Below are 144179 nucleotides of genomic sequence, written 5' to 3' on the forward strand. Positions count from 1 at the left end.
TCCGGAACGAGTCCCACCTTGATGATTGGGCTCCCTGCTCCCTGCCTCACTTGTGTTCTCTCTCTCTTATCTCAAATTAAATAAATGAAGTATTTAAAAAACAAACAAACAAACAAAAAATCAAACCACATTCTTTTGCAGCTATAAGGTAAGCAGACACTGAAAAAGAAACAATCAAATATCTAGGTAGGTAGTTATGGTGAGGGAGATTCATCCACAGGTGTGTTGGCCCTCCCTGGAGTCGGGAGTATGCCACATGATAGGCAGGTCACCAGAACAAGGACAAGGGAACCGGTCGGTAGCAGAGTCCCGATGAGAACTGAGAGCAGGTATAGGTCATGGAATCTATCGTCATTTTTCTCACTTAACAGCTAGCGTTTTTAGTGTCCTGTGAGGCAGAGAGAGTGCCCTTCACTTCTGTTTGTTTGATATAAGTCCTGCATGGTTTAAGACTGTTCCTTGAACTTAGCTGTTTGTTGAATAATTCATGATGACTAAAATCTGTCCACAGGTCATGTGTAGTACTGAAGAGGGACTACAGCTATTAAGGTATCTATTAGAAGTCTTACTTTTTATAAAGCCTCTAATTAATTATTGATATGTATCGCTGACAATTTCACTCGCACAAGGTAGAGAGTGAGGAGAGCTTATTTGGCCTCTTGGCTCCTCTCCCTTTGCCTTCCTTAGCCCTCTCCCTTGGTCCACACACAGGCAATTTTGTGGTTTTCCATTTATTTTGTACCTCTGATAGAACTTCTTTCCATCCACCAGTGTAAGCAACTTGTCTTCTGCCCAACATTCACTCACAGAGGGACAAGCTGTAAGAAGTCACACTCTAGATGATAAGGGGAAAGAAGCATCACTAGGACTAGAATGACTGTCTCCTATGGTAAAATGCATATTTCTGCATATTTCTGCTGGATCTCAGTGCTGTTTTTCATTTTTCATGTCACAAACTGGCCCTGAGTTAGGTAGAATAAAGAATGGGACATTGTTTACCCCCAAATTCCCTAACCTAATTACCAAGCTGAACAAGTTAGAAGCTCACCTCACCACCCTTTGTTTCTTCATGTCAGGATGTTTGATGGCGTGGGAAACTCAACTCATAATAACCCATAGTTGAAAACTTAGCAACTGACCTTCTCTCTCCTTGTAGAGTTACGTCTCAAGGCAACCTCCCAGCAAGTCAGCCTTAAGCCCAAGTGCCCAATCATACACCATAGTGGAGCATTCATCACAGCCAACTTCTGCTAGAACCAATCAAGACCATACCAGAGACCAAAGTTCTGACTACCTGACTTGCTGCTGCCATGGTTCCTAAAAAAAAAAAAAAAAGAGTGTGTCATCTAAAAAAGCTGATATGTAGGCAATGCCCAGTAGCATTTTTTTTTTTTAAAGTTTCAAATTTATATCTTCAGGGCCACAAACCGGGGATAGAGTTAGGCTCACATTTAAAGGAGCTAAAAATATTTGAAGACAACAGTGGTAACCAATTTTATACAGGATTTTTTTTTTTTAATACCTAGCGTTCTTTGTGTTTTTTAAATTGTATGATTTGTTGATATAATGCTCTCTTTTTAAATGAAGTGTGCTTTTTTTTTTGATAAAAAGAGAATGCAAAAATATACTATTGACATCATCAAAGCTGTAGGAAAACCATCTGTATGTCCCACAAGCCTCCATCACCCACCTGGTAGCCATTTACCAAAATTGAAATCCAAATACGAGAAAAAGTAAATAGTATTTGTGTTGTACTTGCCTTCCAAGCCTTCCAAGCCCAAATCTATAAAATGAGGAGAAACTTCCTAATTATTCATAATTTGCTCTGTGGAGTTGAAACAGATGGATTATAAAGATGATTCCATGATAAACAACTAAATGTGGTTACTACCTTCTGTGCTTTCTTGGTTCATATTTTTATTGTTTTTTTTTCTTTATAAGCAGATAATTCTTTCTTTTCTGTAGCAATGCAAAATTTGTAGCTGCATTGGAAATGTCAGAGTTGTTTTTTTTTTTTTTTCTTAATTCTAGGTATCTATTTTAAAAAGGTAGAGAAAACAAACAGGAAAGTCTGGTGTTGGAAAGGATAAAGAAAAATAAAGCTTGAAGAGGAAAGACAGTGAGAGTTATTTGAAAACAAAAATTCTTAAGAGATAGGGGTGATAGTTAATTAGATTGAGGTTCTTTTCTAAGTTTTCCTGTTTCTTCATCTTTTGGAAGGCATCTATTGATAGCAGAAAAGAAAGAAAAGTTTAAAAATATAATACTTAGGAGCGCCTTAGGAGGTGGTTCATTTGGTTAAGTGACTGCCTTCAGCTCAGGTCATGATCCTGGAGTTCCTCATCGGGCTCCCCAATCAGTAGGGAGTCTGCTTCTCCTTCTGACTCTCTCCCCTTCATGATATCTCTCTCTCTCTCTCTCTCTCTCTCTCTCGAATTCTCTCTCTCAAATAAATAAATAAAATCTTCAAAAAACAAACAAACCCAAAATACTTAGGTGTAATGAGACTGACCATTTCATGAAGATGTTACTGAAGCTGCACCTTTTCCAACACTAGTCAGCCTGGCATTATGTATGCATACGATGTGAGGGAAAGTTAACACACATTGTTGGACGGGTGATCGAATCGTGATTCCCAGAATAGAATCAGACACTGATTCATTTTCTTCTTGAGATTCCATAATCTTAGTATCTAAAATTGAAAATTCAAAGGAAGTTTAAGATACACAGTTTTGTTCAAAATTAAAAATCAACAGGAGTCTATTATTACAGATAAATATGTTTTGTTTCACTGTCAATACTAGAAAACATCATAGACTTAAACAATATTTACATAGTTAATATAATCTAATATTGGATATTATAGCACGATGTTGTACAAAATGCTTTTCTAACATTCAAATTGGTCTTTAAAACAATTATCATGGGATAAATTTGCACATAAAAGAAAAGAAACAATATTGTGGGTTAAGGAAAAATGTTTCCATTCAGATTATATGATCCTGAATGAAGTCATTATCTCCAAGAGATTTCTGTACTCCCATGAGTCCCAAAGAGAGAAAGAAAGAAAAAAGAAAAGAAAAAAAGAAAATAATCTCATATTAAGATAATTTAACAAAGGATTATTCACAAAAGACTACTTACAAAGGTAAGGGGTTGGGAGTGGAGTCCAATGTAGGAGCACTAGAACTCTGTGCTGCCTCCTGAGGGCACGCGGGAGAAGAGCAAGGCACAAACGAGTCAGCTGCAAGAGAATGGGGGGCTGGGGGACGTGACAGTAGAAAAGCCTGTCGCCCCAACAACTCCTCAGTCTCATATTTATTAGAAACTGGGTAACAACCAACAAAGAAGCCGGAGTAGATTACACATTGACCATGAGTCTTGTAGATATGTAAGAAGAAAGGCAAAATATGTCTGGTCACATAATACATTACCCATAGTGAGCAAGTTCAAAGGAAAAGGAATGTCTGACTGACTGCTGGTGCTCTCTGAGGAAGAGGAGACAATGGAAAAATGAAGCAGGCAGGGTTCTGGAGTGAGCCAGGCATCCCCAGCTGCTCGGTTTCTAGGACATCTATCATCCTCTCCCCCAGAGGTCTATTGCCAGTACATGTTCTTCTTTTCTTTCTTTCTTTCTTTCTTTCTTTCTTTCTTTCTTTCTTTCTTTCTTTCTTTCTTTCTTTCTTTCAGATTTTATTTGTTTGAGAGACAATGAGTGAGAAAGAGCATGAAAGAGGAGAAGGTCAGAAGGAGAAACAGACTCCCCAAGGAGCTGGGAGCCCAATGCGGGACTCGATCCTGGAAGCCCGGGATCATAACCTGAGCTGAAGGCAATCACTCAACCAACCGAGCCACACAGGTGCCCACTACATGTTTTTCTTAAGGCTATATCTAAGCATGCTTGGTAAGTAGTATAAGTTCTCATAGGTTATATTTTAAGCAGTACGTTGTTCTGAGGGATGGTTACAACTCTGGGTTTGTAGCAGCAGAGAAAATCATTGGGAAGAAACCATCTTTTTTTTTTTAATTTAAATTAAATTAGCATCATTAGTTTTAGGTGTAGTGTTCAATGACTCATTAGTTCGTATAACACCCAGTGCTCATCACATCATGGGTCCTCCTTATGCCCATCACCCATTTACTGCATCTCCCCACCCACCTCCCTTTCCACAACCCTCAGTTTGTCCATCTTAAGAGGGGAAGGGAAACGTGAACTTCTTACGAGAGACAAAGAGTGGCCAAAGAGACCTAGTAAGGAGGGAGCTTGGGGAATAATCCTTGACCCCTCCCTACTCCTTCCTTCTAATCTCTTTAACATAAACAGAACCCAGAGGGGAAAGGAACCTACTGAGGTATTCAATATAGGTTATTCTACTTGGATAAAAGCAGGGTAGACTGTGTAGTACAGCTGGGGATGGGGACAAACAGAAGAGATCTCTGGCGTTTGTCAGTTGGATCAATCCCGTCAGCCATGGGAGTGGCAGCTTCAGTATCGGAATTGTCCAGTAAAACTCACATGCATTACCACATTGTAGCTCTGCATTTACAATGATTCAAGATACAAGTGCACACGTAAAAATTGTATTATCTTCCACAGTATTTTAATATGCAAATACTTTGGCACAACTATGTGCATTCTTTATTATAAATGTATTTCAAATTATTTCTCCTTTACATAACTTGAGGCACTATATCCATTGCTGAAGGACTCAGATATGTACATTATGTTTTTTACTAACACTTTAATGTAGTGAAGGGGCCATTCAAAAATGTGTTATGATGTAGAGGTATTAGGTCACATAGAGCTGAAAACCATTGGCTTAGACTTATCACTATTCATTCTAGGGCAAGGAGCACCTATTGAAACATACTTCCTGTCCAATTCCTGTATGAAATGAGAGTTCTATTAACCAGAGAAATTGAGAATGTCTCATGTAAGTAACAAGTGTGTCTTCTACGATTTATAACATTATGCACTCTCTTATTAACTAACAATTGAATAATTAAAAAGCTACAGCCCGCATAATGTGAAAAACATTTGATAAGTTCTTTGAGACAAAAAAAATATGTAGTCCCTGTTTTTAAGTAGTTGGCAGTCTAGTTACTGAGACCGTAACAGGTCTTATGAAGGACATTAAAAAGAAGAGAAAGAAAGTTGTCTCTTTAATAGTGTCTGCAGTATGGACTTTCCATGCTTTCTGTTAAAAGCACATCCATATGATCTAATAATTAACTGAGGCTAAACCAGCCTAAAGGATAGTTTAAGGTTTAGTTTTATTTTATTATTTACTTATGTATTTGCCAGCCAATGTAAATTTCCAGATCACAGGGCAACCATCTTTTTTTTGGGGAATTCTCCCTGGGAAAAGCTGTGGGCAGAGGCAAAGGTCAGTGGCAGCCCCGCAGTAACTCTACACTGGAAAATATCCAGATTGTCTAAGTCTAAAACTTACTTTTTTCTATTAGTCAGGTCTTAACCGAATCACTTAGTGACTCATTCTTATGAATTTCAGCTGCCAGCCTTTTATCCTAAGTGATCTCAAAACACTCATTTAATGGACCTTCCTGAAATTGTGCTCAGGATCAATAAGAAGCTCACTGACATTTGGAATTCACCATCTGCTTCTTTTTAAAACCTGGATAGTTACCTATCTTCTGGGTTCTAGCATCTCAACCCCTCTCCATGGCTCTCTCAAATTCACCAACATTGCTTTCAATGTCATTCCTAGAAGACTTTTTGGTTCAGTGTATTTATCTGACACTTGAACTTTTATAGCAATAAGAATCTAATGCTATCCCCCCCAACCTAAACTCACAACTACACATTTTAGATCACCTTTGAGGTCCCTATCTTTAATACTAGAGATCTGTTCTTTTATAAATTTCAGACTTAGAAATAATTTCTACTTGCATCTCTATGAAGTTAGTTGAAATTTTTTACTTGTATTCTATTATTACCTATTCTATTCTATTATATTGAAGCCTGAATCTCTCCAATTTTCTGATTAGATTATGCTGGAAATGGGAATATGTTTTTTTTTTCTTTTCCTAACTAGGCAAAGGTTCTGATTCTCATGCAAACTGGAGGCACATTAAAACACCCAGGTTCTGAGTTTTTAAGAGACTTCACACCAGTGGACTTCATCTGAGTAGTTCCAGCTTCTAAATTAGGATATAGACATGTGAACAGAATGGGGGAAATCAACTGATTACTTGGTAAATGTTGCCTCTGTGATCTCCAGAGGAAACCATGTGTTTTTGTGCTGGGGCTCACAGAGCAAGAACATTTACCTTGCTTGGGTATCACTAAAGAAGAGTTTTGTAATTATTTATAGAATTCTAACACATTTAAGCCATCTTGAGAGTAGCACTCACGAGGAAAAGAACATATGGAAAGCTTATTGTTTTTTGGTTTGGCATTCCTTTGGATTAAATTTAGCACTTTCTTTTAAACTATCTCTCTTTGCGGGTCATGTGTGATTTACATCCACTTAATTTTCTAGGTGTATATCCAGACCTATTTCCACAGGAGGAAGAGGATAGCCCTATACCCAAAGAGGATTCTTTGCTCCATACTGTTCAACTAGAGCACTTTCTAAAGGTAGGTGTCCAAACAATGTTCTACTGAATTCAGATTATTCACCTGGGTATGTTCTGAAAATCCCATCAGTTCATGCCACTGCTAAGCTAAACATAGAGTCTAGCATTCACAGACTTTAGATTCTGACAAAATGCAATAATAATTCTGTGTTGACTTGAAAGGAGTTTTTTTGGTTCATTTTTACTTATTATTTTTATTCTTGTACACATAATCACATTGCTGCCTTGCTAACTACCTTCTAGGAGCAAAGTCATACCCATCACAAATACCCCAAAGGGAGATGTTTATTACTCTTCTATGAATTCTGTCTCTTATTATGCTTTAAAGATGATACGAACTTGAGCCATTACTACATAAATGACATTTCCAGCAGGCCCCCAAATAACATCTTATGAGATTTCAAATGCCATGATTATGAAACAGTAAAAGACTTAGGGAAATAAAGAACAGCACAGGACATGTATAGAATAAATTAAAACACATATTCTCAATTATGAAAACATATAATAAGTACTGAGCTTTATTCTAAACACCAATTAAATCAGAACCACCACACAGGGAGTACAAGGACATATTAAACCATACACCAACAAAAACAAAAAATCTTTCTCCCGCATGATGAAATTCAGCATTTACTAAGGAAAGCATAACATCAAATGCCTATAAAAATCCTTCCATCAACTTAAGAAATGTATACACTATTGAGAAGATTTTAAAAAGTCTTTGGACAAAGACCAAAGATGCCAAAAATGAGTACCAGTCAATAGCAAAATAACTACATTTATTAATGTTATATTAATAATACATTGACTACTACTAAGCACTAACATTTATTCATTTATTGAGTCAAAACTCACTTAACATCAACCATATACATCACCATGGTATACTACTGAGAAAATAAGAGTTTTCTATCTTCTAATTCCTTTGAGACCGTCACATGCATTCTTTCATGCAATCCTTATAATAAATTTATTAGATATGTACTGACCTTTATAATTTTACAGAAAAGAAAATTGAGTCTTATAGATACTAAGTCATAATGATAGTCAGATAATCAGTGACATAGTGGCTATTTGAAGTCACAGAGAGTAGAGTCTAATTTAGAGACCAGTAAAATGATGGTTGGGAGCATAGGCTCTGGATAAAAATCTTAGCTCATCCCTTTAGTGGCTGTTTGGTGATGGGAAAGTTCCCTTACCTCTCTGTGCCTTAGTTTTACATAAGCATCAGTTTGTGCCTCTCTTAGGAGCTGCTAGTACACAAGTGTAAGCTTGTAGGACACTTACAACAGTACCTGGCTTTTGACAAGTATTAGCCATCTTGTACCATTTTCTTCAGCCTGAGCAGCCCATGGTCTGACAGAAATCAATGCCAGCATGAATAAATGGTTATAAACGTACCAGGAAGAAATGTTAAGCCATAGATACAACTCTATTTGACTGGAAAGCATATTTGAAAGCTCTGTTAAATTGAGAAGGGGAAGGGTGAGATCACAATGGTGAATCAGTGACTGGAAACTGATGAGGCTTGTCAGAAATATTCTGTTGGAGATCTCAAGTCATAAGACAAAAAGTTTTGACAAAGGGAAGGAGATGATTGACTAGTGTTGGGAAAAACATCTTCTGAAGTCAGCAAGTATGATAGCTCAATATCAAGAAAGACAAACACAGTAAAGGAAGACAACATAAAGTAATAATGTATTTGAAGTGCTTTCTAAAAGGTAATGTGTAAAATCTGCTGTATGTAAATTATTACAATTATAAGATCATTATTGCTCAGCTAACACCCTCCAGCCCCATCACTTGGCCATGTAAGATCAATTTCCCATGCCTCAGAGAATACCAGTAACATCCAATCAGAGATATCAGCAACCTCTGTCTACAGCTGAGTAGACCCTCACAGCTATTGGGTGAAATTGTCTTCAAAGGCAGTTTTGAAGATATCAAAAATCTATTGCCAGTAAGCAAAGCGTAGGTTGCCATCAACACTTCTGCTAGCAGTGTGTCTCAGATCACTGTACAAAATGATTATCAATTCATCTTTTATCACATTCCAAACTTATTCCTTCTTTCTGGTGCAAAAATATCTTCTTTGAAGATTGAGGCATCCAATTGTTTCTCTATACCTTTGGAGTCTGGCATCCACTGGCTTTCAGCCTCTTACTTAGTCTTCCATTTAATCCCAAATTCTGTTTATCCGATGACAACCCTGCCCCAGTGCAGTTCCCTAATCATATTGCTAGTACTGGGTAGAATGTGGTTACTGGGCTTTATTACCCATTTCATTCCCTGAGCTACAGCTTCAAGTGCTTCTCTCCAAACCTCCTCACCTCTAAGCACCTAGGATCAATTTCTTATTTTCTGACTACACTTCCTCGGTTTTTTTAGATCTATCTCCCCGTCACCTCTTCTACTCTTTCTTTTCATCTACACGGATATTTCAGTTTACTGACTCCCCCAGTTTCTCACATTTTCACTTATTCTAAGACTTTATGGGTCCTTACAATATGTGCCTATCCTTAGGACTTATGGTCCTACAATGCATGTATGACCATGGGTCCCCTGTTAGGCATGATGGGAATAAGGATAAATACATCCCAACCCCTGCCTACAAGGAGCTGGTTTCCAGCCTAATCCACTGACAAACAAGTAAAATCCAGAACGGTAAATGTCTAGAAGTTCATCTGCGTGTGCCTTATACAGACTGAGAATGTCAGAGAAAACTTTTCAAAAGTGGTTATATGCACTGTGCCCAGAAGAATGAAAAAAATTAGAAATAACTAAAAGTAAATAAGAGGATGATATGGGTATGATGGTAGGGAAAGGACATATCTTCAAGCCAAGGGAGCCTGGAGATGAGAGAAGACATGAGAATATATAGGGAATTTCATTAGCTCAATAAGGTTGGAGAAAATGATATGAAAGGAAAAGCATGAAGGGAGGAGATTAAACTGAATCACAATGGAATAGCAAGGATCTATATAACTTGCTAAGCTTCTTGGACTTCTTGCTTAGGGCTTATAGAAAGACATCGAGAGACTTCGTATAAAAGCATCACATGCCTACACTGTGTCATAGAGCACCATCACAAGATGTATCATATGGCACATCTTGCACTGTGTGCAAGATGTTGAGAAGGGAGGCAAAACTTCCAGTAACAAGAGATTCTAAAAATCAAGTACCAATAGTTAAGCTGTAAAGAAAGGGTTAGAGAGAGGCTAAGGAGTTGGAAGAGGTAGGCTATGTAGGACAAAGTGCATTGAGGTAGAGGGAAACGCCAATGTTGAGTCTGACCCATAGATCTTGGATGACACAGTGGCTGCTAGTAGCTTTTACAAAATATTAACAATATTTAGTTCACAATAGTGAATAGAGAGGTAAGGAGAAAATTTTTGCAGTATTATATTTCCTTCTTGGTAGAAACCACAGCAAAACTTACCATCAATACTTGATATTTTAACACACCAATGCTCATCTTACTTCCTCGATTAATATTATTTTTCTGCCTGGAAAACTGCTCATCCCTTCTGGCTGGCAGGTTTCTTGTGGCTATAACCAGGCATTCTGCTAATACCACTGGGTTGTGTGTTCACTAAGGGTGCCTTGTTTGTTCCTCATTGTATATACACTATTTTCTGTTATCACTATAAACACGAAACTTAATTAAATATTGTGAGCACCGATAATATGAGTGCAAATGTAGTTACAAATGCTATGAAGATTAAATTGGTGCCTTTTCAAATTGTCACTTCTTAGATGCTGAGTTTGGAGTGTGTGTTTCTAGTAAACGGATAGTTCACGTTACTCATTTGGTTCATGACTAGAATATAGGGGAATGGCTTTAATCTTATCTTAAAACTTAGAAAACAGGAGACCATATGGGGAGTGGACAGTGATTCAGAGTCTGCATAAAACACAACTCATCAGTGTCAAACTTTGCTCTTTCATGGAAACAAACTTATCAATCAATATTCGAAATTTATGATTTCAAAAGCAAAACATTGGACTGAGAAAGCTACCATTGCGTGTGTGGAAGAACGGAAGAATCTGTCTGAAGATAGCGGTTCTAGTGATTTCCTTCATCAATGGTTCCCAAATGCAAGCCCATGAAAATCTACACAAGGATAATTTGGAAGGACCTGTGAAAGAAATATCTACGCCCAGCTCCCTACCCAGAGATCTAGGAGAAAGGTCAAACCCCTCCTAATCATATATATATATATATATATATATATATATATATATATATATATATATGTAGTTATCAGTAACTATACCATGGTTTCAGTGAAGGCCTCTAACTATGCTTCTTGACTACACAGAATTGACAATTAAAATGGCTAGAAGGTAGACTCATAAATGGCAATTACCATCCACATCACATCATAACAGAACAAATATGATACAATTTCACTCATAAGTGCAATCTTTTTAAAAAATGAACAAAAAGCAGAATCAGACCTATACATGCAGTGAAGAAATTGATGTTTTCCATAAAGGAAGGGGAGTGTGTGATTGGGCAAAATGGAGAAGAGGAGAGGGAGATACAGGCATCGAGTTATGGAATGAGTAAATCACAGGAATAAAAGGCAGAGTAGAATGGTAGAGTAGAATGCGTACTGTAGCATACAGACTACAGTATTGTATAATTATACTATAATAGTGCTGGAACAGGACAGATGGTAGCTATACTTGCGGTGAACGTAACATAATGCATAAACTTGTCAAATCACTAAGCTGCACACCTGACACTAATGTAACATTACGTGTCAACTATACTCAAATGAAAAAGAAGAGCATTTCCCAAACTAAATACTGTCTTCTATGATAAAGAGTCAGAAAATCATGACCCAAGTTTAGTCCATAATAAATGCAGAAACATTCAAGACAGATCAATGCCTGCTCTGTTTAGAGGTTAACAAGAAAGTACATGTATTTTTTTTATCTTTTTTTTTTTTTAAATAGGCTCCACACCCAATGTTGAACTCACAATCCTGAGATCAGGAGTTGCATGTTCTACCAACTGAGCCAGCAAGGTGTCCCAAAACTACCCATTTTTATAACGTACAAATGTGCCTCATTTGATACCAGGTGGTCTTTTAGAATTTATCAGTCTACATTCTTGGGTGGCTGCATGGTTTCAGGAGAGCAGCCACGTAAGCAGGAAGGAATTCCCATCTCAGGTGATCAGAAGTTAGCAAACACATTTTTCATTTGTTGAAATCACAGTGGGCATTTGAATACTCATTTATTAATTTTTTCATTATTAGATATTAATATGGGAACTTGATGGGAATTGGGAAACTATAGCTCCATCACAAACAGAAACAATTAGCTATGAATTACAGTTATACTGGTAGCTATGGGTCTCACAAGAAATATTACAAGGACATGAATAAAAAGATTTCTAAAAGGCAACTATTAATGTTCTGAACAGCTTTCTTGACTCTCTGATTGTTCACATTTGATCTTATCATTTACTCTGTTTTTCCAGAAGCATCTTACATTAATTTCCCAACTACCACTTTTTATTACGTTACCACTGCCATCCTGAATGATTAAAAAATAGAACTCACTCAGTTACGTCTTGCATGACATCATCTTCCACCCACGCCAAGAGCAGCCAAATGTACAGCCATCTAGAGAACATTGAAAAGAGAGAACCCAAAGATAAAAAGGTGATGATGAAATGTTGGTGCAGGATAAATGGGCCATCCAGCATCCTGCTTAGCCTGAGTCTGAATATATCCAGAGTGCTAGTGCTATTCATGTTTCTTCAACAGTCCCAAATCTATTGATCTTCTGGGCTTCCCCTACTTAGACTGCTAAATATCTAGGAAATACTACTGAACACAGCTGACTCTTAAACAATGCAGGGGTTAGGGGCATTGATCTCAGCCTCATGTAGCTGAAAAAAATCTCTTATTAACTTCTGACTCCCCAGGAGCTTAACGACTAATAGCCGACTGGTGACTGGAAGGTTTACTGGTAACATCAACAGTCAATTAACATATATTTTTTAAGTTATATGTATCATATACTGTTTTCTTATTGTAAAGGACACCAGTGAAAAGAAAATGTTATTAAGCAAATCATAAGGAAAAGACATTTACAGTCTATATTGTAAAAAAATCTGTGTATCAAAAGACCTGTGCTGTTCAAATCCATGCTATTCAAGGGTCAACTGTATTTATGAACTGGTCTTGGTCCTTTAAGTGCTCTTATCTTTAGTCATGTTTTCCAGTGATCTAACTTGGGGTTTACCCTAAATTTTACTTCCCTCAATAAGGTGGAGTTGTTAAGACTTTTGTATTTCTTGCTTATTGTTACACCAATTGCACTCATGAATTGCACCATGAGAAAAATTAACTTCCAGCTAATAATAAACATATCCTGTAACCTAGACACATCTTAGCCAAGTACGTTCCCTGGTCTTGCCACGTGCAAGAGTGGGTGGAGACAGAATGAGCTGCAGTGTTACAGCTGTTGCCCAAGAGGCTTACGGGAGATGCAGGCCACTGAGGGGAACATATGCATTGTACATTTCCCACCAGCAATTTGGAGAAGCTCTGCCCACACCCCATGTATCTTTTGATAGGGGGGTTATGTCTGAAAGAAAGAAACTCTGAATACAAGCATCGAATACTTTACAGTGTTACCTAGAGCTGGACCAGTCCCAAAGCTTTTGCATCAACTTGCTTAATAAGCAACTGTTGCCCAGGGGCACACTGACTGCATAATACACACTATCAAACCTCAAAACAGGAGACCAGGGGCACCTGGGTGGCTCAGTGGGTTATGTCTCTGCCTTCCACTGAGGTCATGATCTCAGGGTCGTGGGATTGAGCCCCGCATTGGGCTCTCTGCTCGGTGAGGAGCCTGCTTCCCTCCCTCTCTCTCTCTGCCTGCCTCTCTGCCTACCTGTGCTCTCTCTCTCTCTGTCAAATAAATAAATAAAACCCTAAAAAAAAAAAAAACCCAGAAGACCAAATTTATATTTTATGTTTCACAAAATTTAATAAAAATATTTTTAAGCTTATACTCTCTTATAAATGCTATTAGATTTTTTTTTTAATTCCAGGATATGCCAATTAGGAAATTTCTCTCAGTTAAATTTAACCAGCCCCCTGCAAGTGGGCTAATTAGTTCTAAATTACAGTTACACTGGTGGCCATGGGTCTCACAAGAAAGTCTTAAGAGTGTTGCTCCAGCTGTAAAGACATGAACAAAAAGATTTCTAAAACTCAATTATTAAGAAGGAAGAACTGTAGTGGCCTAGCTTTTCATTTGTAGGATTCAATTAATAGTACCATTTAATATTTTATTCTGATAGCAATTCAATTTATAAACTTATAAGGACGTCCACTTGTTGAAACTTGCTGAAAATGTCCTATACTTTTGATGAAGGTAGCCATTTGGAGCCGAGATTTTGCCAGTGAGACACCCCTTGAAAATCCACCGGGGGATAGTTTCAAGAGATCATTACACCCCTTAAAAATCAAGATAAATATATACGCACACAATAAAAAAAAAAAAAATTAAAAAAAAAATCAAGATTATTGCTTTTAACATAAGTATAAATAATTCACCCACTATCAATGATTTTTGAGATTATAATACATAGCCCTTATGGCTTGTTTCATGGCATAATATACACACACAGGTGATGGATCATCTCACATGGTACATTTAGAAAATACTACTTGGTAAAGTCAGGTTTTGAATTTACCTCCCATCTGATCATTTTCTTAAAAAAACAATTCCACGAACCCTCACCTTCACTCTATCCTTTGCCTCTTGCCTGTTCCTCATGATCAGTGACCTGCAGCATTACATATTTCTGGAAATCCTTCAACATGAAGATAGTACACACAGAAAATAAGCATCTCTGTCAAACATTTGTTCTATTCACAGGTGTCTTTGCCTCCTCACCTACAGACAACTCTTTATAGGCTTTATATGCACTTTTAGAGGGAGTTTCCTCAAAACAAAAGGCTCATATAATTTAAATTATGTGCTATTGTTACTAGGTAGTGTTTTCATTTGTATTTCTCAACTCATAAATTGAAGCAATTAACAACCAGTTGCACTGAATTTATGATATAAGCCCAAAGGTTGTTGCAGAAAACATCTGCTTTATTTTGTCTAATTACTCTTTCTATAATTTCATATATACCAGCAAAGCTGGAGGCCTGGACTGGTCAGTAACTATATTAAATAGAAGAAAGAAAGGTTGCTCAAATTTCAACAACAACTAAATGAAGGAGCTGACCCCTTTGAATAAAACAGACACAAGACAGCCTTTAAAAATTAATCATTTTCACTGTTTTGGAAAAAGTTAGAAATAATCCATTTAACTATTGCAACTTTATTAACCAGAGAGAACTCATATCCTAACTTAATGAGTATCCCCTCGGGTTAAAAAAGAAAAAAAATTTAAAAATTCAGATAAATAAGTTAATGTTGACATTTATTTGAAGAACTCTTTAACCTCTCAAAAAACATCTTGACAACTAATTAGCCACATACTACCATAATGCGGGATAGTAATAAATGGAAATAATGAGTTTCATTGTAAAGTAAGCCAGTGGTAGCATGACCAGGAGTTTTTGTTAACCTAGAATGCATAATTAGCTCTAGAGGGGAAATGAAAGGCAAAATCACTTTAAATATTGGTGTAAAAAAAGGGATAAGAAATTAAAACATAACTTTCTAAACCACTGTTGTCCCATTGCTATTAAGAATCAATGAAATCTATAATTAGGAAACATTATGGAAAGGTTAAAGATGAGAATACATGTGGTCTATCTACAGGAAACCTAAACTGTTTAGGTTAATGAAATGTCTATGACAGTCATATTAATTAGCAGGTTCACAGGAACCTAACTTTTATTTTATAAATGTCATGATAAAAAGTAGTAAGGCTCTATGCACATACTGAGTTCCATCTAGATTACTGCCAGTGCTCACCTCTTCCAATCTTCTAATTATTTCCCCCCTAATGATCTGCATGCTATTAAGTATTGCATATTGCTGGAAATACTTTGTGTGGTAGAAATTGTATTTAATGATATTGTTTTGAAGATAATTAAAGAAATTCTAGAAACTTTCTATTTTTTGAAAGAGGATTGTTGCATTGTCAGTGTTTCGTCAATATAATGTTATTATATGATAGATTTCTTAATTTTCCTCTTTGTTGTTATTTCAGTCTATGTCAACCAAAACCCTTTCTTTCACTCAAAAGTCAGAATGTTGTCCATTAAAAGCCAGTTTACACCAGGAAACAAAAAGCCAGAATCAAATTGTATAAGAGACATTATATACTGTAGAGATAGCAGGGCCAGAAAAAAAAGTGAATCAACATTTAAAAAAAGGACAAAACCAAAATATCATCACAATCAAGCATTACCACCACAGCAATTCTATTTCTATACCATGAAGTTAACCATTTATCCACAGGAAAACAAGCGCTGAAGACAGAATTCTCTGGTAAAAGTTAGTTATTGTTGTTCTTGCCTGCATCAATTAAAATGATAAGATATCGGGGCACCTGGGTGGCTCAGTGGGTTAAGCCTCTGCCTTCAGCTCAGGTCATGATCTCAGGGTCCTGGGATCGAGTCCCACATCAGGCTCTCTGCTCTGCGGGGAGCCTGTTTCCTCCTCTCTCTCTCTCTCTGCCTACTTGTGATCTCTGTCTGTCAAATAAATAAAATCTTTAAAAAAAAAAAAGAAAGAAAAAAACAAACAAACAAACAGTGCCTCTTACCACTTTTCCTCCTCTCAAATGCGTGAGTATGTCTGATGAGCTCAGCCTAAATTTCAAGTGCACATCTGCCCACGAGGACATAGAGGGATTTGAGCCTTGCTTCACTTTAGAGAGAATTCACAGCTTGGAAAATCCCTTAAATATAGGGTGGTTTTTCAAAAGATGATAGACAAAAAATTCACTTTGCAAAAAATTTACTTTACAATTTACTTTACTTTACTTACAATTTCCTTTATAATGTGCAGTAGTAGCTCATATTTGACTAACCCAAATGTCGAGGAAAAATTATAAACACTATTAAAAATGTTTTTAAAGATTTTATTTACTTATTTGAAAGAGAGAGAATGAGAGAGAGAGGGAGAGCATGAGAGTGGTGAGAGTCTGAGGGAGAAGCAGGCTCCCTGCCGAACAGGGAGCCCCAACACATGACTCGATCCCAGGACTCCAGGATCATGATCTGAGTCAAAGGCTGTTGCCCAACTGAGCCACCCAGGTGCCCAAATCTACCAAAACATTTTAAAAACACACACACACATTTAATGTTATGGGGGGGGGCAGAAAGTAGGTGGAAATATCAGAGTACTCATCCAATGACCAAGTGTTTGACTATCGAAGGCAGATAACTGCTCTGGTTAAGTGCATTACTGTGGTTTTACACAGTGGAAGAACTGGACGACTACACCCTGAGCAACAATTTGAGTCTAGCATGAGGAGGAAGAGTACAGAGTTCCAAGGTAAGAAAACAGAAGAGCTGGGAAACAAGTGGAATGGGAGAGAATCCCATTCAAGTGAAAGTCACAGAAGGGAATGTCACAGCTAGTGAAGATCTGAAATATTCATAAAAGCTCCATACAGATTATGGGTGACCCCTAAAACTGCCCATGTGTAGAGGAGACCCCATAGACCCCCTGCAAAAAGCAACAGCTAAAGGACTAGAACAGAGAAGATTTCAACTACTGTGCACTAAAAAGGTTTGAAGGTTTGGTGTTTGAGCTACAGATAGATGACTAATACTAGAAGAGTCACTCCTCAAAGAAAAATAACTGAACACAGAGTCCCTACAATGTATCAGCCCCAAATCCAGTATATAATTAAAAACAGCTAGATGTAAAAAGACAAGGAAAATATAATATATCAGAAAAAAGTAGACCATGGGCAGACACATTGAGATGGCCTACATTTGGGGATTAGAAGGCAAGGACTTTAAATTAGCTAATATAAAGTATGATCAAGAATTAAAGAAATAGGGTGCCTGGGTGGCTCAGTGGGTTAAGCTGCTGCCTTCGGCTCAGGTCATGATCTCAGGGTCCTGGGATCGAGTCCCGCATCAGGCTCTCTGCTCAGCAGGGAGCCTGCTTCCTCCTCTCTCTCTCTCTCTCTGCCTGCCTCTCTGCCTACTTGTGATCTCTCTCTCTGTCAAATAAATAAATAAATAAATCTTAAAAAAAAAAAAAGAATTAAAGAAATAGATGATCATATGCATACATGGGGAATTTCCAGGGAGAAATAAAAGCTACAGAAAAAAGGAAATAGAACTAATGAACACAATATTGAATATGAAAAATTTACTAGGTGGGCTCACTGGACGTGGTAGAAGAAAATATCAGAAAATTTAAAGATAGATGAATAATTTTTTTTCAAAAGGAAAAATAGGAAAAAATACTGGTTAAACTGTATACTTTCTAAACACAAAATTTAATTAAATTCTCTAAATTAACTGGAATGTTTATTGTCACATAATTTGCTTTTTCCATTACTTAAAACCTCAGATTTTCTTGAAAAATTTAAAATATCCATAAGAACTGAATCAGTATCTTAATGGGTAATACTCAGACTTCTTTCTTGTTATAAAGTCCCCAATATTACCATGATGAAGATTTAGACTTACAAACCTCTGTCTTGTTCAACAACATCCACCTCATTCAATTTCTCTACTATTCCTCTCTATATAAAAACAAGTTTTGACTATAAACTTGACCACTTAATTACTTAGAGAATATAATATGTCCATATATTTAACCAATACTTATTGATTAAATATTATATTTTTAGTTCAATCCCAGATCCAGGAAAATAGCTGAAAATTACCTAAGTAGTTTTGCTCTCCATTTAAAGAGAAAAAGAGAAGTACACTCAGTCAAGAATCAAAAAGAAATTTCAACTCTCAACAGTAGAGCTACATCATTGCACGGAATTCCCAACTGCTTTTATTATTTAGCTCCAATCCAGCTAATGCACTGGAAACGACTATACCACATCACAAAGAAATGGTTTAACTTTTATAATCTTCTGGTGTTAACACATTATCAATGCCTTTCAAAAATATTTAATTTACAAGTATTCCTTTTGGAGTTTGCTCATCTAAAATCCTTAAGCCACAAATTGATGAATTTATCTAATTACATTCAATGCATAAAATACCGATTAAGGGGGCATAACGCTTTGAATTATAGAGATAATGTGAAAAGTTAACCAAGTTCATATCATACATTTTTGTATATATATATACACATATATATATTTTTTAAAATACTGTCTTTAGTACTTCTCATCAGCTTTAATCAGATTTTTTCTAGCTTGAGACCAAAATGGCCTACAGTGATTAGATTCCGTGCCTTATTATGCAGAGATGAAATGTTTTCAATACAACTTTACATATTTTGCTGATATACTATCCAACTTCCCTAGTAATTTATATTTTAAACTATCACTTTAGCTTTTCCAAAAAATTTAATGAGCTTCTCCCTTGAGATAAAATAAGTTTAATGAAATTCAAATGCATTAAAAACTTATATTTTAGATTGAAAACTGATGTGTTATTATGATTTTTGTGATCAGGATATAAAATAAACATTTTTAAAAATCTCACTAATTTAAACAAATTCCACTCCGTCTCACATGAAGATCAGCTGTGTATAAGTTATTAATCTTTAGGGGTAAAGATCATAGTGTGCTCCAAGTTTGCATATGGATGGGCAGGTGTGTGATGTTTCCATCATTTTATAAATGTATGAAGGAAAGTATTACTTTTTACTAAGAAAGTTAGTCCCTCCTGATACAAGGCTGAGAACTGCTGTAAGTCGCCACCAAATGGAGGACAATGGCTGAATGTACATGTTGTGTATATAGCCACTAGGGGGCAAAATTTAATTATCGATTCAGATTCTCCCCCATCCTCTTCCCAGAACCGCATCTAGATTTCAGGGACCAGACAGGAGTTTCCTAGGTGGGCTGGAAGCAGCACCAAATGTTAACCGCCGAGATGGACTCACTCTTTCGGCTTCAGTCATTAGTCCCTGAAGATCACTCTTGTGCCCACTTTGTCCCCAGCACAACCAAAAATCCTCTCCAAATCTGCCAGGTCTGTAGGACACACATTTCTGATCTCTGGTCCACAGGATCATCATGGAGCTCTCTTGTCATGCCACCCGCTGAGTACCCTAGTTTGGCTAAGCGCCTCGCCACTTTTTGACAGCAGCGTGTGGGATGGGGTTACTGAGAGACTCCTGTGTCTCATGACTATAACTGGAACACTCCACAGCTGTCAGAAGTGATGCATAAACACGACTTCAAAAAATGAGGTCTTTCAATCCCTTCTGCCATAGGTCAGTACTGGTCCTCAAGGCAGGGCGGCAGTTTAGCCTATAGATAGATGTTGGTGTGGCAGGAGCAGGAGAAGGGGAGGGGAGGGCAGCTAAAGGGCCAGGCTGTGGATAAGAGAGAGAGGTCTTCAGGCTGAAAAACTAAATGCAATCTTTAAACCTTACAGGGAGATTTGGTCCTGTGTTACTCTCTGCCTGTAGTTGCTAACAGTCCTCAATTAAAATCACCTGGAGGGCTTGTGAAGCCACTATTGGCTGGGAGAGTTTCCCATTCAGTAAGAAGAGAAACCCAAATCGGAGTAAGGTGGGGCAAGGTGGGGTCAGGTAGCTACAACACCGTGAGCTACTCCTGGAAATGTCTCATGACTTTGGGAGAAGGAATTCTATTCAGCTGTGTTGCACACCGAGTCCAGCCACACACCAAGACCTCTTGAAATTTACTCTAACAGCAGCATTGTGTCTTTAGACACTTAAAAACTTACAAATCAGAAACAAGCAATCAATGATATTAATTTGCCCGTGGCTTATATATCAGTCTGGATGCCTCCAGCTTGCCTTGCTCGTTTAGACACATTTGGTCGTACAAAACTCTGGTGCACTCGACTCACCCATTGACCTACCACTGACTCGATGTATAAAAGGTATCATCTGTGTAAAGCCACCTTTCTGCATGAGACAATTCAGCCCTTGTTTTCTTATAGATTTGAAATATTTTTTTGTTAGCAGTAATGAAGAAAAAAGCCAACACCATAAAGCAAAGTATCTGCTTGAATGTTTTGCATTGTTTCATTATTCAGTTGTGTGGCTTTACGTAATTGTTTTAAAACCTCAAGGAACACCGACAGGTTGAGGAACAATTCATGTTAAAAGGCTGCCCTCTTGTGACAATGTGTTGTATGTTTTGCTGGTAAAACTTGACCTTACACCCTCTAAATTCCAATTCATAATAGCATTAAAGAGATATAAAACTTCAATGTCCTTTGTAATTTCTTTAAAAAATATATTGTTTATACGACAATTTTAGATGATGAATTGTTCTGATTAGGTAAGGTGTTCCAGGGAGCTGAAACTTAAGCCCATCTCATTATTTAACTAACTTAATATATACATTTCCGATATATACGACCCACTCCTCTGCTTTTAAAAAATTAGATTTTGCTACAGACTGAGGTGCCAGTAGCACACATCATAGAGCTTGATGACTCATCTATGTTACTATGAATGTGAATGTCACCTCCAGATTGAAAAGCAGTTAATCAGTAAACATCACTAATGCCAAGATGAATAGTTCATACCTTCTGGCTTTGAAGGGCTCTAGGTCTAATGCAGGAGCTAGGTGATGTAAACAAACAATCACGGAGAAAAATCATGAATGCCATAGTATAGGTATATGTGTATACCACACCTGGAAGTATAGAAGAGAAAGCACTTAGCTTTCCTTTAAAGACCCAGGGAAACAGACTACGAACAGCTAACATTGGAAACACTTGAAATTTGAATAAGACACACAGGGTTGTATTATATGCTAAGCCCCCCTAGAAATTGGAGATATGTTAATGAAAATACTTAATCCCTACTTTTAAGGAACTGAGTTGTAATGGGGGAAACCACACCATAAACAATTTGAATGCAGTGTGGTAAGGGTTCAGAATAGTCTGTAGATTTCCTTCTTATCTCTTGACACTGTTTCCTTCTTTTCATTCCATTGACACTCTGTAGTATAACAGTGACCGTGTGGTGTTTTTATGATGTTGATTTTGGGTTGTTGTGTTAATTTCGTTTTTGTTTTTCTGCCAGTATTTTTCTAGGTCTTCTTGCCCAGGTCTTTGCCCAGGGCAAAGTTTCACTGGTTTCACTAATTTAGAGGAATGGAAAGAAAGCACTTTATGGAAAGGAACAGTAACTTACAATTCTTTCTGACTTTTAACCTCTAAAAACAGGCCTTGGGGAGAACTTAATCATGGAACGAGTGGAGAAAAGTATTTGGATGAATTAGAAACACTGGATAAATGTGAAAGGAGACAGATTTTCCCCAGATTAGGGAAAAAAAACTTTCTCTTCACATTTCTATGTTCCCTTTCTGTGGTTGAGAGGAGGGGAAAACAGAAGGTCCCTTGATCAGCAAAGGAGACCTGGAAGTAACTTCCTAGAAATATCTCATGAGATGGAAACATCCCAGGGAGGAAAAAAAAAAAGACAAAAAACTAGAATGATATTTAGGCAGAAGGGGCCATCAAGAGACTCGGGAGGGGATTTTTTCACTCCAAATACAAGAAAGAAGCAACACTGGTCTTGTGGGCCTCAGTGAGCCATGTGGGGATGGACAAAGGACAGGCCAGCAGCAGCTGTGTGGACAGATGGTCAGTTAAGGACCTAACTACCATCCATCCCCCCCGCTCTCCTTACCAAGGCTGTGCTCTGCCATCCAGATGCCTTCTTCAGGGTTAAAGCACCATTCTCCTAGCTCCCAGGTGTGTGGACAGCTGACTCCTTGCAGTAATGTCACAGCTGACTCAAAACACCCAAATTCACAGACCCTTCTCCAAGACGGATCATATCCAAAGGCGGGTCAATGTATATAAAGTCCTGGCTCCTTTACCCCAATCTAGGACAGTTTTAGACCCATCAGAGTCAAGCTACCAAAGAAGAGGGGGGGCTGGTGTGTGGTAATTTATCAAAGACAATGATTATTCCGGATGGTGTGACATCAAAACTGCAATTAAACACAACTTTAATGATTACTTAAATGAAAATTTTAATTATAGTAAGATAAAGAAGAAATTAGTAATAAGCTTTGATCCAGGGCAGAGAAGTCTGGATATATGTCCTTTTAGTACATTTTGATTCTGTGTTATGTCAAGAGTCTAAACAAACAAGGAATAGGAAATTCCTTGTGACACATTATATACAGGTTTCAAAAGTTCTATAACTCAAGACAACTTAGACAGACATGAAAAAAAGTATGGCCTAGAAAACCCTGTTAGATAACACTAAAGGGGATTTAATTGGTAAAAAGACATTGATATAAAAAATGTATGTGAAGAGCTTGATTAAATTATTTCATGAAATGTGAGAATTTCTAAGTGTGAGAATTTCTAAAAATGTCTAAGAAATCTGAATTTCTTACATGGTATGTATGATTAATAAATGTAAGTAGATATTTTACTTTTATTCACAGCCTAACTTACATATTCAATTTATATATTCAATTGTGCTCACATGAAAACCTGAATTTCCTCGATGAGAAAATTGGGGAGACTTCTAACCCATTCTCCTTCCCCATACACGGACGTAAGCCCATAGACGTAGTTGTGAGTCAGTGATTTTTCCTAGGTAAAAAGAGAAAATAAAAAGAACATTGAACCCCCTATCATGATCTCTGTTAAACAACAACAACAACAACAACAAACAAAAACAGAACAAATAAAAAATATCCTTATTCTGGAGAATAAATGACAGAGATCTGATGCAATTCCAACCTAGAGAGGAGGGACCTAACTCACGTAGACTATGCAAGTTTGGCAGGCTTGGATCTGCCAAACACGTCTACTGGCAGCCCCTCAAAGAGCACGAACTGCCCAGATTTACCTCTACCCACGCAGGTCAACTCATTGGGCCATTTCCCTCATGTTCCTGCTATTGTTGAAAAGAAAATCTATTACGTCTTTTTTTTTTTTTAAGATTTTTATTTATTTATTTGACAGAGATCACAAGTAGGTGGAGAGACAGGCAGAGAAAAGGAGTTGGGGGGAAGCAGGCACCCCAAGGAGCAGAGAGCCCGATGTGGGGCTCGATCCCAGAACCCTGAGATCATGACTCGAACCGAAGGCAGAGGTCCAACCCACTGAGCCACCCAGGTGCCCCGAAAGTGTATTATGTCTTTTAAAACAAGACCCAGATGATGGTTAATCCTTAATTGTTTCTCCTGTTTTGCTCCTCACTCTACTTGAGCCCGCCTTCAGGTCTTGCACCAGAGTTTGATAGGGCTGGAACGGGCGTCTCAACATGCTTTAGAAGGGATGAAAAAAATTATGCCGCATTAGAAGACCACACTTTACAGTGCATAAACTTTTCTTTCGCTCCTGCCAGGCTGATGTGGTAAAATGTCAGTGCATTGCTGGGCTGAATTTCTCCAAAGTCTTGGAGGTGCCCACCTTGCTTACCTAATGTCTTTTATTAACTGACCTCGGATGCCCAGTGCCCCAGCATCAGGGTTGGAGAAGACCTCTTCAGTAAAGCATAGGAGATAGGTCTTTTTGAAAACATGAGTATGCTCATACCCTGTTCTTACCTGAGTACCTTAAACAGCTCCTGTTTAGAGTAAATCCTTTTCTGTGATACACAAAACTTCATCAAGCCTGCCTGTGTCCCTTCTGTTCTTCCTTCCTAACTCATAGTCTACAAGTCTACCAGGATGCATTCTCTTCTATACCTCTCTCTTCGCATGTATTAATCCCTAATTATCCATCAAGAACCAATTTTGCTTGTTTGTTTTTAAAAAGAATTATTTATTTACTGAACTGGGACAGATTAGATAACAACTAATTCTAAGTTTAGATCTTTTAACTAAATTTTGCGATATTTTCAAACACACCAGAAAAGAAAAGAAACAAAACAGAACCCCAAAACACCCAAAAATGACATTGTAACCGTTGTCCTAAGGTAAAATATAATCATTTTAAACTGTTGCAAGTATATGCACCCCAGGTTGAGAAATTGTTTATCTTAAACATGAAAACCTGTAATAAATTTAAATTAATTATATAAAGCATATTGCTTCTAGTTTCCCCCTTGCAAAGATCCCGAACAAATGTTCAAGTAACTAAGATACATCCGTCACAATACAATCCTGGATTATACGCCACAACCAGATGCTCCTTTAATTTTAAACTCATCGTCAGAGACCAAGAGAAAGTCATTCCATTTTACACAAAATTCACATGGAAGTCCCAAGAAAAACAAAAACGAAATCCTAGTACTGACAGTGATGTTCAGTACCCTGATGAAACAGTGGCCAAAATGCCACTGATCAAAAATAAAATAGTGGCTGTATATCATGGCAGTGAAATTCAGGAGGCTGTAATCCTTGGCATCAGATATCCAGTTTTTTTTTTTCAATTATATGAATGCACACTTCCTATATGACAAGAGTGGAGAAAGCGGATGGGCCTGTGTATGAAGGAAAGAGCTACCATTCACTGCACACCAGAGAACTGGCTTTAGTAGAGACTTTTTATAAGGTTAGGCAGAAACCTACAAATGATTATTAGCTGCTTGTGTCATTAACTCAGGTTGGAGGTGACTGAGTCCTAAGGTTCAACATATAAATTTAGGGGGAGAAATGTTGTTGGGTTAGGACTTATCTTTAAAGAAAATCACAAGACAGACAAGTATTAAGGTGACCATATGACCAGCCTGATCATACGCTCCAGTCAGAGCTCTGCCAATAGGCTGGGTAGAAATTGACAAGATTCAGACTGCTGTTTCTCATAAGGACCCAACAGAATGAATCTTTAATGACTCGAACTGTAGGTTCAAGGATCCAAAGAATGCAGTCATTTTAGTTAAAGTACTATCAGTAAAGTACTAGTCTGAACAGACGGCATTTTATTTTATTGTGAACACAAAAGGAAAAGAAGTTATAACCAGGATTGTATGCCTGTATTTCATTTACAGTGTTTGAGTTCTGACAGGCCTGTATAATGGAGGCGGAACTCAACTAAAAAAATATGCCAATCAAGTGTCAGATTTTTACCATAACTTTCCTAGAAAGGTGTTTTCCCCAGTATCTACAAATCACAAAGAAACATGAGCTGCGAATCTATAACTGTACATAAGTACTGTTCTGGAAAAAAAAAAATAGGAACAGATGACATTAGCATGACCAAGATGTTTGGTAAACAGTGAATTATGATTTTGAGATCATCAAAAAAAGGCTTTTTAAACAACTGTCCAGACTTCAATAATTTCTTCAGGTAGTAGACCGGTCCCAGTCTCACAGCAACTAGAACAAGAGCTTCAGTGAAGGACCCAGGGACCACTCCGCTGCTTGGGTCATCATTGATCGCTCTGCGCACCCCCTCCTGATCTTCCATGGACACCTGTTCATGCTCGACAGCTGCCATCATCCCTGCCTGCTCATTAATCATTTCTTCCAGCTTGTCCTGGTGAGCTTCTATTTCAAAGTCTTGTCCTTTGGGGTCCTCCCCAATATCAATGGAAAACATCACTGTCTTTGGAGTCATGGTAAACATCCTGTTGCTAAAACAAAACCTAATGTGTTCCATCCATGCCAGCAGCAAATGTGTATTTCCCACTGGACTCTCGGTCTCCTTTATAAACTCTTCTATTATCAGGCCCTGTCTTCCCCACATCGACATCAGTAGGAAGCCTCCATCCACCGTCTCAAAGAGGAGGCCCACTGTGGTGCCCAAAGTGACCTGCCCCAAGAAGCACTCCTCTTCATGCCTGTGGATCCCGGCAAAGTAGCCCATGATTGTGACCAGAAGGGCAGCCAGAAGGGTGGCCAGGAGCACCAGCAGCTCAGGGAGCATAACCATGGTGTGAATAGGGCCAAAGCCAGGACCTGGACTGGGGCCTCCAGAGCCGCCACCACCACCACCACCACTGCCTCCCCAGCCACTGCTGCCTCTGCTCCTTCATCAAGAACGAATTTAGTCATCTCTATTATCAGTCAAGCCTTGCCTGACCTCATCCACTGAAGCTGATCCTTCACACCACACCTAGGAGTCATCATTATTTCTGTAGTTATCACTTGGAATTGCAACATATGTTTATACAAGTAGCTTTCCTAATACAATATAAATTCTTTGGGTCTAAGAATTCAAACTTTTCCATTTTTGTACTCTGTATACCTATCATACTTGAGTAAGGCTTATTGATGCGATTGAGATGATTAGGGACATAGTAACCCCACTTCTTTTAAGGCGATGCATGAGGAACACGTGAGTGTTTGTAAGATGTTTTAAAGATGCAAAAGCAAGTCTTCAGAGATATACTCTCAAAGAAATATTTCAAGAAATAGCTAGCACAATACTGAATGAGATTAACAAAGTTGGAAGAATGACAGTACCTGACTTTGAGACTTACTTTAAAGCTACAGCAATCAAGACAGTGTGGTATTGGCTGAAGAATCACTGGAACCGAATAGAGAACACAGAACCAGATTCACATAAATACAGTTAACTGATCTAAGATAAAGCAGCAAAGGCAATACAATGAAGGGGAGCAAAGATTGTCTTTTCAACAGTGGTTGAACAATGGAACAATTGGACAGCCACATACCAAAAAAAAAAAAAAAAAAAGTATATCTAGACAATCATATTATCCTTTACAAAAATCAACTCAAAAGGGATCATAGATCTAAATGTAAAGTGAAAAGCTATTAAACACCTAACAAAATAACATAGGCAGAAAACCTGGATAACATTTGACATGACCATGACTTTTTAACACCAAAGACACGATCCATGAAAGTAATAACTGATAAGCTGGACTTCATTAAAATTAAAAACTTCTGCTCATTGAAAGGCAATGCTAAGAGAATGAGAAGACCAAGCCACAGACTGTGAGAAAATATTTATGAGACCCATCTGATAAAGAGCTTATCCCAAATACACAAAGTATTTTTTTTAAAGATTTTATTTATTTGACAGACAGAGATCACAAGTAGGCAGAGAGGCAGGCAGAGAGAGAGGAGGAAGCAGGCTCCCTGCTGAGCAGAGAGCCCGATGTGGGGCTCGATCCCGGGACCCTGGGATCATGACCTGAGCCAAAGGCAGAGACTTAAACCCACTGAGCCACCCAGGCACCCCTCAAATACACAAAGTCTTAAAACTCAACAATAAGAAAATGAACAGCCCAACTGAAAAATATAAAAAGACCTTAGTAGACACCCCACAAAAAAGATATATAGATGGCAAATAATCATGTGAAAATATGCTCAACATCGTATGTCATCAAGGAAATGCAAATTAAAATAATAAGGAGACCACTACATTTTCTATTAAAATGGTCAAAATCCAGAACACTGGCAACACCAAATGCCTGTGAGCAGGTATAGCAAAGGGAAGTCGCATTCACTATTAGGGGCAGTACAAAATGGTATAGCCATTCTGGAAGAGAGTTGAGCAATTTCTTATAAAAACTGATGAGGGATGCCTGGGTGGCTCAGTTGGTTAAGCCACTGCCTTTGGCTCAGGTCATGATCCCAGGGTCCTGGGATTGAGTCCCACATCGGGCTCCTTGCTCAGCGGGGAGCCTGCTTCTCTCTCTGCTTCTGCTTGCTGCTCTGCCTGCTTGTGTTCTCTCTCTCTCTCTCTCTCTCTGACAAATAAATAAATAAATAAAATCTTAAAAAAAAAACTGAGGAAGGATAGCTGGAAGGCAGGCAGGCAGGGACAAGCACGCCACAACCCCTCTACCCCCCAAGGAAATCACCCTTAAAAGGATCTTATACTACCCGTTGGACAGATAGTAACAAAAACCTGATCTGATCCGATGACAAGCCAGGGAGGGTTAACCAGATTAAAACAGCCCTCCAATAAGCCCAGGAAACCCCTTATACTTAGAAACTCTGATGGGTGGGGCATCTGGGTGGCTCAGTGGTTGGGCATCTGCCTTTGGCTTGGGTCATGGTCCCCCCCACCCCGCCCCCCCGGGGTCCTCGGATCAAGTCCCACATTGGGCTCTCTGCTTTGGCGGGAGGCCTGCTTCTCCTCCCTCTCCCACTCTCCCTGCTCGTGTTCCCTCTCTAGCTGTCTCCCTCTCCCTGTCGAATAAATAAATAAAGTCTTCAAAAAAAAGAAAAACCCTGATGGCAACCCTCTCAGCACCGACAGAGAAAAAAAAAATCCTGTAACAAAACCAAACATACTCTTGCCATATGATCCAGCAATCGTGCTCCTTAGTATTTACCCAAAGGAATTGAAAACTTATGTCTACACAAAAATCTACACATGGGTGTTTATAACAGCTTGATTCATAATTGCTACAACTTTGACGTATCCAAGATGTCCTTCAGTAGGTGAGTGGAGAAGTAAACTATAGTATCTCTGGACAATGGGATATTATTCAGTGCTAAAAAGAAATGAGCTACCAAGCCATGAAAAGACATGGAGGAATCTTAAATGCGTATTTTTAAGTTAAAGAATCCAGCCTCAAAGTGCTATATACTGTATGATTCCACACCAAAGGGGGGAGGGGTAAAAGGCAAAAAGCAAAGGCAAAACTAGGGAAACAGTAAAACTATGGAAGCTGTAAAAACCAAAACTATGGGAAAGGTAAAAAAGACAAGAAGTCGGAGAGAAGCAAAGGATGAGTAAGTAGAGCCAGAGGATTTTTAAGGCAGGGAAAATACTTGTCCGATATTGTAGTGATGGATACTGTGTCATGATACGTCTGTCCAAACCCACAGAATGTACACCACCGAGAATGTTAACTCTGCAAACCAGAATGATATATGAATGCGGATTCATCCATTGTAACAAATGTATCACTCTGCTGGGGGATGTTGGTAAAGGAGAGGCTTGCAAGTGTGTGAGCAGATGTGCTAGAAGGTGGAGAAGGGGCTATAAAGCATCTTCCACACCAAGAAGTCACTTTGAGACCAAAAAACACAAAGCAAGCCACTCCGCACCATTTACACAGTTCTGTTCAGGGTAACTCAACAACAGGGAGTGGATCGGGCAGTCAGGCCGTCCAGTGCTTGCTAGGCAGCTGCTCTCTGGGAAGTCTGGATTGTATAGAGGGAGGGGTTGCTAGTTATCTACAGTGATGCAATCTGTGTACCAGCCGGGAGAGAGCGGAAGAACTGTGTTATCTCTACTAGTTATCAACAGCTTTAGGGAAGATGAGAACAAGCCTTCCTGCCTTCGGGTCAGGATATACAGTAACCTCCAAGGGACCTAGCACATGTCACCCCAAGGAAGGTCATTGCACAGGCATAGACACGATGGAGAGCCTAATATGGAGTCGGTATTGTCAGCCATCCCTACAAAGGAAATTTCTGTAACTTCTCCCTTTTGCTGTGAAGCTTAAATGGCTCTAAATTAATAATAATAATAAAGTCTTAGTAAAAGAAAATGTTTCAGGAAGTCTCTGAATTGAGGCCATCTGGCTAACAGTCAAGCCAGACGACCAGCTTCTAATGACTTCATAGCACAGTCTTGCCCTGTCTCAGACTGTGAACACGGCATGACTTCTCCATAACTTCTAAAGTCGTTGACACCAACGACCCATGACCAATGCCTTGCTTCTTGCCTCTACCGTATGTAAAGGTAGTAGCTAGCCCCCGTGCAGGCAAAGGTGTGTTCTGTTACTAGGTGCTAGACATTGTGATGACTTAATCCTTATGGCAATCCCGTGAAGAAAGCTTGATTACTGCCACCATTTCTTGCTGAGGAAACTGAGGCAGAAAGCTTAAGTAGTCAGATGCAGATCACCAGCTGGTATGTGGCAGAGCCAAGATCTGTACTCTGGAAGCCTGGCTCCTGGGCTTGCACTTGAAACCACAAGGCCCCACAGAGCTACTGTAGGAGTCCTCCTCCCACAAAGTCAGAGTCGTAGACATTCTGGTTCTCTGGAAATGCACTCACAGGTGCTTAAGATGTGAAGTCCTGAGCGACAACCAATAGCCTTCTGCAGCTTATTTTGTAAAATGAGATTTCGGGGAAGAAAGAGCGACAGTAACGGAGGCACAGCATTTTTCCACTTATAAATTTATTCATCACAACGTTTTATGCACAAACACATAGTTTGTGTGTTCATTGCACAGTTATAAATAGATACACTCAATCTGGTAAAATGTAGAGGAAGTGGGCAGAGTATTTTTAATCTTGATAAAATGCTTCAAAAAGAAGCCCATTCTCAGGCTCTTTGGGGTCAGATATAGGGACGTCTGTGGGCTAGATTCTTTACCGCTTCCTCAGTAGCCTTGAATGTAGATGTTCCATGTTGGGTCTATTTTTGATCCTCAGAACAGTTGGTATACCCAGCACCAGTCCTTCTACCTGATTTAGGTGATCCAATGTCCAGGAAGTTCTTGCCGTGAAGGGATATACTTCATGGGCATTTCCGTTGAGATCTTTTTTCTCAGAAACCAATTCCACTTTCCCCTGCCTACATTTGAAAATGCATCCTTTAATTCGTTTCTTCTAATCTCTTTCTTTGCAGTCCATCAATTTTACAGCAGATGATAAACCCTACACCCACTACTGCAACCAGGAGTGATGGCTGGCATTGTTTTTATGTCACCTCGCAATATCCTGGTTATTATTTTTTTTTCATAATAATATAAAGGTAATAACTCTTAGTTATTTCAGTCATTTCTAGTTCAAGTAGTACTAAATAAAGTTAAATTCATAGTACCCTTCTCAATTGAGCAATTGGAATCATTCTTAATACTATTTTAGAGGGGCGCCTGGGTGGCTCAAGGGGTTAAGCCTCTGCCTTTGTCTCAGGTCATGATCCCAGGGTCCTGGAATTGAGCCCCGCATTGGGCTCTCTGCTCAGCATGAAATCTGCTTCCTCCTCTCTCTCTCTGCCTGTCTCTCTGCCTACTTGTGACCTCTGTCTGTCAAATAAATAAATAAAATCTTAAAAAAAAAATACGATCTTAGAATGTGATAGCATATTAAAGGTGTAGAATTATGTAGAGAAAAAGAACTGGTTTAAAAATTGGATTTTAAAAAACTAGATTTGGGGTTTTTTCAGGGGGGCGTCTCATTTCTGCACAATTTGTGAGCACTGGCTGCCTTGTTTGAATGTCTTTTCAAGAACATCTGTATAGAAAACAGCCTTGCAGTATAGAAGCCGTGTCTCCTTCTGGAGCAAAGGAAAAGCTTGTTTACTGTTCAGTATAACATAGAGCACGTCCCTCTCTGGGGAAAAATCCAGGCAAGTAAAGTGCCGTAATAAAAGATGGAGGTTCCCTAAGCTTGTAGTTGATGTCTGCAGTGCAAGGTGCAGACATCGCTGGGCCCCTTTGTGTTGCCCTGTGAGAGTTGTGTGCTTGGCTATGCTATTGCTAAGACCAACGGGGCTTTTTCCCTCTGAGCCAGAAGTCTTATGTCTTTAGCCAGCATCTATTCAACTGTGGCAGAAAAAATTGTTAGCTTGCAAGTAGGGAAATGTCTCAGCCCCTTCTAAGTTATTGACAAAAATATCTAAAAAAAAATTAATCCACATTGTTATACATAGATACAGGTTGGGGTGAATTAGTGAAGTGGGGGGAGGAAAGAGAAATTAAGAGGAAATGCTAGTAGGAATAGGATTTATGATTTTTGCATCCCACTTCTTTTTGTTTTTCCATGTTTCTGCAATCGATATGTATATAAACAGAAAAAAAAATCAATGTTTCATAAAAATAACACACCAGGTATACACACTTTATTGCCAATGTGAATTATATTTCTTCCAAAATGGTAGTTCCAGTGTTTCCAAACTTAGGAATATAGAGAAGTGATGAATTTTTCTGTATTCTTTTATACCCTATCGCTTTATAGCATCTTATTTGTTACAAGGATAGCTGATTCTATTGTGTTTTGTTGGTATAGAGTATTACCATTTACTAATAACTTTAGAAAGGAGGATGCGGAGTTGGTGGTGTCTATAGATGGTAGTAATACATAATATAATGTTACTAAAGTGTCTTAGATAGCATGCTTCTATAAGCTATATATCATATATACCTTCTTTGTTATCCATCAAATTTATATGTATTTTATATACACATGTTTCCATCTCACATTTTATTTGGGCAAAATTTCCAGGTAAAAATAACTACTAACAGTGATAACAGATTTCCTTACCTTGATTCTGATTTCCACAAGAGTAACTTGGCTGTTGCATTGTTGATTAAGTGAAAACCATTGATTTAAGGTAAGTATTATCATCTTTAAAATGTTGCATTTTCTTTGTCGTTTCATAAAGTTTTATTTTGTCCTCTATTTTTTTGAGCTAAGTTTTAAATTTTGTACTGGGTTGAATAGTGTCTCCTCTCCTGCCGTTCCCCAAATCCACATGCACTCAAAACCTCAGAATGTGACATTACTTGAGAACTGGGTTTTGGGAGATGTAGTTAGTGAAGAAGAGGTCATGCTGCACCTTTCCTCCCTCAACATCCATATTCAATAAGTTGGCTTGCTAATAGTTCCACCTTCAAAATACTTGAGTCTAATCACTACATCCAGCAAAACAAACAAGACCAAAACGACAATGACAAAAACACCATAGACTTGGCCACCATGATCACACAGCATTTTTAGTGGTTCCTCTGCTTTCCCACTTACCTGCCTAGGGGAGTGGCCTTCCAGTAATGAAATACAAACACTGTTACTCTTATGCTTGAATGATATTAGTGGTTTTATGTTATATTTAGAATAAAATCCAAACTATTACTAGGGCCAAGAAGATCTTTAAAACAGGGCTTCTGCCAATGTCATCAACCTCAACTCCTGCCACCCTGTCTCTGGATTCATGAACTCCCAGCTCCACTGGCTTTTTTCCTATTCTTCCAACACACTTTTGTTCCTCGGGTCCTTACATTTGCTATACCCTCTGCTGGAAACCCTGTTCCCTAGATCCTTGAATGGGTGGTTCCTTTTTGGCCCCCAGACTACCCTCTCAGGGAAGCTTTCCCTGACCATTTCAATGAACTCAATCCCTCTCATATCCCTATATATTTTCATTGTTATTCTTCTCACCACCTCATCACTCTCTGAAATTGCTTTTGTTACCTTACTGATTCTTTGCTTGAAGGCTACCGAGTTCAAAACCTGCTTTCTTTTGCTCATGGCTGGGTCTCCAGCAAGATGTCAGGCACACAATATACATTCAGCGCATGTTCGAAGGAATGAATGTTTGTTTACGTAGACACATCTCATTTACACATTCTAGGTGCAGCACATAGTTTGTCTTGCCACGATCCATGCTATTTCATGTTTCAGAATTCATATTGCTTGACTTTTGCTGCCTAATAAACCATCCCAACACAGCGTCTTAAAACCACCACCACTGGACTTAGCTCGTGATTTTCTGAGTGTATTATGTTTCTTCAGATCTGGGCCAATTCTACCCATCTCTGTGTCTGTGGTCAATCTGCTGGATGGCAGTTGTTCGGCTGAGGTATCTTAATTTTCCTCCATTCCTTGTCTCATCCTTCCAGCAGCCTAGCTTGGGCTTTATTATTTTTTCCCCTTTTATATAATTTTTTATTTTTATTTATTTTTTTATTTACGTATAATGTATTATTAGCCCCAGGGGTACAGGTCTGTGAATCGCCAGGTTTACACACTTCACAGCACTCACCATAGCACACACCTTCCCCAATGTCCATAACCCCACTAACCTCTCCCTCTCCCCTCCCCCTGGAAACCCTCAGTTTGTTTTGTGAGATTAAGAGTCTCTTATGGTTTGTCTCCCTCCAGATCCCATCTTGTTTCATTTATTAGCTTGGGCATTTTAATATGATGTCTCTGGGATCCAAGTCAAGAAAGTACTTGTCAGGTCTCAAGTCGGGTTGCATTTGCTATTGTCCCAGTGGCCAAGGTAAGACACATGTGCTCAGATTCAGGGTTTGAAGGTGCTGTCTACTGGAATGGTTACAGGGAGATTTGAACAAATTGGGTGGTATTACTGAAACAATCTACCCCAGGTGGAAAACCACCATACGCTGTGTATATTTGTTTCCAACAGTATAGTTTTCTTGGATTTCTGGGCTACTGATTGCTAGAAAGGGAAATAATGTAGGAGAATGTGGAGAGTGGAAATTTTCTTGCTCTCAGAAAAGTATTGAGTCTGAGTAGATAAATGACCACACACCTCTGGCCGGAGAGTGAAATGGAGTCACAGTACAATGAGTCAATCTCTTTTCCTTCCCCCATTCTCAGTTCAACCATCTGCCTCAATGTACCATTTGTGTCTGGTTATTATAACTTCCTTCTGAAGTTTGGAAGATTATAAGTAATTTTCCTAGATTGCAGATATTTTCAATCCTAGATTCTGTGTATTTCCTTGACTTGTTCAAATGAAAGGGAGGTAAGGGTGAATCCATCACGGTTGGCTTCCATCATCATAACCCTATGGTGTCTTCCAAATTTTTCTTTACATTAAAACTGCTCCTATACTCAAATCTACAATTATTAGTCAACTGTTACTTTCTTTGGTACAGATTATGGGGAAATATGGTTGGAATAAGATGGCCCCTATGATCAGTAAGTCATTTCACAGAAACTATATCTTGTGTTTCAGAAGAAAGTTTCTTCAGGGTAGTGCTCTAGGTCTTGTGGTTCTGAAAATACATTTAGCTTGATCATTAAGATAAAGTGTATTCTTAATAAATTCGAATTCTCTTTGTCACTCTCTCTCTCATCTCATACCCCCTCTCAACTTGAAGAGTCTTCTTCTAAGAGTAAACCTACCTTCTAAGTCCTTCCTTCTTCATTTACTTTGACAACCCTCATCTTGAAAACCTTTTTCTCAGACACTTTCCCAAGTAAGCATCTTTCCTACCAAGGGTTAAAGAGTAACACAACACTAACATGTGCGGGACAGTAAAACAAACAAACAAACAAACAAAAACCCTTTGATAACTTACAAGTTCAACTTACAAAGGTCCAGTGATTTTAGAATCTATGCCTGTTGCAGACATATTTTTTCTTTCTTTTAACCTTCAAATTATTTCCTTTCCCAGGGAGTTGTTTTTAAAAGACCCACATTTTATCATTCTTCAATGCGTTTTGAGTGTTAGTGTTTTAATACTTGAATGATATATGTGGAAGAATTTTTTGGAATTGAATTCTAAATGCAAATTATTCTTAAGCACTCTGTCTTGACTAACATCATCTAATATTAAAATCTGGTTTTATTACATTTTTAGAAAAGAGTTTAAGACACAGTTAATATTAAATTTGATGTACTGTGAGAGCTCGGTGATCTTTAACCAGAACAACTTGTAACATTTTGTTCTTCTAAATAGCCTACAGTCAAATGGTGACTGCCTACTCTTCCTGACTAAGCTAAAAAGAAACTTACTGCTTCATTTAATTTTGCATTTATCATTCAACAAATATTTATGAAACCCCTGAAACAGGCCAGGCATTGGTCTCAACACTGAAAATACCAGGATGTATAATACAAAATGTCCTACTCGGGAAGATCACATCCTCGTGATGGATACAGACAAGTAAGCAAAAAGTTAATAACCCATGCTTTAACAGGGACATGAAATAGCATCTCTGGGAAACAGAGGAGGTGAAAGCAAAGGAAGTGATTTGTTGAGACGTAACAAGTTAACTATGGAAAAGACCAAGAAAAGGACCAAGTGAGAAGTGAGGACAAATCTGAGTTAAGGACTGGAAGGTGCTAATGGGGATCAAACAGGAAAGCTAGAAAAGTATTCAACGGAGTCCTAGAGAATCTAGGGGAATGATCTGTTGCTTTGAATCTTCAAACATTTTCTGCAATATTATGTTCCATTTGAAACACTTTAATCATGACTGTTAGCCTACATGCAAACACACTCTTCCATGTCCCTGTGAGAAATAATTCTACCCTTAGCCAACAGCCTAGCATTCCAGAAACTTAAGCCATGATACAGAAATCCAAATTCAATTCAACACCATCTGCATAACCAGCTGTTCACCTCCCATATTTCCTTCTTTTTTTCATGTACCACATGTTCATGGGAAAAAAGAAATTATGAATGAAAATGTTATCTGTGCTTTGAAGTCCTACATTTTCATAACCTCAAAGTCATCCACTGATGTTCTCTGACAGCGTCATTTATGCCGTCTGGAGAAGCAGACTATGTTGTCTTGAGGCAGGACTCAGGTATTTGGTAACTGTTAACAGGGTCTTCATACTAAGAGCCTAAAAGCATATTTCAGAAAACCAGCACATGTGTCCGGCAATTTGCTAGAATGGTGACATTCAACAAGACCTTGGCAGCTGGGAGGCACTCACCAACCACATCACAGTTTCTGAGTCAGGCTCTTCTTTTTGGAATATGCCTTCTTCTCCAGTGACTTCCTGTGATTTCCTGTTCACATGTCCATCCACTTACTCATCCTCAAACATTTGCCTAATGCCTCTTACAGACTCAACAGACAATAAACAACGAACATATCTTTCAAGTATTGTCAATTACTCAAAGGCTTTCTTTTTGCTCTTTTACTCCCCATGGTCACTGAAGGTAATAAAAGTATCTAACTTATAGGGCATTTTTTTTTTAAGAGTTTATTTATTTATTTATTTATTTATTTGTCGGGGAGAGAGAGAGCGAGCGAGTGAGCACAAGCAGACAGAGAGGCAAGGAGCCCGATGTGGGACTCGATCCCAGGACGCTGGGATCATGACCTGAGCAGAAGGCAGCTGCCTAACCAACTGAGCCACCCAGGCGTCCCTTATAGGGCATTTTTAAGTACTAAGTGAAATAGTGCGAGTCAAGGACTTAAAACAGACTGGTGAGGCACCTGACTGCCTCAGGTGGTAAAAAGCAGGTGACTCTTGACCTTGTGATCTTAAGTTCAAGCCCTACCTTGGGCTTGGAGCTTACTATCAATCAATCAATCAATAAGTCAATCATAGACGGGTCCATTGTAAGTATGCATTGTGTATTTGCTATTAATATTATAATAAATCAAAAACAGTATTAATACATAGGCCATAAATGTTATGGCCCACTATTTACCCTAAAGATACAAATGTAGTGATCTGAGGGGGCACGTGCACCAAACCTTGATAGCAGCAATGTCCATAATAGCCAAACTATGGAAAGAACCTAGATGTCCATCAACAGATGAATGGATAAAGAAGATGTGGTATATCTATATCTATATAGATATATAGATACACACACACACACACACACACACACACACAATGGGATACTATGCAGCCATCAAATGTAACGAAATCTGGGGTGCCTAGGTGGCTCAGTGGGTTAAAGCCTCTGCCTTCGGTTCAGGCTGTGATCCCAGGGTCCTGGGATCGGGCTCCGCATCGGGCTCTCTGCTTAGCAGGGAGCCTGCTTCTTCCTCTCTCTCTCTGCCTGCCTCTCTGCCTACTTGTGATCTTTGTCTGTCAAGTAAATGAACAAAATTAAAAAAAAAAAAGAAAGAAAGAAACGAAATCTTGCCATTTGCAATGATGTGGATGGAACTGGAGGGTACTATGCTGAGCAAAATAAGTCAATCAGAGAAAGACAATTATCATATGATCTCTCTGATATGGGGGATTTGAGAGGCAGGGTGGGAGGGTTGTGGGGGGCAGGGAAGGAAAAACTAAAACAAGTTGGGATTGGGAGGGAGACAAACCATTAAGAGACGCTTAATCACACAAAACAAACTGAGGGTTGCTGGAGGTGGGGGGTAGGGAGAGAGCTGCTGGGTAATGGACATTGGGGAGGGTATATGCTATGGTGAATGCTGTGAAATGTATAAGACTGATGAGTCACAGATCTATACTCCTGGGGCAAATAATACATTATATGTTAATAAAAATAATTTTTTTAAAAGATTTTATTTATTTATTTGACAGATTGATCGCAAGTAGGCAGAGAGGCAAGCAGAGAGAGAGGCAGAGAGAGAGGAGGAAGCAGGCTCCCTGCTGAGCAGAGAGCCAGATGCGGGGCTCTATCCCAGGACCCTGTGATCATCACCTGAGCCGAAGGCAGAGGCTTTAATCCACTGAGCCACCCAGGTGCCCCAATAAAAATAATTTTTGAAAAATACAAAAAATTTTATGACCCACAACAACAATTTTATGAATGTAGCTAATTAAAATATTCTTATAATTGTACTTTGTCTATTTTGACCACACATACACACAATTTAAACAATTATCCAGTACAGAATGGTTTTACAGCTTATAAGTGATGCAATTTGGGATTTTTTTAAGTGTATAGTTTATTAAACAAAATCTAGGACTATACTTCCTTGTCATTTCAGTCAACTATTGTGGGAACAAAGGTATAACACGTTGGTTTATTGGTGATTTATTTTTTTAAATATAAAGCTTATTATGCCATGGAAACACAAAACAGGCAAATCAGTAAAACAGTAATAAAATATTTCATTAGAAAAATCCTAAAATTAGCCTAAAAATAATAAAACTATGTGGTTGAGAGGACTTTGAAAGACAAAGTTGAGTCTGATTCTGTGATGCATGCCGAGTAGGCATTCTGAAAGATAAAGAATCTAAACATCTCATCTCCCTGCTTCCTATCTGTTCCAGAACAGTATGTCTTTAAAGCAGCCTGGCATAACGTATTTTGTGCATAATAATCTGTGTGTACCTCTTGTTGTCTCAGAAATTGTTGTTGAAACCTGTGCCTCATTATGATCCTCCAAAAAAGTGCATTTTTCCCCTTTTATTTTTGATCTATGATTTCCACAAATTAAAAAAATATGTTTAAAATATTGTTTGAAGACTATGAACTTGAGGTTAGAGGAGTCAAAGCCTTCTTCTTTTATCTCAAAAAAAAAAAAAGGGAAGAATTAGGATTCTTGAGAAGTTACTGCGATCTGGAAACTTCTAAACACTTTGCAATTTTATGTCTTCAAGTTATCCTTGGAAGATCTTATGGCAAGGAAGCTTTATTATGAGGGTTGTGGGACCCATTAATATGCTATAAGTCTCTCTATTACCTAGAGACCTTAAGCAACCAGGTACACTGGAACAGAATTTCTGCTCCTCATAATGTACCTATAGTGCATTTTATTTAATTTTAAATGTCATTAATATCACAAAATGAGACTCAAAAGTCGCTGGGGCTATCTGGAAAAATAATTGGAGGGGATTAGAAAAGTGAAATTGCATGAAGGTTTGTGGTTTTGTTTAAGAATGTGGGAAGTCTGTGAGCAAATGCTTACCTGACAGAGTAGAGAGTGGGGGTCTCTGCAGACTTGAGTCTGAGGCCTGTGAAGTGAAGAGCTCAAACAGACACTGAAGGAACTGTGTTCAAGGACTGTAGGACAGTCTGGGGTACAGGCTGCATGATCGGATCCCTAGACAAAAAAAGTGAGGAAACTTCTACTTATTTCTGTCTGGAACACACATCTAATACTTAAAGGGTCTTCACACAATGGCCCCAATTAGCCATCAAAAGACTTAGGAGGCTAAAGTCATCGTTGTGGAACTAATGAGTCATGGCAGGTATTATAGCCTGAACTGTGCCCTCCCCCCCAATTCATATACTGAAGCCCTAAACCCCAGTACCTCAGAATGTGACTATAATTGGAGATGGGGATCTTTAAAGAAGTGAATAAATTAAAATTGAGTCCATTAGGGTGGGCTCTCACCCAATCTGACTGGTGATTTCATAGGAAGAGGAAATTTAGACACATGAAAGAGACACCATGCACAGACAAAAGACCATGCATGTAGGATACAGCAAGAAGGTAGCCTCTGCAAGTCAAGGAGAAGGGACATAGAAGAAATCAAGCCTACTGACACCTTAATCTTAGACTTAAGGCCTCCGGAACTATGAGAAAATAAATTTATGCTGTTTAAGTCACACTTGCAGAGGTATTTTGTTATGGAAACCCTGTAAACTAATATGACAGGAAGTCAAAAGCAGAGAGACTGTGACTGTAATGGACAGACTGCTTTAGAAACATACATGAAACAAACCTTGGGAGTATTCAGATTCAGGTGAGAGAGAGCTGAGACCCAGAAATCCTTCAATTTCTTCATCAGTGGAAGTAGCAAGGCCAACTTCACAAGGTCTTTTAAGGATTAAATGAAAAAAAATATATATATATATGTATATATATACATATATATATATGTTAATAAACTGTGTAGAAAGACAGTGATGTATGTGTTAGATATCACTATTTTTATTATTATCAATTCAAGCAGACACTAGTCAAAATATTGACTTAATCTTCTCAAAAATTCTTAGATTGACTGAGACATGGTGAGCTAAGTTTAGCTACTCAAGTTCACACCACCAGTAAGTGGACCCAAGATCTGACCTTAAGCCAAATAGATCAAATGGAACACTAAACAGAAGTTATATTTATGTTCACAAGATTTACATTAATCTAAGTGACTTCTCCAAGTGACAAATTTACAATTAAAAGCATATGGTGCCTGGGTGGCTTAGCTGGTTAAGCGACTGCCTTCTGCTCAGGTCATAATCCTGGAGTCCCCCAGTCCAGTCCTGCATCAAGCTCCCAGGTCCATAGCGAGTCTGCTTCTCCCTCTGACCCTCTCCCTTCTCATGCTCTCCCTTGCTTTTTCTCTCAAATAAATAAATAAAATCTTTTAAATAAGTGAAAATATATATATATATATATTCACTTATTTTACTACTGCAGTCTGAGATGTAGAGAATGATACTATTTAGACAGTACTGAAGCAACACGTTTCTCTTTTTTTCTAAAAACATAGTATCTGTTAATAATAAGTAATTACGGGAAATACTCAATGACAAACATTTGAGGTAAACAGCAATAAACAGCTTTTGGAATACATTCAGAATGTGAGGCACCTGAGTGGCTTAGCTGGTCGATCATCTGACTCTTGATTTTGGCTCAGGTCATGGCTCAGGGTTATGAGATCAAGCGGGCTCTGCACTCAGTAGGAGTCGGCTTACCCCTCCCTCCCCCTCCCCCTGCTTGTGCTAAACCTCTCTAAAATAAAATAGATAAAATCTTTAAAGAAAAAGAATATATTCAGAATGTTTTATTATAATGCACTTTAATAGTTTTCTATATTTTTTATTTTAAAAATTTTTTCAGGAAGTAGAAATATCTGAATCCCAGACTGATCTAAAAGAATGCATTGATCCCATTTTCAAGTTCTTTAATTCACAAACAAGTTTTTATATTTGACAGAAGAAAGCATTTTATATTTTCTTTGCTGTGCATGTGTGTAGATTGAGAAGTACTTCCACATTTTCATCAAGTACAAAATTGTATTTGCAAAGTGGTGGTCTATGGAGAGAGAAGAAGAGAGAAAAAAAATAATTATTAGTAAAAAGTGGCAAAGTTGATATTTTTTCCTCATCAACGGTAGGATATTCAATACCTGCGATTGATTAGTTTTCCCAATGCAGGGACAAACCTATGGCCTTGTTTCCATTCCATCTCATTTGGCTATACAGGGATGAAGTAGACACAATATTTAGGAGAAAGAAAAAACTCTCTGTGTTTCAATTTCTCCTCTCCTTGATGCGTCATTGAGATATTTACTTTATAGGGAAGACATTTTTGGATACTGAAATAGCTGAAGCCTGAACTCAACACTTAGTGGCTGGGCCACTTTTTCTATCATGACAGGCACTATTAAAGAATGGGGCTTAATTGCATACACAGATTTTCTAATAATCTAATCAGTCCTCTTTTCCAGCTACTGAAGTGGAGATGATAATCAGTAAAGAATTCTACATCTTGGAGAGATTGTGTATTTAGCATTTGAAGACTTCTGAAAAGTCAAGTCACTATGATGAATCAAGCATCTTGTCTAGTTTTTATCTTCCTATTAATGTCTTTCAAAGAATCTTAAAAACCTTCTTAAAATCCATAAAAAGGTAACCAAGTAGGGTAAGAAAAGATTGGTAAAAGTTCAGGAAAGGAGCTAAAGAAAAAAAATGGTTGAAATAAATGGACATTTCCTATGTGAGTAACAGCAACTTAGTCAAGGAAAAGGGGCAATTCACCTTCACCAGTGCTGACGGCTCCCCTTTACTTGACGGATGCATTGCTCTAGTTCAAGATGTACATTGTTCCCAGGCTCCTTCTAGCTTGGTTAGGACATCACTGGACAAGTTTTTTAAAATATTCAACAGCATTTGGGGCACCTGGGCGGCTCAGTGGGTTAAAGCCTCTGCCTTCGACTTGGGTTGTGATCCCGGGGTACTGGGATCAAGCCCCGCATCGGGCTCTCTGCTCAGCAGGGAGCCTGCTTCCCTTCCTCTCTCTCTGCCTGCCTCTCTGCCTCCTTGTGATCTTTGTCTGTCAAATAAATGGATAAAATCTTTAAAAAAGAAAAAAAATATTCAACAGCATTTTTAGGTTAAGTTATTCAATTTTTAAATAACTCAATTTTCTACATTTGCTAATGTGTTTAAAAGTAATAAAATATATTGCTGGAGTAAAAGTAATAAAATATAGACATTCATTTTTTATTATAAACATGGATACAGAATACCACAGTATCTTCCATTTGAAATAATAAAGGCATCTTATATGTTAGTTTAAAAATAATAAAAAATAAAAATAATCAAAAAGAAGTAAAAAATATGTTAATAAAAAAGATTAAGGCATCTTGAAGTTTGAATTTTAATACTGTAACAATAAGTGTAAAATGGTAATACTTCAATCTTGTAAGAGTTTTAGGTGTCAGCAAAAGTAGCTTTTTGTTGTTATCAAAGATCATCAACCTCCCTTCATTATTAAGAAGTGTGGCAATGACTTCACCACTTTTCCAAACAAATGTATATATACTTATGTTAATTCTTCATCTATCCTCCTATATCCCTTAATCACTGATGTGCCTGCAGTGTTCTGGATCTCCCTGATTTGCCTCATTTTTCAGTTGTCACAGTAGGACAAGTGTGTCATTAGACTTCTTAATAGGTTACCTCAGCTTTAATCATCGTATTCACATATTTACAATATAACATCAAGGTGAGTACGATTTTATTTTTTTCCACAAGAAAAGCTCACAAACCCATTTCCATTAAGATATGTTCAATAACTAATATAATAAATGCATATTTTTGAATTAAATATTCCATTTTTACAAAGTCTTTACACGCATTACAAGACAGTTTAGGCAGGTTTACAATGCCTACCTAAAGTTCACTTTCACCAAAATGTGTGAGAAAAATTAATTTTCTTGATTTTTACATTGAGAAAAACCTATCTACTTCCTCTGCCATGACTCTAAGTTTGACATCATTCTATGTTATGTTATTCCATAGTTCCTTCTCAAAAACCCATAAAAATTTTTATAAAGTATAATTTAAAAGAATACTTGTGTTTTCATGTTCAACTACCATGCAAAGATTATTATTATTTTTTTAATTTCAAAAGGGCACAGAATGTTGCATTTCTGATGCTTCACTTACACAAACCAGTGAAATGAATACATTACTTTGATAAAGTATCTAAAATAATAAGAGAAACCTGTGGAGGTTTCTCTTTTGGAGAATTTTGAGAAAACACTCCAAAATTCAAACATAATTCATTTATTTTGTTTTAATCCATGAATTATTCCAAATAATAAGACACATATAAACCTATTTGAAAAAACTCCCCAGGGCTTTTGTACAATATATCACCACATCCAAGCTTATAATACTGCTTTTAAAAATTACTTAAGGGTGCCTGGGTGGCTCAGTTGGTTAAGGGACTGCCCTTGGCTCAGGTCATGATCCCAGGGTCCTGGGATCGAGCCCCACATCAGGCTCCATGCTCAGCGGAGAGCCTGCTTCTCCCTTTCCCTCTGCCTGCTACTCTGCCTATTTGTGATCTCTATCTGTCAGATAAATAAATAAAAACCTTTAAAAAATAAACAAAAGAAATAAAAGAAAAAAAAATAAAAGCACAATGTTTAAACACCTATTAGTTTGGGGAAAATAAAAACCAAACAACAAAAACATTGGGGAAGGTGCAGTCTTTGATGATGCGGAAGAAGCAATGGAACTCTGCTAAGCACCAGTGGGAATGCAAAATGTACAGTCACTTTGGAAAACAGTCTGGCAGTTTCCTCTGAAGTTAAACATACACTTACAGTATGACCCAGCTATTTCACTTCTAGGTATTTATCCAAGAGAAATGAAAACTTATGTTCACATGAAAACCTACATGCAAATATTTATGTTGGCTTTATCCATAGATAGCTATCAAAAACTGTGAACAAACCATATGTCTTCAAACTGGTGAGTGGATAAACGAACTTTGGTATATACATACAATGGAATACTATTCATCAATAGCATTCCATTGGTATAAGCAACAAAATGCATAAAGTTTGAATGTACGGAGCTAAGTGGAAAAAGCCACACTCAAAAAGGCACATGCTGGTGCGCTTGGGTGGCTCAGTGTGTTAAGCCGCTGCTTTCGGCTCAGGTCATGATCTCAGGGTCCCGGGATTGAGTCCCGCATCGGGCTCTCTGCTCAGCAGGGAGCCTGTTTCCTCCTCTCTCTCTCTGCCTGCCTCTCTGCCTACTTGTGATCTCTCTCTGTCAAATAAATAAATAAAATCTTTAAAAAAAAAAAAAAGGCACATGCTATCATGATTCCTTTTTACATAATGTTCTGAAAAAAGCAAAACTAGAGAGAGTGGTTGCCAGGGACCAGGAACAGGGTTATGGGTGCCTGGGTGGCTCAGTGGTTTAAGCCTCTGCCTCTGGCTCAGGTCGTGATCTCAAGGTCCTAGGATCAAGTCCTGCATTGAGCTCTCTGCTCAGCGGAGAGCCTGCTTCCCCTTCTCTCTTCTCTGCCTGCCTCTCTGCCTACTTGTGATTTTTCTCTGTTAAATAAATAAAATCTTAAAAAAAAAAAAGAAAGAAAGAAAGAAAAGAAGGGGGTTAGCTCAAGACAGTTTTTGTCATTGATGGAAATGTCCTGTATCTTGAACGTGATGGTCATTACATGACTCCATGAATGTATCCAAACTCATAGAACCATATACCAAAAAGAGTACATTTTACCGTTCACTCGAGTTTCAAAAAGTAGCTTTAGTCCAACTTCTCTCAGGAAATTATCCCACGTCTCCTGCACTGTGAATATATATTCCTCTAAGTCCCTAAGTTCAAAGGCCCCGCTCTACTGGAAATGCCCTGAAGGGGAATTGTGCTGCAGCATCAGAGTTTATTATACAGAGATCATTACTGGTTGAGTGCGTACACAGCTTATCTGGACCATAAGGCATCACATTTTTAAAACTCACATTCCCAATAATTTGGCAGTGCTAATTCTCATTAATTGCACATTATCTGTGCAGACAGATCTAAATAGGAAAAGCAGCTAAACGGTTACGGTAATTATCTAGGTAATTAAACTTAAAGCATACATTTCATCCAAGCATCTGTTAGCATCCCCAGCCAGGAGGGAATGTTGAGTTTTCTAACCACCCACAAAATGTATTTTTGGTTCCCCACCCCCTGCCCTGAGTAGAAACAACTGCATCTAAATTTTATAAATTTAGTAAATTTTCATTGCTTACCCACTGTTAAGATTTTACATAAAAATTGCATGCATGCTTATTTTTCCTCTATAGCATATTCCAATTACTTTACCCGATTTTTTAACCTATTAACCAATGAGTAAATTGGGTACAAGAGCTGTCTACGCAAAAATGATTAAGAAGACAGGGAGTCACATATAATGCCTTTTTCCCCTTTCATTTCCCCTTGTAATAAGGGACTTAAAAAGGAGAAAGCAACCACTGTCTGTAGACTCACCACCAACATATATCAAAGTGTGAACACTGTGTGCTGGGGTAGAAGATTTGAAAATATTCCTCCTCCTTAATGTTCCTTCTATAAATATAGTACAAGGAAACTGTTTACCTGCCAATGGTTTTCTATGCATCAAGGGTCAATATTCATGATAAGCACGCATTGGGGGGAAGAAAAAGCACCAAAACGCCTAACAATAAAGGAAAGGCTGATCTGAATATCCCACAAAAGACAGGATATAATGGCTGCCATTAATTTATATTTTGGAAGAAAAAAATGCTTCTAATCAGGTCCACGATATTGCACAGCTCCAAGTACATTACGTTCACCTCGTTATCTATGCGAACAGTGATGCCCGCAGCTCAAACTGCACGATTCTGCACAGAAACCTGGCTTGTCATTTAATGTAAATAATTAGATTCACGATTCACTTGTCACATGTGTGATGATAAGTAAGCCTGACAAAATATTAACAGTGATAGCTCCTGCTTGTAACATTACATTTGAATTAAATTTTCCAAATACTCCACAATGGGAATAAATCACTATATTAATTAGTGAAAAAAATGTTTATTCCTGTCAAAATAACAGCAACTAGAAGAAAAGAAAACAACAACATCAAAAACCAAGAAAAGTCTGCCTTCAAACCACTGCAAGGCACTTCTCAGCTGAGCAACCTCTCAGTTTCTGTTCCCTCACTAATAAAAAGAAGAAAAAGCTCAGAGAGATGTTGCAAAGGTTGCAAAAGCAGTGTCTGGGATGTGGTAAATCTTAACACACTTAACCAGTATTATTCATCTTGAAAACGGCTTATGAAATGTTGAAACCATTCAACTAAATGCAACGCTAAATAACTAGGGAAGTTAATAGGAAGTAAGTAAGGCATTCAGGACAAAGCTATAAAATCATTGATTCAAATATCTAACTAATTTTAAAAAGGAAAACGTGTCTATCAACCCTCCATGATATATTGGAGTAAATTAATTGAGGAGTTACTACATTGTTCAATCTCAGGTTGTCTTATCAGGCTAAATATTACATTATGGCTATCCAGAACAATAAATATAACCTAACTTACCCCAAATCGTTTGAAGTATTCAGATCTTGAAAAATCTGAATTTGAGTGACTCAGTTTACCTACTCATTTATTGCTTTCATTCACAGGTTAACTGCATCAGCCAATCAAAATTATATTGAGTTTTTTTTTGTTGTTGTTGTTAAATCAATAAAAAACTACAGTAAGATAAATTACAAGCCAATCCACTTTTAATTAATGTTTGCCTGTTTTATCAAAATATTTTCAGCCTTTCTGTAGTGTCCTGTTATTTTTTTCACCGTAGAGGTCATATTATCTTCTCGGGTAATACTACTTTCAACATTCTTCATCCTACTCTCTGTAGGATTGAATTTGATCCCTTCTTGTCACAGAGTAAGTAAGCATAAATCAAAGGATTTACTTCCCTGGCCAATCAGAAGAATCTACTTCCCTGACCACAGAGTGAGGCTCAAAGGTATGTACTTGCCCAATCAAAGTCAGTGACGTGCAAAGAGACTATAAAAACTCTTTTCCCACCCATCCTCATGGGATTTGAGTTTGGAATCAAGCAGCAGCCAAGTTGGTATTATAAAGACTGAGGATAAAGCAGTGTGCATGGCAAAGCCAAGAGCTAGCACAGAAATGCACTTGGTCCTTTGAATGAAGCTAAGCCAGGAGCCATTATCATCATCATCTTCTTCTTTTTTAAGATTTTACTTATTTACTCGAGAGAGTGAATGAGAGAGAGAGAACATGAGCAGGGACAGAGGGAGAGGGAGAAGCAGGCTTCCCAGCTGAGCAGCGAGACTGATGTAGGGCTCAATTCCAGGACCCTGGGATCATGACCTGAGCAAAATGCAGACGCTTAGTGACTGCACCACCCAGGTGCCCCCCCGCCAATTCTCCTCTTTTGATAAAGATCTCATCTAAATGCATATTCTTATCATTTATTAATTTTATTCTCCAAAAATTCTTATTTAGTATGGGCAACATTCATAGAAAGGTAATTAAGGAATCAAATATATAAATACAGAAACATAAAGAGAAATAAAAAGAAAGCTCTGCGGTAAACCAAAAAACAGCGATTTCTAACAATCCACAAACCCGTGGCTATTGGCTCTCAGTTGACTCTCGTGATTGGAACAAATCACATGTCCCATATCCAAATAGACAGATGACCAACTCATTAAAGTGGTCTTAGTGGTTCTTAGTGCTTTCACAGAGGTTTTTGTGTGGGAATATGAATTCTGCCATAGTGAACACATACATCAATATCGTGGGGACAAGCATAGTAGGAAAACCTCTTCAGTTATGAGAACTCAGAACTAAGAAAAACATATTAAATAGACATATAAATACTGCTGGATTCTATCATCTTCAGAAAAAAAAATCAAGTTATGATGTGAAGTGGAGATATCTGTGACATAACAGTCAAACCAAGACATTGGATCATAAAATTAAGGTACAGAGTCAGATTTTCTTCATGTTGTCGTATATATGCTAGAGCTTTACTTCTGCCAATATACTCCTAGGGTTGAATTTCCAGTGATATATAGAATCTTAGATACAACAGATGAAAATAGACTTTTTTCCTCTTCCCAAATAAAAATAAATTTAAGAGAAAGAAAAAAAATCATTGAAAGTCATGATGACTTCTATCTTCTATGACATATGCCTCCTTAAACAGTTTTAGCCATTGAGCCCCATGCAAAAATTGTATAGAAGGAATCTCAACCACTCTGTAAATATATATGTATACATAAGAAATTATCGATCAACTTCTGAGGAAGACATCTGTCTCTTTTTTTTTTTTTCATTTTTATTGTGTCTAGTGCAATGATAGTGTTTTTCCTTGGCTTAGGTAATGTGTTTCCAAACTAAGTTTCATTCAAACTAATTTTCACCTTTAAAAAAGTGCATTTTGCACCTTTTAGATATTCTAATATATCTAATTTAGATATTCTAATATTTATGTGAAATATAACCTGAAATACACAATAAACAGATGTTTGAATATATAAACTTTAAAACATTTCTTAGCATACTAGCATACCAATATTTTCAAGCTTAAAAATTATACAATGAGGGGCACGTGGATGGCTCAGTGGGTTAAAGTCTCTACCTTGGGCTCAGATCATGATCTCAGGGTCCTGGGATCAAGCTCCACATCGGGCTCTCTGCTCAGCAGGGAGCCTTGCTTCCCTCTCTCTATGCCTGCCTCTCTGCCTACTTGTGACCTCCCTCTCTGTGTCACATAAATAAAATCTTTAAAAAAAAGAAAGATTATACAAAGAAATCAAAATCTAGTTTTCTTACCTTTCTGGATATGTAAGTGATTGTAACATGATGCGCCGGATGTTGTAGCCGCCCGGGAGACATTGCAAATTTGTGCTCTGAAAGTATGTCAAACTCATGCTTGAAATATTTACAACATCATTTAAAAATCGAGCAAGAATCTTGACTTCTTGGAGATCATTAGATGATGTGCTCTCCCTAAAGAGAGAATTTAATATGTTCAGCATATCAATAAAATATAATTTAACTCTAAAGTCAATGTCACGTTAACAATGCAAGATAGAAAGAATAATTTAAAGGAAAAAGGCCAAACAATATTTGTTAAAGTATTTGATAAAATAATTTAAAATATGACCCAGCAATCTCACTACTAGGTATTTACCCAAAAGATACAAACATAGTGATCCGAAGGGCACCTGCACGCCAATGTTTATAGCAGCAATGTCCACAATAGCCAAACTATGGAAAAAGCCCAGATGTCAACAGATGTTGACAGATTCATCAACAGATGAATGGATAAAGATGTGATATTATATATATCTATATATATATAGATATATATATGTGTGTATATATACACACAAAAAAACCCAGAATATTACTCAGCCATTAAAAAAATAAAATCTCACCTTTTGCAATGACACAGATAGAATAGAGGGTACTATGCTAAGTGAAATAAGTCTATCACAGAAAGACAATTATCATGTGATTTCACTCATATATGGAATTTAAGAAACAAAACAAGGGATCATAGGGGAAAGGAGGGGAAAATAAAATAAGACAAAATCACAGAGGGAGATAAACCATAGAGACTCTTAACTACTGGAAACAAACAGGGTTGCTCAGGGTGTGTGGTAGGAGGAGGGGGTAACTGGGTGATGGGCATGCAGGAGGGCATGTGATATAATGAGCACTGGGTGTTATATGCAACTGATGAATCACTGGACTCTACCTCTGAAACTAGTCATACACTGATTAATTAATCTAATTAATTAACTGAATTTAAATAAAATAAACATTTAAAAAACTAATTTAAAATAAGTTAAAACAAAATAAAATAAAAATATACAGACCTCCATACAAAATTATTTGGGGATACTGTCTGAGAAAACAATGGGACATCTTATCTTTCTGACTTGGTGTCTAGATTGTACATTTAAGATTAAAGAAGTTCTCTTATGCTTCTTTTTTTAGACACCTCAACAACTATCATAGTTCCCTGAGTGGGTTGGATACTCAAATAACAATTTTTCATTCTTTTGTGCCATTTTACCAAATATTTGTGCATTAAAGGAATAATTATAAAAGCCTCAGATTCAAAAGGAAAAACATAAAGGTAGAATTAAGTAAGTATATTTTTCTGAGCATTTACAGTGTACTCAGAACAGTAATAAAATTTGACATACTTGGGCGCCTGGGTGGCTCAGTGGGTTAAGCCGCTGCCTTCGGCTCAGGTCATGATCTCGGGGTCCTGGGATCAAGTCCCACATCGGGCTCTCTGCTCAGCAGGGAGTCTGCTTCCTCCTCTCTCTCTCTGCCTGCCTCTCTGCCTACTCATGATCTCTCTCTGTCAAATAAATAAATAAAATCTAAAAAAAAAAAAAAAAATTTGACATACTTGACCTTATCTTACCAACTCCCTTTATTAGGTACTATTAGTATTGCCATAACAGATGAGAAAACTAAGTATCAGAGCATACAAGAGCCTTTCCTAAGCTAGTGACTGCAAAGCTAGAATGCAAACACAGTCATGTCAACATTCTTCAACACTCTGCTGAAATCGCTCATCTTTGTGTGCCAGGAGCATTGCCTGGAGTCAGTTAGATCAGTATGGATCTGCTTAACTAAAAAGAGAACGCCAAAGAAGAAGGAAATGGAGGAGGAGAAGCGGAAGTAGAGGAGGAAGAAAGAAAAGGAGGGAGAGTGAGAGGAAGGGGGAAGCAAGGGAAGAAGACAGAAGAGAAGAAAAAGGAAGAGGAGAGAAAGAAATTAAAAAAAGAAAAACCGATTGTACTGGGACATCTGGTCAGTTATGCCTTTGACTCTTGATTTCGGTTCAGGTCGTGATCTCAGGGTCACCGGATCAAGCCCTATGTGGGGCTCCACACTCAGCATGGAGTCTGCCGAGATTCTCTCCTCTCCCTCTCCCTTTGCCCCTCCCCCTGCTCGTAATCTGTCCCTCTCTCTCTCTCAAATAAATAAATCTTCAAAAAAAAAAAAAACCTGTTGTATTAATTTCCTCCTTTAAGGCAACAATGATTTGTTGAACAAAGCCAACAACCACATGTAGAACACATGAAGAATGTGTCCAGTTCTTGTGCCATCTTACGTTTATCCCCATCTTTTCCTCCTCTTGATTCTTCAGAACAACTAGGCCCAAAAAAAGGTTGTCATCACACTCCTCAAAGCCCATCTCTGCTCCCTGCAGGCACTGTTATTACCTCCTCTTTCACGGAATAGAACATCAGTGATTCTCTAATTTCTATCCACGGCCTTATCTGGATTTCTCAGTGACACTTCCAAGTCAACGCGTCCAGATGGGAATGTGCGAACTTTCCCTACAATTTCACACCCACTTTAACGATTTCGAATACCAACTGTTTGCTCAGGACCACCAGATCTCTGCCTCTAGCTGAACTCTGTCTGCTGAGATCCAGACATGCGCATGTACTGTTATTCACCATGTCTACTTGGACATCTCAAGGATGTCTGCAGCTCAGTAGGTTCAAATCTAAATGACATCTTCCCCAACAACCCTCCCCACCAAGAAATAAAACAAAACCAAACCCGACAGCTTTGGGATGCCTTGGTGGCTCAGTCGATTAAATGTCTGCCTTTGGCTCAGGTGACAATCCCAGGGTCCTGGGATCGAGTCCCATATTGACCTCCCTGCTCAGTGGGGAGCCTGCTTCTCCCTCCCCCTGCTGCTCTCCCTGCTTGTGCTTTCCCTCTCTCTCTGATAAATAAATAAATAAATCGGGGGGGGGGGGGACAAAAACCCGACAGCTTACAAATTTCTTTATGATTTTCAATGGCGCCACCACCAATTACCCAAGCCAGACGATGAAGATTCACTCTTCATATCCCCTCTTTTAACCCTTACTTCCTATCTATCATAAATTCCTACTGATTATACCTATGAAATATCCTGAGTCTGCTATGAATCCACCCTCAGTTTCCATCTCCACTGCAAGCACACAGGATACCACTGTTCCTCGCCTATATTCTTGCAAAAACAAACTCTCTTTTCCATCATCAACCCACTGTGATCGAATTGTTTTTCCAAAATAAAGATCCAGTCCTGGCTGCAACCAGACTGCCCCCAACTAAAACTCTTCAGTGGTTTTCATTTTCCCAGGGAGGAAAATAGAATCCTAGAAATGCCCTGTAAGGTCTAGCTCTTACAAAATTGAGGGATTTTCTAATTCACATCTCTCTTGCTTTCCCTGCCTCCATTCTAAGACATTATAAAATTCCTTCAGTTCTTAAAATGGGCTACGTTCCCTCCTACTTCAGGACCTATGCCTTTGTTGACCCTTCTGCCCGGAATATAGCAAAACATACGAATTTCCGCTCATCATTTAGGTCTCACTCAACTAATACGACATGTCCTTAGAGAAACTTTTAGTGACCTCACTATCCCCTATTTCATGTTTCCATACACACTACAGTTTGCTTCAAGACATGCTTCATATTTTGTTTATACATTTTTATTTATTTTTGATTACTGTTATATCCTTAATTAAGCTGTAACTTTAATGAGGGTAGGACCATGTCTATTTTTCTCATCATAGTATCCTCAGCACTTTGCACAGTCCCTAGCTCAATGGAGATACACATTAAAAATTATTTGAATAGAGGAATGATGAACATTATAATTTTACTTGTATTATGTATTTTTAAAGTCTATTAGCTACAATGGACAGAAATTATGTAACGATAGCACTCTAATCTGTCCAGAACTGTATCCTTAATTTCTAGTACAGTTACTGGCCTATAGAAACTTTCAAGATCTGATACTGAATGATTAAACTGGTTCCTCTCCATGACCTCTCCATGACCTAGCTCAGTAAATGGCACCATAACTTAAATGTTTGCCTCAAAACGTTTCTTTTCTTCACTTTCACATATTTAATTAATCATAAAAACTCACCTATTCTAAATCATAAAAAATAAATAGATAGATAATTTCTACAGATTCAGTCCAGGCCTCCATCATCTCTCACAGAAATTATTACAACAGCCACCTCTCTGGACTTGTGTCACTCTCGTATCTCCATTACTCATCTTCTGAGGGAATCATTCTAACTAGAATGTCCAGAATTGATACCTCCTGTTTAGACTCCTACATTGATGTATTAATATACCTGGCATCATATTGTAATGTGTGGGTAATTTTTAGTGACATAAAAAATGATTACACTGTAGCATTTGGTATAAAAATCAGGATAAGATCTTAATTTTGCTAAGTGAAAAAAATAATGCACAGGGGTATGTACAAGAAGAAAGAGGAAGGAAATGAGGAGACAGAAGAAGAGGAGGAGACAAAGATGTAGACAATTAGTAAATGTGAACATCCCTGAATGATATAATTATATATACTTCTCCTTTTTTACTGTATGACACACTTTCTACAGTGAACAAACAGTCCCTTTCAATTTTGAAAAGGGAAACAAAAGATCATTTAAAAGTTTCTGACTTCCTTGGTTTCTGAAATGGTTCAAATCCCAAAGCATGACCAAAGCTATTAGCAAAGCGTTATTAATAGATAAACAAGAAAGCCTATGGCCAGGCTTAAATGGACATATTTACCATGAGTATGTCATCCATGTTTTATATTCCTTCATGAAAAATGCACTAAGGCAAGTATGTGAATAAAATGCATCAATATTTCATGGTGTTCTGCACAGACATTTCCTTTGTAAAGGAAATCAAGAATCACAACTTCATTGCCTTCTGAACAAGCTGGCAATAGCTTCTCTAGGACCGTAAGTCTTTGTGCTGTTACTGAACTCTGGTTCTTTCCTGATTCCGTGCCTTTGAAAGCACTCTCTCTCCACTCCTGGACTGCAGTCTCTCCCCTTCAAATGCTCCCTTGCTTCTTTCTCTGTACACCCATAGCACGTAAGTACTCTGCTACTACAGAACTTATTACTCAGAGCTACCAACACGCATTAGTCTCCTCCAGTATTCTGTGGCTTCCTTGAAACAATAATAGTACGATTTTATCTTGAATACCCATTATTTGGTGAAATGCCTATATATGGTCCATTGGTGCTAAAGAGGTGGATTCAAAAACCAAGAAAGCATGGGTCTCATAAACACAAATAAAGGATCATACACATATGTCTTATATATATGCACATATATACACTATTTTAAGTGATTTAAAGCAATAAACTATTATAAACTATTATTATAACACTATCAGTGCTCAAAATGAAGTGGCAAGAACTTAAGTTTCTCTTAATAAATGATGGGCCATGGGGTGCCTGGGTGGCTCAGTTGTTAAGCATCTGCCTTCGGCTCAGGTCATGAGCCCAAGGTCCTGGGATCAAGTACCACATTGGGCTCCCTGCTCCATGGGGAGCCTGCTTCTCCCTCTCCCACACCCCTGCTTGTGTTCCTCTCTCGCTGTCAAAGAAATAAACAAAATCTTTAAAAAAAAAAAAAGATGGCCCTTGATGTAAATGAAGAATTTGAAGAATCTGAAATCCTAATTTGATTTATTTAATATTCTTCTTTGGGTGACTGAGGGGAAGTTGAAGAAAGGGAAAAAAAAACTGATGCTCACTCATCACCAGTCTGATCCAACTACTAAATTATCTGTGCAATGTCATTAATCGTTTTAAGAAAATTAAAGTTTTAAGGATCTAATATTAAAAATATGTTCAGCTCGATGTTTAAAAAATTTTCCCTGACTTTTAACTCAGAATATTATTTCCAAGAATGGTCTTAGTATCCCATGATGAAGTAGTCTTTATGTTACTTCAGTACATAGGTTCTTGATATTTTATCATAATATACTTCTTTTACTATTATTTTTCTTTGTGAATTTCAAGGTTTTAAAGATTGATGTTCAAAACAAACTTCATTTATTATGAGTTATGGATACTTTTTACACTGTAGTATCATTTTAGATTTTAAACAAAGGTTAAAATTACAAATATCACTTCCATTGTTTGCAATGCTAATGTGCAAATATATAAGTGTGCAGAGATTTTTCCCTGGTTCGCTTTAATGGTTGATTAAGTTTGGACATCATGACGTATGCAGGTCTGAAGCCCAGCACACTTCAGATTTCATCAATTCAGGTACTGTAACTACCAAGGCAATGACAACAGCAAACGCTGGACATGTCAACTATGTTTCTGGAAATATTAAAGATGTCATCAGGAATAAGACTAAACTTAAACCAAACTGTTCTAAATCCAGGCACAACAAAATAAAATGTATCTTTTATTTCATCACTAGACATGGTACCAGTGAGTCTTTTGAAAAGTTAGGTTATTTAATAGATTTCTAGAAGTCTAGCACAGCAGGTTAGAAACTACAGTTTTAATAGTAGCACACACCTTTATATCGTTCTTTTGTTTAACAGGAAATAATGAATTTCTAAGTTTGAGTAATTATTAAATACACAAATATGCATTCAACAAACTCAAGCTGAGAACATTCTTTGAGATGACTAGATAACTTTAAAAATATGTATATAGGGACACCTGGGTGGCTCAGTGGGTTAAAGCCTCTGCTTTCAGCTCAGGTCATGATCCCAGGGTCCTGGGACAGAGCCTCACATCTGGCTTTCTGTTCAGCGGGGGAGCCACTGCTTCCCCCTCTCTCTCTCTCTGCCTGCCTCTCTGCCTACTTGCGATCTCTGTCTGTCAAATAAATAAAATCTTTTTTAAAAATATGAATATATACCTACATATACACATATACACAAAGAGTTAAATAGAAGATTAAGTAAAAACAAAACCCTCTTCTATTATTTGTGGGATTTGTGACTGGGAGTGGTTCTCAGAAATGCTGAAACTCTACCGACAGAAGTTACCAGACATTTATTCACACCACTGTGAACACAGTGTTGCCTGAAAACCAGAGCGAATTAGAAGGCAAGGTAGTTTGAAAAGAACACTGGAATGAAAGAATGAGAGGGAAAAAAATGTTTCCCCTATTGTTTGTAGTTCCTGGGTGTGTATGACATAAACAAGTTAGTCAACTTCGTATTCAGCATCTTCTACCACAGAATGAATGTATTAAAATACACACCTGAGATTCTTTTAATATTGAACATTTTAAGGCTCAATGGATTGAAAATTTGTACTATTTGCATCATATTCCAAAGCAGATGCTTAAGAAAACAAAACATTTAATTGATTAAAGAAAAAAAATACCAAATTATACTTACTCATAGAGCTCTGGCTCTTTAACCTTTCCAAGGTGGTTTAATAATTTAAATATAAAACAGCCATCCTCCATAGTTTCATCCAGAAGAGTCACAGTGAGAACAAAATAATAGGCTATAACACAAAAATATAGAATGCAATTCACATTATTACTTTTTTCCTTATTTTTGGTGTCTATGCAGATACACCTATATGTATATATGTATGCAGTGTAGGCACATATTATATATGCACATAATATTGAGAGCCACTCATTTAGTACATGGGTAATACATTTTATTTTCTGGCAATTTTTAACTAGACTTTAAAATAAGGAATGAAAAAGCCTGCCAGACAGTCATAGGTATGGTGAAAAGCTGGCCAAATAATTAGAGAATACTAACTGGTCTGCACCAAGAAAATTCAGAATTTAGGTCAATGAAGCACTTTTTCTTTTTCAATAGCACAACCAAAGTAAACATGACAATGTTCTTTAATTATCTGATGAATAGTCTTAGGTAAAATTGCTTGACAAATACAACCCCCAGTTTCACTGGCTGTTTAGGAATGACTTTAAAATTAAGTATGTCTAGTTCTTCTTCAAAATGCCCCAGCTAAAAATTGATAAGAGTAAATCTTCCAGAAGTAAGGATGCTGAACTTACCCCTATATTCAGTATTGTCTGAGCTACACAGAAAGTTCTGACTCCCTGGGAGGTTTATTTGTTTGTTTAGCACAAGAAGAATTTATTAGGAAATATGTAGTTCAAATAATTACTGAGGGCCAGAGATTAAGGCTCTGCCAGAAACACCAACCTAAAAATTACAGCCCAGAACTGCTTCAAGATCCCACTGCTTCCAGCTTCAAACAAGAGCTAGAAGATTAGCTGAGATTGCAAGTTTAAGATACTTTCATTTCTATGATGGGAAGATGTTGATACATCTGGAGGGGAAATACCGAGAAAAAGGGAGGATTTAAATTCACAACAAAGAGCTATTTTTAAGTGCTCACTAAGTCTACCCCTTTTACCACTTAACATCAATATCCACATTTCCTCCCATACTTCAAGTAAGATGCCATTATTACTTAGATGCCCAGCCCCCAGTCCCAAGAACAGCTAAGTGGACCACATTTTGCTACAATCCGGTGTAAGGTGATACCCATTCTTCTAGTTCTATCCCAATCTTGTTGTGATACTGTAACTTAAGGACTAGAATGCACAGTCCCTCTCCATCATACCTTACATAAGAGAGGTAGACACTAGTCCTTGTACTGTAAACCATCTTAGAAAAAAAATGTACAAAAAACAGAACAAGGACTATGAAATTTTCCCGTGAGAATACACGTACGAAAATCATGCATGCTAGCTGTTAAATGCTGCTACTAACCAGGCAAGAGTAGTTAACTTCTTGTTTTATTCCTGATGCTGAGTACTACCTCCAATAAGGAAGTGTATTTATCACCAGACCTCATCAATTCCTAGCACAAGACAGTTGAAGACCACTTCTTACTGGAAGCGACTGCTCAGCTTTAGACAAAATACTTTGCTCCACCTCACCCAATAAAGCAGGTGCTCAGACTTTCTCAGGTAACTTCTGGTATCATGGCACGTTGAGATGTTACAGAATAACCCCACCTCTCGCTACAAGTACATGGAAATGAAGAGTGTACAATCTCTAAATCAAATACACAACCAAGCTCAGATGAAGGTAGGAAAAATATCAGGAAGCAGAAATGCAGAGGAAGTAAAGGCAAAACTGAAGACAGACTACAGCTCTGGACACCTCCGGGACTTGAGAACAGGATGTAAGGAGGCTGCGGCTGCATGTCAGCTTCCATGCACAGGAGACCCGATGCCAAGTGACAGAGCTGAAACGAAAGTCCCTGCTCAGAGCCAGAGACCTTAATTCTCTGCTTTGCCATTTAAAGAGGAACTTGGAAAATTCTTCCTACTGGCTGTCTATGAGTCTTAGATGGGGGGAAAATTTTACCAAGACTAAATAAAACTCCAGGTAACATGGAATTATTTAATAAGATTTTATTTATTTCTTTATTTGAGAGAGACAGAGAGAGAGAGAGAGATAAGCAGACTCTGCCCTGAGCATGGAGCCGGACATGGGGCTCGATCTCAGAATCCTGACATCATGACCTGAGAGGAACTCAAGAGTCCCATGCTTAACCAACTGAGCCATCCAGGTGCCCTGGTAATAAGGAATTTAAATTAGCACTCATCACTTGGTGAAGACTCCCCAGCCCCTCCAAATTATATTAAAAATGCTCCAAGACTATGCTACATAAATTCTGGAAAAAACAAAATCCAACTTGCTCTGAAGAAAGAATTTTGAAGAGCTGACTACTGAGTTTTTTATATATTAAAAGAATACATGAGTCTTTATTTTGAAATAACACAAATATGTTTCTTTAATTTTTAAGAGACTTAAAATGACCACTGAGACTAGAAAATGATAATAATAAATCAAAAATAAATAGATTAATTAATTAATTAATTAATTAAACCAGAAGAAAACTATAGAGTATCTGCCGGATACAATTACACTGACAATAAATGAAGAAAATTTATCTGAAAAGAAAATTAATATCTTCAAAGTGCTGAGTGAAAATACTCTCAATGTAGAATTCTATCTTGAATTAAATTTGCATTCCAGAGTAAGGAAAAGATAAGGTCATTTTCAAGGAAATAAATAAACCGAAAGAGACCAGTAGTAAAAAGTCACTAAGAGTGTATTTTAGTAAGACCGGGGTTAGACTCAGAAGGAAAAAGTGGTGGAGGGAAAAGATAACAAGAAAAAAGGTAGAAAACTGGGGCGCCTGGGTGGCCAGTGGGTTAAAGCCTCCGCCTTCGGCTCAGGTCAGGATCCCAGGGATAGAGCCCTACATCGGGCTCTCTGCTCAGCAGGGAGCCTGCTTCCCTTCCTCTCTCTCTGCCTGCCTTTGATCTCTGCCTGTCAAATAAATAAATACAATCTTAGAAAAAAAAAGGTAGAAAACTAAAATTGGCAAATAGGGTGAGGATTTGTTGTAATGATAACATTCCTAAAAAATACTGATTGTTAAGTAACATGTGAAATAAAATACTATAGAACATAATATTCAAGACAGAAAAGAAAACACAGGTTCAAAGTCTCTATGAGATAAATTGTTGCTGTGATAGAATCAGATAAAATTGGGAGTCAAAATGCAATTTTATGCATAAATCGTCTTGAACTCTTATACATCTAAGAAACCACAGCCTCAGACTACATAAAGCTAAAATCTAAACAAAGTTGCTGCCTGCTTAGAAACAAAAGATTTAAATAGGACTCAGATTCCAACATAATAAACAAAAGGTCCAGGATGTGACTGAAAATTGCCCATTATACCGAGAACAAAGACAACCACAACTTTGGTGAGAAGGGACAATGAAATGATGCCAATATTGAGATGAATCGGATGCTGGGATTATCTGACAAGGATGTCAAAGAAGCCATCCCCAAAATGCTTCAAAGTCAGTTAGAGCCTCTTGAAAAAATGAATAGAAAGATATGAGCAAAGAAATGGGAGCTGTTGGGGCGCCTGGGTGGCTCAGTGGGTTAAGCCTCTGCCTTCGGCTCAGGTCATGGTCTCCGGGTCCCGGGACAGAGCCCGGCATCGGGCTCTCTGCTCAGCAGGGAGCCTGCTCCCCCGCCTCTCTCTGCCTATTTGTGATCTCTATCTCTGTCAAATAAATAAATAAAATCTTAAAAAAAAAAAAAATGGGAGCTGTAAAGGAAAACAAAGTAGAAACTACATATGCGAAAGCTACGGTGATGTATATAAACTCACTGCATGTGCCTGTTGGTAGGTGGATGACGGAGGAAAGAAATCAGCGAACGTGAACACAGATCAACGGCCAGCCAACCGCAGCAACAGAAAGAAAAGAGACTGAGGGAAAAACAGGGGCCTCGGATAGCTATGCGACCACAACAAAGATACAGTATCTGTGTTACCATGTCAGAAAGAGAGAAAAGAAAGCGGCACCAAAGAGTATTCAAAGAAACAATGGCCAGGGATTTTCTAAATTTGGTGAAGAAAACAAATATGCAGATTCAAGAAGCTGAGTGAACCTGAAATACGATAAACCTGAACAAATCTTACCCAGTCGTATCAGCATTAAATGCCAGAAAACAAAAAAACAAAGAAAAAAATTGAAAGCAGCCCAAGACACATGATGCATTATCTATAGGAGAACACCAATTTGAGTCACGATGGAATTTTTTTTTAAGATTTTATTTATTTATTTGACAGACAGAGATCACAAGCAAGCAGAGAAGCAGGCAGAGAGAGAGAGAGGGAAGCAGGCTCCCCGCTGAGCAAAGAGCCTAATGTGGGGCTCGATCCCAGGACCCTGAGATCACAACCTGAGCCAAAGGCAGAGGCTTTAATCCACCAGCCACGCAGGCACCCTGGATTTTTTTTTAAATCTGAAATAATGGAGACTAGCATTTTTCACACATTATGTGGCACCTTTTTCAAAGGCCAAAAGAAAGAGCTCAGCTCTGAACCTCATATCCAGCAAAACTATCCTTTGAGAATAAAGGAGGAATAAAGGCACACTAAGACAAAGAAACACTTAAGAAGGAATTTCTTATTAGCAGACTCAATCCCTTAAATATTGTAAGAAGGGATTTCTTCAAACAGAAACGAATTGAAATCATTGAAAATGGGAAGGGAAGACAGCTGCATACATACAATAGATTACCCTTTTCCTTGTGCATTTTATATACTTGATGATTGAGACCAAAATTATCACACAATCTGCTACTCAAGACAATGAGTTTTTAAAGTGGAGAATGTAAAGAAACCAAAATGCAAGTCAAGTTCTCACACTTCACAGAAAATGTTGATATCAGGAAACTGTGAAAAATCCTATGTGCTTATTGTCATGGTGGTAGACCTCTCCAAATAGATCCACGTCCTAATCTCTAGAACCTGTGAATATGTTACCTTAAATGGCAAAGCATAATTAAGATCTCAAATAGAATTAAAATTGCTAATCAGCTGCCCTTGAAATGGGAAGATTATCTGATTTATCCAAGTGGGAGCAGTGTAGTCACAATGCCTTAAAATCACAATCACAGCCTGTAAAATCACAATCAAAATCATAATCACAGCCTGTAATCACCAAGTCTTTAAAGCAGAAGAGGAAGACAGAAGAGAATCCTAAAGAGAGATGTGAAGCAAAAAGGGTTGAAGAGATGCAGTGGGTGTGAGGGAAGACTCAAGCCACCACTGGGGAAGAAGAAGCCATGAACCAAGGAACGCAGCCAGCCACCGGAAGTGCAAAAACTCAAGGAAACAGGTTGTCCCCTGGAGCCTCCTGAAATGCAGTCCTGCTGACACCCCAATTTTTGCAGTGACACCTGTGTCAGTCTTCTGTCCTCAACAGGACTAGAAAGATAATAGATTTGTGCTTTCTTAAGCCATTAAATTTGTGGTAATTTGTTATGTTAGTGACAGAAAATGAATCCATATTTTAATGTGAAGAATGGGAAGCTCTTGTAACAAATACCTAAAATAAGGAAGAGGCTTTTAAAATCGGCAATGAACAGAAGCTTAAAGAACTTTGAGAAGCATGATTAAAAAAAAAAAAAAAAAAAACCAGCTAGATTACCTTGAACACATTGTTAGTGGAAATGCAGATGGTAACACCCCTGCTGGTGAGGCCTCAGAAGGAAGGGACAAGTTATTGGAAACTGGCAGAAAAAAGAATACTTGCGAAATAGTCACAGAAAGCCTAACAAAATTGTGTCCGAAATTATATGGAAAGCAAAAGTTGTAAATAAATCTGGCCTTGTTTCTTATTGGTATTTACGGTGAAACTGGGAGAGGAAAATGTAAATTGAGATAAAAGTGTCACATGAAAACCAATGTGGACAGAATGATTTGAAAAATCCTTATCTTATCAGGTTTGGGAAAGATACTGACACTAAGATTCATCATCAGGAAACCACGCTCTAGAGAAAAATCCAAGAGTATGGCTAGACAACCCTTTGGCTTAGAATGATCAAAAAGTCAGTAGTCAGTAACACAAAAGGCTCTTTGGAAAGATTAAGTATTTGGTTCTTAGATTCCCTCAACCATCTCAGCAGAAAGCCAAAATAGAGATAGGATTATCTACAAAAGATATTTGGAAGTACCTCTCTTTTAACAGAATGAATCTCTGATATATATGGACATCTACAAGGTTTCTGACAATGTTGTAGTAGCATAAACCATGCCAGCTTAGACTGAAGGAGACAGGGTACAAAATGAAAGAATGCTGTTGGACCTCCAAAATTTTTCAGGCAAGGAACAGACTGTTAAAACTATTCAGCTGTAAGCATAAGTTACCATTGATACAAAAAAAAAAAAATTAAATAAATAAAATAAAGTAAAATAAAAAGGAAGAAAGAAAGAAGAAAAAAGATGACTCTAAGAAGCTAAAACATGGAGTCATGAGCCCACAGAGCAGATCCCAGGGGAAATAAATCACAGGGAATTATTCCCAACCCTTGAAACCAAATGGGATTTGCCTCATTGGACTTTAAAATTGCTTCAGACTATTGCCTCCATTTCCTTTCATTTTTTTTCCCCTTTTGAACAGGAATGTCTAGTATCCTATGCCTGTCTCATCAATGTATTTTGGGAGCAGATAACTTATTTATTTATCTGACAGACAGAGATCATAGTAGGCAGAGAGGCAGGCAGAGAGAGGAGGAAGCAGGTCCCGTGCTGAGCAGAGAGCCCGATGTGGGACTCGATCCCAGGACCCTGGGATCATGACCTGAGCTGAAGGCAGAGGCTTTAACCCACTGAGCCACCCAGGTGCCCCACACTTTGTCATTCTTATAAGGCTAATTAGCTTCTGACCCAGCAGTTGCATTCCTAGGCCTTCATAAAGGAGAAATAAAAATGTAAATTCACATAAAAACCTATATATAAATATTCATAGGAGCTTTATTCGTAGCAGCCAAAAACTAAAAATATCCCTGATACCCTTCAAGAGATGAACAATTAAACAAACTAAAAAAATCAAGTCCTTATTTGAATTGGACTCTAATAAATTTCAGAGTTCCTTGAAATTACCTGATGGAATTTAAGTGGGTTGGAAGAACATTTTGGAGGAAATATAAATTAGTATATAAAAGCAATCATTTATTCACTTGTTGAAAATATTAACTTACTACAGAATGGACTCTTGCCACTAGTATCCAAAAACACAATGGTCTCTTTTCTTGTGTTTAAAGCATCTTTCCATAGCTCGGCTTGATAACCTAAGATTTGAGAAACATTAGAAACCAGATTTCCATCAAACAGCACACAAAGCTTTCAAATCACCAAAGCAACTAAAGAATCAATGTGTTATAATAATAATTATAATAATAATTTATGATTTTTATAACTTAAAACCACTTTCCAAATAATTTTATAGTCTATTCATTTTAATTACATTATAAATCAAATTCAAGATTCACAAACAAATGCCCTCCCTGGAATCCTTATCAGAGCTGCGCAGACTCCATACGGCTACAATCCATTTGTAGCAGTTTTTACTATTTTTCATAAATTCAGAATTTTACATGTACCTCCTTTTAGTAAATTCAGCAGAATAAAATGATTAGATAAAACAAACACAAAATTTAGTTCCATGAGTACAGTTCCCAGTTCTCCTACGTATACACATTCATAGATGTATGATGCATGTGTAACATAAGTAAGTGTGTTGTATAGATAATATCTATATACACTATATTCCAGATATCTATGTTATTAGTACATTTGAAATATTATCACACAAACACATATATTTAAAATGCTTCCTACTTTATGTACTTGTCTGTTCCCACATCGCTACCACTGAACTTGAATTCTGAATGTAATAGAAAGAACACTGAATTGAGAATTAAGGAGTCTAACTCTATTTCTCACTTGTGTCCTTACATAATCCTTCTGTTCCCACTGGGTCACAGTTTTTTCACTTTTATGGAAAAGCAATGAGACCAGAAAAGCAATCCCCAACATGAGGTCTGGAGAAAAAAAAGGAATCCTACAAGATGTCTTCTGGACAGAAGGGGTCTATGAGAAAATAGGTCTGGCAAAGCCTGCAGATTGCCTGCCTCTCTTAGCAATTCTCTATGTGCCTTAGTATAAATCTCCAGCCCAAGAAAACTGCAGAAAGCTGTTTAATTCAGCCACTGTTATTGCTTCCCATTTCATTGAGCCCCTTTGGCTTTGGAAACATTTCTAGCAGATCCTGATCACGACACTGATAAGATGTTCCATGTTCATGACAAGCTTGGGGTCTGGTGATCTCTTCAGAAAATCCTGAGCAAAAAACAGCCTCTGAGACTCTTTCAGCTCTACCGTTCTATTTTTATGTGGATTCTTTTTTCCGCTATAATTTCCCACCGCCAGGCTGTCGTTATCGAAAGTTGCAATACGTAACTGCTCTTGCCAAGATTTATCGATTTGGAAGGTGTGAACCATATATGATTCATGCCTACTTGCTAATAGCAAATGAAAAGCTAACTATGGTTTACACCTCTCCACTTGCTCCTAAGACTTACCATAAAAATAAAAAACCTCAGTGCCACTAAAAAATGCACAAATCTCAAGAAAAAAAAAATGCAGTCTCTTTCTTCAGTGGAAATACAGGTGAATGATAGTGAGATTCCTTTGCAAAGCAAGAGCAAGGATCATTATGGACCACCAAATTTACACACTACATTGAACACAGTTGCTTAAATTCCCCTGAGCCGTTGATTAAATTCTCTTCACTAAACACCTTAAAAATATTTAGTAGGAAATAAACTGTTTTCTCTGGTTGTTCTGAAAGACCCCTGCCCTGGAAAGTCCCCTCCCTTAAGAGATAGATAGGAGAACTAACTGCTCTTTTGCCTTTCTGTAACCGCTTGGCTTTTAGGGTGTGACACTTGTCGCCTGTTCAAACAAGATACCTTCTGCTAAGAGGCATAGTCACGTAGGCAGGGGGCCACATAGTCAAGTAGGCAAGATATTTTCCTGCTGAGTAATGAGGCCCAACCCCCCTCCTTGCTCCCCCTTCGCGCGCACAAGCTTTTTCAAATGTACTCCCCCTTCGCGCGCGCGGACCCCCGAAACCAATCCACTAACACCGAGGGTGCCTCTTTCAAAAGTTCAAATTGTCAGCCAATCAGCTCTACCCCACCCAAAACCTGTTTGTGCCAATCTATAAAAACCCCGCTTTCCCCTCGGTTGGTGTGCTCGGTTAGCTGGAGCTGCCGACCACCCGCCGGTACCTGCGTCCCAATAAACCTCTTGCTGTTTGCATCCAGTGGCAGTGTTGGATTCTTGGGTAAGGGGATCCGCGGGTCTTTCAGTTCCACAGGTAATTTTTCCATAAAATGCTAACATGTTCACAAGTAAATATGGAAGCTTCCAGCAAAAATACTAACAATTATGTGATTCATTTTCCATTGAAACTTAGAGTAATTATAAGTCTTGCTTACCTAGCCTAGGACACGATTTGCCCTTGTTGTAGTCACAGTCTACACATAAACCAGCTTTGAAATCTTCATACGAAGGACAAGGAAATGAAACAAAATTGCACTTTGTTTCCAAAGAGGCCATGAACAAGTAAACTGCTCTCTGGTGGTCGCATTTAATATACTGAATTCCTTAAGTGTTAAAAATCAAGCAGAGGAAGGACAGATGTATTAAACCAAGTTCAAGTAAACTAGAGAAAAATTAAAGGTTATGTTCTACACAATACTACATGCTTTTGAGTATTAAAAGTGTTGACTACAATGTACAGTTTTATCTCAAGCGATTAAATAAGTAGTGACACTGAAAATATAATTTAGTAAGCTTTTACATGAGATTTATAAGAAATTTTTCTGAAGTACTAATTACCACAGGAAAAAAATGTTCAATTTCAATAATTTGACAAACTCCATAAACACGGTGCTACCATAGTTAGTAACTCTGTGCACATCTTTCCCTTCTAACCTCACACTACTAACATTTCTACTCAGTGTCAGAGAGAACCAGGAAACCAGGTAACATTAAAGCTTTATCATGTCTCTTTCTTTCTCCAATGCCTCACATCCTTACAACATTTGACCAAACTTCTCTAGCCGCAGTGGCCTTTCACTGTATGTTACTTGACAAATTGTCATTGTAGACATCAAAACATTGCTTCCTATGACTGAAGTGAGCCAAATTCCACACTTGGAGCAGCTGCTCAGCTTCTTATTTAAGAACTGAGTGCAACAGGGCTCCTGGGTGGCTCAGTGGGTTAAGCCTCTGCCTTCAGCTCAGATCACGATCTCAGGGTCCTGGGATCCAGCCCTGCATCGCGCGCTCTCTGCTCCGCAGGGGGACTGCCCCCTCCTCTCTCTCTGCTTGCCCCTCTGCCTACTTGTGATCTCTCTCTCTGTGTCAAATAAATAAATCTTAAAAAAAAAAAAAACAAAAAAAAGACAAACCGTAAGTAACTCTTAATCTCACAAAACAAACTGAGGGTTGCTGGTGGGAGGGGAGTTGGAAGAGGGATTTGGGGTTATGGACATTGGGGAGGGTATGTGCTATGGTGAGTGCTGTGAAGTGTGTGAACCTGGCAATTCACAGACCTGTACCCCTGGGGATAAAAATATATGTTTATAAAAAATAAAAAATTAAAAAAAAAAAAGAACCGAGTGCAAGAGACAATGAATCTGTGCTTGTATGGTATCGGAATGATGGTAAAGATTAAATCCTGATACCAGGGGCGCCTGGGTGGCTCAGTGGATTAAAGCCTCTGCCTTCGGCTCAGGTCATGATCCCAGGGTCCTGGGATTGAGCCCTGCATCGGGCTCTCTGCTCAGCAGGGAGCCTGCTTCCTCCTCTCTCTCTCTGTCTGCCTCTCTGCCTGCTTGAGATCTCTGTCTGTCAAACAAAACAAAACAAAACAAAAAATCTTTATTAAAAAAAAAAAAAATCCTGATACCAAACTCATGTTACATGACACCCAGGCCATCGGTGTCTCCTTCACCAACTTAGCGCTTCGAATGTTTAAAATCATGAAATAAAGCTGTTGAAGTTAATGCAATGAATCCCACCATGACCAGATGGGATACCGACTGCTAAACTTTATGAACTGAGAAAAATCCAATTCAACCATTTTTTGCCAATTACTCCCCCGAATCATGAGCAAGGGTGATCAAAATCTTCCCCACAGGTTAAAAAGGAAAAAAGTAAATTTGATTTTCTTTTATCATTTGAATCATACGTAATTCATTCAAATGATAATGTAATTCATTCATTGGTATACCTGATAAAATGGACTTAGGACAGCCAGGTTGTGTTTTTCCTCCATTTGGATAAAAATCTATATGTCCCACAGGCTCTTTAATGCCTAAACCTAGAAAGAAAAACACTCAGAAATCACAAAGTGAATATAATCAGGCCAACAACACTTTTACACAATAAAATCTCCTATAAATTCCACTGAAAGTGACTCCTAAAATTTGAATTGAAAATAAAATAGAGGCCATTTTTTTTAAAAAGATGCATTTTTCTGGTATTAATGCCTCACGTTAATTCCTCATGAAAATTGTATGTCATTAATTTAACATATTTACCAGTCACCAATTTACTATGGGTCCATTGTAGTTCCATGAGCCATACATATATAAGAAAGAAAGTAAAACAGAGAAAAACTCCTTTCTGTAGTAGAAATTACATCTTGGTGGAGAAAGACATAAAAAACAAGTACAGATACAGTATGTCAGAGCATAAGTGCTGAAGAGAAGACACAAGGGGCCTAAGAGGACCCTAAGTGCCTGGTCAGGGTGTAGGATGGTTGCACTTTTAAGTAGTTGGGTTAGGGAATTTCCTATTAAGGCAGTCGAGTCACACAGTGACATGGAGGATGTGAGTGAGACAAGTAGGAAATTATATGAGCCTGCGTAAAGTACTCAAAGAAGCCAGGTTAGCCAGAGCATTCGGTGTAAGAGGGAGCACTGGAGGAAATCAAGTCATATAGGACCTTTTAGGCAAGTGGGATCATTTGCTTACACTCTGGAAAAGGCCTAAGACTTGGTACTAGATTCACTAACTAGAAAAAACTACATAAGCTGCCTCAGCTCGAACAAAGTGGGTCAGAGCGACATAAATGTGCAGCTATGTCTTAAGGGCGTCCGTGTATCTGTGGATCCTCCGGGCATTGGGTAAGGTGCGAAGGCTGGGTCCACTATTACCAATATGGGGGTTAAAACCCAGGGAAGTCATGGGAATGAGACAGGGTAGCAAGCTCAGAATACTTGGGGAACGTGATAAGATCTGAAAATCTTGCCGGGAAGTCCTGACTCCTGACACTTTGGCTTAAGGCACAAGACATTTCCTACATGATTAACTCTTGAAGGTGATCCACAATAGATTTACATAGCAGAGACAAACACTTGGGTCTGACAGTAGGATTAAGATGCAGGACAGGATTTAGTGATAGTACCCAACAGAATAAGATAGCTGCTGGTGAGGTTCCAGAGCCTGAGGACACTGGGCCTGTGTGTTATAGGGGAGGGGAGTCAGTGTGTAAGGAAAGGCAAAGTACAATTCAGATAACCTCCTCAAAACTCCTTGGAATCCAGGGAAGTATGAGAGAGATTTGACTGTGACCTGCGGAGGGTAGGCTAGCCAATCCCTCTTTACAATCCATCATCTGTTTGCATTCTCTTAAATATGACCAAAAAAAAATTATTATTATTTATTTTTTTTTTAATTTTGGAGACCGTTACAATTTCCCTATTCTGAATTCAACATGGAGTTCCAGGACTAGGAGTTCCAGGTTGGAGACATCATTTTCTCCAATCCGCCACTGAAGTAGAATCAACCAAGAAGACTCCTCGGGAATCAGGGAGAAGCAAAAGACATATTTATATTAACGTACAAGCAGCCCTTGATTCATTCAGCCTTGTTTTTCCCCTTTACCAGAAGGAAGGGGCAGAGAAGTTTGGTGTGTGTAGGTCATTCATTCCCTTGGATTCAAGGAGGGTAAGGAGAGTAGCTATGGCTTTTTAAATCTTCTTTTTATTATAATTTACTATACATGCACTCAAACAAGAACATAAATCTATAGATTATTATAAAGCAAAGAGCCACTATTTATAACTATCACACCCCTGTCAAGAAATAGCACCTACAAATCCCTAGCTCTTACCTAATTACCAGCTTCTCCCTTCCTTGATAAATAATAACATCTTTTAATAAAATAATTATTTTGCTATTCTTTACCTTCCAAGGATGCCTCCCAAAACATCACAGTTTAGATTTGCCCATTTTGGAACTGTATATAAATTGACTCATATTTCATGTAGCTTTTGTGTAACCCTTTTATTATAAACTTGCTTTTTTATAATAATCCAAATTGGGTGTGATTCATTATCCATTTTTATATGTTGCAGAATTGGTTTACTAATATGATGTTTACATAGAATTTTTGTATCCATGGTTATAATAAACAATGTCTACGAATTTTTTCTGTAATGTCTATCTCGAATTTTGACATTTTTATGACTTTTAAAAAAAGTTATGAACAGTTTCCAATTCTTTATTATTCTTTGAGATCATTTGTGTGAAAGTGGTCTTACTTTTCCCTTAATTGTTTGGTAGAGATGAATAATTTGCCTAGAATTTACTTTGTTGGAAGTCTTTAAATTACAAGTTTTATTTCATTAATATTTATAGAACTATTCAAATTTTTTTTCCTAATTTCTTAGTTTGGTAAATGCTTTTGCTTTTTCATAAAAATTTTTCTATTTTATACCATAACATATAATCACACATTTTCATATTTATTTGCATAGTATTGTTCATTACATCATAATATGATCAATTTCATATCTGTAGTATCTGTAAAACTTTTTCTGTTTTATTTTATTTTTTCATATATATGTATGTGTGTATATATATATATATATGTATGGATTTTATTTATTTTTCAGAGAGAGTGAGGGAGCGCACAAGCAGGGGGAGCGGCAAACAGAGGAAGAAGCAGGCTCCACAATGAGCTAGGTGCCCGAGTGGGGACTTGATCCCAGGACCCTGGGATCATGACCTGAGCCAGAGGCAGACACTTAACTGACTGAGCCACGCAAGTGTCCCTTTATTTGTTTTTAAGGTTTTATTTATTTATTTGAGAGCGAGAGAGGGAGCATGAGCATGAGGTGGGGAAGGGCAGAGGGACAGGGAAAAGCAGGGAGCCAGGTGCCAGGCTTGATCCCAGGACCCCAATACCAGAGCAAAGGGCAGATGCTTAACCTACTGAGCTATCCAGATGACCTTTTCAAAATTATTACTATTCACTGTGCCTTCTATTTTTGTTCTATTTTTTCTCCCCAAGAATATATTAAATTGGAGGGTGGATATATAAAGTTTAAGCATTCTATATTCCTCCATTTCAGGGAAAGAAGGTAAAAATAAGATATTTTACAAGCCTCGGAGCACCTGGGTGGCTCAGTGGGTTAAAGCCTCTACCTTAGGCTCAGGTCATGGTCCCAGGGTCGTGGGATTGAGTCCCACATCAGGCTCTCTGCTCCGTGGGGAGCCTGCTTCCTCCTCTCTCTCTCTGCCTGTCTCTCTGCCTACTTGTGATCTCTGTCTGTCAAATAAATAAATAAAATATTAAAAAAAAAAAAAGACATTTTACAAGCCTCATGTAAGGGTCTCAAAAATACTTCCCATACTCTAAGCAACAGGAAACCTGCCATTAGAAAAGTGACTCCAAATTACCAGCTTACTTCCCTGGAATTTTTCTATCTTCTGAATGTTGGACTATAATTTTTTCCTGATATCCCAGCAAGGATGTTAGTTCAAATTATCCAATTCATAATTTTGGAAGGCCACGTAGTGTTTTTAACATATACAACTGAATATGGACAAGAACTACTGGTGAGTAGATGCACTCACTGATTAATATTCAAGGAAAAGGCAGTGTCTGCCAGACATGTGCTGACCCCAAGTGGGGTGGATATGCAGCATCAAAATTCTGTGTCCCTCATTTGCAATGGTTGTGAAAAGATTAATCGAAGGTGCCAACAATGTGGCATCAAGGGGTAAGTTAGGTCTGATAGACTGGTCATGTAGAGATGTTCGGACTGAAAAAAAAAACTGAAACAGTTTTTTTAATTAGAAAAAGCCAAAAATGCAAAGAAAAATAATAAGCCTGGGTGGCTCAGTGGCTCAGTGGGTTAAAGTCTCTGCCTTTGGTTCAGGTCATGATCCCAGGGTCTTGGAATCTAGCTCTGCATTAGGTTCTCTGCTCAGCAGGGAGCCTGCTTCCTCCTCTATTTCTGCCTACTTGTGATCTCTGTCTTTTAGACAAATAAATAAGATCTTTGGGGCACCTGGGTGGCTCAGTGGGTTAAAGCCTCTGCCTTCGGATTGGGCTGTGATCCCAGGGTCCTGGAATCAAGCCCCGAATCGGGCTCTCTGCTTGGCAGGGAGCCTGCTTCCTCCTCTCTCTCTGCCTGCCTCTCTGCCTACTTGTGATCTTTTGTCTGCCAAATAAATACATAAAATATTAAAAAAAAAAAAAGAAAAATAATAAAAAGTATGAAGAGCTAATTCAAAGGCTACAGGCAAAGCTGAAGTTGGGATTTCAGAAACAAGAGCTCAGAGAACTGCAGAGAACTGGGCAACAGGTGCACTGTGTGTGGGATAAATAAGTGAACTTGGATTCCAAAGAAGGAACAGAATGATAGGAAGAGAGGCTCAGTCCCCTGGCATGTAGCCATAGAAGCTGAAAATTTGTGCTCTGTGGCATTTATGGCATCTGTATCTCTCACAAAGGAATTGGTATGAATCACCACAAGGACAATTCAGAGGACTATGGGAGCAAATAAATGACCCGAACCAAAGAGAAAAGAAACCTGAGGAAACAGGGAAATCAGAACAGCCTTAGCATGGCTTCCTCGCTTCTCCGTGGTAGCCACGTATCCTGCCCGTGCCTACAGCCACAGCACATGTAAATTATCAGCTGTCAGAGCAACAAATTGGGGAGGCGTAGACTCTGGAATCATAAGATTCCAAATTCTGGCTCTGACACTTGTGGCCATGACCCTAGCTTCCCGAACAGCAATAAAAAGGAGATGATATTTCCTTATCTCATGGGGACTTAGGAGAATGACATAATTCATTCACAGAAAACATCTAAAACACTGCCTAAGGTATAGGAAGTGCTCAAGAAGTAGTAGTATCATCAATTTCATATGAGGAAGGGCCTCTGGGCCATCTACATTCTTCCTTGAAAGTGTCTATCCAAAGCACTCAGGCTCAAACTACCAACAGCCTGTTGGACATTTTCAGGAATATAATTAAAACCAATAGAGAAATTATCTCCCTGTCTTTACTGGAGGGTATTCTCCATCTGTGCCTGAAATGTTCACTTCTACGTGATACACATCACATGAGAAAGCGAGTGGAGAGAATGGTAACCTAAATACAGCAGGAATATTAGGCATGGGAGAACTCTGACCAATTAAAACTGTCAACAGCATGAACAAGGTGAAGAAGTACTTTGTATTAAGTTTCCATTTTTTAGGATGATAAGACCAGTCCTTGAAACCAGAAAGAGGGTAAGCGGATAGCAAAAAGTGTCATTTGACATCACGAACTCCAAGAAATATTGCTTGTGGGAAATAGAATCATTTGATAATAATTTATATTTTATAATAATTTTAATGTATAATATATAATAATTTATAATTTATAACAATGACTCATCGTCACTTTACCCACTACTCTCTGCCCTTTTACGTTCTCATCCTCCCCAATGTCTACAACTTTTCATTTTCAAATAATTTAGCAATAAATCCTACATTGTTACCATTGGTATCAGAATGGATAACATCCACAAACTTCGCATCGGTGTAAGCTAATCTGTCCTTAGGTGATTTTCCAGAAAATTTTGGCCCAGCAGGGTCAAGACCTGGAATTCAAGAAAGAAACTATCAGTCGATGAATCAATTCTTACTACAGTGTTTATTAGATCATATGTTTGCATTATTATTACATTATAAGCATGTCTATATAGTTTTAACTTAAACTTGTGCAAAAACTAATATTAAGATAAATGAAACTAGATGAATAGCAAATATCTTCGTTATCTGAATGTTACTTTTCACCAATCGTCAGTTTATCAACAATCTAATGTTAAGCCACACTTAGAGATGCCTCAACAAAACTGTAGGTTTTATTTTCTTAGCGTTTTTATTTAAGAAGTACTTAGGGATAGGAGCACATGGGTGGCTCAGTCGTTAGACATCTGCCTTCGGCTCAGGTCATGGTCCCAGGGTCCTGGGATGAAACCCCACATCGGGCTCCCTGCTCAGCAGGAAGTCTGCTTCTCCCTCCCCCACTCCCCCTGCTTGTGTTCCCTCTCTCACTGTCTCTCTGTCAAATAAAAAACAAAAATAAAACAAAACCAAAAACAAAAAAAAGAAAGGAAAAAAAGAAGTAGTACTTACAGATAAACCACTAGTAACTTTATAGTTAATAATAAGTAACTACTACTGCCCTGAGAGGGAGGGGAAATGAATAATATCCTGGTCCTGTCTTGAACCTCATGCCTTATGAGTTCATCCCAGATCTATCTGCAGTTCTAATATGATTTTTAAGTGCCAAATACAATTTGGGATGTGGCATAAAACATACTATTATCTTATCATTCATTTTTCACAAAAGTTTCCCACATACACACAAGAAAAGAAAAATATATTAAGAGTTCCATGGGCTATAGATATTATTTCTGGTGTATCTGAAATTTTTTTTTTTAAGATTTTATTTATTTGACACAGAGAGAGAGAGAGAGAACATAAGAAGGGGAGTGGCAGAGGGAAAGAGAGAAGCAGGTTCTCTGTGGAGTACGGAGCCCCATATGGGACTCGATCCCAAGACCCTGAGATCATGACCTGAGTCAAAGGCAGACCCTTAACTGACTGAGCACCCAGGCGCCCCGTATTTGAACTTTTAAATAGAAATTCTAGGCTCATGACCTACTGGCGAGTGTTAAAAAGGTGAGGGTGTGGGAAGGAGGTAAAATTCAACAAGTTGAGAACTTCTATGCAATGGAAGATACAATCATCTCAAAAAAGATATTTTAAAAAATAAAATATAATGTTGCTCATCTCAAGCCCTTCTCCTATCCTGGTTTATTTAAGCTCACTTAACTGAATGAGGCAGAAATTTCTCTTCTCATGAATAATTCTGATGTAGAACTACCACATTTGCTGGACTTTTAAACCTTGATGATTGCTTGGCCTATGGAGTCAATCGAACTGGAATAAAGTGTGAGTAAACACATCTTTTTTTTTTTCTTTTAAAGATTTTATTTATTTATTTGACAGGCAGAGATCACAGGTTGGCAGAGAGGCAGGAAGAGAGAGAGGAGGAAGGGAAGCAGGTTCCCTGCTGAGCAGAGAGCCTGATGCAGGGCTCGGTCCCAGGACCCTAGGATCATGACCCGAGCAGAAGGCGGAAGCTTCAACCCACTGAGCCACCCAGGTGCCCCAAGTAAATACATCTTAACATAAAGTAGGATGACTACAGTGGTTGAAACAGAATGGGCTCTGGATGCTAGAAAATTCTGTATAACTCCTGGCTTAGCTGTTCCAAACTTTTTGACCCCCTCCCCTACATTCATTCCATTAACCTGTTTTCACACCTAAATAATGGGGATAATATTAAAACTGATCAGAATAAGTATAGTAAGGTTATACTTAAGGTTTGTAAATATCCTGTCTGTGCAATTTATTCACCTCTCCCTGCCCCCTTTGCTTAACTTAACTCTATTACTTTTACTAACACTTGAAATCATTATAAATCTTCTATGGGCACAGATCTCAATAGTTGTTAAAAAGCTGAATTGACGGGAGAGGGATATGATCTTTCTATTCTAAAATCACCACCATTCCCAAATGGAAGCATGAAAATCCATGTCAGCATTATTTGGTTACTAAGCTTTCTGGACGTAGGAATTCTGTTACGAAAATATGAGGGCTATCAGGATCTAGACTCCCTCAATCTGGGATATCAACTCCTGATTCTCTCTTCTGCTGTCCAAATATAATTTTTAAAATAATTGGAATGTGTCAAAGTTTATGAAAATTAAGTACGTGGTTCTTTTTTTTTTTTAAAGGTATTATTTATTTATTTGACAGACAAAGAGAGAGAGAGAACAAGCAGGGGAAGTGGGAGAGGGAGAAGCAGACTTTCTGCTGACCAGGTAGCCTGATGCAGGGCTCAATCCCAGGACCCTGGGATCACGACCTGAGCCAAATGCAGATGCTTAATGGCTGAGCCATCCAGTTACGCTTAAGTACATGGTTCTATATTTAGTTAGTACATGAAAAAAGTCTTATATTTAATGGGTCAAATTTTCCTCTTGATTGTTACAATAATGTGTCCTTAAAATTCACTTGGGGTGGGGCGCCTGGGTGGCTCAGTGGGTTAAAGCCTCTGTCTTCGGCTCTGGTTGTGATCTCAGGGTCCTGGGATCGAGCCCCACATAGGGCTCTCTGCTCAGCAGGGAGCCTGCTTTCCTTCCTCTCTCTCACTGCCTGCCTCTCTGCCTACTTGTCATCTGTCTGTCAAATAGATAAATAAAATCTTAAAAAAAAAAATTCACTTGGGTTGCAGAAATCGATTTTCTTCATCCCATTTCTATAGGAGTACTTCAACAATGTTAAGAACTAAATAAGAAACAAGATTTTGGAATCTAACTAAACAAAGCCTAGCATTTGAATATAAAACAGAAAAAGAATAAATGTGTGTCATTTCTACTATTTAATTATTATGACTGATAACTTTTAAACAGAATAACTTCTGATGCTTTAAAGAATGCTAAAACACATTTTATCAAAAATATTTTACCTGTTATTCTTCCAAGTTGACCGTGAAATATCTTTCCAACAAATCCACTAATATGAGCTCCTAAGCTCATACCTATGAAATGAAAATTATGAAGAGATGCCCCATGATCCTGCAAGTGAAAATGCAATGTTATGATTTTCATTTCAGAAATCACAAATTATGCCCTGCACATCAATATTCTAGAATTTGTTATTTTTTTCCCTAGTTTAATACATTTCTGGGAGATGGAGAATGGGATTTTATAATTTGAAAACAACTATATCTTTGTTCAACATTTTCCATAAGAGATTTGATCTTTCTCTGTACACTCTTAGCAATACCAGTACATTTTTAAAAACTTTTGTTATCTGTTATCTAAACTAGTAGATGCAAAAAAATACATTTAGTTAAAGAATTTTGTAATAATGGTAGTAGACATTTTAGGGTACTTACCTTGAATAAGTGTTTTGTAAATCTCATATTTAATATTCACATTAGTCTTATGAGGTATTTATTTTTATCCTATTGCCTCAAACTATTCCTGAAATCTATTAAATGTCGGTTAACATGGTTTGATAATGAGTGGCCCAAAGCCATGTATACTTAACTACTGTAAGGGAAAAAGACGGACATCAAGTTTATAGACTATAAAAACAGATGAATCAATTACCTCCACTGTCTCTCCAGACAGATGGTTTGGTTTTGTCCAAATTGGGGGATGTAAAAATTACACTGTTCCTGATTATATTCAATGGTTACTATATGCCAGGTACTGGTTAAGGATTAATTTCATGGGCGCCTGGGTGGCTCAGTGGGTGCTTCCCCCTTTCTCTCTGCCTGCCTCTGCCTACTTGTGATCTCTCTCTCTGTCAAATAAATAAATAAAACCTTTAAACAAACAAATACAAAAAGAACTATTGCTTTGATATGCTAACACTTACATCCATCTTTAATTTGTGTAGATGGATATAATTCTGTACCTAGTTATGAAATCTTATTATTTTTTTTAAATCTTAAAAACTCAGTTATGATGTTTTGTCTTTAAATCTTTTTTATTTTAATTTTTTTAGGGGCATTTAAGTGGCTCAGTCGTTAAGCAACTGGGATTGAGCCCAGTGTCCGGCTCCCTGCTCAGCAGGAAGCCTGCTTCTTCCTCTCTCACTTCCCTGGTTTGTGTTCCCTCTCTCAGTGTGTTTCTCTGTGTCACATAAACAAATAAAATCTTTTTAAAATTTTTAATTATTTTAAACTCTACGTATACTGACTTGATGTTAGGGTAGTGATTCCATGTGGACCAAGGGGATAAACTATACAATCATTAAGTTCTTTAGATATACTTTCTAAGGTACGGCCAATGTGTTTATAGTTAAATCAAGTGTAAATTGGTAAAAGTGAGGGGAAAAACATCTTGAAAAGTAGCATTCTTCTGCCGACCTTGGAGGGAATTCTTTGTACCCTTTAGAAATGTCCAGGATTTAGGAGCAGGGTTGGGGTAAGTCAGTTACATTCAGGCCAGTTTTAGGTCACCTGCAGTTTGAATGATCTACATTTACTATGTCAAACCATATGGAGATCAGTGTCTGTTATAGAGAGAGATGTGGTGGTGATGAGCACTTGAGAGAAGGGTGATTTCTGATTTGGAACATTCTGGGGCTTGACATCTGCTTTGAGTCGTGCTGTGCTGAATTTCCAAGGATCCCTGAAATTAAGCAAGCTCACCAATCCAAGAAGCAGTTTGCATGTAATGGACAGGAATCAGACTGGAAGAGTTCAGAGATCAAATCTACCTCTAACCGTCTGTGTGCTTAATCTCTCTGCCTCATTTACTTATCTATACATTTGGGATAACCAAACTTTATAACAATATTTTATATAAGTATTAAATGAAATTAATTCTTTTAAGGTTTTATTTATTTATTTGACAGAGAGAGAGATCACAAGTAGGCAAAGCAGCAGGCAGAGAGAGAGGAAGGGAAGAAGGCTCCCTGCTGAGCAGAGAGCCTGATGCGGGGCTCGATCCCAGGACCCTGGGATCATGACCCGAGCAGAAGGCAGAGGCTTTAACCCACTGAGCCACCCAGGTGCCCCTCAAAGCAATAATTCTTAATGTGTATAGGAAAAAAGTATTTATCTTACTACTACTTGGTGGTATTGCACAAAACACTGTATATTATAAAACATATAGAATATATAAAATTCTTACCAAAAGATTCCGAATGTAGCTACTCAAACTCACAGCAACTTTTCTGGTGTTTTTAACTGCTCTGTTGTAAAGGAGAGTTGTAGCACCCCGGGTCCAGTCTACTACAATTACATTTATATCATCTTGATTCAACAAAACCCTTAGGAAGTTCTGAAGCCATTGAGGAGCAGAGCCTGTTGGTCTGTACCCATGAATAAGCCAGACTGTTTTCTTGCTGACGTTGAAATTAATGTTAAGTGAGTTATTCTGCTCAAAGAGGGGCTCAGCACAGTTGAAGTTGTTCCTTGTATACATCATTAAGGAAATCTCCATTTGGGGAGAAAACAAGTCTTTGAGGGAATCCTTTACACCCAGATGAGAGAATTGAAGGCATGATCTTTTATTCTCTGAAATAAGAAAAAAAAGTCAGTCAAGCTGAGTACTGGGATAGTATTTGATACAATTTCTATTGCTGTTAACAAAGAACAGATTTGAACTTGGGAGTGAGGATTTTATTTCATTAGTATTTCCACATAATACTCTGAGCAACGACAATGTTTAATGTGTTGATTATGTAAAAAGACCCTTTGAACAAGAAGCATCCAAAATTTTTAAATAAAATACAAGAAGAAATAATTGGTTAAAAATTAAGAATTATTTTTTATCTGTACAAAAGAGCAACGGTTATCACCAAAATCATTACTATTGTTAGTAAAGGGGCACCGGGATGGCCCAGTCAGTTAAGCACCTACCTTCAGCTCAGACCAGGATCTCAGGGTCCAGGGATCCAGCCTTACACTGGGCTCCCTCCTGGGCGGGGAGTTCTGCTTCTCCCTCTCCCTTGGCTCCTCCCCCACTACCTCATTCATGAGTGCTCTCTCTGCCTTTTTCTTTCTCTCTCTCAAATAAATAAATAAAATCTTTAAAAACTACATTGTTAGTAAAGAAACTATTATGCCCACCAATAAAAGTAAACTAATTCTGAGCTTAACAGAAATCCTGCAGAATAATATATATGGATAATAATCATTCAAGAAAATATATTTCATCTAACCAGTGATCAAATAAATACAAATCAAAACAAAAGGGTATCATTTTCTTCCTATCAAATTCAACAAAAAGAAAAATTTTAATACATAATATTAATATGTTATTTAAAACATAATCATTTTAATACATAATATTTGTGACATGGATGCTGAGAGCATGTGTTGATACAACCTCCTTTTGAAATTGAAATTATATGGTACACATACATGTGTTAAAAATATGTGTTCTTCCTTATTTTCTTCCTAGGACTTATATTAATGAAATAAACAATTTGTATTAAATGTAAACACATTAATAACAGGATTATACATAATTGCACAAACACTTAAAATATCTTAAATATGATCATATTGTATTTTCATTGATGTGTGCATCCTATGGGTCTGCCTATCCATCAACATACCTTCCTACGTACCTACCTACCTACCTTTCTTACCATCTATCCATCCTAGAAGGAAGTTGGGCAGAATGAAATAACTAAGCCAATTCAATAGCAATAGCCATACATAGGCAGTGAAACAATGGCTGTTTTTTAATTTCCTTTTTCACAGAGTCTCAGAATTGTAATTTCTTTCAACGTAAGCATCTGATCCCAATTTTTTTTTTTTTTTTTGATCCCAATTTTTTTTTTAAGATTGTATTTATTTATTTGGCAGGGATCACAAGTAGGCAGAGAGGCAGGCAGAGAGAGAGGGGGAAGCAGGCTCCCCGCTGAGCAGGGAACCCGATGTGGGGCTCGATCCCAGGACCCTGAGATCATGACGGGAGCCAAAGGCAGAGGCTTAACCCACTGAGCCACCCAGGCGCCCGATCCCAATTTTTTTTTTTTTAATGAGCATATGCTTATACTTCTCTGGAAGTTCAAGTTATTAAAAGATTAGGAGAAACGATCTGTCAATTTATATCAAAATTTCACAAAACTGTTAATATAATTCATGCCAATAATTCTACTTCCAAGAATTTATCCCAAGAAAATAGCCATTTAAACATATAAAAATGAACTAATATATATTATTTTAGCACTGGAGAAATAGAAGTGATTTAAATGCCCAGAAATAATGATGTGATTAAGTCAACTACAAATATATTTAAAATAAATATATATTATATATACATATATTTAAAACTATAGACATATAATGCATATTTGATAAATCCATAATAATATGCACAAATTATAACGTACCTTTTAGTCTGGAAAGTATATATGTGATATTATGACAATTACTCAGAAGATAAAGGAGGAAGAAAGTGAAGGAGAGGCACAATGAGTTCCCAGGTTACCAGGTGAGAGACACTCAGACAAGTGAAAACTTCGAAACCAACCTCATTTGTCCTAAGTCCTAGAGAATGAGGAAGTGGAGAGGAGAAATAAATCAAACCGCAGTGCAACATCACTGCTTACTACTCTATACAAATTGCATAGGGAATTGTGTACATCCATCTTTCCACCATCCAAAATGTTTCCATCAGCTGAAACTCTGAGAAGGCCAAATGCAATCAATCAATATACCCAAACGGCTGGTCCGCTCCAAGCCAAGGTAGATTTTACCTGGCTCTCAGATGTGTAATGAGGAATAAAAAGTAGGATCTCTCTGATAAAGTAAGGGACAGAAATCACTTGAAACAATCAACAGAGCAATCTATTATCTACTGCCGATGTAGCAGTAGTTGCAGAAAATTCAACAGCACTCTCATTCCAATACAAGAAAAATCATGTCTCAAAAATAGGAGGACATCAAGAGAAAATGTGTTGAGGTAAAAAAACATTAGCATAAAATTAAAAGTGGAATAATGAGATATTACAACTCAAGAAAAGAAAAAATGCAAGTGTAAAATAAAAATTTGTATTACATGTGCTAAAACATGGAATGCTCACCTGACAGTAAGAAATGAAGGAAGAAAGACTTGAATTATGAAGGGAAACACAGATATGGGACAGGAAGTGATGATTAAGTAACAAGAAGTTAAAAATCATCACTGTTGCCCTCGCGGGGGTCGGGGGAGGATCTGGAGAGGGAGGAGGTTGCAGTTATAATGACTAAGGAAGTAATTGCATTCCAGGATGTGCAAACTGAAAAGACACATCACAATCTAAAGCAAAGCAGTTAATCAGACTCACCAAAAGGCTTCCTAGAAACTAGTTTGTCTTTTGATTGATTGATTGATTGATTGATCAGAGGGAGAGAGCACATGCAGCAGGAGCAGAAGGCAGAGGGAGAAGCAGGCTCCCTGCTCAGCAAGGATCCTGATATGGGATTGCACCCCAGGACCCTGGGATCAAGACCTCAGTCAAAGGCAGATGCTTAACCGACTGAGAAAGAGAAAAATATTCTAAAAACATCAAGGCAGAAAATCCACATTAAATTAGAGGAATGAAGTCACGATGACTTCAGATTTGTCTTCCAAAACAATACATTAGACAGATAAAAGTGTAATGAATGAAGGTTATAAGCGAAAAAAGTTTGTGGCCTAATGATTTTATATCCTTCCTATAGTACACAACTCATAAATGACATAGTACAGTTCCTGACATCATCACTGGTAAATAAATGTCAGATTTACTGAAGACAAGATTCACAGAAACTCATAGTATTACTGTAAGATCAAAAGTCCACAATAGCCAAACTATGGAAAGAACCTAGATGTCCATCAACAGATGAGTGGATAAAGAAGATGTGGTATATATGCACAATGGAATACTATGCAGCCATCAAAAGAAATGAAATCTTGCCATTTGCGATGACATGGATGGAACTAGAGCGTATCATGCTTAGCGAAATAAGTCAAGCAGAGAAAGACAACTATCATATGATCTCCCTGATATGAGGAAGTGGTGATGCAACATGGGGGCTTAAGTGGGTAGGAGAAGAATCAATGAAACAAGATGGGATTGGGAGGGAGACAAACCATAAGTGACTCTTAATCTCACAAAACAAACTGAGGGTTGCTGGGGGGAGGGGGGTTGGGAGAAGAGGGGTGAGGTTATGGACATTGGGGAGGGTATGTGCTTTGGTGAGTGCTGTGAAGTGTGTAAACCTGGCGATTCACAGACCTGTACCCCTGGGGATAAAAATATATATTTATAAAAAATAAAAAATAAAAAAAGTTCACATGGAAATAGGTAAGACACCAATACAAGCGTATATATTATAAAACTGAGTGAAACACACATGCAATATCAAAGGCATTCTTATTCAAATGTTTGCTAAGAATATTTAATTATTAATATAAGTCAATATACTAATAAAATGGGACTATAGGTTAAAAGGAATATAGAGAAAGTAAGTGTGGTACAAAAATTCCTTAACTAGGGGATTCAAATTATGTCAGTTTTTAAAATTTTTAACAAACAGATAAGTGTGGCTTTAAAAAGATATTGAAAATCTTAATGTTAACCACTGTGCTATATAAAACAGTACTCATAACTTTGTACACACTAAAAAAAAAAGTATAGCAAACAGTATACATACACAAAAGAAAATGAAAAAAGATAGAAAGTAGAAAACATGAAACAAAATGACACAATTACACTAGAGAAGAAAACATATATGATACATAAAGTTATGTAATTGTATAAAAATTGTCCATTAAAAAGCAAAGAATCTCAGATTTCATTCAAAAAATAAGCACTGGGTGTTGTGATTAATCACTAAAATTACTCCTGAAACCAACACTGCATTGTATGTTAACTAACTAGAATTTAAATAATATTTCTAAAGGAAACTTAGCTGTAAGTTTAAGAAACACACAGGAAGTTTTAAAGAAATGGGGGAGGTATATTCTACACAACGTAAAATAAAAGGAAAGCTGGTTGGTGTACTCAATTATAGAGTGCCTCCAATTCATCACTTTCTTGAATCCATGCCATTTTCCCTGTAACTTTTGAGTCATTATTCTACTGTCATAAATTAGTGATTTGCCTCATTTCTTCATATGGGCACATACAATTTGCCATGGAAAATAGGACCCTGGTAGACCTAACGCAAACAGAGGCTTGAAAAGGGCTTGCGTGTTATGGAGCTGGCCTCTCATACTTCTGCCATCACCATGAAAATATCCTTGGTCTGGCCTGATAGAAGAGGAGAGAGAGGGGCAAAAAAGCCAAGTTGATGGTTGCTGCTTAATCAATTCCCACCTTACCCCACCCAGTGTGAGTAATACTTCTTTAAGTCATATGCTACTGAGGGAATGAGGGTTTTTGGGTTTTTTTAAAAGATTTTTATTATTATTTATTTGACAGACAGAGATCACAAGTAGGCAGAGAGGCAGGCAGAGAGAGATAGAGGAGGAAGCAGGCTCCCCGCCAAGCAGAGAGCCTGATGCGGCACTCGATCCCAGGACCCTGAGATCATGACCCGAGCCAAAGGCAGGGGCTTAACCCACTGAGCCACCCAGGTGCCCCGAGGGAATGAGTTTTTGTTTTGTTTCATTGTGTTTAGCTTTACTGGGACATCATATAATTGATTACATTGGTAATATTAGTATCAGGTAGAGAAAATAAAAACAAAAGTCTTCAAATGATAAAAAATGTTAACTAGTATATACTAAAACTCCTAAAAAACATTAAACTGACTCAATTCTGGTAGATTAAATTAGGAGTAGAAAAATAAAGTTCCAGGTATCAAAAACTTAGCAGAATCCCCAATAAGATTGTCAAATTTCTCAGCAGAAACTTTGCAGGCCAGAAGACAGTAAGACGATATATTTATGTATTTAAACTGGTGAAGAGAAAAAATTTCTAACTTCAATTCTATAACTAGCAAACTGTCCTTCAAAAATGAAAACAAAATTAAGATTTCCTTAAACAAACAAGAGCTGAGGGAGTTTATTACCACAGACTTGTTCTACATGAAATGCTAATGGGAGCCTTCGAGTTAAAATGAAAAGATGTTAGATAGTAACTTAGAGTCATATGAAAATATAAAGAGCTCTGGAAAAGGCAAATGCACGAACAAATATAAAAAACAGCATTTTTGTATTTTGATTTGTAATTCTACTTTTTATTTTTTACAGAATTTAAGACAAATGCATTAGTATAATTATAAACCTATGTTAATGTTATACAATATAAAGATAAAATTTTTGTCATAATAACTGAAAATGAGGAAAGCGCAGAGCTGTAAAGAAGTAGCTATTTATGTAAAAGTTAAGTTTTTATTGATGTCTATTTTTTAAAGTTAAGTTAGTATCAATTTAAGAAATGTTGTCATAACTTTAGGATGTTACATATAATCCATATGATAATCACAAAGAAAATAATCTATAGAATACACACCAAGGAAAAGGAAAAGGAAACCAAAATGTCACTACAAAAAATCAACTAAACACAAATAAAAGACAGAGGAAATGAAAGACAAAAAAAAAAAGCTATAAAGCATATAAAAAACAACAAAGTGGCAAAAATAAGTGCTTCCCTATCACTAATAACTTCAAATGTAAATGGATTAAACCCCCCAATAAAAAGAAACAGATTGAGAGTGGATAAAAAGCCAGCATCCAACTATATGCTATGATAAGAGACTCACTTTTCATCTAAAGACACTTATAGGCTGAAAATGTTAGGATGAAAAAAACATACTCAACACAGAAAGTTACCAAAAGAGGGCAGGGGTACAACCTAAATGTCCAGTGAATGAATGGATAAAGAAAATGCAGTGTATATACATAATAGAGTATTATTCAGTCATTAAAAAGTATATCCCGCCATCTGCAACAAACGGATAAAACTAGAGGGTATGCTAAGTAAAATAGTTTTTTACAGAGAGATAATTTTATACCAGAGGTTCGGGAGGAATAGGTGGGGAGATACATATCAAAGGGTGCAAACTTCCAGTTGTAAGATGAGGAAGTTCTGAGGTCTAATATGCAGCATGGTGACTACAGTTAATAATATGAAACTATTTTTGGTTCTGTCATAATACTGTAAACTTGAAAGTTGCTGAGAGTAAATCTTAAGCATTCTCATCACACACACACAGTCTTAATTATGAGAGGAGATGGATGTATGAATTACCTTGATCTTGGCAATCATTCCACAATGTATATGTGTATCAAATTATCACATTACACAATTTAAATATACACAATTATATTTGTGAATTATTCATCAATAAAGCTGTATGGTGGGGAAAGAGCAGATTGGGATGTCTATACTTCTATCAGAGAAAATATACTCTAAGTGAAATTCTTGCAAGAGAAAAAGAAAAGACAATGATAGAATTAAAATCGTAAAACTGCTAGAAGAAAACTTAAGAGAAAACTTAATGACTTTGGATCAAAAAGTCATTATTTTTTAACATTACTAAAAATAGCACAGGCAATAAAAGAAAAATAGATGAACTGTACTTTATCAAAATTCAAACTTTTGTGTATTGAAGGACATTATCAACAGAGTGAAAAGGCAACACAAGGAATGGGAGAAAACACTGACCAATCATGTATCTGATCAGGCATTTATATCCAGAATATATGAAGTTCTCCCATAATTCAATGATGACAACAACAGCAAATAAACAACCAATTAAATATTTGGCAAAATATTTGAATGAACCTACAGGTAAAGATATAAAAATAGCTAGTAAGCACATGAAAAGAAGTTTAATATCACTCATCATTAAAGAAATGTAAATCAAAACCATAATGAGATACCACTTCAAATCCATTAGGATTTCAAAGTTTAAAAAAGTATGACTATTATCAAGAAACAGAAAGTAATAACTGTCGGCAAGAACATGGAAAAACTGGAACCCTCTCCATTGCTGATGGGGATGGAAAATGGTATAGTGTTTCCTAAAAAATTTAAAAATAGAATAACCATATAATCTAGAAATTCCACTTCTAGGTATACACCCAAAGAACTGAAAGTGGAGTTTCAAACATACTTACATGCCCATGCTCATAGCAGCATCATTCATAATAACCAAAAGGAGGAAGCAATCCAAGTACCCCTCAACAGATGAATGTATAAACAAAATCTGGTGTATACATATAATGAAATATTATTCAACCTTAAAAAAGAAGGAAATTCTGACACATGCTACAACATGGAAGAACTAACTGAAATTAGCCAGTCACAAAAATATAAGTACTATATGATTCCATTTACATGAGGTACCTAAGGTTGTCAGAGAGAAACATAAAGTAGAATAGTGGTTGCCAGGGGCTGGGATGGAGAGGTAAATGGAGAATTACTGTTTCATAGGTAAAGAGTTTCAGTTTGGAAAGACAGAAAATTTATGGCAATGGCTGTACACCCGTATCAGTGTACTTAATATCACTGAACTGTACACTTAGAAATTATTAAAATGGTTATTTTTATGTATGTTTTATCACAATTATGCTTTATAGACTTCAATTCCTGTCATGAAAGATATCCAGACTCCTCTTACTTCTATGAACAACTAGAATTCTGGATAAAATGTATATATAAAAGTTTAGACACTGGACAACAAAGGGCTCAGAACTGTGATCTCTAAAAGAAAGGAAATAAATTATTTGAACACTAAATCTAATAGCTTTCTGCCTGGAATAGTCTGCCATGCAGGAAGGTTGGACCCAAGGAAAGCAGAGTGGTGTTCCCAAACCAGGGAGAAAGAGGGGAGTTGAGGGAGGGTAACTAGAATTAATATCAGATGCCACAATGGAAGGAGCTATGTGGAGGCAGAGTTCCGAAATCTGCAGTGGGGTCCCCATGAGTAGGTTGCTGAATATAAACCCATGTATGCTGAGGGTAACAGTCCACAAAGAGCTCTAAGCTGAACAATTCAAAGGTCACAAATGCTCTGAAAGACAATAAAGTTCTGGCAAGTCAGAGTCAAAGGACCTTAGAGAACAACATGGATGTTCAATAGAAACCCTAGAAGGGTCTTTTAATTTTAGGTCTTTTTTTTTTTTTTTTAAGATTTTATTTACTTATTTGACAGAGAGAGAAATCACAAGTAGACAGAGAGGCAGGCAGAGAAAGAGGGGGAAGCAGGCTCCCCACCGAGGAGAGAGCCGGATGAAGGGCTCGATCCCAGGACCCTGAAATCATGACCTGAGCCAAAGGCAGAGGCTTAACCCATGGAGCCACCCAGGCGCCCCAATTTTAAGGGAGCTTAATTAGCTCTAGTGTAAAAGAGACCCATCTTTTCTGCTTCTCATTCTCTCAATTCTGCTTGCTTTGATTTGGCTTCATTTTCTGGCAGGGAGCAGGCAACGTGTCTGAAATACTGAGAGAAAATATTAATGATTATGAAGTAAGCAAGGATTTCTCAGACAAGTTTACAGTAAGTGGAACACATAAAAGAAAAAGCTGATAAACTGGACACTGTCATAATGAAACACGTCTGCTCCTAAAAGGACAATGTTAAGAATATGAATATGCAGGCTTGCAATATGTACACCTGAAAACCACCTGTGTCCGGTACATGTGGGGTGGAGGGAATGTACATTTGTATATACACAGACAGGTAAAACATTCAAGAACTGTCAAAAGAATTGAAGACACTTAACAAAAGATGGTATAATGGCCAATAAGCTCAAGAAAGGATGCTCAACATCATACATCACCAGGAAAATATAAATTAAACCAAAATAATACCTTACTACACGCCCACTAGGATGGCGAAAATTATAAAGACTGACAAAACCAAATATAGGTGAAGATACAAAGCAACTTCAAGATTCCTTCATTGCTGACGAAAGTGACCAAATGGTACAATATTTTGGAAAACAGTTCGGTAGTTTCTTAAAATGTTAAATGACCCTAAAAAGTCACTTTCAACTGTTAGCCCATGAAAAATGAAACACTTGGAGCGCCTCGGTGGCTCAGTCAGTTAAGCGACTGCCTTTGGCTCAGGTCATGATCCCATGATCCTGGGATGGAGGTCTGCCAAGCCTCCTGCTCAGCAGGGAGTCTGTTTCTCCCTGCCCTCTGCTGCCCCCCCTGCTTCTGCTTGCTTGCTCTGTCAAATAAATAAATAAAATTTTTGAAAAAAAAAAGAAAAAGAAAAGCACTTGTCCACAATATTTATAAATTTGTAGAATTTTTTTTCATAAGGACCCCAAACTGGAAAAAAAACTACATGTCAATCAAAATGAGTATGGATATATAAATTGTAGTATAGCTATACAATGGAATATTACCCAGCAATAAAAAGGAATGAACTATCCGTACATGCAACAACCTTGATGAGTCTCAAAAACATGACGCTAACTAAGCAAAAGACTCCAAGAAAAAAAGTACATATTGTTTGATTCCATTTGTATGAGATTCTAGAAAAGAGATATTTAATCTTGAGTATCAGAAAGGAGATTTGCTTACAACCAGAGATGGAGAGGGGATTAACTGCAAAGAGTTCACTTTTGGGGATGCAGTGAAAGGTTTTATACTTTGACTGATAAGACTGTCACATGCTATGTAAAATGTGGTGCACATATTTTTTGAAACTCATCACAGTGTACTCTTAAATGAGAGTATTTTATCGTATTATGTTATAACCTCAATAACCTCAATATAATCTCAATAATTAAGTTAAAACGTACAGCAAATGTCAACTTTTTTACAAAGTGTGAAAAAATACAAAGCTTAGTAGATCATTTTTAAAAGATAGAACACCTCTAATATCAAACATAGCAAAGATAGGACAAACATGCCCACAGATAGGTATGTGAAGTAGAGATTATTACAACTCAAGCAATAATTTTGAAGCAAAATTCCCAAATAATACACAACTAAGCACCCATAGTCCACAGCACAGTCCACAGCATAAGAGTAGGACAAGAAAAATTAATTTTAACCAACATTATTTTACATAATTAAAAATAGTATATTTTATTAGAATGATAAAATATTACCTATTTCATTCCAATAGCAGTTATCGTATTAACGATGAAACACTGGTGACATTATTTCCATTAAAATTAAGAAAGTGTAAAAATATCTGCTGCCACATATTCTAACTTAGCAATAGTATAAGAAAAAGAAATATGATATAATCGTTGGATATGACATCATTATTTGTTTCATGTGATACAATATTCTACCTAAAAATATGAAAATAGGAACTAAAAAAAATTAATCCAATGGGAAGTTGTAGTATAGACATATAAATATACAAAAACCATTAGCCTTGGCTCATATTAGCAACAGTCAATATAAAATATAATAAAGAAAAGTATTAAAACACACAAAAATATAATTATTAATATTGTAAATATATTTTATATTTTCCCAGCTCTCCAGCTTTTCTTTTTGAAAACTTCCCCACACCCCAACACTATGTGAATTTTTGGAACTCACCATAAAGACATGCTCTCCCTTCATCCAGGGCCAATCTGAATGCACAATCAGCCTACACCCAGGATTAGACCACAGGAGGATATGAAATTCAAACACGTCCATTTAGGACCTTTTGGGGGAAGTTGAGAGAGAAAGTGGCTTCCTTCCTTCCAGATTTCAAGCTATAAAGAAACACATCCTGAAGCTACAGAAGGTAATCATTTTTTCCCAGTATGATCCAGTGGTATGTAGTGTAAAAATTTTCAGTTATAGGAAGTAATATATTTCTTCTTTCCTTAGCTAGTTTGAACCAGGTTCCTATGATTTGCAAGTTAACTAGCTCTTTGAAAAGAGGAAGAGGAAAAAAAGGAGAAGGAGAGATGAAGAAAACGAGGAAGAGACAGAGAAAAGAAGACCAAAGGGAAGAAAGAAAAATAGAATACCCTTAGAAGAAAACATCAAAGCTTAAAAACCTTACATAGGAACAGAAAAGATCTGAATAAACACTGAGATATACCATGATCCAGAAAGGAAGAGATATTACAAAATCAATTAGACTCATATTAACTTATATGGGTAATGTGATTCTAAATTAAGGTCGCAATGAGATGTCTCCAGGAAGGGAATAAATGCCCAAAGAAAATAAATGATTTTTTAAAGATAATAAAATCATAATTTTATAGCAAACGGCTATAACATTACAACAAAAACAGCAAACTGTCAGTTATGATAATAAAATCATAAAAATGATTAAAATTATGTTTATATTATAAACCGATTAAAAAGAAGCCTCTGAAACTGAATCAAGAATTGATACACAGATTGAAACAGAATGGAAACACCCAGAAATAAACAATATTACCCATGATAAAGATGGCAATTCATAATCAAAGATAATAGATTTTTAAATAAACAAGGACTAGGATAATTGATTCTGGGAAAGTTTTAACTTATATGAACTAGAAGAATATAGTCAATATGTGCATGACCTTAGTTCAAGGAATGACTTTCTAGCATAAAAACAAAAGAAACTATAAAATATGAGACTAATAAATTTCACAGCACATAAATTTCAAACTTCTGTGCATAAACACTATACATTAGCCAAAAGACAAGAATATATAAGTTAGGGAAATATTTTCAATGCAAGGTATGAAGGAAATTGATATACTTACATATAAAATACAAAGGAAGAAAATACCCAACTGAGTATCAAGAGAAAGATATAAACAGATATTTATAAAATAAAATAGGAAAATGGCTCATTAAGTCCTCAAAGTGTGCTTAATCTTCTTAAAAATCAAATAAAGATTAATTAAAATTATATTCCCATATCACTTTTATTATTATACCCATTGACTATTAACATCAATGTTTGTCATGGGATTTTTAACAGTGATTATTTATCCATCAACTAAGCACACAGAAGCAGATCTTCCTCCTCTCCACCCCAAGGAGAGAGCCTGATGAGGGGCTTGATCGCTGAATTTCGGGATCATGACCTGACGCAAACGCTTAACCCACTGAGCCACCAGGTGCTCCTTGCCTTGCAGCTTTGAATGTTGACCAAGTTAGTAACAGAGAAGCCTCAAAACCCAGCCAAAAAAAGCCAATAAAAGAATCTAACACATTCTGGAAAGGTTTAACCCGACTTCCTCTGATACTCCTCTGAAACCCCACTCTCACCCTCAAAAGACTCCAAGAAAACCTCTTCTTTCCTTTTCCTCATTTTTGAAAACAATACGTATTTGTTAACAGCGATAACAGTACCATCAAAGATAGTAATAATGCTTAGTGGTTATTCAGCACTCACTCCAAGTCAGGCACTGTGCTGCTTTATATTTGCTATCCTGTCCCTCATTTTATATATGAAGATCACATAATTAAAGAACACTTATGAGTGACATCTGAAAAGCACAACCATACTCGTGGCACAAACGATCATGCAAACAGTTGAGCAACCTAAATTCACTAGCTCCATTATCTTCATGTGCAGTAAAAAGAATGAAGATCTTTTGGGGCCAGCAAACTGTCAGGTATGAAACAAAAGACTGACCTTATGCCTACAAAAACACAGGTTTATACGGCCGCACAGTTAATTAAGATGCAAAACTGTAGCCAGAACTTTAGTATCTCTGAAGGCAAGGGGCAGAAGGCAAAATAAGAGGTAAAAGTATGTTTAATCTTTGGGTTCTGAAATAATCAGAGCACATTTAGAAAATACACACGATTTAACAAGTCATAAGTAACCACGATATTCCATCAGTAACTTTTCCAAATGGGCAAATCAACGTTCGGAAAGTTGTGGAAAATGAAGATGACTACACAAACAAAATAAAGTAGATGTCTGGTAAGTCTTTACATCAAGAATTCTCAAGCATGGTTTTAAAAATGAGGGTTAAAAAGACTGGGAAAGTTTGTTTAAAATGATACATACCCAGAGATTCTGATTTGGTAGGGAAATCTGCCTTTTTATTTTTTTTTTAAGATTTTATTTATTTGACAGAGATCACAAGTAGGCAGAGAGGCAGGCAGGCTCCCTGCTAAGCAGAGAGCCTGATGTGGGACTCGATCCCAGGACCCTGAGATCATGACCTGAGCCGAAGACAGAGGCTTAACCCATTGAGCCACCCAGGTGCCCGGAAATCTGCATTTTTTTTTTAAGATTTTATGTATTTATTTGACAGACAGAAATCACAAGTAGGCAGAGAGGCAGGCAGAGAGGGAGGAGGAAGCAGGCTCCCCGCTGAGCAGAGAGCCCGATGTAGGGCTGGATCCTAGGACCCTGGGATCATGACCTGAGCTGAAGGCAGAGGCTTTAACCTACTGAGCCACCCAGGCGCCCCAGAAATCTGCATTTTAAAATGCATACCCCAGGGGATTCTGATACCTATAGTCCATACAGGTCTACCCCAACTGTGTAATGTGAAGGCCTACACCTGGCAAGTACTTTGAGACAATTACAGAGAAAATGTACATGGAAAAACACACAGTGGATTATACTAACCTAATTTATAATTGAGCAAATCACACACTTATGTTACCTCCTCTGAGCTTTATGACTTTCACTACCACTTAAAAATGAGGAGACCGAGGTTCACAGAGCTTAAGTGACTTGGCCTTGATAAAACAAGCCAGCAGGACTTGAATCTGGATCTTTTAAATGCAAATTCCATGTTCTTGCAGATTACCCTTCTCTTAAACTTTTGTACTAAAGCTGCTTGTAGGCATGTGATTTTAGCAAATCAGTAGAGGTAAATTACTAGTCACAGGAGATTTTTTAATACAGATTATACAAACTTATACAAATTTAATAAAATTTTAATACAAATATATGAATTTTTATACAATGTAGAGAAAAACAATGATGAATTTGTTGAGGCAATGAGCTGAGTGCCTTGGGTTTTGGAAAGATCACTGCCCTACAAAGCCTGCCAAGTTCTACAAATTTCTACACTCTCCCTTCTCAAAGTGTAGTTCCACACACCCACAGGCGTTAACTGGGAGTTTATCAGAATTGCAGAATCTTTTTTTTTTTTAAGATTTTATTTATCCATTTGACAGAGAGAGATCACAAGCAGACAGAGAGGCAGGCAGAGAGGGAGACAGAGGGAAGCAGGCTCCCTGCTGAGCAGAGAGCCCGATGCGGGACTCGATCCCAGGACCCCGAGATCATGACCTGAGCCGAAGGCAGCGGCTTAACCCACTGAGCCACCCAGGCGCCCAGAATTGCAGAATCTTGGGCCTCTCTTCCCCCCTGTGGATAAAAATCTCTAAATGAAACAAGATTACAGAGTATTTTATATTGCATATTACAATTGTTATCTTAGAAAAATGACTCAGTTTTTCTGAATTTCACTGTCCTCAACTGTAAAACAAGAAAGAAGAATTAAGTATCTTTAACATCTCTTCCAAGTTACTGGAACAGGAGATTTGGCAAACTATGGCCTGAGGGCCAAATCTGGCTGGCAAGATAAGGCAGGTTTTTACATTTCTAAATGGTGGGAAAAAATTAAAATAATAATATTCTGTGACACGTCAAGATTGCAACGAATTCAAATATTATTGTCTATAATAAATTTTATTAGAACACAATGAGACTCATTAGTTTATGAATTGTCTAGAGCAGTTTCCATATTACAATGACAGAGCTGATTAGATTCAGCAGAGACTGCATGGCCCTCAAAACCTAAAATGTTGACCATCTGGCCTGATGCAGAAATATTTGCTGACTCTTACAGCTACAACTACCATTTAAGCACTTAGTATGAACAGAAACTGTACTAAGACTATATATAAGTTGAATATATGTGCATATAGATACAAATCTGTAAAGAGTTTGTTCAGCTACTTCTCCATTCCCCTTTTATTCCATTAAATTTTTTTTTAGATATTTATTTGAAGGAGAGAAAGAGAGAGTGTGAGCTGGGGGAAAGGGCAGAGGGAGAGCGAGAGAAAGAGAATACTCAGGCAGACTCCCTGCAGAGCACGGAGCCCCATGGGGAGCCCTACCTGAGAGGCGATATGGGCTCCCCATGGGGCTCCCACACAGGGGCTGATTCCAGGACCCTGAGATCACGACCTGAGCTGAAATCAAGGGTTGGCTAGCAGCTTAACCCACTAAGCCTCCCAGACACCCCTCCATTTAAAAATGTTTAAAACATCTGGGACGCCTGGGTGGCTCAGTTGGTTAAGCAGCTGCCTTCGGCTCAGGTCATGATCCCGGGGTCCTGGGATCGAATCCCGCCTCGGGATCCTTGCTCGGCAGGGAGCCTGCTTCTCCCTCTGCCTCTGCCTGCCTCTCTGTCTGCCTGTGCTCACTCGCTCTCTCTCCCTCTGTCTCTGACAAATAAATAAATAAAATCTTTTAAAAAAAAATAAAAAATAAATAAAAATGTTTAAAACATCTGATAATCCTAGGTTTTCAGAATTTTTTTTTTTCCCTTTTTGAAGGGAGATGCAATCATGTAATGATTTTCATGTTGAGGAATGTGAGGCGGGCTCTCTAAAAGGCATATATCAAAATCTCTAGTGGAGAAGGAAGGGGAAATTATAAGTTGAATAAAACATACTTATATGAAATTAATTACTGAAAATTCAATGATTTCCTAAGCATGTGGGATTTCCAGGAAAATGAGAGGGAGCACCAAGAGTTTGCATGGGTTACGAATGATTTCGAGAATAACTGAAATCTTTAATTTCCTTATTTTCTATTTACTGTCATTAATATCTAAAGGGCCTACTATCTATTTCAGTCAACAGAGATAGAAACATACATAGTAATTATATCAGAGTTTTCCCAATTGAAAATTTAGGTAATTCCTAAGTACTAATCAAAACAATAATCTTAGAAAGTTTGCCACAGGAGTTTGGAGTATAAACTATGATTCTAAAATAATGCAAATAAGAAATGACACAAAGTTAGGGGGCTGGACTTCAAATTTCTCTGACTTCTAAATTAAGATGCCACTATCATACATTATACAAATATATAAATGCTTATCGAGAAACATCTCAATGAGAAAAATATAATAAACTATAATAATATCACTTAGATTCTGCATTTGCTTATAAAATTCAAACATTTCTAGAATTTGATCAACCCAAATATCCAATTGAAAAGAAACAAGAAATAATTCGAACTTCTAGGTGATATTTTAAGGTTATTCAAGGATGCATTCAAGAATTTTTTTCTAAAAGGAAGTTTAAAATAAAGAAAATCATCTGCCTTTGCAAAGGCACAAAAATCTATTCATCATGAATTTTAAATTTGTTACTTATTATCATAAAGTAGAACAAGTAGTTCTAGTTCTACTTTATTACCAGAAAGAAGTAAAAGAGATCACCAATATTAATAAACTTTATTACTATAAATCAGTAAACCAGGAGAATAAAATTCTATTTTATTACTCTAAACCCATTTTTGTTTTTGTTTTGTTATACTTTAGCATAATAGGTTAAAAAAAAAAAGTTAAGGTATGTTTACTTTGTTTGCTTGCAATTAGCAACTTAGCTATGTAAAAAGTTTCCTCAAAAGTAAGACTACTTGAACACTGAAATTGAAACAACATGTTTAGTAAGTCATGATTCTCAAATATTGAATTAATTTCTCTATTATTGAATTATTCTTTCTTTTGAATTTTTCTGTCCTCTATTTATATCTTCCTGTAAAAGGATTTCTACTTATTAATTTTCTAGAAAGTAAATAAAATACAGAATATACAATTTAAGAAACACATATACATACACACATATATATACAAACTTTCTTCATAATTACCCATTTGATATAATTAGTACCAAATCATACTATTTTTTTTCATACTATGATGTCATAAAATGCTCTATCCCAGATTCATAAGACTGTACTAATTATCTTACACACAATTTGGTAAGATAAATCAAATCATTTAGTTCTTACCAGATTCTGCCCAGCACATCAAACAGAGAAAAATGTATACTTTCATTTGGAATCCAATAAAAGTAAAAGCAGCACTCTAACTCAGCAAAAAAGAAATTCTGAAATTCATTAAGCTTTCTCTTTGGTAAGATTGCCAGAGTCTGGTAGGTTTTAGCGTAAAAGATTCCTGACCTTTTGCTCCTCCCTGTTTGTAGCAAAGGTGAGGTAGTTTGTCTTCTCTTATCTGGCTTGTGGTGGTGAGAGGATTTTTAAGTCAAAACTCTAAGGAGTCACCAACAGCAGCCCAAGTTAAATTTAAGGGAAAGAAAAACTAATTATATCTTTCTTTATTCCTCTTAGCCTCAAGATTTCAGAAGTGGTCAGGAAGAATATGTCTGTTCAAAGCCTAGAGTAAATGTGATGTTAAAAAATGCTAGAAATGGAAAGAGTCAGAAAATGTTGTGGTTTATGTTCATTTTGATTACAAACTAAGTTGTCTTCATATACCATAAAATCAATAATAAAATCCATATCCATCAAGCTGTCAAATATAAAATATGGCTTTTTCATGTTTGTGTAATTTTGCAACCTAAACTCAGTGGCTATTTTAAAATTCTAAAATGCTGGGTTGCCCTTGAGTTCTACAATTGGAAAATAAAAAATATTTTTGTTTTTAATTTAACAAACATTTTAAAATTATGGGATTTTTTCCCCCACATGTTAACTCCATTTTTCCCCTTATTTTCCTTCCAGGAATAGACTTTAGTAGGTCTGGAAAATGGAGAACTGTTGTAAGTACATGCGTGATCAGTTCAAAAATTAAGGTTTTTTTTTGTAAATTCAAGTCTCTGTAAATTTCCAAAGATACTTCAGGATCAGAAGTCCCTAATTCCTATCATCGATCAGCAGAAACTAATCAAGGTCTGGGAGGTATTTCAAAGAATCCACAAACAAAATGAGGTATTCATTTAAAAACCATGAAAAATTTAAAAATCAATTTAAAAGATTTGATCTCCAGGGATTTTATGTGAGACTTCACTTTTAGAAGGAGCCCTGTATAATTTACTATAATTTGACTGGAGACCACCAATGCACTTCGCTAACAAAGATAGGAATAAACCACATCATTTTGGAATGAGGGAAGAAAGGTAAAATAAAGTCATACATGTTAAAAGAGATTCTTAACAAGTTTATACTTAAAAGACAAATCTTTCTAATTTAACATTTTTCTTTTATCTTGTGCTTTTGATGTGACTCTTAAATATTAATCTTACACATTATTTTCATCTTAACCACTCTGAAGAGATGATATTGAAAATATCATCTTGGCATGTAAGAGTACGCAACATAGCAGAATTTCAAAATGTAAAAAACTATACTATTTTCATAGTTTTTACTTACTGTCAGTAGTAATAAAATTGGAATTACCATCCATTGCATTAAATAGCAAAATACTAGAAATGGCAAATTATACAAAGTGTCCATAGTTTAGTAAGAGAATATTTCCATGCTTATTTAGTGCTCCTTCAAAATAAAAACTGACTTGAAGTTTACAGACATGGATGCAATATAAATAAGATGATAAAAGTCATAATGAGGATGATAAGGATAAAGATATAAAATTGATTGAGCCCTGTGAGGGGCACCTGGGTGGCTCAGTGGATTAAAACTGATTGAGCCCTGTGTACCATGTACACTTCTACCAGGCACTTTACAGTAATTATAATGGAAAGTTAAGTAGTGTATACTGGAGATGGGGGAGTCATTGTTTATAAGAATTTATTTTGGCACAATCTTTTTGTGTAAGTTAGAAATACGTGTCAAAATATTTAATGGTCTCACCCTTTGATTCAGCAATCAAATGTCCAAGATATTTTCCCATAGAAGTATTAACCCATGTGCACAAAGACATATGAGAAAGGATGTTAATCTCAGCATTTTTATAATGGCTAAAAAAGGGAAATAATGTAATGTCCAACAGTGGGGTATTGGTCTAATTATGTATGTACTGTGGATTAAAATTAATGATGTAGATAAATCAATATTAATAGTATAGAAAGTCTCCATTCCATAGTTCAAGGGGAGAAAAGGCAAGCTATAAAATAATATGTAGAGTAAAATTTATTTTCCTAAAATATGTTTTACATGTATATGCATAGATCAAAGTTAGGTTTTCCTCCAAAATGTTTATCCCTGCATGGTAGACTTATTGATTTTTTTTACTTTATTTCTTTAAGCATTAAAAATATTTCTTTACCATAAGCATCTAAAACAAGTAAAACAAACAAAAAAAAGCTCTATTTACTTGGGACAAATATGGTTAGGATAATCAGAATAAAGAAAAAACGAAGGTAGGAAAAAAGTGAAGACAAAAGTGAGGTCAATTTTAGCAAAAGCATCCACTAGAGTCCCTTAACACTATTTGATCAAGATTCTGCATTCACTCATTCATCTATGCAACTTTTATTAAGCATGTACTTATTTCTGGGCATAATGTAGTTGAACACACAAAGTAAATTATTCAAACTGTATCATGTCAACAACTGTTTAAGATACATCCACAGGTATGTCAGGGATTGTCCTAGGTACTGAAATATATTTACCCTATAGAAATTCACAGTGAGGAGGTCTTGAAAAAGGTATGTCTACGGAACCATGGCACCACACAGCAGGGAAGCCAGCTAATCTAGAATGCAGAGTTCAGGGAAGGCTTATAGGAGATGCTGCCTGGGCTGGACTGTAAAAAAGATCTAGGAGTCAGTTGGGCAAAGAAAGGAAGAAAGAAGCTCTTGTTTTAGATAGATAGACAGACAGATTTATATACATAGCTTATAATTTTATATATTATATATAAACATTTTCATTTTTGAATATATGAAGTTGGGGTAAAAACATCCTGATAGGAGTGAAGAAAGGCTAATTCTTTATAGAATTACACACATTTAATCCATTAAATCTTATATTTGACTAATGGTCCAAAAAATGCTGAGAATAAATTATTTTTAAGCTACTGCTAGGTTCATTACAATGTGTTACTTATTCAATATAAGTTGGGAAATACAGTAAACCTAAATTAGAAAAATGATACATATTTAGGTCAAATTCTGAATAAACAGCTAACTGCATGAGCTGACTTTCAGAGCTTATAATACTAAAAAAGTACTCTAGAAGTCTAAACACCATAAACTCAGGTCCTGCCAAAAGTAAAAAGGATGTGATAAGAATGCTAAAATCATACATATTTGTTTTTTAAAAAAAAGTATGATGCAAACTTCAATATAGCAAAACAATATGGTTGTTAATTATTTATAAATACAGCTAAAAGCTTCTATCATTCACAATCAGATATGTACACTACAAATTTTACAATGAAACCTGAAGATCCAACTCCCAGATCAGCTGTGATTGAGGGGAAGTTAAAGAAGGAATATGTTCATTTGGGTAAGATTTATGATATAAAATGAATTTAAAATCAATAGTATTACACATAATTGAGACCTTCAGGTATCCATTCACTTGATCAACATATATTTGTTATACAACTGCAATATGCTAGTTTCCTTAATCCCCTTTTACTGTACCACAACAATGTTGAAGAAAGGAAAAACGGAGACAGGACTTAAATCCTTAGGATATCGACAGAAGGTAACTACTAAAGTTACTGAACTATGATTTTGTTGGGAAGTCTGTCTCTCTCCTTATGCTGAAGGCTTTAGGAGGACATATCTTTATACTTAAACCTTTGCTCCCCAAGGATTAAAGACAGTGCCTGGCACATAGCAAACATTCAAAAAAATACCTAACTAAATGAAGTACTGTAATTACATTAACCCTACCCACTCCTTAAGAAATAGAACTTGAGTTCCAAAAAGAGAAATTGTTTCAAGTCATAAAATTGATGTCAGAGTTAAATTAGAAATCAGGGTTCCAAAGATGTGTTCCTTTTCATTAGAAAAGATAGGGCTTTTTTTGGTCCACCAACCACCTACACTCATGCCTTCTTCAAGGCAAAGTGAATTATCACCACTCCTAACTAACAACCAAATGGTGTCCTGATTACTTGTATATTCATAGGATAATTTCAGGGTCTTTCATAGACCTATGGATTCTTCAGAAAGGAAGCCAAGTTAACAGTAGACAGTTGACTGATCTATCTACTGAGATTCTGAGTGGGTTTTCTTCTCCCTTCCTTTTTTTTTTTTTTTTAGGATTTTTTTCCCTAACCCTCCTCAAGGATTGATTACTCACCCACTGTACACAAAGTACAGCCGTGATACAAAGTATAAACACTGACTCCCGCTACAAGCGGGATTCCATCCTCAAAACTTCAGGCATCAGTCACAAAACTTTCTCTACTCCTGGTAGTGTTCCTCGGGAGAGGCCGTTTTTTCAATTTTCAAATGCCTTCTGGTGTCCACCTAAAACCTCTGTGACCCATTTTCAAAGACTTCTCTCGGGCCCACTTCTTAGGTAAATAAACTTTAATTCTAGGACTCTGTTGTATTTCACATCCACATCTAGGCATGCAGGATTTACTGTTTCAAAAAAGTATTTTACACTGTATAAAAAGCATTTTATATGGAAGTATTTTATATAAAGCATTTTATATAAAAAAGTTATTTTATACAGAATATAAATTCAAACTCCTAATGATGTATTCATTCACTCCTAGGAAACAAACTTTCCCCCATTACCCTGGGAGCTCCCTTACTGCAGCTAGTACGTCTTGAAACATCTCTACAGACATTTTACTGAAAATGTTGACTGAATAAATGCGAAGTCAATTAATAATGCTGTATCTAGGAAAATGGAAGGCACTCCATAAGCTAGACGCCAAAACCCTGAGCGCAGTAATCTTTTTTTATTATTCTCACTCACTCTCCCAGGGTCACCGCTCGCATCCGACGCACGTGGAGGCGCGATGGGCGGTGCCCTCAAGCCTCTGGGGGGCGTGGCCCCGCAGCCTCGCCCCGCCCCTGGCGCGCGCGCTCCCGTCGCCGGCTCCGCTTCCCCGTTCCGAGCGGCGCAGAAAAGCGACGAGAGGGGGCGGGGCCTGGAGACCTCCTCCATCCTCGGGCCGAGACCGGAGGGATGTTCCCAGCTCAGGAGGAGGCCGACAGGACGGTGTTTGTGGGGAATTTAGAGGCCCGAGTAAGGGAGGAGATTCTTTACGAGCTATTCCTTCAGGTATCGTCGGCCGGGGGCGGCGGAGGGGCGGGCAGCGTCGAGCCGGAAGCACAGCCGGAGGGGCGGGGCGCACCTGGACCACCCGAAGCGCGGCCACTTTCCCGCGGCATCCTGTGCCCGGGTTTATAATTGTGTTCCGTTTGGGCACATCTGCCCCTAGGTGAGCAGCTGGTCGTGAAGTGATAGAATATGTGCTCCATTCCCATAGTAGAGCCCTGGGGTGGGCGGTGACTTGGCTCCCCCCAGTTCATGTCCCCCACCCCCTGCCAAAGCTCTCTCCGCTTTGCGGAGACTACCTGGGCCTTGGGTGTCTAGGGCAAAACAGAAAACAGCCGTGTCACTACCTTCCTCGGGTCATAAGAACCGTCACGCCTTACATCCAGCGAAATGAATAGTATAGATTTTAAAACGTTGCCCTATACATGTCTTATTCCCCCAAACCCTTTCATATGGAGGGTGTTTTTACTCCAGTATGGTCAAGTGAGATTTAATGATTCGGACAGTCAAATCCTGACTATAACCAGTTGATTGCCTGGGCAGTTCCTTACATTTCTTTTTCATGCCAAGAAGACCTTTTGGAAACTTCTCGAGACTTAGGACCTTCATGAGTAAGCCTTCTGTCCCCTGTAAACACTCACCTATGGTCTACATGTAGGTGTCACTTTTCTAACGTGATCTACTCATCCAGCCGTTCGTCTAGCCGTTACATGACAAACATGAAATAAAATGCTGAACATACAAATTTAAGAGCTAGCCCTTGGTCCTTCTAAAAGGGGAAATTTAAAATTAATTACCATGATCTAGGGTAATCCAAAAAGAGAAGGATACATAATATATTGAGGTTGTTTGGGGATATGAACTCTAATGTCTTAACGTCTAACGTCGATGGGACTTTGGGCAAGTAAATGAGTATCTCAGTCCTGCAGTTTTCCTTAAATGTCAAATAGTAGTAATAGCATCTACAATATGATGTGGTGGGAAGATTAAATAAATTAATCCAGGTAAAATAGAATTGAACTTGGCATTTCCTTCTCTCTCTCTTTTTTTTTTTTTTTAAGATTTTATTTATTTGTCAGAGAGAGGAGCAAGAGTGAGCACAAGCAGACAGAGTGGCAGGCAGAGGCAGAGGGAGAAGCAGGCTCCTTGCTGAACAAGGAGCGTGGGACTGGATCCCAGGACACTGGGATCATGACCTGAGCCAAAGGCAGCCTCTTAACCAACTGAGCCACCCAGGCGTCCCTGAACTTGACATTTCTAAGTGCTTGCTGGTGCTACCACTACCAGTAATAGTACTATTACTAAAACTGCTAATACTAATATCAAGAGAAATCAAGAAAGAAAGACTTCCCCCTATCAGAATAAGGGCAGGTTGCAAGGCAGACAATGGCAAAACTAAGTTTCTAGGACTAAGTGATAGCACTAGCGATGCAAAGTGTTCTTTACATGGTTTTTGAAAGGCCCTAAATTTCTGTCTTCTGTTAATCTCAAATACAATTTCATAAAGACAGTCCACCGCCTCCCCCCACCCCCACCCTCAGGAACACAGTTTCCTTTCCTGGACATAAAACCTTATTATTTGAAAAATACTGTTGATTTTAAGGCTTTTATGCTTACTTTCCTGATTTGCCATCTTTTTGAATTTGCCCTTTTTAATCTGGTCTGATAGTTGTCTTATAGTTATTTTCCCCAATATCATTTGAAACTTATCACTCTAACAACGAAAAAAAAATTAAAGGAAAACTGAAAGAAAAAACCTTATATTTCTTTTTCCCCTGAAGGTTTTCTCATGTTGAGCCTCCACAAAGGAGGAGGGGAGTTGGTGAAGGCGTTGGGGGTAGACATAAAGACCCCAAGCATGCACTTACATTATTTTTAGTCCTGGATCGATATGAGTTGTATGGATCTACAAGCTGGATAGATAGATATTATATATATAAAATCTCATTTTAAAAAATAATTTCTACCTAAACAAAATGTTCGTCTCTTTTAACAGATCAGGCAACCAAGCATATGTTTTCATTTTTGCCCAAGTCCTTCTGTATTCTGTAAAGATTTGCTAAAGTGAGGTATCTTTTAGAAAAACTTTTCAAAACACATGAACTGAGTCTTCAGAAAGACAAGTTGATGGGATTGTTACTACAAACAAGTTTTGTTGAAATTTATCTTTAGAAATGCTTTGGTATATCTTCAAATTTATAAAATTTAAGCATATTCTGTTCATTAAGGATTTCATATATTTAGTATCTGTAGTAGAACAGTACTGATTAAAATTAATTTATTTTATTACTGCATATTTATCCTTTTACTAGTTTCAAGTTTACAAGTTTCAAGTTTCTGATTATCCTTTGAAATGAGAAAATCAGGTTTAAAGTTTTTATACTTTGACTAAGAAATACTGAAATAGACATTTGGAGGATAAAAATAATGAATTCAGTTTCAAATATGTTGAATTTGAAGAACAGTCACACAGAGGTCTCTAGGAGACATGTGTGTAAGAAACAGATTTGTTGATGAAGTGGTCCTTGAAACCAGAAGGGGGATGAGCTAGTCCCAAGAAAGCAGAAAATGGAAAAAAAAAAAAAAAAAAGACTGAACCCTAAAATATAGTATCATTTTAAAGATGATAGTTAACATTTTTCTTTAGAATTAAAGCAATTTCTTTATTCAACTTGACAGAGAATAGTAATCAATCATTAAAGTACAATTAAAAATTATGAGACAGTTGCCATTAAATCTTAGTTGTTTGTAAGTATTTGTGGGTGCCTCCTGTAATCATTATCATGGAGGACATGTAATTTTTTAGTTTTATTGTTTTTTACAATATTTCACTCTACTTTTTTACTCTCTTTTACTAATTATAGGTTTTACTATCAATACAATCTGAATATTTTCAATTTGTTTTATTCCATTTTAGTACTACATGATGGAATAATATCCTCCCATTGTTGGAATTAGAACCTTTCTAATTTTTCACTCAGATAAACAAAACCTACTTAAAAGTTGTAAACTTACTAAAACATTTTTTTCCTTTGGGAATATTTACCAAATGGGATTATTAGACCAAAACACATGATAAACTAGTTTCTCTTGTCAAAATTGTTAACTTTGATTAAAAAAAAAAATTAGGCTGTGCTACAATAGAACACTTTTTTAGGCTCGCTCAACCTGACATGAGGTTTGTCATTTCAGTTTGCTTCTGAGTTATATACAGATAATACGTATGGAGATAAAATAGTATTTTACTCTTAGATTTAAATGCTCTCTAAATTGTTTTTGTTAATGTTGACAGAGGGTAACATTTCTTTTAAGATTTGGAACTATTGCCTAAAATCTTCTGTTCTTAACACCATGAACGTTTCCTTGATGAGCCAAAAAATACCAGAAAGTGTGATGAAATACGGTATTTACTGTTAGGAAATGCATTATTCACAGAGCTACATAAAACAGTTATTGCTAACAGGTTTTTTTTCTTTTTGAAGTCTAAAGCTGAATATACCTGATTTATCTGAATGTAAGAAAAAAAATCTTTAGATTTATGAGAAAATAATTTTTAAGTTTTTTATAGGCTGGGCCGTTAACCAAAGTGACTATATGCAAAGACAGAGACGGAAAGCCGAAGACTTTTGGATTTGTCTGCTTTAAACACCCTGAATCGGTGTCTTATGCCATAGCTTTGCTGAATGGAATTCGTTTATATGGAAGACCAATTAATGTACAGTATCGATTTGGTAGGTCTGGCCACTGACGTATCTTCCAAGTGTGTTTTGTTGATGGTGTTGTTCTCAGAGGTGTAAATATTGTGTTTTCATAATGTAAGACCCAAAAAGTGCTCCTGTTGTCTCTGTTAAATTTTCTCAGAATACATGTAGACATTCATGTTATGTGGTTAACTAGTATTGCCAGTCCTATAGCATTTTTTCTATATTAAAATTTAAACTGTTCTTAGTACCAGCCAGCAAGTAGCTATGGTAGTTAATTCGCTTAAATTAAGCGAATCTATATGAATTGGGGGCACACAGTTCTAGCCTTCAATACATCAAGGCCATTTGCTAATCTTCTTGTCAACTCTAGAGTATGGTATCAAATGCCTACTGTTTGGAAGATAGAGTGAGTGCCTTAATCATTCTCTTGGGAACACCATACTCCACATCCTGCCCTGGATCTAAGCCCTTGCAAGAGTAGCTGGCCAAAAGTAGCCACAGAGTGACCCTCAGTCACTGTGGAGAAGAGCTTCCAGGCACAAATGACCTCAAATGCCTTGTCCTACACACCTGTCAAAAACGGGTTTGATACAGAGAACATCGTACTAGCACTCTACCTCTCTCCTGTTTGGAGGGACTGAAAGAGGCGATGCTTCTGGTGTCTCCCTCCCCTAAATGATGCAAGCCTATTGACAGATCTGTTGTTTGTTGACTTTCTTCCTCTTGTTAGACTAAAAACAGGTAATAAGAAAACAATACCTCATTGCAAAGGAAAAAGTTTCTCTTTGTCTTTCTTTCTTTTATTTTATATATATATATATATATAAAATAAAAGAAAGAAAGACAAAGAGAAACTTTTTCCTATATATATATATATATATATATATATATATATATATATATTTAATATTTTATTTATTTATTTGACAGACCGAGATCACAAGTAGGCAGATAGGCAGGCAGAGAGAGAGGAGGAAGCAGGCTCTCCGCTGAGCAGAGAGCCCGATATGGGGCTCGATCCCAGGACCCTGGGATCATGACCTGAGCCGAAAGCAGAGGCTTTAACCCACTGAGCCACCCAGGCACCCCTCTTTTATTATATTTTTAATGATTTTGCAAAGGTAATTGACTTTATTGTTGCTTTCAAGTCCTGTTTGGTTAACTCACACAGACTTACGGTAAGATGGGCCAGAATGTACTGTGTTCTGACACGTCCTAGCCGGCTGGCTGCTCAGCATCCTCTGGGAGGTTGCATCCATTTTGGCCAGTGCAGTTTAAAGAACTCTTGCATTCTCTGCAAGATGCAGGTAACACTAATTTTCGCCATTGTTAGCCTACGAGCATTTAGAACAGCACAGTATCATGTATCTTACGGTCCCATGTCAGTATCATACTTCGGTACAGCCGTATTTTGGACAAAGCTTGGTTATAATTCAGTCATTCATTTGTTGTAAACAATCTGTAAATATTACTTGGGAGATCAAAGGTATACTCAGGTACCTTATATGATTGAGGAATTTTAACCAATGCTACGTCCTTTTAGGTTTGGAATTTTTCTATGGTTTAACAGTAGAACTTCAAAAAATTGTACCATTAAGTTATTTGTTATCTTTTTCTTATACAGGGAGCTCTCGCTCTTCTGAACCAGCTAACCAAAGTTTTGAGAGCTGTGTTAAGATAAATTCACACAGCTACAGGTAATTAAAAATATTTTTTCAAAAAGATAAAGCAAATAAATATGGGAGAAATAGGAGGGGGAGACAAACCATGAGAGACTGTGGACTCGAGAAACAAACTGAGGGTTTTGGAGGGAAGGTGGAGGGGGGTTGGGTGAGCCTCGTGGTAGGTATTATGGAGGGCATGTTTTGCATGGAGCACTCACTGGGTGTGGTGCATAGACGATGAATTTTAGAACATTGAAAAGTAATTTTAAAAAATGGAAAAATTCCAAAAAAAAGTGTTCTTATGTAAGAAATAGCTTTAATATTTTAATATTTTAATTAAAATATTTTAATAATCAAAACATTTTTATTTAAAGTTCAGCTTTAATATTTTCAATAGTAGGTAAGAAAGATTTATATTTCTAGTGTTCTTTTCTTTATGATTTACCTTGTGCTTTTCATAGATGTAAAATCACTTAAGCTTGCAAGGTGCCATTGTGATGGATCATAGAGATGCTATTACCCATATCTTATACTTGAATAAACAGAGATATAAAAGTTAACTAAGTTTCAGGGTCATAAAGATGAAAAAGTGATAGTTGCTAGGCTTGAAATTAAGCCTTCTGACTTTAAGTCATTCTTTTATTTATTGTACTACTTTTTAGAACTTCTTTATGATAATTTTCCAAATATTCTAAAATTTTGTATTGGCTGATTTCTTGATGCAATGGTAGCCTCTAAAAACTCTGTCAGGCTCGTTATCCCAGAGGTCATGGAAAAGAAAGGCTCTGAATTAAGATGTCCAAATTACACCATTTATTAAACCAATTTAGAAGACACAGTGAAAAGCAACAGGAAAGATCCTGGATAGTTCCGCACACTTAGCATCAGGTGCAGGTGGACAAAAGGACCAGCACACTGTGTTCTGGTTACGCTAGTATTCGTGTGTCATGGTTCTTTCTGCAGCATCAGCCTTCCTTACTGCTAGTGTGATTATGAGGTTTAATAGGGGTCTCCATGCATATGGAAAATTTCTGGAGCTAATCTTACTCGCCCACTCTCTCAAAGAGACTTAGGGGCAAATACCACGGAACCACAGGAGTCACTTCGTGGCTAGTCCGCCAGATGCGCCCAGATTTTAACTGAATTTCTGAGGCAGAGCAAAGACAAGAAGAGCAGCGTAACTGTTAGCCCAAGGATGACGTGATGAGGACTTGCTGTTTCTTTCCCGTTTTGGTCTATAACGCTCTTACTTACTCCACATATTATCAGTTGAATCTATCTGTAGTACACTTGACAGGATAGTAACTTTTTTATTGTCTATATTTAACATGTATTATAAATTCTGCCTGTATCTCCCAAGTGATTTGCTTTTTCTGTTCCTAACAAGGTTTTATCACTGACCCATAAACTACTAGCTTGTTTAGAGTCTATTACAAGCATTTCATCCATCTTGTTTGTTTCTGTCTTCTGCAGCAGAACTGAATATTCTCATGTAGACTAACAGTGACTGAAACCCTTCTATCTCTCTGAGGCATAAGAGAGTGCCACTGAAGACTGGCAATTACCCAGGTTTATCTATAGGAAAAGTATTGCCTCCTAAATAAAACACAGTATGTTCCACATCTTCATTCTTCCCAGCATTTCTGTATCAGTGAAATCAGGAGAAGTTAAAAAGTAGGTGCTGATATCAAATTATGTGAACTTAAATCTTACTTTTGCCATTTTATTAATGGTATGACCTTGGACGAGTTATTTCACCACACTGTAATCTGTCTCTAAAACAAGGATCATACCTCAGAGATTATTGTGATAATCAAATTTTGTAATACAGTGTATTTAAAATACCGGACACATAGTAAGTATTCAGTAAATACTTTCAGCCAATGTTACCAGAAAGGAGGGAATAATTTACTATGTTGGTAGGGAACCTTGTATAGACTCATGAATTGAGCCGTGTATGTAATATGAGAGTTTACTCTCGCCTACTACTGGGAAAGCATACCTAATTTTTCTCAGGAATGAGGAAGAAACAAGCTATTGTTATTTGGGCAAAGGTAGAAAGACAAGCACTTCAAGATGTCACAACTTTTGTATTCTGTGTTTATGGTTGACAAACTAAATCATCTCAAATTCTAGAATAGAAAATCAGAATTATATGTATATTCCGTAACAGTATACTCCATTGGCAGTACCTTATCTTCTAGTATTTGTTACATTATAAAGGAAAAATGAGAATAGGTTATAGTGTCCTAGAAGTAATGTGACGGTATACATGGTATAGCCTTGGTCTTTCCCAGGTCTTTCTTTGAAAAGGATTTTTTAATGCTTCTATTGCCTCTCATACCATTTGTTTTTAATAAATAGTTCCTGTATTAGTTTACTCGAGCTCCCATATAACCACAGAGAGATGCTTAAACAACAGAAATGCATCGTCTCACAGTTCTAGAGGCTCGAAGTCTGTGATCAAGGTGTCCACATAATTAGTTCCTTCTGAGGACTATGAGAAATAATGTTCTGTGACTCTCCCAAAGTATCTTCTGGTTATTTGGCAGTCCTTGATATTCCTTGGCTTGTAGACACATCACCCAGATCTTTACACGATGTTCTCCTGTGTATACCTGTCCTTAACTTTCCCCTTTTTAAAAGACAACAGTCCTGTTGGATTAGTGACTCATCCTATTCCAATATGACCTCGTCTTAACCAATTACAACTGCAACAACCCCGGTTCCAAATAAGGTCGGATTCTGAGGTATTGGGGGTTAGAACTCCAACATAGGAATTTTGGAGTGACACAGTTCAGCTCATAACTCTTCCCAATTTACATGTGATTCATCTCTCTAAACAACTATGCATTCCCTGGGAGTCACACAGGAAAGATAGTGGTTTTAGAGAATCTGCAGCTGTTTTCATAATGGTGCTAGTCTCAGCACTTCTGCTACTACAGACATACCATCCCCACTCTATAATTTCATTGCACTTTTTCTTTGTTTCTTTACTATCACTTACTCTACACACACGTTCTTGTCTGCTCCAGCCTTGTCTCCAAATCAGACTGTTAAATTTCTCCCCTTCTCCCTGAAAAATCTTTTATTGTCACATCCTTTCCTCCTCCATGCTTCTTAACCACCATTGTTACATGGAAGGTGCTCTTTTAAAGGTTATCAGGAATCTTCTGAACAATAATTCAGTAGTTTCAATGCTTATTTGGTTTACTTTTTTATAACAACTAACCCCTAATTCCTTCCTTAGTGAAATTTACTCTTCCACTGGTATTTGCGATGCTGCTCTCACCTCTTATCAACGGGATGCCCACCTCTCCACCTTACTCCTGCCGTTCACCTGCCCTCAGCTTTGCCTCCGCCTTTCCCACAGCACACCTCCTTTCCTAAGGATTATTAGTATTTGCATTAAAATTGTGGAATGCTGTGGAGCATGTAGATAAGTGAAGGCTAGCTATAGAATCTAACTAGTAATTGTAACTGAAATTTAGTGAACATCTTCATAGAAGCAAATATTACAACACTTGTAAATGAAACTTCAGCTTTAGTTTTTAAATTAGGGATTTTTTATTATCTTAATTCATGTGTAAAAAAAATTCACAAACATGACTTTATAGTAACATTAGCAGTCCTTTTAGGAAAAAGCATAATTTTTATAGCTAAACAGTGAAGATATTTTCAACCATAAATTAAAGAAAATTTCTATATTTCTTTCATTTCTTAAATCTATAGAAGATTGAATGTACCCTTGGTGATTACTAATGACTTGCTTTGCTCTCTTCATATCCAAGTGTCTATTTCTTTATACACATATAACGCTGTTTAACATTTTCCTGTCAGAAGGCCAGATGTGACTTTAAGTATTGAAATTTCGTTAGGTAGCAACTAATGACTTAAGGTAGTATTATATCACTATATTATCATTATATATTATCATTATATTATCTGATTATTTGTGTGCATATGTTTAAAGTTAATCTTAACTGAGTTGTCTTAGAGAAGCTTTGTTTTTTAATTACAAGGACCTTTTCTTTTTTTAAGAAAAAGACATTTTGTATAAGGATTTTAACTTTCTGTGAATTTTTCTTTTACCTCCCCAAAGAAATGAAGAAATTGTGGGCAGATCTTCCATTCCCATGCAGTTCTTTCCAATTAATAGTGCAGCTTTACCTCAAGAATATTTTTTCTTTCAGAAGATGGTAAGTTTAATATGCCTGTGGTTCAATATGTAAGATAATACAGACTGTGATGGAACTTAAAGTTCTCAAATCTAAACCTGGGGTGAAGGCAGAAGCTGCCCTGAGCACTGTCTCCCCAGTGGCAGTCTGCTTAAACGCAGTCATCTTCAACCTCACACCTAGTCCTTCGGCTAGTGTGTCAGCACAGGAGGGGTGGATGGTAGTGACACTGCACTGTGGTCCAGGTACAACTGGAGTGGAGAGTTCTCATTTAAACTTTAATTTAATGTAGATTCTCAGTGGTAGGGTAAACCGTGTTATTTCCAGAGACTCTCAGTAATATGGTTCTGGCTTAGAAATCATAATTATGGTCACAATAAGTTAAAGGCAAACTTAGGAAATTTTTTTCTTCCAACTTCTCATTTTATACATAATAAAATTGAGGTCCGGGGATATTAATCTGTAGACCCAAGGCAGTGCAGCTTATTAGAGACAGATGTGGGACTATGGCACAGGTATTGTGATTCACAGGGTGTGATTGTTGTGAACATCCAACATGTCTGTGAGCTTCAGACTTTTCAAGTAGCCCTTTTCATTTATTTTGTAAACATAAGGAAAATGGAGAATTTAAGTTTTGGAAAAAAATTTTTCTTAGTTACAGTGAGATATTAAAAACAACCTGTTCTCATCCAAAATTGTCACTATTCTTCTTCCCAGCATTTGTTATCCTTGGTAGGGATGAGAAACACAGACACACAGCACATGCACATACACACGTGTGTGTGCACACACACGGAGTTCATGTTGTCTCTATTAATCTATAGTCTACTTTGAATAGCTAAAAATTTGAGTTAGAAACAAGGAAGGGTCTGTCTTAATAGTTGACAAAAATGCTGTACCGTCCTGTGGCCATTAGCCACATGTGAGACTAAGGAGCACAGTTTTTAGTTTTATTTAATTTTAACTTTTATTAAAATTTAAAGGCAGATACTTGGTTCAGTTATTAGAATATTTTTAAGAATATTTGCAGAAACTTGGGTATGTGAATCTACTTTTTTAAATGCAAATTTTAGGTAATCTAAATTCAGATCAAGTATTTTCAGTGAAAATGTAGCATCCAAATTGAAAAGTATAAAATGCACACCAAATTTCAAAGACTTAGTGTAGAAAAAGGAATGTCAGATATCTCATTAATGATTTTTATATTGTTTACATGTTGAAATTAAAATATTTGGGGGATAAATAAAATACATCATTAATGGCACCTGTTTCTTTTTTATTTCTGTATTGCGGCTACTAGGAGAAGATACAAAACTGTGTATGTGCTTGTGTTCTATTTCTCTAAGGCAGAGTCTGTATTGTAATAAGCTGTACACTACCTTGAATCTTTCCATTAACGATTTAAGGGAACTACCACATTCCCATTTTAGAAGGTCACTGTCCTAACACGTGGTTCAGTTTGCCGGTAGTTTTTTGTGTAATGCATGTAAACTGTTAACTTTTTCTTTTAATGTTTCGGACTTGTTTTGCTAGATGATTGTCCTTTTCCCCCAGCAGTGGCCTGCCTATAATCCAGCCCTGCAGCTGCCCTACTATGAGATGGCAGCACCGCTTCCTAACAGCACATCTGCAGCGTCTTCACTGAACTGCGCTCCAGATCTGGAGGCTGGACCCAGCTCCTACGAATGGACTCACCAACAACCCAGTGACCCTGACCTGTATCAAACGAATAAACGAAAGAGGCAAAAACAAACCAGTGACAGTGATAGTAGCACAGAAAACAAGAGAGGAAATGAATACAGCCAAAAGTTCCGAAAGTGTAAGAAAAAGAAAAGATATTAGCATTATGTTCACATGAAATTTGTCTACCCTGGTCTTCATTTTCTTAGAAAAAAAAACAACAACCTATATTCTTCTAAATGACCAATTTCTTGTGTTTTTTTGAAATATATACCACGACATCTGATTTGCTATTTCATTTTTGTCTTGAATGACAAAAACTTATAAATAATACAGTGTAGTGCTTTTTGTAACAGTATTTTTGACACATTGTCAACAAGAAATATGAGTTGTTATATTTTAGTACTGATGATGAAAGTGCACGAAATTATCCATCAGAAGTCATTCACTGAGCCCTTGTGGATAAGGCCCCCTGTTCTCCTGGACTGTTGCCTGGACGGAGTGGTGGGTTTGGGCAACTGTTTAGGAGTCTCATGTTGTCCTAACAAAGAGGGAAAAGCAGGCTTTAGTTTCCTTTGTGAATAACATTTTATTTTTTAAGTCTATATATGTTCCTTCTGAGCCTTACTTTCCTATAGGTTTATTTCATAAAATGAGAATATCTGACAGTGATACCAAAGGAAAGATGACCATCATGGGACTAGTTTTTAGATCCTTCCTTTTTTTATGAGTGTATATAAACAAATACCTGCGTGTTTACTTCTCACTTAATTTTAGTTTGTGAAAATTAGTTGGCTATGACAGTATTTATTATGCACCTCTTTTGCCAACTGGGTTTGAGATAGTATATTTGACATACTTAAATCTTGATAATGAACAATAAACAGAATGATATTTTCATTAATATATGATATTTAATATTTATTCTTAAATCAGGTTTCTTATTTCTGGTTCATTTATTTTTAGAAGGCAGAGTACATGTAAAATTCATGGTTTATCTGGACACTTTGTTAACTTTGTGGCTCATCATAAGCATACACGATGCTACGTATGAACTATAGTGACATAATGATGACAGTTTACTAAGGCTAATTAAGAGAATCCTGCAACTTTCATTGAGGGGTACCCACCCACTTCAATAGGAAAAGCCATGCTTATAGATATCTATTTTGCAGGTTGCATAGCACTTTATAGATCTTTATTTAAAATGATAAAGATGTTTTTAGCAAAATGAGTGATTGAATTTAACTTTTGATTATAAATACACAGTACAGTAGAGTTTTGAATATAAATATTAATCCATTTCCGTCTGATGAACATGAAAACTTAAATACTGCTTGATATAGTTTGATCTATATTTGTTGTATGCTCCTGAATAATCAGGCTACTTTCTTTTTGCCTTCACATTTTTGCAATTTAAAACATCTTCAACTCTTATAACAATAGTTCACCTCCGCCCTACAATATTTCATAGTGATTGACATTATAGAAAATATGTACCTAAGAAATGTCTCTTAGCAAGTAAGAGTGTATATTTGTAAGAGAATTACCTTGAAATACTGTTACATGAACCGAAATCTTAGAACTGCGAGGAATTCTAGCAACTTCTTCCATCACAGGCAGGAATAACCAACCCCAATACCAACTTTAGAAAGTCAGCCAATTTGAGCCAACCAGAGGGCAAAGACACCTATTTGCCCTTGCTGTCTTTCATTTTTAAAAAAAATAGAAAACTTTCCTTAAAATGTTACTATAATCTACAGTTCTGTATAATTTTAAACCATCAGTTTTCCCAGTGCTGTGTCTTTGAGTTAAAAATTCTATAAATTATTTGCCTTAGAGGGTTTTATTTTTCTAATTTTAATTCTCTATTCTCATAATGTATTTTTTTATGTATGTGTACATTCTATTGCAAATGCTAGGAGAAAGCTGGAATTTGAGAACCAAAGTAATTATCTTTTTATTCTCATATTCACTAATTTTTTAATAAATTTTTGTAATGCATCAGTCAGTGGCAAAACCATTGAGAAAAATTACTTAGAATTAAAGTTGGTCAAAAAGATGAGTGCAAAACACACCCTTGAAATCTTTACTGAAATTATGCATCCTGAACTGTGATTCAAGATAACTATGTGTAGCTACTAAGACAGTTGTCCTCTTGAAATCTTAGCATTAGATGCAATTATTACAGGATTAGCAATAACTAATTTATTATAATGACACAAAGTTCTGATGTAATAATATTGGTCATCTGTTTAGAGTGTAATGAAAGAAAAAGAGTTAATTATTACACTTTCTTTAGCACTGTCCGGGTGCAGGAACATTGTATACTGAGTAGTCAACCTCTTCCTGTGTATGGCTAAATTCTAATAAATTATTGGGCAATTAAAAAGTGAAATTTTCATCTCTTGCCAATGCAGTACTTCTGAAACCATATCTCCTGACTGTCTCCTCCAGTGCCTACTGAAGATTCCCTCCTGAATGTCTCATTAGCAATACAAACCCAACACTTTCAATATTACCCCAATTTTTTCGTCTCCCAGTTTTCTGCTCCATTTTCTTCTGTGATCAGTGTGGACCAGTATTTCACTATGGACTGGGTGCTGGAGGGTTGGAACAATTGTTGATCTCACTTCAGTGACTGAACAGAGAACCGTTTCAGCCTCTCTCAGCCTGTGTGCCTACCTGAACAATGATGAAGCACTCTTGATGTTAAGTACTTAAGGAAATAAGCCTATAAATATGCTTAAGGCCTGGGCATATTCTCCTCAAGGCAGATGCGCCTCATGACAGATGTGGTTTCAATAGCTGCCCTGGATGATAGTGTGGCCCTTTGGTTCCCTTGTCTTCCTTGTCCCTAGGAAGAAAGGCTGGAGGAGTAGGGTTGGCTCTTAGAACACCGTCCTAAGGAACTGATGGGACACCAACCGAGCTACTCAGGCCTGTAGTCAAAGCTCAGTTTAAAGTTTCCGTATCCTACCTCTATTTTCCATTTCTATACATCCTAGCAAAGCTAGTTACATCAGAAGTAAGAGCCTCTCATTAGTGCATTTCCCATTAAGAAATGTGAATTAATAGCCTGGATTTGATTTTGGGTAAAATGAGGACTAATACATAAATCTCCACAGAAATTATATTTGAATGCAGAAAGTTCAAAGGACACCTTTTTATTTATTTATTTATTGCTTTTAATGAATATCTTTTTAAAATTTGTATTAACATATAATGTATTATTAGCCCCAGAGGTACAGGTCTGTGAATTGCCAGGTTTACACACTTCACAACACTCACCATAGCACATACCTTCCCCAATGTCCATAACCCCACCACCCTCTCCCTACCCCCCTCCACCCGGCAATCCTCGGTTTGTTTTGTGAGACTAAGAGTCTCTTATGGTTTGTCTTCCTCCCGATACCATCTTGTTTCATTTTTTTCCTTCCCTACCCCCAATCCCCCACTTTGCCTCTCAACTTCCTCATATCAGGGAGATCATATGATAATTGTTTTTCTCTGATTGACTTATTTTGGCCAGCATAATACCCTCTAGTTCCATCCACGTTGTTGCAAATGGCAAGATTTCTTTTGATGGCTGCACAGTATTCCTGTGTGTGTGTGTGTGTGTATACCACCTCTTCTTTATCCAGTCATTTGTTGATGGGCATCTAAGTTCTTTCCATAGTTTGGCTATTGTGGACATTATCCATTAAATGCAAGCTGGCACAGCCACTCTGGGAAACAGCATGGAGGTTCCTCAAAAAGTTGAAAATAGAGCTATCCTACCACCCAGCAAAAGACACCTTTTTAACAAAGAATGATGTCTGCTTCTGTGCCCCAAACCTGAGGAAGCTCAGTGAGCACTTCTCCAGTTTGCAATCAGTGATATTTGCTGAAGTTGTTAGTGATATTTGATCAGACTGGGTTCTACAGAGTCACATGATACTGCAACTGTGGACTAAGTCAATTAGCAGTCATGCCCGACCTGCAAAAATTATTTCATGTGCCTGCAAAAACTGCCTTAGCAGGTGAAATCAAGCCATCTATTCTCTAGTTCCCTGTAAAATTTCCTCTCGAGCTCCCAGTACCATCTTGTTATAATATTAACAGGTTTTATAAAGATTAAGAAACACATGGGCTACTTGCATTATAATTAGAAGACCTAAACAGTATATAAGAATAGACCATCATAAATTTCCTGTGTTATAAACTCTGGGAATGATTGGCACCTAACAAGCTTACTTAATATTACCTGCTGCAAGGAACCTGGATCTAACAATAGCCGTTTCAACTACTTGACCTTGTTTGGAGAGCTTGAATGAAAACATGCTTTAAATGAATAGTGTTGATCAGTCCAACACACTATTTGAAACCTGGTAATTATTGTCTTTGCTTCTATTTCTATGTGAGACAATTAGGAATATCCTGAATAGGAAAATAATTCTTGCCCCAGATGCTTGCCCCAGGCTGACAACAAATCTTCATTGATTTTATCCCACTTCCAAGTTAATCACAAGGGAAACATTGCAGACTCTCCTGCATGCCAATCAAAACCCTGGGAGTTATTCTAGACAATTCCATTCACTGCATTTCTAAGTGGTCATTAACTTCTCATTGTGACCTTGTTCAGGTTGTTTTCATTTCCTGCTTGGAGTATTCATTAGAGCAAATCAATCAACAAGGAATGATTATCATTCCAGACACAGATTTTGGTGCTGAGGCCACAGCATCAGTGGAAAAATTTGATCCCAACATTCAAGAAGTTTATGATCTTCTGGCTTAGATGGACAGTGAGAAAGGTGATTTCAGGATAATGCTACAACATAATAGAGGTAAACATGGAGTGCAATGATGGGAGGGCATGAGACTCTCCATTTCTCAAAAAAATTAATCCTGGAGGAAGAAAGGCAATCACCTGAATACACACACACACACACAAAGATATTTAGGGGTGCCTGGGTGGCTCAGTTGGTTAAGGGACTGCCTTTGGCTCAGGTCATGATCTTGAAATCCTGGGATTGAGTCTCCACATCAGGCTCCCAGCTCCACAGGTAGTCTGCTTCTCCCTCTGACCTTCTCCCCTCTCATGTTCTCTCTCTCTCAATCTCAAATAAATAAATAAAATCTTAAAAAAAAAAAAAAGATATCTGGTAGCCCAACAATTTTCCATCCTGACTCTCAACTCTTCTCACATTTTTAGCCTTGTTCTTCACCTGTCCTTAGAAGAGTGTCTCCAAGTATTAAATCTGTGTAAGTAAAATGGCTTGCCTCCTGTCAGTATCACCCCAACCTCTTAAGGATACAGGAACTTGGGTTATGAAGATCATTAACAAAAAAAAAAAAAAATTATGTTCTTAGGTAAAAGTCTAGCGGAAAGAGAATAGGTAAGATAAATAACACATGAAGTTGGAATTCATAACTGATAATTGCTGAGGAAAACAATTTTTTTTTAAGGGAAATGTTTAGGGACTAAAAACCTCAAAGCAGGAGAGAAAGTAAGCCACGTGCATATCTGAGGGAAGAACGCCAGGCAGAGGAAATGGCAGATACAAAAGCCCCCATGGAGGAAGAGAGGAAGGTAATATGGTGGAGAAGAAGAGAAGGAAGGTAATAGGGTGGAGGAGGTCGATCACAGATGAGATGTGAGCAGAAGTTATTGGGAACTCATAGACCCTTGTGACAACTCGGACTTAGATGCTGAATGGGGATGTCTTGTGCACTGGGTGAGGGGAGTGAGAGTGGGACAACATCAGACATATCGAGGCTATTGAAGCTATCTAGTCAAGAGAAGATGGTTGTTTAGCTCGAAACAGTAGCAATAGAAGTGATCAGATTCTTGATGTATTTTAAAGGTAAAGCTAAGCATTCTAATCCTGGGAAAGAGGGAAATGGAGGGTGAACAATGACTCCAAGGTATCTGCTCAAAGCAACGGCAGTAACTAAGTTATCATTTATTGATATGGGCAAAACTATGGAGAATCAAGTTTTGGAGCAAGATCTTGAGCAGAATTGGGGGTGTATTAATTATGATTTGTGTATCAGAAATCTAATAGGAGGTATCAGGACATTTGTATATATAAGTCTGGAGTCCAGAAGCAAAGTCGAGGTTGAAGATCTAAACATCAGCATATTTGGCATAATGATGATATTTCAAGTCTCAAGACTGGATAAGATCATCTAAGAAGTGTATGTAGATAGAAAGGAGATGAGCCCCAAGGTATGTGCCCTTTTAGTATTGCCAGGATTTTGTACCTGACGGAGATGAAGAAGAACCTCCAGTAGAATGACAAGCAGAACGTAGGGTCTGGGAATCCAAGTGAACAAAGTGTTTCCAGAAGAAATAATTAGTTGTGTCAAATGTTGTTGATAGGTCAGGTAAGATAGGGACTCAAAATTGGTCACTGGACTTAGCAATGGCAATTTGTCCAATGAATGATTCTGGCAAAAGCATGACCAGAATGATTTCAAGTGAGGATAGAAGAAATAACTGATGGGCAGCAAGCAGAGATAACTTATTCGAGTTTCTTGCTCTAAAAGGGAAGAGAAAAATAAGACCATAACTCAAGGAAGATACATGATTAAGAGAGATTTTTGTTGGGTTGGTTAGTTTTCTTAAAGATCTAGAGAATGACTAAAATTCTGTTATTGTCTCTTTTCCCAATCTCTTCTGCTTAGTTTTTTTTTAATTTTTTTCTTTCTTTTTTTTATCTTTACTCTTATTTTAAACAAGTTTTTGGAGGAAGAAGAGGTAAAACTATTTGGTCTCAGCATGTCAGTGTGTCAGCTTTAAAAAAGTTCTTTTTACTGACTTTTAAATCCTCTTTTATCTTAAGAAAATTCACAATCATAGATAGATAGATAGATAGATATGATTTCCCAGTTTATGTTTTGTGTTTTCTTGCCAGAGCGGAAGATTTTAATTTTCATATGGCTAATATATTGTCAAACGTATGAATCTTTCTTACAGTTTGGGGAGTTTCTACCAGAAAGCCTTTCACAATCAAAGATTAAGAGAAAATCTGTTGTTTTTTCTTATAGAATTTTGCCAAATTCAGGGGCATCTGGGTGGCTTAGTTGGTGAAGCATCTGCTTTTGTTCGGCTCAGGTCTGGGATTCAGTCCCACATTGGGCTCTCTGCTCAGTGGGGAGTCTACTTCTCCCTCTCACTCTACCTCCTCTTCCCTACTCATGCTTTGTCTCTTTCTCTCTCTCTCTCTCAGATAAAGAAATAAAATCTAAAAAAAAAAAGAATTTTGCCAAATTCAGTTTTACATATAAATCATGGATTGTGGAGTGCTTTATTAGGATATGAAGAGATAAAATCTTTAGATTTTTGTACAACATAAGCAATTTTTAGTTTCTTTCTGAATGCTTGCCTGAAGGTTTTTTATTATTTAAATAATATAAATAATTAATTGCTCGATTATAATAATGATTAATAAATAATAATAATTAAATAAACAATATTATAATTAATATTATTTTAATAATATTTAATATTGTTTTTATAATAAATAAATAATAATTAAATAAATATTATTTGAATAATTAAAAAACCTGAAGGTTTTTAAATTATTTAATTGCTATTAAAAGAGCAATTGTGTTCTTATGTTAGGTAATCCTGAAGAGGATACAGTCCTGAGGGATGGAGTGATTACTCCCACTAACTGAATTTACTGCCTCCACCCATTGTAATGGGAGTGTGAAACAGAAATTAAGTTGAAGAGATGCCAGCTTTTTACATAAAATAAACAGCACAGGGGCGCCTGGGTGGCTCAGTGGTTAAGCCTCTGCCTTCGGCTCAGGTCATGATCCCAGGGTCCTGGGATTGAGCACCGCATTGGGCTCTCTGCTCAGCAGGGAGTCTGCTTCCCCCCCACCCCCTCTCTCTGCCTGCCTCCCTGCCTACCTGTGATCTCTCTATCCATCAAATAAATAAATAAAATCTTAAAAAAAGTAAAAGTAAAATATAAATATAAACAGTGCAGTCAGCAAAGGGTTTGAATAAAGTAGATTTCATTTCCACTTGAGGTGACAAGGTAAAGTTTATGAAGGTGGCGACATTAAACTTAAATTTAGAACAATGTGTGGTGTTTTGAAACATCCAGAATGAGGAGGTTATTTCTCAGCAAAATGAACAGTTTAGAGATAGGAAAATGACAACGTAATCAGAATATGGCAAATAAAAGTAGAGGAATTTAAGGAACCAAAGTAAGATACAGTTGATGTCATTTAGAAACTTATAAGTCAACTAAAATTTAAGTTGGGGGAATCTTAAGTAATAATATGACTCACTTTAAAACAGCCTAGGAAATAGATCTGCTGTCATCAAAAATGTTAAGAAAATAGTTGAATGAACCCCTAAGGAAAGTATTAAATTGTCAGCTGTTATACAAGGAGCAGGATTTTCTGAAAATAACCCACATGCCTACTTTGATGAGGAGCTGGGTGAAGTAAGTATTTCCTGGTGCTTCTTCGAGGCATAAGGGTTAAACTCAAGCTCGGTTTCCCTGGACAATCGGCTAACTCCCACTTCCTCGACCCCCACAAGGGGCACTGCAACTTCCCAAGGTCTTCAAACTCAGGGCATCACGGGCAATGGCCACAAAAACTCACAGGCATACAACTTCGGCTTCTCTGAGGGAAAATGCGAGGAGGGCAAAGAATCCCATTGCTTGTCTTGCTCTGTGTTTCAGTAGCATCCCTTCTTCAACCCATCAACGGGACAGTGAGAAATGCATCCTGAGTCCTACCGCAAGACATTTGGTGACTCCAAAGTGACCCTTCTAAAAGACATCAAACTGTAAACTACTTTATGAAAACAAGGACACCAACATTGAGAAAACATGTCCCTTTTCCAAACTATCACACTATAGTATTTGAGTTTAACATCATGGGAAGAAGTGGTATATATTCAAGATGGACCACTTTCATTACCAAGCTGGATAGGATTAGGAAGAAAACTTTTCCCTTACCACCCTAGCTGTAAGGAGTCTGGGGCCTGAAAATGAAATTGTCAAAGGTTAATTAATTAATTGTGTTGGAATTATTTGTCTGAATTAATGACTTTAAGAAAAGTTTAATTCACAGGCATTGTGGGTGCCTCGTATGAGGACTGGTTCCTCAGGCTGCAAGGGGCAGCTTAACAGTTGAGGGGGTGGTGGCTTAGGGCTTCCGTGGGAAAGTCTGGAAGGTTCCACTGTCCACATACGTTTACACGTGCTTTCATCCAGGTGCTGATGGGCGGTCTCCTTTCTGGCTTGAAGCTCCCCCAGAGGGGTATTTATGGTGGCTGAACCCTCATGTACCAGGGCTAAAGATCAGTCTTCCTTCAAACAGGAAATCCCCTGCGGGGAGGGTTTATGGCTCCGCTTAAGTCAGCAAAGGGAAGTTAGATAAGATTTCATCCTGAGAAGGGCCGCTATTTGTTCAGATGTTTTCAGTCTAAAGCTATCCTCACACAACTCTGGTGGGTTATCGGTCCCTTTAACAGCAAATAGGCTTGCTTGTTTATATTTATGTAAGGAACCCAATACTACATTAAGTAAGAAAAAAAAAAAACTAGACTTTCTTAAATGGTGAAAACTCAGTAACCCTGAACTGTATTTACTGAGTTAAGGCGTTTTGGGTTCAACTAGAATGCCCCTGTATGCACATCCGTATATCGTCCTTTTCTTCATTGTTCAAATGCCTGTATAATACTTCGGTCTGAAAACTTGGCATGTTTCCTTAGCCAGAGAGACTTAAATTAATGATTGTATTGCTTTAAAATTTAATTAAAGTCTCCTGAGCTCAACCTCATTCCTAGGCAGTGGCAAAGCTCAGGGCCATGTCACAAGATTTTGGAAGGCAAATTAGATGGGTCACATGGCCCAGTCCCTCCCTCAGAACACATGCACACAGGAAGAATCTGATCAAAATAAATGTCAAGTTCAGAAAATAAGAAGAAAAACTCCAAAACATCAGCCTACGCATTGGATGTAAAATTGGGAGTGAGGCGGTTACAAGCCATTTCTTTGATGGAAATCTCCAGTCTGTCTTTCTCGCAAAAGGGTACAACCTCCACCTTCTACCTATAGGTTATCCAGTTGTCCATACACAGCAGCTTCTTCCCTCCTTGTCCCCCTCAAAACAGGACTAAGACAATCATTCTGATCCACCAGAAGCAAGTGGGAACCTTATGAAAGAATTGTGCAGAATACCTGAGACACCTGAGTTTCTGAAGAACACTCCAGAACTAAATTTTCAGGCAATAGTAAAAAGTTCTTAAAAAAAAAAAAAGTTCTTGGGGCACCTGGGTGTCTCAGTGGGTTAAAGCCTCTGCCTTCCGCTCGGGTTGTGATCTCAGGGTCCTGGGATCAAGCCCCGCATCGGGCTCTCTGCTCCACGGGGAACCTGCTTCCTCCTCTCTCTCTGCCTGCCTCTGCCTACTTGTGATCTCTGTCTGTCAAATGAATAAATAAAATCTTTAAAAAAAAATTTAAAAAAATGTTCTTAACTGAATAATCAAACTTCCTTTGTTTACTATTCATTACTGGGTTTGGGGAGTAGAAATGAATGAATGAATGAATGAATGAGGAACTAAAGCTGCACAAGGTTAATAATAACTACTATGTACTCAGACCATTGCATGCCAGACCTCAGTCCTGAGAACACCCTATAAATGAAGAACCTGGTGTTCATTCACTTGTCCAAAAACACACATCTTTTTTCAGCAGAGAAAAACTAGAATGTAAGTATTGTGAGGCCTGACCTGTTCCAGTACACTAAATATATCACCACACTTTTGGTACTAAAAATTTATTTACAGGATCTATAATAACTGGTTAGTGCTTTTGAATGAAAATTTGTAAACAGATATCATAATTATCTCATGCTAGGATTGATGTCATTGTCACTTCTACATATAAACCTGGGCCTAATGGTCAGTATGACTAAAAATGAAGCTCTACATAAAGACTCCATCCTAACTTAGGATGAATTTCAAATCTATTGAAGTTTCTCTGGGTAAATTCAATGGCGGCTTTCCAACACTATTCTATGCAAGTGAACCATTTTATGACTAACCTGCTTTTTTATCCTTTGATACCCCAATCCTATTTCAGTTCTATGTCCCAAGTTTCAGTTGCCTTTTTCCATAGAATAAGCACCATTTAGGAAATATAAACATGAGAAATTCTATTAAAATTTTTTTTTAGGTATAGCTGACACACAATGTTCCATTAGTCTCAGGTAAACATCATAGTGATTCAAAAACTCTGTATGTTTTGCTAAGCTCACCATACAATGTTACTGCAACATCATTGACTATGTTCTCCGTGCCATGTTTATCTCCATAAACATGAGCAATGTTAAATGGACTGGTTGAGTGTTTGTGTGTGTGTGTGTTTAAGAAGATGGACATCAGTAGCAAAAAATTTAAAAGTTTTTTTAAGGATTTTATTTATTTATCTGACACAGAGAGAGAGATCACAAGTAGGCAGAGAGGCAGGCAGAGAAAGAGGAAGAACCAGGCTCCCTGCTGAGCAGAGAGCCTAATGTAGGGCTCAATCCCAGGACCCTGAGATCATGACCTGAGCTGAAGGCAGAGGCTTAACCCACTGAGCCACCCAGGCGTCCCTAAAAGCATTTTTTTAAATGCAAGAAAACCACCTCCTGCAAATTTGAGTGACAATGAAAAGCCACATTCTTAATAAATTTCACATATTTTAATTTTTGTGTTTGCTTGGTTAAATTTTTACATCACTAGCTTAAAGAAACCTGAAATTGAGTCATATCGACTATATTGAGAGTTGAAAGGTATGATATAAAGCAGGGTTGCTGCCCATAGTGTGGAGCTGTATGAGGTTAATAATCGTAATAACCACTATTTATTCAGGTTACTGCATGCCAGATGTTAGTCCTAAGGAAAACATGCTGTAAGTAAGGATGCGGAAGTTCTCCCTGGAATTGTTAAATTCAGTATGAAGAGTCTATAAAGAGTCTGGTCCTCCATTGTGAAGTTCAGGAAACCGATCATGTCCACACACACACATTGTGGATTGCCTCATATTAAATAATCTCATTCAAAGACCAATCCTCCTTCACCACGATCACATATAAAAGCCATTTTGAAAAAAGGACTGTTTCCTTAGTCACAGATGTTTGGAGCAGGTACATGTACAAAATCCAACCCAGACCAATCCTTGCCACCTCCTACTTGTGGTCAAAAGCACTTGGTTGGGATTGGCACCCAAGGTGACTGAGGTGGCTCAGTCATGGTCTCTTCCCCTGGAAAGTACAAAAAGGGAAGGAAAGAGTGGCTTTATTTTGCAAAAATATGAAAATTTGGGAGCTGCCTCTAGCCGGCTTTTCATCTTGTGGGTAAGGAAAACAGATGAAGTCCTGCACAGAATAGAACAACACAGATGTGTGGAGAAAAGCAGAGACAGAAGAGAGGAATAAAGACATCTGAGACCCTCATTCAAACAGATCTACCTATGCCCCCTGTAATTTCATAATAAATTCCCTCCTTTTGCTCAGGTCTTCGATTTACATTTGCATAATCTTTCTGAAGGGGTCACTCGGGGTAAATTGCTTAGCAGTTCTTGTTTTGGTTTCCTCTTCAGAAAGATTATGCTAATTGATACTTCTAGCAGCAGTATTAGGTCAGGCTGCTGTAACAAAATACTGTAGCGTAGACCGGTGGCTCATAAAGAAAAGAAATTTATTTCTCACACTTCTGGAGGCTGGGATGTCCAGAGTGCCAGTATGGTAAAGTTTTGGTAAGAACACACTTTCAGGTTGCAGACAACACACTTCTCTGTGTATCTTCACACCGCAGAGAGCACGAAGGTGAAGCAAGCTCTCTCCCGACTCTACAGGCACTAATCCTATTCATGAGGGCTCCCCACTAACGACCTCATCTACTCCTAACCATCTCCCAAACATCCCACCTCCTAATACCATCACCTTGAGGGGTGAGGTTTCAACATATTGTCTATGACGGTGTGAGACAGCTAGCTCATTTCCCAACAACCTCACCATCATTCCGTGTTTACTCTCTTTATAATGGCTAATCTAGTAAGCCAAGTATGCTACCTTTCCTGTTTAAATTTTCATGTATTTTGTTATAAATAAAATTTATGGAGAAAAAGAACGTGAACCTTTTTTTCTAACTTATGGATCATTTCTAGTCTATGTGAATGAAGTCCATTGTCCATTTTTTCCCTCATATTTTTCTTAATTATTTTTAAGGGGGTCCTGATAGAGGAGGAATATTATTGATAAACATTTATAATTGTTGCAAATACTTCCCTGTGTATCATTTGCTTTCAGGTTTGTTTAGGTACCTGTAAGCTAGGAGAATTTAGCTTGTGCTCAAGTCTACCATTTCCTCCTTGGTGGTACCTGTCTTTGCGTGACATTCTCAGGAAGGCTTTTTTTTACTAAGTTATGTGACTATTTCTGGGTTTTCCTCTGGCATTTTATTTAATACTTAATATTAAAATATATTATCAAGTGGCACCTAGGTGGCTCAGTCTGTTAAGTGTCTGCCTTCAGTTGGAGTCATGATCTCAGAGTCCTGGGATAGAGCCCTAAGTTGGGCTCCCTACTGTGCTTCTCCTATTCCCTCTGCCCCTCCCTACCCTCTCCAACTCATGCTCCCTTTTGGTCTAAGTTAAGTATATAAACTTATTCATTCTCCAAATGGTTAATTAAAATGACTCCTTTGTCATGTAATAAATCCTTACTTATTTGTGTTTCTGTGCTTTTTATTCTATTTCATTGAACTATCAGGCTTTACAATAAGTATTACATTAATTCCTCTAGCTTCAGAATATAAGATTTTATCTCCACAGCCTTTTGCCTCTCCATAAAACATTTAAATCAATAAAATTTTGTTGCAGTTAAAATAATTTTTGTGCTGGTTTTATTGTATTGATGTAAAATAGTTTAAATTCAAGAACTCCTTGCCAGTGATTAAATAAGGAAACTGGTAAAATAATCACCTTGAAGGATTAATTTTGCTTTGGGATTCTTTTCACATCTTTTCTAATATGAGCTTAAATTCCAAAGAATTAAATTCTTGGTAATTTATTTGAAAAATATACATGCAAAGGCTGCCCTCTTGTGTCAGTGTCATTTACATTTTATCAATCACTTTACTTTTAAGTAGTCTCTGATATTTATGGTGAAAGAGATAAACAGAATCAATATTTTTGAACATTTTATTTGAATGTATCATTAGAAATAAATAATAAGATGGGACACCTTAGTCGCTTCAATGGTTGAGCAAAGAATTCTTGATTTCAACTCAGGTCATGATCTCAGGGTCATGAGACTGAACCCCACACACACTGGACTCCATGTTCAGCAAAGAGTCTGCTTGATTCTCTACCTCTCTGCCCCTCCCCCATACAGAAATAAATCTTTAAGAAAAGAAATAAATAATAAGAGAAAGTGAACAATCTAATATTGCTCTCTTCTTTCTTTTCTTTGTTCTCTCATCTTTGTTGAATTGATAGCTCTTCTATCATGAAAGCTTTCTTCAGCAAATTCTTTGCCATTTATAAAAATGTGTTAATTCTAATTTCAATGGTATTGACACATAATACTTAAAAGGGACTAAACATCTTATTGTTCTTAAACATGTATATCTGTGTTAGAGAGACGTTTCTCTGGGGATAGCCCTCCAATGGCATTGTCCTTTAATATTCCCCGGGAAGAGACTAATCTGAAATTCACATAACATGACCTCTAGTCCAAGAGCAGGAAATACTAGCGTTATTGGAGAGAGTCAAGCTGGAAGAGACTTCAGAAGACCAAAAGGCTTTGAAAAGCAATAAGAAAATTCTTATTGAAAAGTTTGGTAACATAGCTTCCTGTCATAATGTAAAGAATAAAGAGGGTATTTAATGAATTCATGGACCTATCTGGAGAGATTTATAGACAGAATGTGGAAAATTTCAACAGGCTTCTAGCTTCCTATAATTAAATAAAAGATGGAAAGGGGGGGATGGGAAGAGGAAGAGAAACTAAAGAAGGAACTGTACCATTTTATTTGGATTTTAAGAGTTTAGATGAAATATAAAGGATCTGAGGATTTGAGGTTTGAAAATAAAATTGGTTTTCATCCTCAGCTATTCCCAGAAAAAGTTTCTCAAAGAAAGAAATAGCTTTAGCATGTATAAAATCTAGAACACTACAAGAAATTCAGGGTAAGGATTGCAAGTGTGTAGCTTCCATAAATCCCCTTATTGAGACCTTAAAAACGAAGCAAAATAAAACAACACAAAAAAACAACGCATCTCTCTTAGGGCTCTCTAGGATCATATAGATGTTATCCCACAGCCTCCTATTGTTGCTCTTGGCCCAAGGTCTCTCCTTTAAGAGCCTGTTTCAGAAAAGGAAGGGAGGAAGGGAGGAAAGAAGGAAGAGAAGAAAGAAAGAAAGAAAGAAAGAAAGAAGAAAGAAAGAAAAAGGAGAAAAAAACTGTGTGTGTGTGTCTGTGTGTGTGTGTGTGTGTGTGTGTGTGTGTGTGTGTGTGTGTGTGTATGGTTTATGCTTAATGTCAGGAATTTAAAAAGTACAAAGTAAAAAGAAGTCTTTGGATTTTCCCAATTTACTATGGGCAAGAAGCAAGCTGAGAACCTCACTTTGTTGCAAAACTTGGCTGTCCCATCTAGATAAAAACCCAAAACGCAAAACCAAGAACTTAGAAGGCAATGCCAAGAACCAAGGAGAATCATTCCCAGGAGAAAACTGTCCCTAATTTTGGATCTCACAATTACTAACTCCTGTTTGCCTCTGATTCTTTCCCTATTGAAACTGGAGATCCTACTGCACTTATTTTTGGCTCCCCATCATGTGCTGTTAGAAAAACTTTAAAACTTTAGGGGTGCCTGGGTGGCTTAGTTGGTTAAGCTTCTGCTTTCGGCTCAGGTCCTGATCCTGGAATCGAACCCCACTTTGGGCTCTCCGTTCGGCAGGGAGTCTGCTTCTCCTTCTCTCTCTGCCCCTCTACCTCCCACTGCTTGTGCTCTCTCTCACTCATGCTCCCTCTCTCTCTCAAATAAAATAAAATCTTAAAAAAAAAAAGGCTTTGAAACCAAAAAGTTCTCTTTAGTTTATAGCTTATTGGAGAGAGAGAAGAACCACGCCCCAGAAGCCAAAGAACCTCACCCATGCCTGGACCTGGTTTAGAAGACGAACCCCTAAGCCTGATGCTGTACCATGAGAACCCCAGGGGTCACAGGAGGGGCTGAACGTGTTTTCTGTGTAGTCAGAGAACAGGCAGATTCCCACCCAATAAAGGTGACCATAAGTTCTTTGGCATTCTCCTCATTGAGTTAGGGGGTGTTTGTGTCTTCCCTTTGAATCTAAATGGGCTCTCTGAATGCTTTGGCCCAGAGAATATGGACAAAGTGATTAAGTGCCCGTTTCTGGGTCTAAGCCTTAAGTGACTACTGGTTGGTTGCGCTTTCTGTATCTTTGAATACTCACCTTTGGAGTGTTGAATCTTCCTGTAAGCACTTACACTTCCGGTAAGTGGAGAGGTCCTGAGATACCCAGAGAGGGAAAAGAGCATAGTTGAATCCAGCCTTCCTACAATTCCTGCAAAGTCCAGGCACTGCAAAGTCCAGGAGTGAATCCATTTTGGACCCATCGGCGGAATACCCCCAAAATAATCCTGGTGAACACCGTAGGGAGAAGAACTTTCCAGTTGAACCCTGCCTACATCTCTGACCGATGGAATCATGAAATATCATAAAATGTTTTGATTTTTAGCCCCTTAGGTTTTAGTCACTTCGAGGTCATTCATTGCACTGCCGTAGGTGATAGGAACAATGTTTCAGTGTGAGACATCTCAGTCTGCACTGGTAGGACACAGAGAGAAAGCACTCATATCATTTTTTTTTTTAAGATTTTATTTATTTATTTGACAGACAGAGATTACAGGTAGGCAGAGAGGCATTCAGAGAGAGGAGGAAGCAGGATCCCTGCTGAGCAGAGAGCCCGATGCGGGGCTCGATCCCAGGACCCTGGGATCATGACCTGAGCCAAAAGCAGAGGCTTTAACCCACTGAGCCACCCAGGCGCCCCGCACTCATATCATTTTAGTATGGAAAAGAGAAACTCCTGTTTCCCTTGGTCTTCTTGGGGTGAAGTTGGGACCTCGAGTGCAGGTATCATGTGTTCCCAGACAATACCTTTTTTTTCTGGCACCACCTTTACTGGGTTAGAAGGCTTTTCAAATTTTGGAGTTCAATAATTGGGGACTATTTAGATATAATACTCTACATTTTCCTCTCAAGCTTTATTAATAAAAATTGTTATGTTTTGGTCACTCCTTGTCTTCTCGTATCTTTGGAATTCAGATGGAGCTTTGGGGGGATATTTTTTCATCCCTCTCTACATTAGTTCTGCCAAGCCCAATTTTCAGAATTTTAATGCAATCACATTGGTTTTATTTGCTTTTAGATACTAGTGAGATGGAGAGGAAAGAGCTGATTTTTTTTTTTGTCATGTTCCATTAACCAATGCAAATAACTTTCCATATGCTCACCGAACAATTTAAATGCATTTCTGCAGTCAACCTGCCTTGAATCTTTTGGCAACACATCTGTTAACTGGGGAATTGAGATCTTTGTGGCACCTCTCCCTCCTTACGGTTCGAGAATGAGTAAAATCACAGAACTTCAACCCTTACAGTTAATCTGAAAAATTTTTAATGCTCATTTAATTTAAACCATAAAAAATCCTATTTAATCATACGCTATATCCATAAACAGATATGTTTAAAATCTAGTCTTAAGGAGTCTTGGGAAATCACTCGCTTTAAAGCTGTTCTAAGAATTTTCGTATTCTGCTTGGTGTTGACTTTTGGCGTCTTCTCTGAGCTGGCCACCCGTGAAGCTGTCTCTTGGCCTTCTTCCCTCACAACTAATTATGGTGGGGGCAAGCCACACAACCTAGAAAAGCTTCAAATCCATTTTAATCTTCTCAGGTGGAGTAAGATTACAAAAGCTCTGTTCATCTCACGGAACGTCTTCTATTTCTTCACATTTCATTCAGGGAGACAAAGCAGTCTCACAAAGTAGTCTCCTTCCGTCTTTTTTCTAAATCTGTCCCGTTTCTTCTCAGTGACTGTCATGCAGATGCAGCCTTGTTGTTATTCTCAAGCTTTCTTTTTTTTTAAGATTTTATTTATTTATTTGACAGAGAGAGAGATCACAGGTAGGCAGAGAGGCAGGCGGGGCGGGGTGGGGGGAAGCAGGCTTCCCGAGCAGAGAGCCGGATGTGGGGCTTGATCCCAGGACCCTGAGACCACGTCCTGAGACAAAGATAGAGGCTTAACCCACTGAGCCACCCAAGACGCCCCTATTCTCAAGCTTTCTAACGCCAAACATCTAAGTGGTTTCAGGTGCCCCAATATTCCCAATAGCTATTAAATTAGAATCTAGATCTAAGATAGTGTAGAATATGAGGTATTATATAAATAAGAATCTGGATTCTATAGCTGTTTTGTGATTCAATCAGAGTTCCAAATCCCTCAGGAGACTGGATTATTTTGAGATTCCATCCAAAGGAGCAGCTGTGCACTGACAAGATGTCTCTTCCTCGGGTCTCCTCAGTGCTAACAAAGGAAGGCTCCATAGTTCTGTGAGGTTCTGGTGGGAGCCTCACCATTCTCTCTCCCCACAGCTTCCCCATCATTATTTTCCCTGAGACCATTAAGATCAGTCTTATTATGGTGTTCATCTTGATTTTCTTCAGTGGCTACAAAAAGCACATTAAGTTATTCCTCGTCTCCCAGACTACTGGGACCAGAAATTTGGGGAGCATCCCTCCTCTTGACCCGTATTCCACCCCTTCCCAATTCCGAACCTTCCTGCTGTGCATTTAGAATTCAGTCTTTCAACAGAAAAATCCTCTCTCTCTAAACTGTCCCCATACTTTCCTGTCTAACTAAAACTAGATTCTCCTCTGAGGACACGGGTTCCCTTGAAGTCTTCTCAAGGGGCGACCAGCTCCTCTCTTCATGCATTGGCCTTTTACTGCTCAGCCTGGGAGAGGGATCGTTGTCTCTTTCCCTGACATTGCCACTTCAAGATCATTCTCCCTTCTTCGCTTATTCCGAATATATCTCCTGCCATACCTCTTCACTGCATCATTTACTACCTTCTCTCATTTCCTGAATCTAACTCCCAGCTCACTGCCATTGTCTTTAACACAATTCGCATCAAAATTTCAGTGATGTCAATGTACACCCAGCAGATCCTTCTAAAGCATTGGTCTCTTAGTTCCCCGAACTCTTCTTGGAGCTTCTCAACTCTTATTCTCATACGCTCACTCCCACACTCATATGTTAGACTTTTGCCCCATCACCAAGAAATGCAACTTCTCCGTATTTTCAGTTTCAAGAATTCTACACTTCACTGAATAACTTCTGTCTTTCCATTAACAGGTGAGAAAGATAGAGATTATAAGAGCTCATATAATCACATTTTAAACCTTGAGCTAATGTAGGCTATAGAACTATAGAACTAATTATAGAACTAATATAGGCTATAGAACTCATTTCATAATATTGCTTGACGACTCTATTAGGCCTTTGAACTGTTTTTCCCTATTGTAGATAATACTATGCCAGATACCTTTGCACAAAGTGCTGATTATTATTTTTTTTAAAGATTTTATTTATTTATTTGACAGAGAGAGATCACAAGTAGACAGAGAGGCAGGCAGAGAGAGAGAGAGAGGAGGAAGCAGGCTCTCCGCTGAGCAGAGAGCCTGATGCGGGACTCGATCCCAGGACCCTGAGATCATGACCCCAGCCGAAGGCAGCGGCTCAACCCACTGAGCCACCCAGGCACCCCCAAAGTGCTGATTATTAATGAGTTTATTTACTATATGAATTTCCAGAGGTAGAGCTAAGATCTTTTAGTTTTAAAAATAGAAGATAATATTAACCAGTGATTCACAGGGCGCCTGGGTGGCTCAGTGTGTTAAGCCCCTGCCTTCGGCTCAGGTCATGATCTCAGGGTCCTGGGATCGAGTCCCGCATAGGGTTCTCTGCTCCGCGGGGAGCCTGCTTCCTCCTCTCTCTCTCTCTGCCTGCCTCTCTGCCTACTTGTGATCTCTCTGTGTCAAGTGAATAAATAAAATCTTTAAAAAAAAAAAAAACAGTGATTCACAGAAAACAAAAGACAAAAAGAAAAGTTCCAAAGATAATATTAACCAGTGATTCACAGAAAACAAAAGACAAAAAGAAAAGTTCCAAAGATGAACTTTGAGGCCAGTGTGAGTATTCTCTTATCCTTTGTAAGAAATTTAGTTTTTGCTTTTTTATATCTTCAGGATTTTTCTATCATTCTTCTTCTTCTTTTTTAATCTGTAGGTATATTCAAGGTGTTATTTTCATCTCATTTACAGGATATTTAAAGGTGTGAAGGTATTCTTGTTGATTTTGCCTGAGAAATGCTTTGCTCTTCTTCCAATTTGGCTCTTTTTTCCACATTTATGGGATATATAAAATCCCTCTTTTTCTCATGCACCTCCCTTTTTATCATGTCTTATTCACCTTCATGTTAACCTGTAATTTCTTTGTGGTTCTCCCCGCATGTTTAGTTAATGTGGACATCTCTCATGTTACGAGGCAAATAAACATGCTCACTATTACATTGCTTTAAGTAAATAATGTTTGGAGTTCCCTCTTCTCCTCGGAAACTTTTTGGAAACTTCTTCTCTGTGGCTTTATCATACATTTTAATTTTCCTCTCTTAAAATGTACTCATTTTTAAATGAGAGCTCTCCTCAAGCAGTGTTTACCAAATTACATGGAATGAGGAATGAGTTTGTGTCCATCGCGTGCCAACTTGGGTGTAGTTCCCATTCTTGTGTTGGGACTTTATCCAGAATACTGTTTCAGGAGCATGTGCTGAGTTCATAAGCTTTTTCATTACTTAGAAGGCTTCTATCTATTTCTGTCCTGTGGGAATGAGATGAGCCTTTCTATATTCACCACCTGGGTTTTTAACATTCTGAACAGATTAATGCGCATGGATCTCTAGAACCCTCAGTGTGCACCGTGGCTAGCGGCTCCCCGACCCCATCCCTATTTCTAATGCTGAATTTGTGAGCATGGCCTTTTGCAGAGGGTAGTAAGCTGCCACCACCAGTCTTGATTTTGGGTGGCCCCTTGTTCTACCCCACTGGTATTATGGGAATTTTGGTATCTAATTAGGTGTAGAAGAAGTTGGTAGGATGTAGATGTTAATATTGACATTACAAAGTATCATCTACTACTAGCATCTACTATTAGCTACAGAGGAATCGCTGTCAATTTTCTATTTGTTAATGATTTCCAGGCTTTGAAACAGGAAGGGAAAGGCCCGGATGGAAAGAGAATGGCTAACTGGCTTCTCACTTCTAGCAGCCGGCAGAACATTTCCTATGATTCAGACAAGTTTACTACTGTGGACTTTTTGAGTGTTTCTTCTCTTCTGCTTCGAGAATCAAGTATTTCAGTCGGGAGCTGAGTGAGGCAAAGTAATTATAACTATTTTCTTAAAAAGGCAAGAGGTCATTAACCAACTACCTTTTATTTGTGAAATGTAAAAAGGAAACCCAACAAGCATGTGGGGAAAAATACTATATGAAAGATACATTTTATTTACAAAGAATTCTGAAAGAAAATGCAAACTAAGAAAAGCATTTAAATACGTGCTATGGGCACAATTAATTTAAACAGAATGAATAAATATGTTGTAAAAATCTCATTAGTTCTCTTAATGGCAGTGTCATATCATGAAAGCAAGTTCATCTGTTCCGTCCCCGTAGCTTCTGAGGAAGATATAGTACCATCAACCTAAATAAAGAGGCAAGTTTGAAATTATTTTTTAAAAGATTTTATTTATTTATTTGACAGAGAGAGATCACAAGTAGGCAGAGAGGCAGGCGGTGGGGGGGGGGGGAGAAGCAGGCTCCCCGCTGAGCAGAGAGCCCGACATGGGGCTCCATTCCAGGACCCTGAGACCATGACCTGAGCCGAAGGCAGAGCCTTAAACCACTGAGCCACCCAGGTGTCCCTTGCAATCATTTTTAAAAGATGAGTTTACTCGATTTCTGCTCAGGTCATGATCTCAGGGTTGTGGGATTGAGCCCCATGTTGGGTTCGGTGCTCGGCATGGAACCTGCTTAAGGCTCTCTCCCCGCCACCAAATCCAATCCCTCTCTCTCTTTAAAAAAAAAAAATAAATAAAATAAAATCCTCTCCCTCTCTTAAAAAAAAATGAGTTTATTTGGGAATAACAGAGGAACTATAATTATAATTTGGGACAGGCAAGAAAATGTACTGAGGGTTTGGGATAGGCTATATTTACAGGCAGGGGATATAAAGAGGGGAGAGTTCAGTTAGAGTCTGATAAAATCTAAACAAATGGAGACCAGCCTCACAAATTTGCTGAGCAGACAAAACTAGTCCAGTCATGCAGACAAAGTTCAGTTCTGCTCCTTTGCCAGTCCAACCTGTCCTGGGTCATTTTTTGTTCAAAGACTCTAGAAAATAAGCCAAATTTTCCAAAGTCGGTATGAAGCAGTCCTTGATTACTTCCCTGTCATTTAAAAAAAATCCAAATATTATTACCAATTTTCTATAAATTTGGTATTTGGGGGAAATCAATCTCTCAGTCCTTAAGTTTTGCTTCTCTGAAAGCAGATGTATGAGATTTCTCCACTTTATATTATCAGGTTCTGTTTTAGATGGACATTCTTTCATAGTGCCTTTGAATCAAGCAGATGGGGTTGCAGATTGATTTTTCTTAGCACTCATCTGACAATATCAGTGTCTATTAATACTTAAGTCAGTGTGCCCTGGTAAATAATTTGATTGCAAGAACATATGCATTTTAACTGACATACCGTTTCTTAAGACATTTTCAGAAATTGCCATATGCCAGTTGTCCTAAATTCTCTGGATAACAGATCCTTTAACGTTTCTTCAAGAAACTGCATGTCTGAAGTCTATATCCAATCCAAATCAAATATAGAAACATAGGCCATGAAACTTGTACCATTTCTGTTCTCAGTTGATTCATATGCTAAGTGGAAAACAATGATCTAGTTCACATGTGAAGGATAAATGCAACTAAGACTGTCTTAGACACCTTATAAATATTTAGTAAATATTATTTTTCCTTATGGACTACCAAAAAATCTAATGCATCATATTTATTGCAAGAGTTCTGTCTGTAATCATAAGAGGTGCGTGGAAATGGACTGGCATTTTTTTCCATATGAACACTTAAAAGCAAGGCTCTGTTCCACGTCAGTGAGAAAACACTCAACACAGCAGCACCATTTAATAGCTTTCAATATTAAGACAAGGGTATGCTATAGCTATATGTACAGGTTTCCATATCTCTGGTTATGTTTATCCACTGAGTCAGATAATTGATACAATTCTCCAATTCAAGTTATCTGTGTAAGGATGAATTTTAATATTTCTTATCCTATAGAAAACATGATTAGAAAGAAAGATATCTCATTTCCTAAAATGGTTTACCCATTATCTAACTAGTGTAGTTAGATTGTAAGGGATAAATTGCTACCATGTGACACAGCAGGAAAGCGAGTTAAAATTCTTAGCAATCCAAGGCAACTCTTCGGGGATTCCAGAGTGCAGTGATATCATAGGGACATGGCCAGATTGTGCAAGTGTTCACCAGACAACTTTACTTATTCTATGGTTTTACTGATGCAAAAACATGAGTGTTTTGACTCATCACCCCCTTTGCTCCTATTGGATAAATGATCATGAAGTCCTTTACAAAATTCATTTTTGCAATGAGAAATAGGAAAGAGAAAAGTGACACCGTACATGTGCCTGAGGGTTGTAATATGGGTACTAAAAGCCAGTTGCCAGTGCCATTAAACAAAACAAACAAAAAACAAAACCCTCCCTAGGGCTCCTTTAAACCTTCTCATTTTAATGATTTCCTCTGTTCCGCAAAACATGATGAATCACGCCAATATATGGCCTAGTGAATTACTTCACGGAAGATATTTTTATTGTAGATTGTTCATTGAGAGATCATTTCTTTTCAGAGAAACAATGTTCTTGCAAAATAAGTGGAAAAATATTTCATGTCTTTCTAATCAATTCCTCAAAAACTTAAATAAGTTACAAAATACAGTTATATAAAAATTGTGCTGGTAACTGGCTTCATCTATTATAAGTGAACTGTTGGAAATGAATTAAGCTGAACAGCTGACAGGAGTGATTAGGAGTCAGTCTTGGTTTAGAATACCTTGAGATGCCCTGAGAGGGCGATGCTTCGTGGGAAATTAGGAAACATACCAGCACAGCATAGAAACAAATAGGACAGTGTGGGAGAGAGTGAAGAAGGGAAATTGAGAAAAATAGGAGAGCAAGAGAGAAGACAGACGATCAAAAGAGTGGGAGACGGAACCCTTTCTTGGTGGAAAGCACCACGAGAGAATGTTTTAGACTCCAATTTCAAATTATTTACAATTTTAGATTACTTCACAGCAATGTCAACCTGGGTCATCTATCTAGATTATCAATAAAGTCAACAAGGCCCGTAAAGACCTTCTGTTCAGGTGCACACCTGCACATGTGTTGAAAATGAGGAAAACTGAGTTCAGTGTTTGAGTCAATAAGGTGTGCGGCAGCGCCCGTGTATTATCTGTATTAGTTTACTGGAAGCAAGAATTTGAAGATAAAGAAGACTATGGCACTCCCAGAAATCTGGAGGAGCTCCCTGCGTTCCTGATAAGACATGGATTTGGGATTTGGATCAATCTTACAATCTTAAATAGTAGGAAGGGTTCAGCTATTACAGAAGATTCTAGATGACATACATGTACACACACCTTTTTATTGAGAAAAAGATTAGCATGGAGCTTTTAAGGGGTTGACTGGTTCACAATGTCAGATAAAATAGTCTCAGGAGGCCAGTAGACTCTCCTAATTACTAGAAATGTATCTGTAGGGGCGCCTGGGTGGCTCAGTGGGTTAAAGCCTCTGCTTTGGCTCAGGTCATGATCCCAGGGTCCTGCAGGGTCCATCGGGCTCTCTGCTTGTCGACTGCTTCCCCCTCTCCCTCTCTGCCTGCCTCTCTGCCTACTTGTGATCTCTGTCAAATAAATAAATAAATAAAAATCTTAAAAAAAAGTATCTGTATTTACATCTATTTATTTGCCAAAAGTAAGGGATAAAAACCCATAAGGAAACTTCAAAGAAAGAAAAGCATAGCCCAAACACTTACCCCTCATAGTGGGGCAGCAGTAAAAGTACTCTAGACCCAGAGTCTGTAGAGAGCCAAAGAAGGTCCAAGTGTGACTAAGAGCGTGATCTGTTGGGTTATTTGCAGAAAGATCATCGAGATGGGGTGACCCCTGTCCACTGTGAGCACCTTCTTCGAACAGCAGCCCTGGGGCCTGTGTCTCCTGGTAACTCTGGAAAGGTGTGTCATACCTACCGATGACTTTATCAATTCTTTTTTTTTTTTTTTTTGCATGAATCCAAAGTTTACTTTAGAAAAAAATTTTTAAAAAATTTTTAATTAAATTTAATTTCATTTCATTTTTCTTATTTTTATGATAGAAATAAAGCTATAATGTTAATACATCAATACAAGTACTAATTTCAATGCTGTGGGCTTGAGAAATGAATTTAATAAAAAACAGTTTTATATTACAAAATTCCTAACATATCTAAAGAGTAGTTAATATAGTTAGAATAGAGGGAGGTCAGTATATCATAAAGTGCTAGGTGACATTTGGTGCCTTCCCTTAGAAAACTATTCCTTTAGAGTTCTGGGCCATATGTCTCAAATTTGGGGCACCCTGAAACTCCATTTTGGGTTCACTTGATTTTACTATTCTGCTGGTTGGGAGGAACTATAAACTGCTTCTTAACGGCCTAGGAAGAAATCTAGAAATAGAGCAGTACTGGACATTGAAGGATTTGGCTGTTGAAGTTGGAAGCTGTTTGCCCTGATAGGAGCTAGTCTCCCCCTCTAAAGGGAAATATCCTGTCCCCCATCAGTATGGACCTAAGGGTTAAAGCCAACGGATTAGAGAATGAAAATCCTAGGGATGTTAAAGGGAAATACATTATTCATTCACCTCATGTTCCCATTCCGTGGATATCCCCAAAATAATTCTTTTTTTTTTAAGATTTTATTTATGTATTTGAGAGATTTGACAGAGAGAGATCACAAGTAGGCAGAGAGGCATGCAGAGAGAGAGGAAGGGAAGCAGGCTCCCTGCTGAGCAGAGATCCTGACGCGGGGCTCGATCCCAGGACCCTGAGATCCTGACCTTAGCCAAAGGCAAAGGCTTTAACCCACTGAGCCACCCAGGTGCCCCCCAATAATAATTCTTCATAGGTTTTTATTCTAAATCTTATTCATTTGACCCTATGGAGGTATGGGGTTCTTCACTGAAACAAAACAAAACAAAACAAAACCTTTTAATACACATTTTCTGATTATATGGATATATTGATAAAAGGTGAATGTCCTAGAGATTTAGCACATATCTTCTTGCCCATCTTCCCTGGACTAACGTGAGACCACAGTCCTGGAAGCATAGGTCAGCACTGCAGAATGAAACTTTTCATTGCTTGGTTGTATCAGTGTCTACACTCACGGGGAGGCAGTGTTCACAGGTCTTCCCAGTTGGCATTTGTTCTTTCAGTGGTTCCCCCCACCCTTAGAAAAACTGTGCAGTTTTCTGTTGTGTTTCATAGTGTTTTCACCTTGGAATTTGAAGCTCTGTTTTTCACTTAGGGTAAAGGAGTTGAAACTGGAACAGCAAATTCTGACTGTGCATTCCTACTACGTCCAGCCATGATAGCTAACGCAGACCACAGGTGATGAGTCCAGGAAGACACCCCAACAGGAAAATGCATGAAAGCCTCAGTAATAAAATGCCAATATAAGATTTCTTTATTTTACTATAATCCTTTTCCATGTTCCCAGGGAGAAATTAGCTAACAAAATTATCTCCTCACAACCTAAAAGAAATTAAAGGAAATTAAAGTCCCAAAGCTGAAATCAAATAATCTTGCCTTGCGAATGAGGTCCCAAAACTCGCTAAAAATTTGAAGTTAGAGTCCAAGGAAATTTAAATATTTCATGATTTTGTGTTCTTCTCAGGAGCAGCCTGAGCAATTCTCCATGTCATGGAGCTCGGTTTCCTTGGTGGCTGCATCTGGGTTCTGCCTCACAGTCTCCCTAAGTTTCCCAGATCCAATAAAAGCAACTGGAGAGTGCTCCCATCCAAGGGTTTACTATGGCAATGTGTTTTATCACATCTGGAGGGACAAGTTGATCTGTGCACCCATTTCCTTTCTGAGAGATATTCAGAGATTGCTGCCTTATAAAATTTAGAATTTCCCTAGGGCAATAGCTCCAGCTCCCAGGTTTTTTGAAGTTCCTTATTTTGGCACTCACCCAAATATCCAGAAGTTTATCACCTCACCTGCCCCCTTGCAACCCTGATTACTCATCCTCTAAGCCTGCGTGGAGAGTAAGGGCTCAAGCCCACGACTCAAAGAGGAGTTTAACAACCTCCATTTTGACCTTAGCCTTTACTTTCTTATGATGAAGTTCATGTTTCCAGCTTATCTCTTAATTTAGGCAGAAGACCCGGCAGGTGAAGCATCCTTTGATGGGAACCTGAACTACCCCCCTCCAGCAGTAACGACTGCCCAGACTCCAAGACCACACATGATTGACCCTAAGACCTACCCAACCTTTACCACCCCACTGCCTATACCTGCTGACCTTTGTCCCACATTTTCCTTCCATAACCCTAGAAAGTATTTTCAGCAGTTTGGAGACAGTGTTTGAGACATCGGTCTGCTGTCTTCCCAGTGCTGGCCTCGCTGAAAGGAATTCTTCTCGTTCCATCACCAGTCACGCGTCTGCCTTTGGATTTTGTCAGTGGTGAGTGGCCGAAACTGGCTTATTTGAGACCGCCATGGCCAGGTGCTCCTGCACCGGCCCCAATTACAATGCTCCCACTTCAGACGCCACTCACAAGTCTGTGTTATCGTCTGTGCTTCTGACCAGCGGGCTCTGGATCCCATACCAAGAGCTCCCTCCTTGCTTCAGTTCATATGCTAGAGCTGCTCACAGAACTCAGAGAAACATTTTACTTCCTAGAGCACCAGTTTATTATTAAAAAATATATATATAAACAATATAAAAATATAAAATATAAATATAAAATATAGAATATAAATATATATGTAAATATAAATATAAAATATACAAAATATATATAAAATATATATATACTATATATATATATATATACACACACACACATAAAAAATACTAAGGAACAGCCAAATAGAGATGCCTAGGGCAAGGTATGGGAAAACCAGGCAGAGCTTAGATGACCTCCCTCCGAACACATCACTCTCCCCAGATCTCCATGGGCTCACCAATCTGGAAGCTCTCTGAGCCTATCCTTTTGGGGTTTTATGGCAGCTTCAGAACCTGGGCATGGATAACTAAATCCTTGGCCATCTGCCACTGATTCAACCTCTGGCCCCCCCTCCTCTTTGGAGGTCAGGGAGATAGTATTAGAAGGTCCAACCTTCAAATCACAGGGTTAGTTAGGTCTTCTCTCAACACCTTCCATTTTCAGGTGGATTCCAAATGTGACCTCACTAACCTAACAGGAGACCCCTTTGTAACTCTCATCTCTTAGGAAAATCCAAGGGTTTTAGGAGCCTTGTGCCAGAAATGGAGATGCAGACCGAACATTTATTTCTTATTACAAATCACAACATCCAAATTCAGAATCATCCCACTGGAGGGTGGGGAGTGTGGCCATTTATCTTTGGACTCCCATCCCCCACCAGTTAAGAGTTGCCCTGGCACACCAGCTGCCCATGCCAGCCTTTCTAGGGCCCTGGAGAACCTGCAGACATCAGAAAAGACACCTGCTGGGAGAAAGCTGTGAGCTATGGGCACTGTGTTTAACTGCCAGGGAACTCAGATGCTCGGGCATCTGGGGGAGGGGGATGCCTATAGTGAAAGACTATCCCCAGCATCTGCTACATACTGTGGCCTGCAGTTTTCCTGGGCTATTCAAGAGTTTCCAGAAGTTTCTGAGAATAGTTCTTGGAGGATAGATCTTGTCCTTAAGTGAGCTGAACCTTGGAGGATAGTTCTTGTCCTTAAGTGAGCTGAACCCTAGGGCTCCTTTCATTTTAGCTTTCTCTTACTTTCTGGTCCAGATTCTAGTCTTGTTTTTTTTTGTTGTTTTGTTTTGTTTTTTAAGATTTTATTTATTTATTTGAGAGAGAGAGAGTGCACAAAAGAGCACCTGGAGGGGACAGTTGGGGGAGGGACAAAGGGAGAGGGAGAAGCAGACTCCCCGCTGAGCCAGGAGCCTGATGCAGGGCTTGATCCCACGGACCTGAGCAGAAGGCAGGTACTTAACTGACTGAGCCACCCAGGCACCCCTGACACTGATGAAAGGTAATTGGAAGGCAGGCAGATACAGGGCGGGGTGCGGGGGAACCCGGGACAAGGGGCCCCACCCTGAGAGGAAACCACCCTTAAAAGGATTTTACAGCACCTTGGAAGGAGCCCTCCACCCTTTCCCATGTGACAGAGAGGTGATAAAAACCTGACTGGATGACAGGTGCAGGGGGGAGGGTTAGATTAGAACAGTCGTCGAACAAGCCCATAAGAACCCCTAGATTTATAAACCCCAGTGGCAACCCTCTTGGGTTCCCTTCCCTCTCAGGAGCCTCTCACTATCACTTTGCTATCGCCCAGTAAACCTTGCTTTGCTACCCACCCCTCTGTTTGGTCTACCTCTTCATTCTTCCAAGCCGGTAACCAAAAACAGTGGGCACTGATGGCGTAAAAACCCCGCAACAGCCCTAGTCTTGTTTTGAAAGGCCCCCCACAGTGGGATAGAATTATAAAGCATGCACAGTAAATTCTGAGTCTGTGAGAAACAGGGATTGTACAGATCTATCCCAACTCCACACACTGAACTGGATCGCGTCATCCGGAACGTACTGTTCTCTTATCAGAACAACATCTAGCCCCGTCTTGGACTCTTCTGCTCAGATCCCTCCAACATGCATCATCCCTACTGTGTCTTCCCTTCGAAAACTGTTCCCCGAGATTTTGGAACGTATCTCTCAGCGTCAGGGCAATCTCCATCACCTCTGCATTCGCTTGATAATGGTTTATGTATATTATACTGATTTTACCTGCTTTCCACTTTCACATTTACCCAGGCTTTATCCAGTCCTTTGATATGGCTGTCCTACTTTTTAAAGGATGTGTCACAGTTTGGATCCTCCCAGAAGTAAATTTTGAGATGGAGTTTAGTGTACAGGAGGCTTATAGGAGAGTAGCCTTGGGATCAGTACCCAAGGAGGGAGACGTGAGCAGTAATGGGCTGAGGGAGACATTGAGCGTCCTATCATAGTCAGAGCTATCCTCTTTTGGACTGAAATGGCCTGGTCTTTATACCCCAAACTGTATCAGACTACGTTTGATGTAGACCACCCCAGAGTGCACGGCCTGGGGCGGTGCCATAAAAACTGAATAAGAAACACAGGACAAGAGAGAAGAAGAAGAAGAAGAAGAAGGGGGAGGGGGAGGGGGAGGGGGAGGGGTAGGGGGAGGGGGAGGGGGAGGGGGAGGGGGAGAAGAAGAAAACACACAATAAGATGGTATATTTAAACCCAAATACATTAATAATAACATGAAATATGAGAGCTCTAGATAAATGACATTTTCACACCAACTGTTTTAAAAGCCCACCTATTTGCTATTTACAAAAAGCCAACTAATGGGAAAGGATACTGAAACAC

At 37.8% G+C, this 144179-nt stretch overlaps 2 protein-coding genes and 1 pseudogene across 3 annotated transcripts; 1 reads left to right on the top strand and 2 right to left on the bottom strand.

Annotated features, from left to right (window-relative positions):
* Window positions 1-23186: 23186 nt before the first annotated feature.
* Window positions 23187-26611, bottom strand: LOC116591866 (annotated as a pseudogene).
* A 15141-nt stretch (window positions 26612-41752) lies between these two features.
* LIPI (lipase I) lies at window positions 41753-96995 on the bottom strand. The gene is made up of 10 exons (XM_032302235.1): window positions 96929-96995; window positions 79215-79600; window positions 77033-77141; window positions 73989-74090; window positions 68436-68525; window positions 66634-66801; window positions 64330-64419; window positions 57151-57262; window positions 49761-49937; window positions 41753-41933 (listed from the first exon to the last, which is right to left on the bottom strand). Exons 1-10 carry the CDS (start codon window positions 96972-96974, stop codon window positions 41846-41848), a joined length of 1368 nt encoding a protein of 455 aa, XP_032158126.1. The 5' UTR covers window positions 96975-96995; the 3' UTR covers window positions 41753-41845.
* Window positions 96996-101914: 4919 nt separating this feature from the next.
* Window positions 101915-115718, top strand: RBM11 (RNA binding motif protein 11). 2 transcript variants are annotated; one of them, XM_032352492.1, is made up of 5 exons: window positions 101915-102094; window positions 105660-105822; window positions 107420-107492; window positions 111562-111658; window positions 113192-115718. In XM_032352492.1, exons 1-5 carry the CDS (start codon window positions 101999-102001, stop codon window positions 113477-113479), a joined length of 717 nt encoding a protein of 238 aa, XP_032208383.1. In that variant the 5' UTR covers window positions 101915-101998; the 3' UTR covers window positions 113480-115718. The 2 variants fall into 2 exon arrangements, with proteins under 2 accessions (XP_032208383.1, XP_032208393.1); XM_032352502.1 differs by having other exon boundaries at window positions 113195-115718.
* The last annotated feature ends 28461 nt before the right edge of the window (window positions 115719-144179 follow it).

Source organism: Mustela erminea, chromosome 1 (genome assembly GCF_009829155.1).
Source record: "Mustela erminea isolate mMusErm1 chromosome 1, mMusErm1.Pri, whole genome shotgun sequence".
Classification (NCBI taxonomy): Eukaryota; Metazoa; Chordata; class Mammalia; order Carnivora; family Mustelidae; genus Mustela; species Mustela erminea.

Coding starts and splice junctions, on each gene's coding strand:
- RBM11 (XM_032352492.1), top strand. CDS start 101,999: ATGTTCCCAGCTCAGGAGGAGGCCGACAGGACGGTGTTTGTGGGGAAT. Junction 102,095..105,659: donor TTTACGAGCTATTCCTTCAG/GTATCGTCGGCC, acceptor AGTTTTTTATAG/GCTGGGCCGTTAACCAAAGT. Junction 107,493..111,561: donor ATAAATTCACACAGCTACAG/GTAATTAAAAAT, acceptor ACCTCCCCAAAG/AAATGAAGAAATTGTGGGCA.
- LIPI (XM_032302235.1), bottom strand. CDS start 96,974: ATGAAAGTATACATTTTTCTCTGTTTGATGTGCTGGGCAGAATCTG. Junction 74,091..77,032: donor TCAACTTGGAAGAATAACAG/GTAAAATATTTT, acceptor CTTGAATTCCAG/GTCTTGACCCTGCTGGGCCA. Junction 66,802..68,435: donor TCCTAAGTCCATTTTATCAG/GTATACCAATGA, acceptor TTAACACTTAAG/GAATTCAGTATATTAAATGC.